We start from the raw sequence: 144,179 nt of genomic DNA, 5'->3' as shown, positions 1-144,179 counted from the left end.
CGTGTAATCATTCATCAGTACATACATATTTAGCAGCCTTACAACAGAAGAAGCATTCTTTTTATAATAGTGCCAAGAGCGGCTGTTACTCGCCATTCTTCATCATCATTCTTCATCACCTGTGTTGTTGCCCATAGTGGTCCCCGCCTCTTGATCGGTTATGCGGGCTGGGGGCACGTTCCCACGTCCTGCGGCCAACACCTGGCACGTCCGGCTGGAACCTCGAATCTTAGGGTATGTCCCAGGAAGTCAACACCCCCTTTTTCTTTTGCTCAGTAGCGAAAGGATGTTTCTCTGTGTAATCCCATTGAAATTTTCTGAGTACCTTTGTTTAAAACTGCTCTGTAGAATGGGCCAACAATGGCTGTGTCATAGTGGCCAGATGAGGGGGATCGTCATCAAGGTGTGGGCAGTCCACCGTGTTCCTAGGCAAGGGTACACCACCAAGCAATGGGTATGCCATGGTGGCCAAATGAGGGGAGCAACAAGGTGTGGGCATTCCACTGCGTACTTGGGTAGGAAACACTATGCAATATGAGGCTATCAGGGGGAGCCAACAAGGCAAGGGATAGCCAACGGATTTGTGATCTATAGAAAGGACAACTTACAGTTGCTATTGCTCTTGCTCCCGACGTCACTCCTAGTATATATATATATCTATATATATATAAAATATCTCAACTGACTTCTATCTTTCTCTGAAAGGGAGTTGCCAACATGATCCCCACTTTCTGAGATCTGGCAATGAGTCCAAGAGGGAATGCATAGCTCGGAAAGCTCTGGTGGTTCGGACGCTCGTGCGGCTGGCTGGAGCTGCTGGAGTAGGAGTGGCTGCATGAACCTCCCGCTGACGGCTGAAGATAGATATAAGGCTCCCTCATTTGTTGTATTTATTCCGGCCTGCGTGTGGTGGGTCCCACCTCCCCAAGGAGCCTTATATTTATCCCAAGCCCCTGCTGACCACCACGAGAAGTAGATGGGTGCCAACTATCACCTGTATCTCCTAGGGCTGTGGTTAAATATCGGGGTGCCACGTTCGTCACCCGGTCGTGACGGTCGTGGCCGGGCACGTGTATTTTGTTGGGCCTCAAGTGTTTAAACACAATATATATGTTTGAACACACTATCTAAGCATCATGTGGCATACGCATGGATGGTTACACTGTGTGCCTCTAAGGCATGGGGTGTTGGGTTCAAGTCGCTACGGTGAGTGTGTGTGCACACCTGTTTGAACATTTTGTCTACACATGTTTAAACATATGTGCAGACACCCGGTTATTGGGCTACCAGGTGCGTGAGAGTGCTACGCAAGCAGGCACCTTGATATCTAACCAAAGCCATCTCCTGGACGTCTGACCCCCTGAGGCTGACCCTCCTAAGGAAGAATCCCTCTAGGTGCACTCTTCTCATAAAAAGCAACATCCCGACTGACCACAACCTTCTGTGCTATGGGATCATACATTGCATGGAAAGTGATTTTCTCCCACTTTACACTTGAAACAAATACAAGCAATCTCAAAAGAAAAGGCAAGTCTTATAGTGTGCAGATTTGCAAAATAAAGCAAAAAGTAAGAAATGAGCACAACTTGGAAACTTTTTGATTTAGTTACCATAAACAACCTCCTACAAATAGAAATGCCATTGTAGCACCAAAATATAGTTGAGGGAAAAACAAGTGCAGTGCATCAAGAGAGACAGGGAGGAACACACTTGTCACAACATTGCATTTACAAGATAACATAAAAACCCATGCATCAAAACTTGCGATGCATAAAATTAGGTCAGTACATACATCACTGTCTATTAAGTTGTGAGGTCACAAAGGGGCTAAAACCCCATGTAAGACAAGTAGAACTCTTAGCACTGTACAAAAGCAAGAACACACCAAACGGACCTTTCCTTGGAAGAGCTACCTCCACTCCGATCCATTTGGAAACTCTTCAATGCATACTCGATCAGAGCAACCATATACAAAACCAAGGATAATTCTTAGCTATCTATTTCATGTGCTAACACATAGAAAAGAATCTAGAGTAGAATTCAGTGTAGAAGTGCACTTTAAAGAATGCTAGATCAAAGCAAAGTATCCCAAACATCTAAAGAAAATCACCTAGTTTGCCAAGTTTTTCCCTCAAAGCATCATAATCAACATCCATAGCATAGCGCTCTAATGTCTTCCAGGATGCATTTGCATGCATAGGGCTTTGATAGCCTAACTCAAAACCAGAGGTGAAAAACTAGGTTGCCCCCAGAAACCCAAATGCAGATTCCATAGCCATCAACCTCAAAGCTCAATTTTTTCTTCATTTTCCTACTTCCATTTGCTCAGTAATGTCATTGACGCTCTGATCTACTACAACACTGATTTCCCAACTCAGTTACCACTTCAAATTAGCAAGAAGAAGATTCAACATCAAGTGCCAACTACATTGTATCTCTTAATACTAGTGTTGATTAACACTAATCCTCCTGTGTCTTTTGACACACTCAAATTCAACACTTCTGCTAGACTATTCTCAGTTTTTTTTTTGCAACTCCAGCATGAAATCAAGGAGGGGAAGACTCGGACTTGCAAGATCTTGAAGATTCCAACTTCAAGGACATCATAGTCACCAAATCACCTAGTATCACTTGATACTAATCACCTAGTGCTTCTTAGCACTTGTGCTCAACTGAAATTTGACTTGTCTTGAGTTGATTTGCTACTAATCTTGCAATCTCAAAATGGGCAAGGACTCACCGACATCCCAATTCAATGGTGTTGGATTCCATACATGGCAAAACAAACTGATCCCAATGAAGAAAGGCTCGTGGTCAATCACAAGTGGTCAAGAGAAGAAACCAAGGGAAGCTGCACATTCAATTGTATGGGATAAAAATGATGACAAGGCTCAAGCTATTATCAAGCTCGAACTTGATGACAACTACATTCATCATGTTGATGATTGTGAAACCTCTTACGCAACATGGGATAAATTAGAAACCCTATTTGAAGCTTTCCATATAATCATCATGTTGATGACAGCTACATTCATCATGTTGATGATTGTGAAACCTCTTACACAATATGGGATCAATTAGAAACCCTATTATCAAGCTCAAACTTGATGACAGCTACATTCATCATGTTGATGATTGTGAAACCTCTTACGCAACATGGTATCAATTAGAAACCCTATTTGAAGCTCATTCCAAATCCTCAAAATATGGTTTACTAATTGAATTTCAACATGCAAAGTAATACCTCACTTGCACCTCATTTAAATTATATGGAAAGCTTGTTGATACAACTTGCAGGAATCAACTTGAAGATGGATGAAGACATTTGTATTGGAGTGCTTCTCAAAAGTCTTCCACTTGGATTTGATAATCTGTCTACCACATTAATCAACATGCCAAAGCCGAAACTTGTGGACATCAAAGCCTCTCTTCTGGAAGAGGAAAAGAAGATCAAGAACAATGGAGATACAAGCATCCCAAGAGGAGACCAACAACTCCTCTATGTGAAAGGAAATAAGAGCGTAGTTTGTGACTTCTGTAAGAAATCTGGGCATATTGTGAAATTTTTCTATGCTAAGAAAAAGTCTCAAAGAGCATATCTTGCTACAGTCAAAGAAGATGAAGACAACATTGAAGGAGGAGAAGAAGAACCCCAATAACAAAAGGATAGGACTCACCAGTCCCTCTTTTATAGCTCATTTTCTAATAGATTTTTTTAAAGTTTAACATGTGGACTTGCCTAATGTTCCCACCATAAGCTCCTAAACTCCTCATGTAACCTCTGCACACTACATCCTCTACACACTTAGTGAGGCCTTGTAACAGTCTCTAGCTTGTATGGTTTTTTTTTTTGTTTCTTCCATGTCTACACTTAGCAAGGTTCTACTCACGACAGCCTCTGTATACTCAGTGCCTTTTCCGATTGTGATTGAGGAGCGGTGTCGACAAATGTGCAATCACATCCACCATAGTCTCTTTGTTTGGAACAAACAAGGCAAAGAAACAAATTGTAAATAAAGCCTTAGACTAGGTCATGTATGCACGGTTTATTAAAACCACGATTGTTGAATACCATGGTTCCTTTACACCTATCTCCACCTACCAGTACCACCTACTGTAAGCCTATAAAAGGCACTCATCCCCACACTCATTCTATCAGTCATTATCAATCAATTGTACTTGCATTATGCTTGGATAATATTAGTTGTTCTTCTTTGTCAATGCTTTTACCTCATTATGATTGTCTATTTGCTCATTCGTGATCCTCCATAGCATGCATTCTCAATATTTTAACAGTCCTCCTATCTTCTTAGCTTCCTTCCTATCGCTCATCTACCTTTACAATTTGCACGGGTGAGAGCTCGGCACTCTTAAGATAAATCGTGGTATGCCTTGTACTTTTTTATAAAAGTATTGACTTGCCCTTTTTCTTGTGCGTCCCTCTCCTTGATTTAGGACTTTTTTGCACTTCTTGTGTTTCTAGATTTTTATTGGCGCGCCTTCATCTTTCGTTTCACTTTTTCCTTAGCCTTGTCTTCTACTTTAGCTTTTTCAAAATTTCCACCTTGTTTGTTTGAGGGTTAACAACAGACTAGCTAAAGAGAATCATCAAAGAAATTACCCTAGGTGGTAACCTGAACTACCTACCCAACTTAGGACAATTGGACCAGGGACTCCTACAAGGCGAAGACCCCTATAGCCTAGTCATCATAAATTTCCTTTTAACATATTTTTCTTTCAAAGTTTCCATACTTGGACATGTAAAAAGGAGGGAGTTGAGCGTAGTCACCCAAGGAGAATAGGATATTGGCCTCAGGTCCTGACTTGGTACCCAAGAACCTACCAAGTGCTCACAAGGTGACACTTAATCCTTTTCTTATACTTACTTTTATTTTTACTCCAACCTTCCTTAGTATTTCTTTTCTAACTAGAGGTCATACCTAGGAAGATAAGGCATTGATCCTAACTCGTCTCCAAGAATCTACCATACCTTTGCAAGGTGATAATCAACTGCTCTTAGGGTTTTTCTTCCTTTTCTTTTTTACTTTAGGTGTTAGAATCCCTTTTTACACACCTTCATAATTTTATATTTCAAGTGTATTCAAAATTTTCTCTTTTTTTAAATTTTAATAGGCGTCTCTAATTTCCTTACACTAGCAAGGACTCCTAGAACATCTCCCTAGCAAGCTAATAGAATAAGGTCACTAGGATTGCCTTCTAAAAACATGTTTTTTCAATGCCTAACAATGTCTTTACACTAGGTAGACAACTACTAAAACCTCCCCCACATATACCTATCCTAACCCTGGGGCTACATGCCTTCATTATCAGTCCCTAACAAAAGAACAATTCTCCTCAAGTACATAAATACATATAGCATAAAAGAAAAGTATCTTTGCACAACAAGAGGCTCCGCCAAGTTTCATTAAATCTGTATAGTGCAACACTAAAGCAAAACCATTAACCTCACCCCCACTAGACAGACACATGGCCCTCTTAGCCTAATGAAATATAGCACTTCATTGCAGAATAATTGGCTCTCTTGGCCTAACAAAATAATTCTTAAAATGACAATTTGGTAGTGTACTACTAAAACAAACCCTTGGTCCTAACATAACTCCACTGAAGTATAAGATCGACCAAGGATAAGGGCTCCTCAGGCCCTATACTAAATGCATTAGGTTATTGGCTAACCCCCTTCATAAATAGCAAGGAGTTTCCAACAAATACGACTATAAATGATCATATGCGTCCATGACAGAATAGGAAGGTACTCAATTGCTACCTGACTCGCAACCCAGACTAGCTATCGATGCCCAAAATAGGATGTGTCAGCAAGAAGATCCCAAAGTAGTCTCGGGCTAATGTTAGAAGGTAATTGTAAGAGCTCCCTTGGACCACAATTGAAAGGAACATCTTCAACAAAAGCATAATTGGCTAGGGAATCTACAACTCGATTCCACTATTGAGGAACTAGCTAACAAGTCACCGTCTTAAAAATATGCAACATATCCAAGGTTTCACAATGGTACATCTGTAGGATGGGAACCAACACACTATAGGTCCCATTCAACTGGTTGATCACTAACTTGAGTCACCTTTCACCACCAATAATCAACGAATACCACCACATCGAGCTACATTCAGCCCCATGATCAAAGTCTTGTATTATGCCATATTATTAGTAAAAGAGTGTCCTAAATAGAGAAGAAAAAGAATAGATAAAAGGTAAATACGACAAAGACAGAGCACAATGAATCGAATCAATATGTAATGATAGAACCTGGAATCCCTTGTCTGGCACTACTTAGAAGCACTCTCCAAGCATTAGATCTCCTAGAGCTCCCTTGTAGACCAAAAATGTGGATTAAAATAACAACCTCCTCTCTGTTGCTTCGAACCCCAATCTAATGGCTCTGTTGGCTTCAAAAGAGAAGGTAAAACCTCAGGACACCTACGCTAGAATTGGTGCGCAAATCGGATGCTGGATGTGTATGTAGTGAGTACTGGAAGGTCCCCAAGAACAAAGAACTCTATATAAACTCCAAAAATCAAGAAGAGTTTACATGACATGAGGCAAAAAGACTAATTGGGTACAATCTCCCCCCATACCTTGTGTGAGCGCTCCATAAGGTATGTATTTATAAATTTATTAATCTCCAAGCTCAAAACTGGCCCAATTTTTACAATTAGCATGCTTTGGCTTTTGTGTTTACTTTTGTCCAAATACAGAATAAAGCGGTTGGGCGACCCAAAAGTCAGATTGTGTCCAAATACAATGTCCAATAATGAAATATTTAAACCGAGCGTCTATGCACATATAAAATAATAAATGTTTGTCAACCACTTCAATAAATAAGTGCACCTAAATAAATATTAGTGCCACCCATTTAATGATAATGTGTGCACCCATAAAAAATGATAATTTCTTCTAGGTAATCTGAATACATGCTATCACCCAATGCTTCCCAATGCCACTGCTACCTACTTTACACATCAACTAAAGTATTCACAATTGTTAGAAAATAACAAAATTAAATTGACAAAAGTGAATATCTAACAGTCTTCAGCTACAAAATAAATAAATAGGTTGGAACTCTGTTCTAGTCTTAATTTAATACAAGTGCACTCTAAACTCATAAACGTCCATTAATTTAAATATGTATTTTATGGAATCACCCGCTGTGGAACCACCCACGTGCACATTAAGTTGATCTGACATCCGAAAAGAACAGGTGTCTTATCAACTTCTCCCATAAGGAATCCACCTTGTGTACGAGCCCTGACAAATAAATATAGTTTTACGAAATCCACCGCAAAACCTCACGAAATCCACAGTGGAATATGCCTCTTAGCATCATACCCCCAAGGTGGGATAGAAATTGTCCTCAATTGCTATTGGCTCAATGTGGAGCGAGCAGTGAGGGGTAAGTACTTAGGTCGCAGGCGTGCATCCATTGGGCCTCTTCAATAAGATGATTTTTAAACTTAACCAAATATTTAGAGTATCTACGGCCAGTTCTAATAGTCATAAAGTCACTATCTAGAATAGTTTCTAGTTCAAGGATTTTAATTTCCTTTTCTAACAAAGGAGGGTTTTCATAGACAGGGTGTACAGGTAACTGGCCTCTAAAGGAACGTAACAAAGTGATATGAAAAGTATTATGACTTTTCCAAAGTGGAGGTAGTTTTAATTTGAATGCATTATCATTGAACTTATGAATGATTTTAAAAGGTCCATAGAATCTAGGGGCTAACTTAACAACAGGGTGTTTCTCAACACTTTGAAATCTTCTATTTTCAATGGGTAACCAAACATAATCATTAACTTTGAAACTCATGGCTTTTCTTTTCTTATTAGCTTGTCTAGTGTATGATTGTTGGGCTTTCACAATCATGTTTTTGACTTCAACGAAAATAGAAGCATGTGTATTAGCAATATCATCAGCAACTTTAACTTTGTTTGACAATGATGTAACAAGTGAAGATAATCTATGTCCATAAATGATTTCAAAATGTGCTTTTTGTGTAGCTGTATGTGGTTTATTATTGTATGTAAATTGAAGTAAATGCACTTGTATATCCCATGTTTGTGGTTTTGAAATTGTGTATGCACACAAAGGATCTCGAATTTTACTGTTAGTAGCTTCTGTTTTTCCATTGGTTTCAAGATGAAATATAGATGAGAAATTAATATTAGTACCTAAATTAGCAAACAAAGTAGTCTAAAACTTATTACAGAATCTAGAATCACGATCTAAAATAATAACTTTTGGCAAACCATGGTTAGTGAAAACAGTCTTAAAAAACAATTGTGCAGCTTGAGATGCAGTTAATGTTTTCTTACATGGAAGGAAATATGCTTGTTTGCTAAATCGATCTACGATAGTCCAAATCATATCATGATTAGCTTGTGTGTTAGGCAAACTAGTGATAAATCCATTGAAATATGTTCCCATGGTCCTTCAGGAATTGGTAAAGGCATTAATAAACCATATTGCTTACCATGGTGTTGCTTGACTCGTTGAAAAATTAAACATTCAAAAACAAAGTTAGAAACATCAGATTCCATTTGTGTCCAATAAAAATCTTCAATCAATGTTCTTAAAGTGGAAATAATACATCTATGGCCTTGATATGGGGGACAATGAATTTCTTGTAATACCAATGATCTAAATGGAACATCGACACACAATATTTTCTCATAAAACATAAATCCATTAGAATAAGACAAAGAATAAATGGGAATCCAATTAATAGTAACTAATTTATTCCATTCAGCTTGAAAATTGGGGTCTCGGTTATAGGTATCTTCTATAGGGATAAGGGAGTCAAAAGATAGAATGGAAATACTACGGATACTTGGTCTTCTACTTAAGGCATCGGCAACAACATTCTTTCTTCCGAGTGGATACTGGATAAGTGGATGAAAACTTTGAATAAAAGCATCCCATTTGATATGATGATCAGAGATTTGTGACTAACTAAGAAGATGTTTAATACTTTGTTGGTCAGTTTTGATCATGAATTCAGATCCCATTAGATAGTGTTTCCATTGACGTAAAACTTGTACTATAACTAACAATTCCTTATCATAGGTAGAATACTTTATCTCAGAGGGTTTAAGTTTGTAGCTAGAATAGGCTATGGGATGTGAATCTTGCATAAGGAGAGCTCCTATTCTTGATCCGCTAACATCAGATGACTACTAGAAAGAATGGTCCATTAAAGTCACGTAATTGCAAAATAGGTGCATTGTTAAAGCATGTTTCAATAAATAAAAAGACTTTTACTGATTATCAGACCAATGATATACAATACCTTTCTTTAATAATTTTATTAAAATCAATGCAAACAATGAAAAATTTCTCACAATTTTTTTGTAAAAGCTAGCAAGACCTAAGAAAGAATGTAACTCATGTATATTTTTAGGGATTGGCAAATTCAAAATTGTTTCTATCTTTTTAGGATCAACTTGAATACCATAACATGAAACAATATATCCTAAGTATTCAATTAGGTTTGGAAAAATTCCCTCTTTTCAAGGTTAGTATATAATTGATTTTCTTTCAACAATTTAAAAACCAAAGATAAATGTTCATAATGCTCATTCTCATTCTTACTGAAAAGCAATATGTCATCAAAGAAAAAAATTACACAATGCTAATACTTCAAAAATATTCGATTCATCATACGACTGAATGTAGCTGGTGCATGAGTCAAACCAAAAGGCATAACAAGGAATTCATAATGACCAAATTGAGTTCTAAATGCAGTTTTGAAAATGTCAAGTGTATCCAATCGTACTTGATGATATCTAAATTTGAGATCTATTTTGCTAAAACTAGTAGCTCCTTGTAGTTTATCCATGAGGTCGTCTACCCTAGGGATCAGATATCTAGTCTTGACAGTGATCTTTTTTAGGGTACTATAGTTAATGTACATCCTATAGGTATTGTTTTTCTTCTTAACTAATAGGATAGGTACACCAAAGGAGAACTACTGGGCCTAATAAGTCCTCAGGTTAACAATTCTTCAACTTGGGCTTGGATTTCTTTCTGTTCAATCTGATTGTGTCTATAAGGTGCTTTACATGGTGGTTGAGAACCTGGGATTAAATATATTTTATGGTCTTTAAGACATATAGGTGGTAAACCAAGGGGTAAATCAGTAACAAAACAATCTTTAAATTATGCAAGAAATTGTGCGTGCCTAGGATGAATCTGATTTTCCTTAGCTTCAATTTTATTCACCTATACTAAGTATGATTTGCTACCTTTTCTCAATGCATGTTTAGCTTGTGTGTGACTAAGCAATGGAAATTTTTCTAAGGTGTGTGTTCCATGTAATATGATTTGTTTTTCGTTAGAATGAATTTTCATTGAATGTGTGAAATAATCTATGTCAGGATTATATTTGTGACGCCAAGGCATTCCTAAAATAATGTCACTAGCTTGCAAAGGCACAATAAAAAAATTTCTGTGTTCAGCATAATCACCAATTTTAATTTCTAAATCATGAACTTTTTGTGTATCATTGTATCACACGTGCCTAAGAATGTAGCTTTTATATGATACACTACAAGGATATAGGAGTATAGCGATGGCCATTTTCAATGCAAATTAGCAGCATCGCTATTTGCATTGCAAATAGCAAAGTAAATAGCGACGGTACTCAAGTGAAAAAAGCGGGCCGAAACCCGAGCATGGCATTTTACGTGAAAGAGTGAAAGAGAGAGCGAACTGCATTGTGCGTTTGAGAGGGAGAGGGAGAGAAAGAGGGAGAATAAGAGATTCTCACTGCCGCCGCCACCATTTTCGAAGAAGAGGAGAAAGTGCACGGAGGGCAAAGAGGAGCTGACGTCACAAAGAGGAGTCGCCAAATCCAGCCATGGGCCTTTGCGGTGAGTGCATTGCTCCCTCTTGGTTTGCTTTTGTTTTTTCTCCTTTTCTTTTGCTTGTTTTTGTTAAAAATGATGTGTACTGAGAGAGAAAGAGAGGAAATGAGAGAGGAAGAGGAAGAGAGAAAAAGAAAGAAGGAATGAGAGAGAGAGGGGAAAAACATGAAACATAATAAATAAAGAGAGAAAGAGAGAGAGAGAGGAAGGGAGAGAGGAGAATGAACGAGTAGTAGTAGTAGTAGTAGTAGTAGTAGTATATATATATATATATAGAGAGAGAGAGAGAGGTTTTGTTAAATGTGCATACAAAGAAAAAAAGGTGGTGTGGTCCGGTGCAATACCACGAGATGGGAAACACTCCGACATAGAGTAGCTACTCCCTCATCCCCATGCATAGCATATTAGACTTTACATACTGTAGGCCTATCCGTAGGTGGGCGGAGACTTTAAATACGTTAATTTTGTTGAGTTACAATAGAAGAAATCCATTCTTAAGCAATTTAAGAAAGAAAAAAGGAATGATAACAAAAACAAATTGTTTGTCGTAATGTAGAACAAATGGAAAACAATGAAGGCCGTGATATTCAAGATCGCGAGGCGTATCTTAATTAGCGTGTCCCATGTCCTTGCTCTCAATGTAAGATGGAAATTAGATGAGAACGTTGATTGTTTATAAAACACATACGACACTTCGGTGATTTTCAATCAGATATCATTGATCAAGCGATCTCAGATTTTGAGCAAACGGTAAGAAAAGTATATATGAATCATGCATTGTATTTGCAAACTAATTGAATATCATATACAAAAACATTGGATGTGACTGACAATTTTATTATAGGGAGGTGACATATCATCCCAAGGAGGAGTGTACCCTTTGTGGCTAGTTAGAAGAGTTCATGGGCATACGATGGATGGAGTGCTTGAGCCAATCCACCACTTGGAAGGTACTACCCAATCTATACGACAATACCAGAGGAGACATGCAACCTTCTATACTTTCCTACAATATTGGAGATGATCGATGCATTGATGCCCATGGATGTTGAGACATTTGATCGGCTTAGAGAGGAAGCATCCATACCATTATATGATGGGTGTCAAGTATCTTGCTTGAAGACATTGCTTGCACTCCTAATTGTACAAGCAAAATACGGGTGGACCGATGCGAGTATGATTGAGTTGTTTAGATACCTTGTACGTACTCTTTGTTGATTTCTTTTATGCACTATCATAACAAACAATTGTGCATTTTCAAGGAGTTTTATGATTTTTTAAAAGATTAGTGAAGTATCATATATTACCACTTGTAAATACCATACCTAAGTCTCGTGATGTTGCGTGACATGTTTTATGAAAGCTTGGCATGGACTACAACAGCATCCATGCATGTATCAACAATTGCATACTGTTTCGAGGAGAATACGAGACTATGGAGACATGTCCAAAGTGTGGTGCTCACAGGTATCAACAGGACTTGCAAGGGAAAACCATCCCTTAAAAATTTCTTAGATACTTTCCGTTTATCCCCCGCATAAATCACATATTTCATACGTCCGGCATAGCGAGCTTGACAATGTGACATATATAGAATAGATCCACAGATGGAGTTCAATAAATATTAGCGGATTCACGTGCATGGAGCCACATTGACTCTACCTTTCCAGGCTTTGCCTAAGAGCCAAGGAATCTTTGGCTTGGTCTTGCTATGGATGGCATGAACCCATTTGGTTTGCGCCCAACTTCTTACAAATGGGTGGCCCCTGTAGTCCTTATCAACTACAACATCCCTCCATGGCTTTCTACGAAGAAAGGACACCTCATCCTTAGCTTGCTCATTCTCGGCCGCTACAAAGTCAAAAATATGGACGTATATCTTCATCCATTAGTTAATGAGCTTAAGATTTTGTGGGAGGAGGGGGTCACTGTGGTAGATATAAGCAAGCGCAATGGTCAATGGTCCGCCAATATTTGAGACATTCTCATGTGAACCATGCATGACTTTTTGGGATTCGAGGAGTGCTTAGGTAAGTAGGCTTCCGTTCTCGTTAGTAATATATGTCATAGCTTGTTCAAGTTTGTATTTACTAGATAGAAGTGTTGGGACATGTCTGGTTACCTCAGGTTATCATGCATGTCCACTGTGTGGGCCCATAGATAGGCTCTCGAAGGTCACGAACCATGAAGAAGATGGTATATCAAAGATACGTCGTTTTCTTGCTAGAGGGTCATGAACTGAGGGAAGGTTTTCTTGTAAGACCTCTAGCATGTATGAACGCCCAAAGCTGATATGAGCTGAAAATGGTCTACACAGAGTCACATCCAAATGGAATACAATGATTCTCAGTTTTCTACAACTTGCGGTATTGGACCCACTTACAGATTAACCACTTGTTGGATCCCATGCATATTTTTAAGAATATGGGCAGCTTACTATGGAACCACATCATAGGAAAGAGAGACACTATAGGGGCACGAATGGATTTGAAGGAGGTAGGTAAGACGGAGGCGCTTTGGCCACAGTCAAGTGTTAATGGTCGCTTGCAGCTACCTCGCACTCCTTGGGTTTTGTCCACTAAGGAAGAGCGCATTGTGAAGTAAATTATCGAGTCTATCCGTACTCCGACGGGTATGATACGTTCTCTCAGGTCCATATTTTCTAAAGACGACAAATTATTTGGGCTAAAATCCCATAATTGGCATAAGATATATCAGGTTTGTACTACGAATGGATTGTAAGTGGCATGTCTATTTTGTTATTTGGAGTGTAGTCATTGTTTGTAATTCTTCTTCATTTGTAGCAGTTTGTACTACCGATCGCGATCGCAGGATGCCTTACTCTAGAAATATGCAGGGCAATTTATAGTTTGTCAAATTTAGTGCAATGGATCTCATAGAAGGAGATCAAGACATCCTCTATTGAATCTGCAAGGCGGAGAGTAGTGGAGACGGTCTATCTCTTTGAGAAATATGTGCCCACCAGCATGCTCACAATACCAATCCACCTTCTGGTGCATCTTGCAGATGAAGTGGAGATTACTGGACCTATCCATACGTGAAGGATATTCTTCTTGGAGTGCTTTATGAAAACCCTGAAAGGCTTTGTGGGACCATGAGCTCTGCCAGAAGGTAGCATGGCTGAAGGTTGGTTGGTGTCTAAGGCATTAGTGCATATTTCACAGTGGCTACCAACAACGGTGGATTCAAACAACAATATGCTATGGTCGTTGAAAGACGATGATAGACTGACTAGAGATGTGGTGGTTGAAAATGGGGAAGAAAAAAGAATGGATGCTGCAATGGAGGAGAAAGTGAATCGCTTTTGTATGTTACACCATGCCTCCATGGAGACGTGGCTCGCTAGGTACGAGCAAGCCAGAAAAGATCAAGAAGAAGTGCAATTAGAATTTCAATGTAGTGCGTGCCATTGATCGATTTGATATCCCGAGGGCATGGAGGAGATATTGTGGTTTATGTCAATGTGATGGTTGCATGGAGCTTTGCCCGCAGCGTCTCGTGAAGGGGCAGAGGTTTCAACTGAGGAGTGGGATATCTCGAGGGGATGTAGTCCAAAGGTGACATCTGTATTTAGGGTTTCTCATATCTACATTTTATATGCGACAACTAATTGACTATTTCAATGTACAATACAAAATATATAGTGCGGCGTGGTCGCACGGACAACATTTTTGCGTGGAGTGTATCGACAAAATGCGCTCCACAATAGATTGTGGTATAATGGCAAACTTGAGAGGCGATGACAAGCAATGGATCCAAACACCGTTATAGATGAGATGGAGTATTTTAGGAACTTGCAAAGTATTATCAGGGGGGATTACCATAGCTTCTCCATGATCCTATTCAATATGCAGTGATTCAAAGTGCTACTTGAAGGAGCTGGAGCAACAATTCGACGAGGTGTATCTGGATTTCTTGCAATAGATTCCAAAAAAAGATGGACGAATTTTCATGATACGTTTGTATTGCCAATCCATTGTGAATAGATGCATGAACTCATGTTTTTTTAAATTTTATTACGACATGGTACATATCACAAAAGTTAAATCTCTCTTATACGTGATTTTGAACAGTAAAATTTCTATCTAAACCCCTGACAACCTCGATGGTGGTATGTTATACCTTCAGCTCCCCGAAGTATGAGAGTATATGATCAAAGCAATGTTCCCAGTGTAGATGAGGATAGTATGTAAATAAAGGGGTCAATATTGCAAGGGGTGGAGGCCATCGAAAGCTTGGAGCATGTAGAGGAGCTAGAATCGAGTAATAATGATGGAAATATAGGAGTCCAAGAATTCTTTCAGAATGAGATGGACTCATACTTTTGTGGTAACTTGTCTATCGACCTTCTAGTGTATGCAGAGTTGTGTCACGAGATTGACATGGGACCATAGGGTACTTCATAGTTGGAGCATCCACCTACTCAATTCGTTGACAAATCACTTATAAGGGTACATAAGATATGCATTTTAAGTAAGACTAATTTTTTTAAAGATTTATATTATCATACTTTACTTGCTTTATATTGATTATGTTAACATCAAATTTTGTTTATGCAAGTGACCTTTGTGGATATTTAGATCCGCATGATGAGCCGAGGGATAAGCGACGAGGAGCTACAAGAGAGCTTCACATGTATGTCTCCAAATCAGATGGCTTGATTCAGAGATATGGTGGACCAGAAGCTGTCTTAAACACCATCATGTAGTTTTGTTAGATCTACTTTGGTGCGCTCTGATGCTTTAGTTTCCATAGACGAGGTCGATGCTCCAGACTTGGGTTGGATGGAGGGAGTGGTTTTGAGGGATACTGTGGAGACATGGATATAGTGAGCTCACAGTTGACTCGGGATACATGTGCTACTCCTCGCTCTTGTGTAGGTTTGAGAGAGCATGGCTTAGGTGGTGGTTGTGGAGGTACTGACGCAGTGTCTCTGTCTCGTCGTTCTGTTGGAGTTGCATCACCTATGGGATTTGTCACACATGTGGGGGCGTCTACTCTAGCCACTCCAATTTTTGCTCAGCCGTCTGCAGGTGGCACCCCTATGGGTGCTACTTCGAGAGATACTACCCTCGTAGATACACGAGATGTACATGGATCTCCTGGATATGCCCAGGAGCGTGGTCGGAGGTAGGAGAGGACACATATTAGGCATATCCCATAGGGGTATGAATACCTTGTGTTGAGATATCGAGCTCCACTCGTGATATGCCAGGGTGACCATTGTGCATTTATGTCACCGACTTGTCAGTTGTAGATGCGGTTGGTACACCGCCCATGAATAATAGCTAGATGACAGCTATCCTTATCTACTCTAGTTCGTGGCTCAGTTAGTATGCCACCTTAGTTAGTTGAGTTTGGTTTGAGAACCATATATAGGGTTCTTCTATTTCTTTTGTACTAGAGTTATTTTGGCTTACACAACTAAGAAGAGGAAAACTGTTTTCAGCCTCCATCCTTGTGTGTATTCCCCCATTGTACAAGCAAGAAAGCTACAAGTGAGACTCCTTTCTTCTCTCCCACAATCTTGACATGGTATCAGAGCCTTGTTCGTGGTAAGGAGCTCAAGAAAGCAAACCAAGTTCGCGGTGTTCTGGTAGGAGCAGTGTTGCTTTCATTTTTCTGTTTTGGGAGCAAGTCTCTGCAGGTAGCACAGCCGGAAAGTGTAAGAGTGCATTGTCTTAGATTGAGATGCCCTTCGCGCTGTAGCAAGAGGGCAGTATAGCGAGGGCTTTAGCCCTCAGTTGCTCTGTTTTTTTGATTTGAGGCCATTTCGGGGCCTGTTTTGGAGACGGTAATTTTCTGCACGCACTCAGAAAAAGGCCCAGTTTTATGCTGTGCGACCACTGTTCTACAGGTCGGTAAAAAGTTACTATAGAAATTGCATCGTATGCCTGTGCGCAGAGACATGTGTATGAGGAAGTAACCCGTGTAATCCCAGCCGACAGGATTAAGGTGTTGGGCCGCCATGAGAAGTATGGATTCCAGCGGAAAGGATATCCTGAACTTCCAATGAATTATCGATTCCTAAAGATCCATGACCCAAAACCCTACTATTACACAGTTCCTATAGACAAATGTAATACAACGTTGTTCTCCCCAAACTGAATGTAATGATTGGATTATCATCACACGAGATGTTATATTAGGCTACGCCCACGTAAATATAAATAAGGACTTCATTTATCAATATCCGACTGTGCATCAGAGTTGTTAAAAAAGTTAAGTAGCTTCATGAATTACGAGATAGCTGATCTAAAGATAAGCTAACGTCAATTATCATGTAATAAAGTTAAGAAAACTGTTATCCAGGCACAACCCCAGGTACAGGTTCCAAATTCGCCCCCTACATCAAGTACTGCTGTGATCCAGGAGAAGAAGTTCCTCCTCAAGCAGATAAAGCCACCCGAGTTTGACGGGAAAGGCAGATTCGTCCAGTCTGATGCTGAAATTTGGATTGAATCTATGGAGGACTACTTTGAAGCAGCTGGTACTGCGCCTACCAATCAGGCCATGCTCGCCAAATTAAAACTCACCGGCGAAGCTAGACTATGGTGGAAACAATGGTGCAGGGATCAAGGGACTTCAGAGGGGTCCGTCACCTGGGAGAAGTTAAAGAAAGCCGTGCAGGGGAGATATTTGCCACCTGCATATCGTACACAAAAAATGAATGAATTCTACGAGCTAAAACAGCTAGGACTCACCCTTGACGCATACTACTCTAAATTTGTCTCACTCTTAAAGTATGCGCCACAAATGGACACGACGCAGCAGGTGTCCAAATTTTGCGCGGGCTTAAATCCACCTGTAAATACCCGTCTCGAATCTATGCGACCGTCAGATCTTCAGGATGCACTCATTCGAGCGGCACCTATAATTCAGGAAGTGCAAGCTAGACCAAGGGGTAACAAGAATTGGTCTTATAGCGACCCGAACAGAGGAGCATTCAGACCCCAAGTGAAGAGAGTTCAAGGTCACAATCAGGGACAAAGGAAGAAAGCAAGGACAAATAACGTCAACAACTTTGTTCCTACTCACAGTAATGGCCGAAACCTCCGATGTTTCCACTGCAACGAACTCGGTCACTTCAAAAGGCAATGTCCCAAGCTCAGCGAGGGACATCGTCAAGGTGCAGGCCGCGGTCAAGGAGCCGCCACCCGTGGAAGAGGAAGAACTGCCTGCATTACCAATAGTCTAAGATGCGAAGCAGAAGAAGAGGAAGATCCGACTATGGAGGCAGAATTCAAAAGAGCGACAGTCCATGCCGCTTTACACAAGAAGGGACCGAATCGCCAGTTCTCGGTGATTCAAACACCGTCGGAATATCAAGGTAAAGGTTTCAAAACCTTGATTGATTGTGGCAGTACACATTCCTTTATCTCACCAGCGTGTGCAAAAAGATTAGGAATAGCCACAGTAGAAGCACCTACCCTACTTGTGGAATTGGCAAACGGTCGTGAGGTAACTTGTACTAGGCAAACTGCTAAGGAAGAATTCTTTCTGGGAGGAAAGAAAACCTCAGTCAAATTCAGAGTCATGAATTTAGGTATCCATGAGTGTCTACTCGGGATGGATTGGCTTAAGCCTAATGACGCCCACATCCACTGTGGAAAGGGTCAAGTTTCCTTTCGAAACTCTAAAAGGGAGTTTGTTACAACTCAAGGTGAGGCAGGAGTGCCAAGAATCCAGTTAGCCAAAGTATCGCGGATCATAAAAGGAGTTAGGAAGGGATTACCTGTTTACCTGATCAAACTCAACAAGTTAGATCAAAAGCAAGAGTCTCATGAGGGACCCTCTTGGCTAAAGGAATACGCTGACGTATTCCCTGAGGAATTGACTAAACTTCCGCCTCCAAGAGAAGTTGATCATGAAATAAGCTAGTGCCTGGAGCTGCACCAATTGCAAAGAGACCTTGTAGAATGTCCATACCGGAAGCTATTGAGTTGAAGGAACAACTCAAGCAACTGTTAGATCAGGGTTACATTAGGCCTAGCAACTCACCATGGGGAGCTCCATTACTATTCCAGAAAAAGAAAGATGGGACACTTCGACTATGTATTGATTACCGTGGTTTGAATCAATCAACAGTCAAGAACAAGTATCCTATTCCTAGAATAGATGAGCTTCTTGATCGCCTTCAAGGTGCAAAGATCTTCTCCAAAATTGATCTCAGGTCAGGTTACTATCAAATATTGATCAAGGATGAAGATATTCCAAAAACGGCCTTCAATACAAGATATGGGCACTTTGAGTTCTTGGTTATGTCATTCGGGCTTACAAATGCACCTGCCACCTTCAATAGATTAATGCAGGATATTTTTAGACCATATCTTGATGATTTCGTGCTTGTCTTCTTCGATGAAACTTTAGTTTATTCTAAACAGGAAGAAGATCATGAACCTCAACTTCGGATTGTCCTTGAGACAATGAGGTCTCATAAGCTGTATGCAAAAATGAAGAAGTGTGCATTCTTCAAGCATCAGATTGAATATCTAGGATTCATAGTATCATCAGAAGGAATATCAGCAGACCCAGCCAAAGTCAGAGATGTGCTTGAATGGCCAATACCAGTATCCGTCAAAGAAATACGTAGCTTTCTTGGCTTGACAGGATGGTATAGGGTCTTTATCAAAAACTATGCTTTGATTGCAGCACCTCTTACAGATTTACTAAAGAAGCAGACTTCTATTACATGGTCAACTCCCGAACAAAATAGCTTCGACCAATTGAAGCAATGTTTGGTATCAGCACCTATTCTAAAACTTCCTGACCTCAATAAGGAGTTCGAGGTAGTAACTGATGCCAGCATTCTTGCCTTGGGGTGTGTACTTATGCAGGAAGGTCATCCAGTAGCATATTCTTCAAGGAAATTGAAGAGTCATGAAAAGAATTATGCCACGCATGATCTGGAATTATTAGCTGTCATCCATGCTCTAAAGCTTTGGAGACACTACCTGTTGGGTAACAAGTTTACTCTAGTAACCGATCATAAGAGTCTCAAATGGATTTTTACCCAGAACGAGCTCAACATGAGGCAACGGCGGTGGATTGAAGTATTGGAGGAGTATGATTTTGAAATCAAGTACCGACCAGGGAAAGAGAACGTAGTTGCCGATGCACTCAGTCGCAAGGCATTCCTAAATTCCCTAATCTTACAGAATCCATCAACGGCCAGATCTCTGGCTACAAAGGTATCTATGCCAAGCAACCCTATACTGGAACTAGCTAGAGAGGAAGCATGCCATGATTTGGCCTACCAAACAATGATAAAAGAAATATCTACCAAGGAGCAGAATCTGAAGTCACAAGCTAAGTATCGGGAATTTTCCATTGATAATGGACTTGTCTACTACAGAACAAGGCTGTGTATACCAACAAGCCAGTCACTTAAGCAGAAGATATTATGGGAAGCTCATGATTCCCCTTTCGCAGGACATCCTGGCTATGCAAAAACTCTTAATGCAGTTAGGAAGAGCTACCATTGGGAGAGGCTCAAAGGTGACGTTCTTAAATATGTCGCTGAATGTTTGTCTTGCCAACGTATCAAGGCTGAACATGTCATGATGCCAGGAAAATTGCAACCACTTGACATTCCCCAAATGAAATGGGAATTCATCAGTATGGATTTTGTTGTGGGCCTACCCCAAGTCCAAGGAGGATACAATTCCATTATGGTTGTGGTTGACATGCTTACCAAGGTTGCACACCTGATTCCAGTAAAGACAAACTATAAAGCCTCTGACATTGCAAGATTGTTTATCAAGGAAATATTCAAGCTACATGGGTTACCTAAAAGAATCATTAGTGATCGAGATTCTCTCTTCACATCACACTTCTGGAGAGCTATCTTTGAAGCTATTGGGACTCAACTCTGTTTTAGCACTGCCTACCATCCCCAAACGGATGGACAAATAGAGCGAGTGAATCAAATCATTGAGGATATGCTTAGGGCATACTGCTGTCGAGAGCCGAAGAGGTGGATTCAGTACTTGCCGTTAGTAGAATTTGCCTACAATGCTTCTTACCAGCAGAGCATTCAAATGACCCCTTTCCAGGCATTGTATGGTCATGATTGTCGAAGTCCCCTAAACTTTTCTGATCCAACCCTAAGAGTTGAAGCTTCAAGACAAATGTTGGAGGACATGGATGACCAAATAAGGTCAATAAGACAAGACATACAAGCAGCCAAAGATAGACAAAAGGCATATGCAGATTTGAAACGTCAAGAGAGGGTCTTCGGAGAAGGAGACATGGTCTTCATTCGTGTATGCCCTAAAAGGAGTTCTCTATCTCTAGGAGAATGCAAGAAGCTAAGTCCAAGGTATTGTGGGCCGTACAAAATCCTCAAATGCCTGGGACCCAATGCTTATAAATTGCAACTTCCTGATAACCTAAAAGTTCACAATGTATTCCATATTAGTCTCTTAAAAAAATATGTACCCAACCCTAATCATGTACTTGATGACCAACAAATTGTAATGCCTAGTCAAGGAGTCCTTGAACTAAGACCGGATAAGATTTTAGATGTTAGGGAGAGACAGTTAAGATCTAGAACCTTGAAAGAATGCCTCGTCCAGTGGAAAGATTATCCCGAAGAGGATGCTACCTGGATGGATGAAAGCTCTCTCAACCTTCAATATCCCCAGTTTATCTCGAGATGAGGACATCTCGATTCTTCTAAGGGGGAGAGAATGTAATATTCCCACTCGTGAATATTGATTTCCCGCACACTACGTAGAACTCGTGCAAAGGTTATCTTTCATATTGGAATTACCGGCAGTATAATGTGTAACCTGCACGCAAGAAATCGAGACCATCCGCATTGGCAAAGCAAGCCCGAGGGTTCAAATCCGCAATTCACACGTAAACACCCTCTTGGGAGGGGCAAAATGGATATTATTAAAGCAAAATTTTTTTTTATCCCTTTCCCCCAGCCGATGCACGACTGGAGGAGAGGGAGTGTGGGGGGATGGGCTTAATGGAGTCGTGGGCTGCATGAGGAGGGGGGAACCCATGCAGTGGCCACGTGGTGGAGCTCTCCTCTCCCCCCCTTGTCCTATAAATACACCCTCTAAGGTGTTGAAGGGGAGGGGAGCTGACAAAAGGCGGCCGTGCTGTGAAGGTGGAGGCTACTGCGTTGATGAAGGGAGTCTCAGACGTTCTACCCTGCCGTCATCATCTCACACGGGACCCCCCTTGTGGTCAAGCGGAGAAGAGGGGAGGATCGGAGGAGGAGGAGCCTGAGATGTTGCCGTGAGGAATAAGGAACGTGCTATTGAGGTGGAGGCTGCTGCACTGAGGGAGGAGAAAGGCTGTCGTGCCATGAGAAGACGCCGCCTGTCGTGCTGTGGCTGCCATAGCCCGCCCCTACTGCGCCCAGCGCTAAACTACCTCCCATGCTCCTCGCTAGCAGCGCCATTAATCATTGTTTCCCCCCCCCCCCCGACATCAATCCTTTTAACTCTTCCCAATCATTGGGGCCTTCCACATGATCCTGGACAATCAGAAGCTTCTTAGAAGCTTCTCTAAGAAGCTTCCAAAGGATAAGGCTTTGGGCCTTGTTCCTACGCATCCTTCTCGGGTTTAAAACCAAGCTCATAAAGCTCCTTCCCACAAGCCTCCCCATAAGCCCAAATTCCACAAGCTCCCGGGTCTTCAAAGATCCGATTTTCGGTGAAGGAATCTCCCGCGTACAAGGGAGAAGGCACATCTCAAGGCCGTTCGGAGAAAGCGTAGAAGCGAGGGTAATCCGCAAAGTCTGTGATCACGCCTACGATGGCCCCCAAGAAGTCGCAAGGCGTGCCTGCGGGAGGTTCTTCCCCTAGCATTGACGTGGACATCTCCCCGAGCCCACAGGCCCAGGTTTTATGATTTTGATTCTACGCAAAAGTAATGCATTGGGTATGATAACTTTCACGGAATAGAAAGCACCTATGCATGTTCAAATTCACCAAGCCTAATTAAAATGCAATTGAGGAAAATTTGTCTATTTGATCGATTACTAGAATTATTTCATGACATGAAATTGAGTTATTAACATTTTCAATGTGATGAACGTGAATTGTCTATCCATCTTACGACCTTAGTAGTATGTTGCCTTGTCATGCATTTCAAAGTGACGAGCCTAGAACACCTACTGCCTATCATTATAAGGTTGAAGTTATTAAGTGTACTTTTGACTAGACATGGAAAGAATAAGCATATGTCGCATTTTAGGAAAAATCTTTATTGTAATGGTTCATGGGAAAAAGTCGTTAACACCCGTAGGAGGTAGTGTATCAAAAAATGAATCTATGGATTGGCATGTGGCATGTGCTTGCAAGAAAGAATATACCAACACTAATCCTACAATAACCTCATTTAACTACGTTGTAGTTACGAAAGGGTTGCATGTTGCACTTTCATCGTGCATAAAATTCATTCATCAAGAGTTGCATTTGGGAAAGGTTGCATGGTTTAAACAAAGCATGAGATTCTAAAGTGTAGATAACAAGGTAGTAGGCATGATTATTTGATGTAAGTCCTAGTAGGTCCTAAGAAAGTTAGTATCTAGCTTATCATGTATTTTTACTTTACCAAGGAAAGATAGATTGAACCGCATGTTTACATGTATTGTGGTAGTCGTAACTATTTTTCTCCTTTAGATCTAGTTTATTATCTCTAGGAAAGGTTCATCCTTGTCGCGAGACAAGCATATTGAATTATCTAAATGGTCCTACCCACATTCCCGAAATGTTGAGTCAATTGGATGCTCATGCAAATAATGATCTAGGGTTTCTACCCTAAGGATCAATCGTTCAAAATGATGAAACTCGAATTGAGTTGGAACCCCTAGGACCAAACGTTGTCGATCTAGTTGTAATTAGGAATGGGTTGGGTAAAAAGACACCCTAAACCCTGCTTCTCGTCTGAAGATAATTCCGTGACCAGAAAACGCCATTCACTGGGTGAAATGATCCCGTGGAATAGATGCAACACATGTGCAAAAAGTTGCAACATCGCATAGTCTTGTGATTTGTTCACAAGAGAGTTTTGCCATTTCTTGAAATGAGGTTGGCAAGTTATTGCGCAAATTTAACTTACAAGAGGATGAGTAATCATCCTGTTACATCACCTTTCTTGGGGGATAATTGCCAAGAAAAAGGGGAGTTAGGTATTTGCCTGGAAGCAAATGAACAATCAATAAATTGAAGCGACATGGTCGCCAGGATTTACTATTAATAAAACCTAAGGTATTGGTTAAGTTGGGTTAACAGGGTATGGCCCTAACCCAAGGAAAAAAGGGTGAACAAACAAACCCTTGGGGATCTTGCCAAGTCGCAATTGATCCCAGATCGAATGCTGGATGCATTCGGAGAGAAAGATCCACTCCTTAAGAGTTGGCCAAATTAAACGACCACTGAAATTGATTGTGCTTGTAATAGTTTAGAAAGCTCTGTTTGCATTGTTTGCTCAAGGAACTAAAGGATGAAAAGATATTTAAATGCTTCAGGTTGAAGGCCTGAAGGGAGAGGCAGCTTCAGTTACCCCCGACTGCCTGCCTGACCCTAACCAAGGGGGTTGTTGACCGCGCCGGGAATGTGGACCGAACCCGCCGTGAGAGGTCTCTCCGTTGAGTTCTACTTGGAGCAGGAGGACGCTTGGGTGCCAGGGGGGGCTCTGGCCGTAAATCCCTCGCCTTCCGGGTCCTGCACAAGAGGCTAACGTGACTCGGGATTGGATCTCGAGGCCCGCATACTAGTCTACGGGCAGAAGCTTGGAATAGCGATCCCTGGCGGATTACTGGATAGCCTTCGGGCAGATTATGGACAAGCCTACGGGCGGAACTCCTTGTATTTCAAAGATAAAATGATGAAATGTTAATAAAGAAGTTGTTTGATATTGTTTTTCTATGTCACGTGATAGGTTACGTGAAGGAACCAGTGCTTAACAGGGTTAATTAAAGAAGCTGATTGTTATATATCAAATTAATGTGTTAGATAATTACATAACTAAAACAAACCGAGGAAAGTGCGGAGGATGGACCATGGGTCCGTCCCACGGATGGGTGGTCCCGGTTAGCCGGGAACTTTTCTCAAAAATCTCGAAGAACAGCGGGATGATCATCATTATCAAAGCGAATAATGAGAGCGATAACCTAGAGTTACGTCTTACCCGATCTACGCTGTTTTAGGGGAACGGAATGGGACTATGCCTTATGGCAGAGAGGTTGAGCCTTGCATCCCTCTCGTTTCCCATTCTCCTTGAACCAAGTGCAGCGTGAATCCGCTTCGGACCTGGCGTTTCTGCGTAAAGTAGTTCGCTCGGGTCTGACTCTAGTTGCTGTTAGCTAATGACCAAACAGGAAAACCCTAATTCCGATCGATCCTAAGTGGGAAATGGCCAGGATACTTCCGCTACGTGGCAGACGCGGGAAGACCTAGATTGCAAAACCCGTAACATTCCATGGGAGTGCCGGGCGGAGTTTTCTAGACATTCTTTCCGATGGACTGCTAAGACGTGTCCTAGATGATTCTAGTGGACACGTTACATTTAAGCTTTAGATTTAAAAATCTTTACTTGATCTTTTATCCAGTGTGGAGGATGACGGCATGTTCTAGTTGACGTCGATGTCATTTAGTTCATGCTATCGCCCCTCACAAAGAAATTTGGGCCTTAAGCTTTTTATAAAGCTTATTAAGCTTTGTAATTCTCAAACTAATTGAAAGTTACTTATCTGTTTCCTCTGAGAAAAAAAAAAATCTTTATGAAGGAGCTTCCGGAGTGGTCCTCCATCGATAGAGAGTGGTCCTTTGCAATCCAACAACATAGCAGAGGATTCTTCACCACCAGGAACACACTTGTATGGACGGTTCCTATAGAGCCCGTTCGTTCTAGGAGCTTCATCTTCGCGTGAGATGATAAGCGATTGGAAGCCCTTGATCTCCGCTTCACCCTAATACCACTCATGCTCAAATCGAATATTGGATGCATACGTAGTGAGCGTGTGAAGATCCCCAAGAACAAAGAACTCTACATAAACTCATAAAAGCAAGAAAAGAGTTTGTACGACATGAGGCAAAAAGACCATTTGGGTACAATCTCCCCCCACGCCTTGTGTGAGCACTCCATAAGGCATGTATTTATAAATTTATTAAGCTCCAAGCTAAAAAATAGCCCAATTTTTACAATTAGCATGCTTTGGCTTTTGTGTTTGCTTTTGTTCAAATAAATAATAAAGTGAATGGGTTTTCCAAAAGTCGAGCTGTGTCCAAATACAATATCAAAAATGAAATATTTAAACTGAGTGCCTATGTGCATATAAAATAATAAATGTTTGTCAAGTGCTCCAATAAATAAGCGTGCTTAAATAAATATTAGTGCCATGCCTTTAATGATAAGATGTGCACCCATAAAAAATTATAATTTCTTCTAGGTAATCTGAATACACGCTATCGCCCAGTGCTTCCCAACGCCACCGTTGCCTTCTCTACACATCAACTAAAGCATTCACAATTATTAGAAAATAATAAAATTAAACCGGCAAAAGTGAATACCTAGCAATCTTCAGCTACAAAATAAATAAATAGGTTGGAACTCTGTCATAACCTTAATTTAATACGAGTGCACTCTAAACTCATAAACATCCATTAATTTAAATATGTATTTTGCAGAATCACCCGCTGTGAAACCACCCACGTGCACATTAAATTAATTTGACGCCCGAAAAAGACAGGTGTCACCGTCAACTTCTCGCACAAGGAATCCACCTTGTGTACGAACGCCACGAAATAAATATAGTTTTACAGAATCCATTGCAAAACCTCACGGAATCCACCGTGGTCTCACGGAATCCACTATGGAATATGCCTCCTGCCATTAGGAATCTCTTGGTTCACTCCTTCTTCTTCTTCTTCCAGTTCAAAGTGCAGTTTTCAGCCTATCAACTGCAATCATGACGTGTGCGATTTCGCCCCATCTTTCTTTTTTATGAAAAATCTCAAAACCGGTTGAAAAAGCAAATTGCTTTTTGCATGCCATCCTAATCTAGAAGCTTTTCTATATTTTTTAATTTTTTACAATAAATAATATAAAAAATAGGCTAAAATTATCAAAATCTAATATTTTTTGACCATTCATGCCACTCATACTAGTACTAATGACTCAGATCACATTGACTCTCTACATCAAAGCTTAGCTTTAAGCTTTAGATTTAAAATCTTGACTTGATTGTTTTCCAGTGTGGAGGATGAGGGCATGTTCTGGCTAACGTCCACATCGTTTAGTTCATACTGCTGCTGCTCACGAAGAAATTTGGGCCTTAAGCTTTTTATAAATCTTATTAAGCTTTGTAATTCTCAAACTAATTGAAAGTTTTTTATCTGTTTCCTCTGAGAAAAAAAAAACGTCTTTATGAAGGAGCTTCTCGAGTGGTCTTGCGTCGACAAAGAGTGGTCCTTCGCGATCCAATAGCACAATAGGGAGTTTATTACAAAACTACATGTAGAGCCCATTCGTTCCAAGAGCTTCGTCTTCGTGCGAGATGGTAAGCGATTGGAAGCCCTTAATCTCAGCTTCGCTCTGATACCACTAGTGCACAAATCGGATGCTAGATGCATACGTAGTGAGCGTTCGAAGATCCCCAAGAATAAAGAACTCTACATAAACCCATAAAAGTAAGAAGAGAGTTTGCACGACATGAGACACAAAGACCAATTGGGTACAATCTCCCCTCATACCTTGTGTGAGTGCTCCATAAGGTATGTATTTATAAACTTATTAAGCTCCAAGCTCAAGAATAGCCCAATTTTTACAATTAGCATGCTTTGGCTTTTGTGTTTGCTTTTATCCAAATAAAGAATAAAGCGATTGGGCATCCCAAAAGTCGGGATGTGCCCAAATACAATGTCCAATAATAAAATATTTAAACTGAGTGCATATACACATACAAAATAATAAATGTTTGTCAAGTGCTTCAATAAATAAGCGTACTTAAGTAAATATTAGTGCCATATCTTTAATGATAATGCGTGTGCCCATAAAAAATGATAATTTCTTCTAGGTAATCTAAATACACGCTATCGCCCAGTGCTTCCCAACGCCATCGTTGTCCGCTCTACAGATCAACTGAAGCATTCACAATTATTAGAAAATAATAAAATTAAACCGACAAAAGTGAATATCTAGCAGTCTTCAACTACAAAATAAATAAATAGATTAGAACTCTGTCCTAACCTTAATTTAATACGAGTGCACTCTAAACTCATAAACATCCATTAATTTAAATATGTATTTTGCAGAATCACTAGCTGCGAAACCACCCATGTGCACATTAAATTAATCTCATGCTCGAAAAGGACAGGCGTTCCCGTCAACTTCTTGCACAAGGAATCCACCTTGTGTACGAGCCCCAAAAAATAAATATAGTTTTACGGAATCCACCGCAAAACCTCACGGAATCCGTCGTGGTCTCACGGAATCCACCGTGGAATATGCCTCCTAGCATTAGGAATCTCTCGGTTCACTCCTTTTTCTTCTTCCAGTTCAAAGTGCAGTTTTTAGCCAATCATCTGTAATTGTGACGCATGCGATTTCGCCCCATCTTTCTTTTTTATGAAAAATCTCAAAATCGGTTGAAAAAGCAAATTCCTTTTTGCATGCCATCCTAATCTAGAAACTTTTCTATCTTTTTCAGATGTTTACAATAAATAATATAAAAAATAAGCTAAAAGTATCCAAAAATCTAATATTTTTGGACCATTCATGCCACTCACATTAGTACTAATGACTCAGATCACATTGACTCTCTACATCAATAAAGAAGTCGGATGATGATGCACTCCAGAGTTTTTCACACCATGTCCATGTAGTGGCACGACAATGCCACATGGAGCAAGCCGAAGGTTTTGTGGGGGGTCCCACGTATGCCACGTGGCCCCTTGCAAAAGCCTTCTATTAATAATAATAGAAGATAGAAGATTCAATGATTAGGTGTATATGTGGAATATGAGTATTAAATTGAAAATCAACATCCTTATAATCCTTTCAATATAACAACTATTTTTTATGAAAATATTACTTTAGGAAGTTATAGTGTTTAATTCATAGTTATTAAAGTAAGACATGTTATAACTTAGATTTGGTATTTTGAAAACACTTAAGTCTCACAAAAGTTGTAGACGTAAATACAACTTTCACTTGTGTGAATGTATGTTTCTTTAGAAGAAATTAGAGGATGAAAAAGTACATGCCATAATGTGTGATTATAAGAGAGTGGATGTCAAATAATTTTTCACCTCATTTTTTAGAGGATGACCAATTAAACATATTTTTTAAGCACTAGGTGCATGTCCTTCTCTAGTATGATATCATTAAGGGTTGAGGACGATATCTAGCATGCCATCATTGAGGGTTGAGGATCGTCACGCCTTATGGTTACATCATTAAAGTTCTAGGAGTATGAACCCTTATGGTTACATCACCTTATTTTTCACCATACTTCATACCTTGAAGGCCTAAATTTGATGAGCTGTCATGCTTGTTTTTCCAAATAAGTAAAGCATTTTCACATATGTCAAATAATTATTAATTAATTAATATCCAAATTTCACATCTCATTGATATATATATATATATATGACTGCAAAATTTCTCGTTTGTCCGAGTAAAATTTATCCTAGGACCTATACGCCCGCTTGTTTTGGTCGCTTCTTCCTCTTCTTTTGCTGCTTCCTCTTTCCTCCTTCGATTTGGCTGCTTCGCTTGCTCTTTTACTTCTTATTCCTTCTCCATGGCATCGGGTGCTGCTCTTGACGCTGTGGTGACTATGGAGGTGGGGTGGGCGTGGACGAGCACACCCGCTAAAGTACTCCCCACCATGACGGAATTTGCTGCTGTGGACGACGTTTTCTTCTTCGGCTGATTGATCAAAGAACCTACTGGCCGGGGCGAAGGGGCCGTAGACAGGATAGGGGAATTTGCTGCTGGGGATAGGGATGCATTAGGCGGCGCGGCCGCGGTAGACGAGATGTTGAAGAGGAAAGGGGGGGGGGGGGGGGGGTGTTACACCCCTTACGCGAACATCTCCGCCACGACGCCGGCCTCTCCTTCGCCGTCTACTACCAGAACATCTCCGCCAGCTCAAGCACGTCTTACGCCCCACTTACGTCGTCATCGAGCTGTGCTACTTTGACGTGGCGGGCCGCCCGACCAACGATGACTACCCCTTCCTCGACGTGGCACAGGAGCCGCAACAGCTGGTGAAGGAGGTCTATGAGACCCGGCGGGCCAGCCCGCACTCGATGAACGAGCATGGAGGCTTCTTCGACCACGTACTGACGGCATTGTCGGCGCACCTACGACCGGCTCGGGGGTGAGGTTGCCTGCGTTCCAGCTCGCCGTCTCAGCCTGGATCAACGAAGGAACGGGTATTGTCTCGTCTCATAGATTCGTATATCATCGTCTAATTTTTTGTGACGTTTCTTTGTTTCAAAGCAAGGCCTACTTTACACACCATGTTCATTCCTCCTTGTGCCTTTACAATGCCATATAAAGTGAGCTTTAGGATTCAATGTATTGGTGTTGCAATAACATTGCAAGTAATTACATTGATTGTATTGGTGTTGCAATAACATTCATACCATCGAACAATTCACCATTCCCTTTAGAAGATTGTCGAAAATAAACCCTCATAGATATCATCTATAATAGAAAGTAGATCACAATCTGAAGCTTTGGCTACCTGCCACCATGGAAAGCCATCATCTACCATACATGCATAACATTACTACTAGTGCTCCAACTAGCATGGATAGTTCTGAGGGTGGTCACATGTGGGGAGGACTGCGTGAGCTTGAGCCTCCAAGCCAATTGGATACTCAAGCTACTTACATCATCAACATGATGAATGGTACAAAAATTAATAAAGTTCCTTGTGGATGTTGCTATGGGGAGGTAATTTATTCATCCATAGGTCATAAAAACGGAAAACTCTCATTGTACATGACATTAATTCTTACTTATCTTCCTCTTGTAAATTGCACAATCTATGTCACTACGTTTTATCCATTCACCCTTTCAGCATGATGATACATACTTCTCTCTATTGTGTACAATTAGCATTCTTCTAGTATTGGTGCTTCTTGTAAAGTTCATGATTGGTGTATACTTGCCTTGAAGCAAGTATATCCTTATGCTTTTCTTGAAGCCAATGCATATCTATAGAGAACTATTTTCCTCAAGTATCATATTTCTTAAGTTCCAAGACTTTAACAGAGGTTGATCAATGTGATACATACATACATACATACATACATACATACAGAGAGAGAGAGAGAGAGAGAGAGAGAGAGAGAGAGCAACCCACTACAACATTTCAAAAATTTCAATAGCCTAGGAAGCTAGCAATGCTAGCTAGCCACGATGTCTGACCCTTGCGAAGGAAGTGTAGTCATGTGGTGGTGAGAACTATCGATTCCCACCATGTCGTGAGTGGCTATGTGGCCCACTCCCTATAGTAGGAGCTCCCTTATCCCTCGATGTTGTTGCACAACTATTCGAGGATCCATCCCCTTCTATGCTGCTCCCCCACTCCCTCGTTCACTCAACAAGATGTGACATGTCTCTTCCACTCGTATCCCTCACACATGTGAACATGGACTCCTTCAAAGTTTCTCACATGAGTAGACCTATCCCCTTCACATAGGTCTTCAAACTCCCCCCCAACACATGTTCTCATCATTTCAACTCAACCCTCTTCTTAATCAGTCCCATACAGGCCTCTGCATCCCTCATCAAGGATTTACTTTTGGCTCTCAAACTGTAGGCCCATCCACAGCAAGGACCCATGGAGATCAGACATATTCCACTGGCATGTATGGAATTACTCCTTAATCAAAGGGAATTGATGGCCACAACCCCCCCAATTTATCGATATAGTTCCCAGCTAAAGTATCGGAAACCAACAAGGAGACGATTGAGGAGCTCAACCACTCGCAAGACTACGCTCGGCAACAAGGCTCCGAGGAGGATGAAGGTATATATTCACTATCATTTGATGATGAGGTCTTGAATAGTGTTTTCTTCCCCTATCATTATAGAGCATTGGTGCGGATTTTCCATGGCTCTTGCCCTCCTATTGAAGTGCTAAGAGCATGGATCAAAGATCACTAAGGCAGACAGGGATATAGGGTCCTTACAACTAGATACCTTCCCAATAGCTACTTCATATTTATTTTTGAAACCAAAGAGATGTTTATTCTCTATCCTCTCAAATGTACAATGGATGATCCAAAATGCCCCGCCGCTCTCACCTTGTTTGAATGGTCTTCAGATTATGATCCCAATGGAGTGAAGCCAATGAAGATCCAAGTGTGGGTGGAATTCCCCAATTTGCCTAACCCCTTTCGTCAAGTCCTAGGCTCCATAGCTATGTCCCTAGGTAAGATATTGTGTTAGAGATCGATCTTTGAGATTAATCGAGGTGGCACCCATAGATATGAAGGAAATGATCATGATCAAGAACTTCAAAGGCCAGTCGATTAGGGCCCAATCAATGGTCTATAAGGACTTCGCGAATACCTGTTTCAAATACATGAAGCAAGGACACTTGGTTAAAGATTGCCTCAAATGGGGCAAGGAATAGAAGAAAGATAAGCCCAAGCCTCATTCTCCCCCTATCAACGAGCAGGAAATCCAAAAGGTCCAACACTTCAAACACTACATGATTTTCCTGCTTCTTGTAGTCTGGAAGGAGGCGGTCCACTATGGGGTCCTCCCCCTCTCCATGAATAAGGGTATTGTTAAGCTGATCCACAAAAAAGGTGATCAAGACCTTTTATATTATTAGCGACCAATCACTTGCCTCAAGCTGTCAGCCTACAAGATATTCTCCAAAGCTGTAGCTCATCCGCTAACCCATCACCTTCACTCCTAGATTAGAAGGGAATAGAAAGGTTTTAATAAAGCATATGAGAGACTAGAATGGGACTTCATATTATAATCACTAATTGATATGGGGTTGGGAAGGAGGTTTGTCAACTTTGTGTTTGTCCTCTTTAGGAATGCTACCACCTCTATAGCAGTTAATGGGGACCTCAGTGCTCCATTCATACTAAAGAGCTCCATTAGACAAGGTTGCCCCTTAGCCCCCTCCTCTTTGCAATTGTGATGGATGGTTTAGGCTAGATCATTCAAGATCAAATCCAGTAGGCCAAAATCAGAGGCATAAGACTCCCCAATGATAGAGACATGATTCTCAACCTCTTTGCGGATGACACTGATACCACAATTAACAATGGTAGTGAATTCTTAGCATCCATTTGGGAATGTCTTAAAACCTTTTTTCTAGAATTTGGTTCCCAGATCAACCATGAGAAAATGTACATTAGAACCTTGATCCAAGCTCCACCCCAATGGATCCTTGAGGAAGAGTGTAAAGTCATTCTCGAGAGTAAGGTCTTTAGGCTTCTCAGGATATCAATGAGCTTTGAGGTTACCCTTAGATAGAGATGGAACTGAGTTATCGAAAGAAGTCCAAAACAAGTTGGAAAAATGGAAGGGGTTCCAACAAGGTATGGGTTCTAGGTGCGTGGTACTTAAGCACATCCTTATCCCTATCTACATTTACTTCCTTGCATGCTAGAGACCACCCAAAGGGCGCTCAAACCCCTTGTCACCCTACAGAAACCCAAACAAGCCTTGTGTTGGAGTAGCAAAGGCTCAATTTGGCTAAGCAATTCCCTTCCCCCCATTGACAAGACCCAATTTGAAACCACAACCAAACTCAACTGTAAAGGACATCAAATATGAGTAGACTTGTGGGATAGGGCTAAGAAAGAATGGAGGAACCCTGATGATTTGAAAACTCTCTTTAGACTCAACCAAGATGATTTAAGGATTATTCTCAAGAAAGGAAAAATTCATGGTCTAACACTAATCCTCTTATGATTCAACTTGATAGGCATGTCTAGTATAAAGAATATGGGTGGGAAAATAAAGCCACCCTCATCCCATTGCCATCTCTCTTGAAAGATCTAATTACTAATTTGATCATACGATGGCTGCTTAATTTGAACTAGGGTCAATGGGAATATCGATTTCAACAGGTGTGGTTCTACTTGATCCCCCTCAAAATTTCAACACCATTGCTTCATCATTGCTTCAGTAAACTAATTGGGACTACACCATCCATGTCTTGTTAGATATGATGCTGCCTAAGAGGACCATCTATTACAAGCCAACAAATGTGCACCCTCATGAACCAAGGATAGGTGACACCCCCCCAAGGCACAAAGACCCTCCAAATGTGTGGGACAAGTGGAAAAAATATGAGGAAATTTGAAAGTAGCTATGTGGGGAGGAACGACCAGAATAGGAACTTTCCCCCATGATCCCCTACTTTTGACCTTGCAAACCTACTCTAAGCCCATGTAAACCCATACTATAAATTGTCTAGTTTGCATAAGAGTAAGCATTAGATAATGGACTGTGATTCCTTTGTACATTTTATCTCTTTTTTTAGATATTTAATATATTTAATGTGCTCAATGAAAAAAAAACTATCTAGAATGGACGACCCATCTCGTCACATATTCTAGTATAGCCACAAGTGAGTCCACCTTAATGTCCTTTTAGCTTTTGTATCACGATATTTCTTAGCTTAGTTATTGTTTTTTATTTTCTACTTCTAATGTGTATTTCTTACTCTTTAGATGCAATAATTTTTAGAAATCTTTCTATATTTGTATTTTGTTTCTAATTAGTGATATTGTATTGGATAAATTTCTAGGCCAAACAAAGCAATCTATGATGTACCAGCCAATATTTTGTATTCTTATAAGAATTTTATTTTTCTCTTGAAAGTATCCTCCCACCAAGTCACATCTTGTGTGCTTTTGTATACTTTTCTACAATCCCAATCAACTTTCTTATTTTTTCTAAATACTTACTATAAAATATTTAATATACTATGCACTCTACACATATTTTCCTTCGAGTGTGTGTAGGGGGATTGGAGAAACATTATCCAAGGTTATGGCTTTTTCCCTCTTCATATCCATAGAAGTTAAAAGTTTTTATTTACTTGTAACTCTTTTATATCATTAGATTATTGTCTTGTTGCCGACATGGCTCCCCGCGCTTTATTTACGACTCATATTCTATGATTTAATAAATGATATCTGACCATCTGTTGAACTTTCAACATTATCTAGAAATATCAATTTTCATTTAGTTACGTCTTAAGTGTAATATTGATTGTTTTTCTAAAAACTTTATTCTAGGCAATGTAAAAATTATCAGTGCAATTTTTCTTTCATCTTTTAGACATTGAATTATATTAGTATGTACCTAATTTATGCACCTCAAGTATATATTTTTATTTACAATTTTTTGTTGATTTAATGCATTGATTATTTCATGGTATCATCTAAATGATTTTTTATAAGTTATTATAAAACTCATATCCATCTGTTTATCATTAGAAAAATGAAATAGAGATAGTTACTTTGAGGGGATAAAACATTTCCTTCCCTAACATCGTTTACCTTTTTCTATTATTATAATTATATGCATCATTAATGAAATAACAATAAATATCATGAAATAAACCATAATCAATATATTTTCTTAATGACATGCATATAATCCTTGTCCAAGTGAAAGAGTCTTTTCATCGAATAGTTAATTATTATATTACTTAGACCATTTTCTTAAGCGACAGTTCATATGCATTCCTTTAGAATGTGTTTGTAGTCGTCTAAATATAAATATAGCAATAAGCTTATAATATATATTTTTTTCCAAACCGATGAGATGTTACTTCTCTTAGGTCTACTCTAATGGGGATTTTGCCAATCCCTATCGCATCATTTTCTCCACCGGCTGTGTTCTTTGCTTCCATTGCTTCAAATGGACTTTTTAAATATCTGCAACCTCGCGGAGCCATGAATGTTAGGAGAAATTGACGTGGTAGTTTAGGGAGAGTTGGTGGTCGTCCATAAGAAATTCGCCAGCATTTTGCTTAGCGATGTGGCTGTATGGGAGGAAGGCGTAACATGGGGTAGATAGAATGGAAATGAGGTAGAAGATGGGCATTTTCCTCCTTCAAGGCTGAAGTTACAATAAAAAAGAGAAATAGAGAAGTTTTTCCATCATCAAGAGGTATTTCTTCTTGCTTTCTTTGTGAAGGAGAGAGGGTGTATTTATAGCCATAAGGGGGAGCATATAGTCAACTCATTCTTTTGGCTACTTGTTAAGAGCCAAGTGAGATTTATTAAATATGCATTTTGATTGCCTACCTATTGGATGGTGGCATGAGGATGATTTTAAAATGCTTTCTTTTTCTCCAAGTGTTAAAAATGTAATGGTTTTTTATCTATTTTTTCAAAAACGCATTTTTCTTCAAAACGACTTCATTTGGTGGTTTTTGGTCAAGTTTCCTCATGATTTATCTAGTTTATAAAGTCATGCCATACTCTTTGATACTTAACTTACTCAATATCATGCTCGTTCTTATGCATTCTTTGTCTACTAATTAAGACTTTTGTGATTTGTCTTGCAGTTATGAAATCAATACCATCTTTGATGCATTAAATGGAATTGGGAATACTAAATAAAATATAATGCGGGAGAAATTATGATCAAACTGTCGTAATATTATTTATGAGGCATCTTTGCTTCATGTTGTTTGAGAATATTGAGGCGTCTTCTCGTGTTTCATTGCGAAATTGATTTAATGCAAGATTTGATATTAAAAATTGCATCCGATCACTTATGTGATAACTCAACGAGTAATTTTTAAAACATTTTAAGCTTGAATTTGTTTCTTGATATAAAGTGTTATGGTGGGAATATTACATCCTCTCCTCCTTAGAGGAATTGAGATGTCCTCATCTAGAAAAGAACTCCGGAAATTATTTTTCTAGAGCTATCTATTTTATCTAGGTGGCATCCTCCTCAGGATAATCTTTTCATTGGATAAGATACTCTCTAGTGGTTCTGTTTGTCAAAGGTTTCTCTTTTGCATCTAGGATCTTTTCAGGTCGGAGTTCAAGGGCTCCTTGACTTGTAACATATCCCCCCTGTCCACTTGTAGGACACGTCTTAGCAGCCCATTGGGAAGAGAGTCTACAAAGCGCCGCCTGGTACTCACAAGGAATGTCACGATCTGCCCAGAGGGAAAGGAGTCATTGGAGGTGGTACAGAAAAAACTGAGCATCGCACGCAAAGCCCTATATGCAGGGCTGCAGATGCCACCCCAACCCGTGGACGTTAAGCTAAGCCTAGAAGAGCAACGGAAATACCTGCTACTAGTTGGTCTAACCCCTCAGGAAATGGACACAATGGGCTTTGAAGAAGAAGTGCAACTAGAAGACCGACAGGGGGAGGACACTGAGCTTGAATTCGTTATGGGGAGATTCAGAGAAGAGATGATCCCACAAACCCCCTTGCCGCGTGTCCAAGAACAGGAACAGGTTGATCCATCTGCGGAGAGACAAGCCGCACTAAGGGAGAGATGGAGAAAGTTAGTTGAAGAAACCAAGAAGCAACTAAGAGCCAAACCGGTCATGCAGCCGTCTACACCCCTCCCATCGTGCCCCGATGACCTCCCTGTTGGATTCCATGCGGAGCTCGTGATTTGGGAGTGGCAGGAAAGAGAAAAAGACCCATTCACCTTCAGCTTCCTCGTGCCTAACAGCCTACGGAGGGTCTTACTGCTCAAGGTGATGGAGGAGGTGATCTCGATTAGTAGTCAACTGGGACAGAAGTGGCTGGAAGAAAGGGAGAGGACCCCCACTCTGTGGGGAAAGGAAGAAGCACAGTTTTGGCAAAACAAGGTGTTTGAAATACCACATATTGTACAGGGATACAACTGCCAACCCCTATGGAGGAGACGAGTATGTGACATCAGTATGCTCGCTTTGATGGCTTTTTGTAACACCCTGCCCTATGAGAGGAACGACCCCAGGCTCATGGCGTACCCTCGTAGGGTAGGTGTGGATTTTGTTGCCACCCTCCATGGACGTCATGATTTTCCTATCATCTACAACTCCAATGCTGCCTCCTTTGAATATGCCCTCCTCTTCGACTCGGGAAGCCTAAATGATTCCATGACGCGTTTTCTCGCAGACTTCTCTTCATGTCCTGATCCAGCCTTTGTAACTACCTGTAATTATCTTAAGTTACTTAAGTTACTACTCAAGCAGGACCGGACCCCACAAGAACGTGACCTGCCTCCCCTATTTTTTGACCCTAACGCCATCGACAGTTGTGCCATGGCACGTTTAATAATGAGGACTAGCCTTCTCCCCTCTTTTTGCCTAGCTCTCCTAGAGGATATGAACGATAACCAGTTCACTAGATGAAATAATCATTTCCTCTTCACCACCTCCCTCCACGTCCGCATGAATCTCAAAGGATACATACAAGACCATCAATTTTTGAGCAAATCCATCCGACCCCCTTCTCCACCAAAATTAGACGAGGAAAATTAGGAACAGGCTGTCGTTCTACTAGTGTAATAGCAGAAGAAGAAAAAGAAAACGAACAAGCATCCAAGGAAGAGCAAGAGGAACATTATGCATGAAATGGACAAAACAAATCACTTACAGAAGCACTTAGCACACATGAACCACAATCACTTGTAACGTGTCCACCTGTTGGCTCATAGGACACGTCTTAGCAGTCCATCGGGAAGAGAGTCCAGAAAGCGCCGCCCGGCACTCCCACGGAATGTCACAAGGTTTATGTTCTAGGTCTTCCGGAGTTTGCCACGAAGCGGAAGCATTCCGGCCGTTCCCACTTAGGATCGACCTGAATCAGGGTTTTCCTAGTGGTTAAATTCTTAAAACGGCAACTAGTGTCGAACCTCAGATGAACTACTTTACGCAGAAACATCAGGGTTGAAGCGGATTCATATTGCACTTCGTTCAAGGAGAATGGGAAAGGAGAGGGATGCAAAGCTCGACATGCCCATAAGGCATAGTCCCATTTCGTTTCCCTAAAACAACATAAATCGGGACTCTAGTATCCTAGATTCTAAGTTATCGTTCCTTGCTGTCGATTTCTTTTGAGAAAAGTTTCCGGCCAACCGGGACCACCCATCCATAGGACGGACCCATGGCCACATCCACCGCACTTTCCTCTGGGTTACTTTAGTTGTCTAATTACCTATCACATTTAGTTTGACACGCAAAAACAACTGTCTTAATTAGCCCATGGTTCCTTCACGTAATCTTAGCACTAACATAGAAAAACAGTGTCAAATAAGTTCCTTTAAAACAATTGATCTTATTTATCTTTGGAATACATCATATAATCTAGCTCGTAGGCTAATCCATAATCCGCCCGAAGGCAATCCATAATCTACCTGAAGGCAATCTAGCAATCCACAGGTATTACTAATCGAAGTTTCCGCCCGTAGACTAGTATGCAGGCCTCGAGATCCAATCCCGAGTCACGTCGGCCTCTTGTGCAGGGCTCGGAAGGCAAGGGATTTACGGCCAAAGCCCCCTCTGGCACCCAAGCATTCTCCTGCTCCAAGTAGCGCCCAGCGGAGAGACCTCTCACGGCGGGTTCGGTCCACGTTTGCGGCGTGGCTAACAACCCCCTTGGTTAGGGTCAGGCAGACAGTCGGGGGTAACTGATGCTGCCTCTCCCTCCAAGCCTTCAACCTAAAGCATTAATTGTTTTTCCATCTTTAATTCTTTGAGCAAAGCAATACAAACAGTGCTCCTAAATTGTACAAACACAAACAATCCAGTGGTCGTTTATTTGGCCAACTACTAAGGAGTGAATCCTTCTCTCCGAATGAATCCAGCATTTGATCCGAGATATATTGTGACTTGGTAAGATCCCCAAGGGTTTGTTTGTTTACCCTTTTATCCTTGGGTTAGGGTTTATACCTTGTCAATCCAATTTAACCAACACCTTAGGTTCCTTAGGTTTATGACAGTAAATCCTGGGTAATCCTCATCGCCCTATCTTGATTAGTCAATTTTTTGCTAGGCAATACATAACTTTTCCTAACTTGGAAAATCAGCCAAAGAAGGGTGATGTAGTAGGATGTTTACTCATCCTCGTGCACAATAAGCTTGCACTAGAACTTGCCAAACTTATTCCAAGGAGTGGCAAATCTATCTTGTGATTAAAACACAAGCCATGCGATGTTGCAACTTGTTGCATAGGAGTCGCAATTTAACTTGTGGGGTCACCATAATGGAGTTGTATCCTCCCCCCCTGAACTTGGGGTAGGCCACAACAAAGTCCATACTAATGAATTCCCATTTCATTTGGGCAATGTCAAGTGGTTGCAACTTTCCTGGCATTTTGACATGTTCAGCCTTAATGCGCTGACAAGACAAACATTCAGTGACATATTTGAGAACGTCACCTTTAAGTCTTTCTCAGTAATAGCTCTTTCTAACTGGATTGAGGGTCTTGGCATAGCTAGGATGTCCTGAGAAAGGGGAGTCATGAGCTTCCCAAAGTATCTTTTGTTTGAGTGACTGGCTTGCTGGTATACATAATCTCATTCTATAGTAGACAAGTCCACTATTGATAGAGAATTCTAGATACTTTGCCTGTAGTTTCGGGTCTTGATCCTTGATAGGGATCTCCCTTAGCAACTTCTGATAGGTTCGATCATGGCATACCTATTCTCTAGCTAGCTCAAGTATTGGGTTGTTTGGCATGGATACCTTTGTGGTCAGAGATCTTACAGTTGATGGATCTTGCAAGATTAGAGAATTTAGAAATGTCTTATGACTGAGTGCATTGGTAACTACATTCTCCTTTCCAAACCAGTATTTGATTTCAAAATCATATTCCTCTAGCACTTTAATCCATCAACGTTGTCTCATGTTGAGTTTATTTTGGGTAAAGATCCACTTGAGGCTTTTATGATCCGTCACCAGGTTAAACTTGTTACCTAGCAAGTAGTGTCTCCATAGCTTGAGAGCATGGATGACATCTAACAGCTCCAAATCATGGGTAGCATAATTCCTCTCATGGCTCTTCAGTTTCCTTGAAGAGTATGCTATAGGATGACCTTCCTGCATAAGCACACATCCTAAGGCAAGTGTGCTAATATCAGTTATTACTTCAAACTCCTTACTAAGGTCTGGAAGTTTCAGGATAGGGGATGATACCAAGCTTTGCTTCAGTTGATCAAAGCTAGATTGTTCAGTAGGTGACCATACAATCGATGTTTGCTTCTTCAGTAGATCGGTCAGTGGCATGATAATCAAAGCATAGTTTTTAGTAAAGACCCTGTACCATCCTATCAATCCAAGAAAATTGCGTATTTCTTCGACAGTTGTTGGTGTTGGCCACTCCAGAATGTCTCTGACCTTGGCCGATCTATTGAAATTCCTTAAGATGAAATAATGAATCCCAAATATTCAATCTGTCATTTGAAGAACACACACTTCTTCATCTTGGCATAAAGCTTGTGTGCCCTCATTATTTCAAGGACAATGCGAAGCTGGGGTTCATGATCTTCTTCCTGTTTGGAGTAGACTAAGGTATCGTCGAAGAAGACGAGTACAAAGTCATCAAGATATGGCCTAAAGACATCTTGCATTAACCTATTGAAGGTGGCAGATGCATTCGTTAGGCCGAATGACATGACCAGGAACAAGTGTCCATATCTTGTGCTAAATTCCATCTTTGGGATATCCTCTTCCTTGATCCTTATCTGATAGTATCCAGACGTGAGATCAATCTTGGAGATGATCTTCGCACCTTGAAGATGGTCAAGAAGTTCATCTATTCTTGGAATAGGATATTCGTTCTTAATGGTTGATTGATTCAACCCTCTGTAATCAATACAAGGCCGAAGCATTCCATCCTTCTTCTTCTGGAACAACACTGGAGCTCCCCATGGCGAACTACTGGGACGGATGTAGCCCTGATCTTGAGTTGCTCCTACAACTCAATTGCTTCCGGGGGGGATGGACATTCTATATAGTCTCTTTGCAATTGACGTAGCTCCTGGCACTAGCTTGATTTCATGATCAACTTCCCTTTGAGGTGGAAGTTCTGTCAGCTCTTTAGGAAATACTTCTACGTACTCCTTTAGCCATGAAGGTTCTTCACTAGACTCTTGATTTTGATCTAGCTTATTTAGCTTAATCAAGTAGACAAGTAGTCCCTTTCTAACTCCCTTTATTATCCGAGATGCTTTGGCAAATTGAATTTTTGGCTTCCCAGCCTCTCCGTGAATTGTGACCAATTCCCCTTTAGAGTTTCGAAAGGAAACTTGGCCCTTTCCATAGTGAATGTGGGCATCATTAGGTTTAAGCCAATCCATTCTGAGCAAACACTCATGGATACCTAGGTTCATAACTCTGAATCTGACCGAAGTCGATATTCCTCCCAGTAGGAATTCCACATTACATTACATGTTCACTTCAGCTTTTAGCCAAGTGACCAAATCACTTTACTTCTTTATCAATATTCATAGTCAAGACAGTCATTGATAAAAAGGAGTCTTATTTCATTCATATGGGCATAGCCCTTTCAGAGTACAATTATTCTTGGGGAGATGAAACAAGCTGATACATTAATTCAAGGAGAATAAGATTGTGTTACATTCAACTATGGGAACTGAGTAATAATATGGATTTGGGTCATGGATCTTCAGGAATTGATAGGTCATTGGAAGATTAGGGTATCCTTTCCTTTGGTACCCGTTCTTCTCGTAACGTCCCAACACCTTGATTCTATCGATAGGGATTATCCGGGTCACTTCCTGGTATACATATTTGTTTTGCTTGACCTTTCGACCGCCGACATGTAGGGTTGTGTCTGTGTGAGCCTCAACAAAGATGAACAGCTTCACGATCTTTAGGTCCTCCATCCACTTGATTCTCTTCAAGTTGGTTCGAAGGTACGCAAGTCGGTGGGCAGCTATGTAATAGATCCCTGAAACACCCATCCATCTCTGTTCCATGTACAAGGGTGATGGATTGTAGATGCGTCTAGGGTATTCATCATATCGATCCTCCATCGATAATCCGAGGCACGCATCGTGGTCATAAACATAATTTGGAACACCAAGAATCTATTCCACGCTTCATGACTCTGCAAGTCAGCATTGATAGGTAAGTAAGGAAATGTTCTTAACAACAATATTTGCTTTACTTCACCTTATTAATTTTTCTTGAAAACACTAGTTCCTCGTTGGTTCGCTCTGATACCAACTGTAACGTATCCACCTATTTGCTCGTAGGACATGTCTTAGTAGCCCATCGGGAAGAGAGTCCAGAAAGCGCCGCCCGGCACTCCCATGGAATGTCATGGGGTCGATCTAGGTCCTTCCGAGTCTGCTACAAAAAGCGGAAGTATTCCGATCATTCCCACTTAGGATCGACCTGAATCAGGGTTTTCCTAGTGGTAAAATTCCTAGAATGGCAGCTAGTGTCGAACCCCAGACGAACTACTTTACACAGAAAGGTCAGGGTTGAAGTGGATTCATGCTGCACTTGGTCCAAGGAGAATGGGAAATGAGAGGGATGCAAAGCTCGACTTCTCTGTCCATAAGGCATAGTCCCTGATACCGTGTTTCCTGTAGCATAGAGGAGTGGAAAATTGAAAAAAATAGAAATAACAAAAAAGACGCAAGATAAAAGCAGAAAAAGGCACCTTGACCAGTAACCAGTCCCTAAAAAATTTAAATGTTCGGGCACGACCCTCAGAAAGCCTCGATGTCAGTCCGAGACAACAAAAGAGAAAAAGGGCGCACCATTAAAATCTGGGAGCGCCCCCGAATCTTTGTAAAAGAGTGTCAGGCTCGCTCCTGTGCAAAGTGTATACATTAGTTGGGAACATGATAAATTAGAATGGTGGGAAATGGGAAAAAGGGCCTAGGCCACGGTCGGCCATGTAAAAGAGGAAAAAGGGTATGACCACCCAAAAAGGATTTAGGGCTTTGTATATAAATTTGAAAAGTGAATGAGAAGCTCATTCTTTTGTGTGTGGCAAAAAGAGTCTTCTTCTTCCTCTCTTCTTCTCTCCTTGTTGCTTGTGTGTGCTCTTGAGAGAGGGAGTGTGAGAGTATGAGGGAGTGAGTGTGTGTAAGAGTGAGGGATCAAGAGGGTGAAGCTCTTTACCATCTCCTCTTCTCTTCTTCTCTCCTCTTCTCTTCTCTTCTCTTCTCTTGCGCCCGCGGCTATGGAGGATGGAGCTTAGAGATAGAGGAGGCTTGAGGATGCTTGAGTTAGCATCAAGAATCGTGGAGCTACCGGAGTGCAAGGGAGAGGAAGATACTCGATCAAGCATTAAGGTAAACTCATTTCACTCGTAGGATTGACGATGCGTTGGCTAGGTGAGAGATAGCCATTAGAGCTCGCTTGGAACGCTTGAAACAATAAGTAGTCCGTGGGTCTTGGCGGTTGAGCGAAAGCTCCCACATTTTGGTTCCGTTGCCAGGACAAATGGATTCAAGCTTGAGCACTTGCGTGCCTCATATCGAGCATCAAAGTAGGGTATTCATCCCCGAAACGGAGCTTGAGATAGGTAGGAAGTTGGGTGTTTTTTATCTTCAAAAAATGTAAGTATTTTGGGATATTTTGGTTGTTTGATGATTGGAAAACATAGAGAAATTAGTTCTGTATTTTGCTTTCAATTTGTGTTGTGTTTAGAGTAGGTTAACAGTAGGAAATCACACGTGAGAGGTATAGGATTTACTGCTGTAAAACAGGGAGAAAATCGAGGAAAACAGGGAGAAAATCGAGGAAATGCGCATTTGAATGTGTAGGAATCGCTAGGAGAGTGATCTGTAGCATTTGGGGAATGACCAGTAGGGTTATAAGTTCTGGAAGGGCAATGGAATCCTCATTTGCAATCAGCTGAGAGAGAGAGAGAGAGAGAGAGAGAGAGAGAGAGAGAGAGAGATCTTAGGCGACCGTTCGATCGATCAGGGCACGGAGTGACGTTGCTATCGGCGATCCCCAGGTATATAGATCTCTCCCCCATCACTCCAACATCACTCCTGGTGAATTTTATAGTCTATAATCATCTATGTCTTGAGATTTTGGACGAATTTGTGCTCGAAAGTGCGTCGGGATGGTGGAATCGGACACCCGATTCAGTGTCCGATTTTTAGAATTGGACACTCGCACTACCGTCTGATCGGACCAACCCGTCCAACTCGGACACTCGGACTCGGACACTCGGACACTCGGACCAACCCCGTCCGATCGGACTACTTGTCCGATTGTTCGATCGAGGAAATCAGACTCACGAATTAGGACACGTTAGCAATCGGACCACACGCCTAGTCCGATCGGACCACTTGTCCGATTTTTGAAAATCGGACACCTAACCCTCATCCGATTCTGAGACTCGGACGGCTCAAACTTGGACCCACCTGGTCCGATTCCTAGAATCAGACCATTGGTAAATTGGACCACTAGAATCGGACCACTGGTAAATCGGACGTTCGATTCCCAGAGTTGGACACACCTTAGGCAAAAAAAAAAAAACAAAACTTGACCCCCACGAGCGACTGGAAGCGCAACCCGCTCCAAGACAACATGGCGAACGCCTTGCAGGCAGTTCCTGACGTAGGAAGTCAAGACCAAGGGACAGAAGGACAGTGTTGGAGCACTCCCCAACGACCTAATGCATTGAGAACGGAAATCCAATCGGAGGACTTGTGAGCGACCCCCCCTTGCGAATGGTAAGAAGCAGTGCAGACCCTAAAACCTAGTAGAACGGCCAGGACTTGAGCAACAAAGCCTATCAGGCCCGAAACGAGCGAGAGTGAGTAAGACTTCGAGGAATTGCTTGCGGCACTCACATTGAATTTTCGCACTTGAAGTACACTTAAGAAAGTTGAAAGCCTGATTGGGCACAAGTGTACGAGAAACGACACACTCACCGAGTGACCATGAATTGAGGTTTGTATTCAATAATCAAAGGAACTCACTCAGATAAATCACTCAAGGGACCCACCAATAGGAGAGGACCCAAGACATAGACAAACAATTGAAGCGCAGGGTAGGACCAAGCAAGGAGTGCCAACGACGAGAATCTGTCAAGACTATTCAACCTGATCAACAGCGCAGCGGGGCACAAGAATTCGACCATGACAGAAGAAAGCTCAGACCATCGGTCTAATGAGGAGCTCGATTTGAGTGTATTCCCAAATGCTGTACAGCAGATGGTGAGTAGTTACGACGCACACGCCCGGTACGAGTACCGCGGCAGGACAGTAGACGCAATCATTGCAGACCTAGAGGAGGAGAGAAGGCTAGCCCGCAAGGCACTGCAGGGCATAGCTGATGTGACATTAATGTGACATTAAAAGTGATATTTAATGTCACATTAAGGTCATAAGTGTGGAATGTGACATTAAAAGGGTTATTTAATGTTACATTAAGGTAAATTTAGGGGAACATGCACGAGAATGACCGTCCGGGCTCTTGGGCGCCCGAACGGGGTTAAGGGGAGCCTAGAGAGTAAGGGAGTCCAGGAATAGTAGGACTCCAGAAAGTTGACGGCTGGCAAAGGGATCAGGTTTGAGGGCCAGCACTTATCTAGGCGTGGCTGGGAGGATAAACTCACTCGTGCTTCCATCTTTTCGAGAAATCTGTCCCCGTAATCTAACATTGGTATCAGAGCCTATGTTTCTGATCATTAATCGAACAGAAATCCGTCAGGTCGTCAGTTTTTGTAATACCGCGTGAGCATCAGGAGACGGGCCGAGAAGAATAAAACGGACGGAAGCGGAAGGAAGAAGTGCTATATCATATCGCGTGAGCAGCCGAAACCAGGAGCCGTGAAGACGTGACGGGCCGTCAAAGAAAAATTAAAAAAGAACTCCAGCGCCACGTCACATTAATGTGACCTTCAACGTCACGGCAGAAACGTTACGGGCAGAAACGTTAAGTTACGGGCAGAAAAATAATAAAAAAACGTAAGGACCAAGGTCGCGAGGACCAACCAGATCAGAAGTGGAGCCGCCAGTATCAGATTGCTGTTGACGGGTAAATCCGACTGCTCCTGAGACGGATAGGACTACTCCTGAGACGGTTAGGACTGCGACTGCTGTGAGATAGGCAGAAAAACTTCATACACAACTGAAGCCACAACCTGCCATTAAAAATCAGGGAAGTATTTTATCTTGTATGCAAATTTCTTATTTTTGCTTTCCAATTCCAGTGTATTAATGGCAGAAAAAGGGAAAGAAAGGGTAATGAAAAGTGCTAGTTCCGGGGATCAACCTATGGTAGATCCCCATGAACCAGACATACAAGAAGAACAATGGGAAGAATTTTTTGCCACGAGAGAGCAATTTGATGATCTTTCTGCTCGTGTGCAAACTCAGGGGGTTCAAATGGAATTTTTAACTCAAACACTTACTGAAATAAAATCTCAGTTAACTTTATTGTTGGAAAAAGATAAAAATAAGATAGAAATCTCAGATGTCCCATCTTCATCGAAAGATTTAGATGCGACCATTCGAGATTCTAAAGAACCCCAAACCTATCATAAATTGAGGGATAATCTGGTTTTAAAGGATATGAAACCACCTCAATTTTACGGGGAGGAAAAAGATAGGAATAAAGATACAATCTTTAATTTCCTCCAAAAATGGGAAGATTTACATAAATTAAAAAATACCCCACCACATCTCCAAGCACTGGAGGCCAGTTTAACTTTGGGGCCCAAAGCATATAAGTGGTGGCGAACTTTAAAGGAGGCGAATAAAATACCTGAAACTTGGGCTCAATTTGAATCTGTCTTTTTAAAAGAATTTCTTCCTGAAAATGAAATGGAAAGAAATTGGGAAGATTGGGATTATGTCAGACAAAAGGGACGGCCCCTAGTGACATATCTGGAGGAATATCATGAGATAATCCTCAAACTGGAAGGAATTGATGAATTCCAAAAAACAAGAGGATTCATTAGGGGACTGGATAAAGCCTGTAAAAAGGAAGTAAAACGGAGTTTATCTAAGACGCTTGAAGAGGCAATTAAATTTGCATTAATTTATGAAGATAGTACGCGTCCAGGTACACTCACCAGTCTCACTGATATGGAGCCCAAGTCTAAGGAATTAGAAACCTCAACATTTGTGGGCAAATTTAAAAGAAAAATGCCATTTTTAAAGGGTAAAAAACAACCTTTTGAAAAGAAACCATATATGAGGCCAAAGTTAAGTCCTGATGACTTTGATAAGGCCAAAAAAGAAAAATTATGTTTCAATTGCCTATCCCCTAACCATGCTGCTTGGAATTGCCCTCAAAAGAAAAAGGGGGAAGATAAAGGAAAGGATAAGGACAAGGGCAAGGGAAAAGAAAAACAAATCCATGTAGTGCAGACCTTAGAATTAAAGGGTCATGAAAAGTATAAATCTTTAAAGGTCTTGCACATGGATGTACAACATAAGTGTTGTATGTCAACTTCTTTGTGGCAGCCTACTTTTGGGCCACATGATTTACTTAGAGTACATGGATTGATAGCTGGAAAAAGGGTTAGAGTACATGGATTGATAGCTGGAAAAAGGTTTACTCCTCGTCATCTGAATGGCGGGTAGGGGATGGCGGAGGGCGAGGGACCTTGTTAAGGAACTTTTGACTCAACAAGTAGCCTTTGATGTGGAGGTGGATTTTGAGGGTGGTGGTAGAAAGGAAGGGGTGGTTGCACTGGGTGAATTTTCTGTCGCTCATATCTTCGAGTAGTGCAACACAGAAGGATAGCAAAAGAGAAGCACGTATCATGAGGCGAGTCATGGTGTTGTTGTCTATGGCATTGGGGTCAAAATAGAGGGGTGGGAGGTGGCGTTCTTGGGGTGCGGGCTCTTGGTGGGCCAGGATCCTAATTAGCCTAAGATAATTACAAGTGGTGATGAATGCGGGGTCGGGACAAGAGGTGAACTCGCTAAGAAATCTATCTATAGAGCTATACAAATCGGGGAGGGTGAAGAGAAAGGCGTCCCTATGGGAGGTGCTATTGGTATTATAGATAATGGGAAAATCGAACCTGCCGTGGATGGACGGATTGAAGTCTACCCCTACCTTTCGAGAATATAGCATAAAAGTAGGGTCGTTTCTCTCCGAAGGGAGGGTGTTACAAAATGCCATCCACGTGTCAAGGTTGACGTTAAAAATGTGTCTCCTCCAGGTGGGTTGGCTCCCCAAGCAGTTGGGTGAGCCTTATGCTCCGTTAACCACTTCGCTTTGAGCCTTGCCCCCATAGCAATGATGTCCTCTACCAGTTGAATGGGTAGCACCCTATTCAAGGTAGTGGGAAACTCAAAGCGCAAGTCGAAGGGGTCACGGTTATACTCCTGCTGTTCCCAGATAATCAATTTGGCACAGAATTCAGTAGGGGGATCTTGGGTGCGCGGTAGGAGAGGGGCAGGCTGTCTTGGAACGGGTCTAGTATTCAGCTTTCTCCTTGCCTTCTCTACCATCTCTTTCCTGCAGTTGGTTTGGGCCGCTCTTCTCTCAGCAGATGTATCAGGGGGCTGCACTTCCGCTTGTTGTGGATGAGGGGGTGGTGGAACGTATTCCTCCTTCTGAGGTCCCAGATTGAACTCTGGTTCACCCCCTTCTGCTTGCTCGTCTTCTTGTGCTTTTGCCTCTGTGAAACTGAGGTCATCTATTTCCTGCGCCGTCAGGTCTACCTGTGCAAGATATCTTCTCTGCTCCTCTAGGCTCTGCGGCAGGCCTCCTAGCTGCAGCGGCATGTGTAGGCCTACTGTGAGAGCTCTGCGTGCAATGGTTAGTTTCCTTTGCAGCTGATCATTGGCTTCATCTCCTTCCAGTCTGGTGGAGTGGAGCAGCGTATTGAGGAAGGTGTGCTGCTGGGCTATCATGGAGAGTTGGGCCGCCTCTGCCTGATTCTCAGCCATCACCCTATCTACTTCGGCCTTGGCTAGCCGACATGCTAAGTCCCGTATTCTCTGCTCATTGTGATCGGCCCATTCTTTTTGTTACAACTATATATATCATCTCTCACTTGACTTGGGTCTCACCTATATATACTAACTCTACATCAATATGAATCATTCTTTGGGAGCATGTCTTGTGTATCTCTCTCGTACTCTCTCTCTCTCTCTCAACATGGTATCAGAGCTATGGATGCGTAGCAACAACAAGGAAGATAAGTTGTTTCATTGTTTATACTTGATTGAATTCTTTGCACAAGTGATGATTTGATACATGAACTTGTTCAAATTAGAAGTATTAGTTAATTTTGTCTTTAAAAACAAAACCAGGTCTAGGTGCGTAGCTCTCATCGTGCTCTCGAATCCTGTCAAAACCGCTTGTCAATCGGAGTTCTGGATCAAAAGTTATGACAGTTCAGGATTCAAGACAGCAATTCTGCTCAAATCTACGATTCTTTATTTAAAACTGTATTTCTAATTACAGTTTGTTAATCCCCAATTACAGTTTATTAATCGCTCGTCTTCGTTAAGGTTAGTCATAGGCATCCCTTGACTTCCATTCGTCAATGATGGATTGCCGCCAGCTTGAAAGAATGGGAGTGTTAGCAGAATGCGCATTTGTCAACCCAAACTTCTTAACAATATCATTAATAAACTTTGTTTGGCGAAGAAGAAGAATTCCTTGTTGTCGGTGTCATTGAACTTGAATACCCAAACAAGAATGTATCTCACCAAGATCCACCATTTCAAATGCAGTCGATAAAAGCTTCTTCATAGCATCCAAGAAAACAATATTATTTGACACAAGAATAGTATCATCAACATATAGAGCAAGAATAATAAAATATTTGTCCTCCCTTTTGATGTAAAGATTTGGATCAGCAAAACATGCAACAAAACCTTTAGATGTGAGGAATTGATCAATCTTAATATACCAAGCACGAGAGGCTTGCTTCAATCCATATAATGCACGATGAAGCTGACATACAAGATGCTCCTTTCCTGCAATCATAAAAACTTCAGGTTGCTCCATATAGATTTCTTCTTCAAGATCTCCATTGAGAAAAGCCGTTTTAACATCCATTTGGTGAATTTCTAGATCAAATAGTGTTGCAAAAGCCAAAATCATACGAACAGTTGTGGAGCGCACAACAGGAGAAAATGTTTCTTGATAATCTACTCCTGCAATCTGTGAGTAACCTTTTGCAACAAGTCGTGCTTTGAACTTATCAAACCAGCCATCAGCTTTGGTCTTGGTTTTATAAACCCATTTACATTTGATAGGAGAGAGAGAGAGAGTACGAGAGAGATACACAAGACATGCTCCCAAAGAATGATTCATATTGATGTAGAGTTAGTATATATAGGTGAGACCCAAGTCAAGTGAGAGATGATATATATAGTTGTAACATCCCCACTCAAACAAAGGTCTCTGGCTGCGAGTGAAAAAAACCCTTGGGGAGAACAAGGGAAAAACCCGAGCCCCTACACATACCTACGATACAAAAATGATTTACTATAAAGTTTTCTTAAATACAATGATACATGCCTCAATCAGTGAGACAAGAACTTGGAGCAATACCAAGTTCATGTCTTAATGAGCTAAAGCGAGCTTCACTAAGAGCTTTTGTGAAGATGTCTGCAACCATTTGATCACTGGGACAATGCTCCACCATAATGGAACCTTTCTTGACTTCATGTCGAACATAATGATAATGAATAGCAATATGCTTTGATTTACTATGTTGTATATAGTCTTTGGTAAGACTAATAGCACTTTGGTTATCGCATCGAAGAGGTGTACTAGATGATGAAGGATGTCCCAAATCTGCAAGTAGTTGTCGAAGCCAAACTAGCTCGCGAGCTGCTAATGATGCAGCAACATATTCGGCTTCAGTTGTAGAAACCGCAACACATCGTTGTTTCTTGCTGGACCAAGAAACCAAACATCCATTTACAAAGAAGAAAGGTTCCATTATGGTGGAGCATTGTCCCAGTGATCAAATGGTTGCAGACATCTTCACAAAAGCTCTTAGTGAAGCTCGCTTTAGCTCATTAAGACAAAAACTTGGTATTGTGAGGAACTGATCAATCTTAATATACCAAGCACGAGAGGCTTGCTTCAATCCATATAATGCACGATGAAGCTGACATACAAGATGCTCCTTTCCTGCAATCATAAAACCTTCAGGTTGCTCCATATAGATTTCTTCTTCAAGATCTCCATTGAGAAAAGCCGTTTTAACATCCATTTGGTGAATTTCTAGATCAAATAGTGTTGCAAAAGCCAAAATCATACGAACAGTTGTGGAGCGCACAACGGGAGAAAATGTTTCTTGATAATCTACTCCTGCAATCTGTGAGTAACCTTTTGCAACAAGTCGTGCTTTGAACTTATCAAACGAGCCATCAGCTTTGGTCTTGGTTTTATAAACCCATTTACATTTGATAGGAAGACGATTTGGGGGGAGTTCAGTAAGAATCCATGTACCTTTGGAGATTAAAGAATCGTACTCAGCTTGCATAGCTTCTTGCCATTGATCCCTTTGAGACGAATTGATAGCTTCCATATACGATATTGGATCCTCTTGGACATACATAGCATCATCAAAGACATCATATTCAATAGAATAGAATCCATGCTCTATCTCAATAGGAAGATCAACATAGATCTCCAAATTTTCATCAATCTTCTTTGGAGGTGAAGGAGGTTTATGATCATCAGAATTAGTAGAATCACAAAGTAAGTAAGGAAATGCACTAAGCAAAGATTGTGTATCATCTGAAACATCTGACGACCATGTGCCACCCATAGTCTTCTCATCAAATATAGCATCACGACTAATGATAACCTTTTGAGAAGAAGGATCATAAAATTTGTAACCTTTGGAATGATCTGAATAACCAAGAAAAATAACCTTCAAACCTGGAGGATCCAACTTATGTCGAGTGTCCTTGGGCACACGAATATAAGCAATGCAGCCAAATGTGCGAAAGTGAGTTTGGTTTCTTGGTCCAGCAAGAAACAACGATGTGTTGCGGTTTCTACAACTGAAGCCGAATATGTTGCTGCATCATTAGCAGCTCGCGAGCTAGTTTGGCTTCGACAACTACTTGCAGATTTGGGACATCCTTCATCATCTAGTACACCTCTTCGATGCGATAACCAAAGTGCTATTAGTCTTACCAAAGACTATATACAACATAGTAAATCAAAGCATATTGCTATTCATTATCATTATGTTCGACATGAAGTCAAGAAAGGTTCCATTATGGTGGAGCATTGTCCCAGTGATCAAATGGTTGCAGACATCTTCACAAAAGCTCTTAGTGAAGCTCGCTTTAGCTCATTAAGACATGAACTTGGTATTGCTCCAAGTTCTTGTCTCATTGATTGAGGCATGTATCATTGTATTTAAGAAAACTTTATAGTAAATCATTTTTGTATCGTAGGTATGTGTAGGGGCTCGGGTTTTTCCCTTGTTCTCCCCAAGGGTTTTTTCACTCGCAGCCAGAGACCTTTGTTTGAGTGGGGATGTTACAACTATATATATCATCTCTCACTTGACTTGGGTCTCACCTATATATACTAACTCTACATCAATATGAATCATTCTTTGGGAGCATGTCTTGTGTATCTCTCTCGTACTCTCTCTCTCTCTCAACACTTTTGCTCTTTTTTCCATATCTTCTAGGCTCTCCCCCTGATGGAGGGTCATTGCCATGAGCTGTTGATGCTGGGCCTCGAGCTCACGGTGCAGGCGGGACTACTCCTGGCGTTCATCTGCGATTTGTGCATTGAGCTGGTCCTGCTTCACCTACATCCTTCGCACCTGTTCTGCCCTTAACTGGTCTAGATCTGCAGCCTCCTATCTGATCTTGTCAAGCTGGCTTTGTGCTTCCAAGTTGACTGCAGATAGCTGATCATTTTTGCGCCGAAGGTGGGCTTTCGTTTCCCTCTCCCCGTTGAGACACTCCATCAAGATTTTTCTCCTTCCCTCTAGACAGCATCACGTTCCTTCAGGGCTTTTAATTCTTACGCCTCAGTGCTGGCTTTCTTCCTGAGCACAACGATTTCCCTTTGATATTCTATTATCTGCTTTGTTCTCTCCAGCTGGAGGGCGGCTTGTGATTCTCATTCTGCTGCCAGCTCCTCCACGGCTGTCCTCCTTTCTTCCCTGGCCCTTTGCAACTACGAGAGCAGTTCTTTAACATATTCATCGTATTGGCCTGTTGGATATGGAGGGTGGGGCATGGTCGTAGTGGTGGCAACATCTTCTATTTTTTACCTTTTCAGTTCCGGCCTTGGCTCCAGTTCAGCCGTGGCTGCCCTTTTGGCTCCTGAAGCTGGGGTGGTCACGGCCGCTTCCCTTGCTAGCTCCTGTTCCACCAAAAATTGTAGCCAAGTGACCACATTGCTCTCGTCGACTTTTTGGGTGGGCCCTTTGGTGGCAGTGGCAAGGGGTGTCATCATGATAGGAGTGGCTGGCATGGACGGTATGAGGAGAGGGGAGTTGGCATGATCGGGTCCTTTCCTTTTCCTTCTGTAGGGGACAGGGGTGCGATTTTCGACACAGATCATGGACAGAGAGAGAGAGAGAGAGAGAGAGAGAGAGAGAGAGAGAGAGAGGAGAGAGAGAGAGGAGAGGAGAGGAGGAGGAGGAGGAGGAGAAGGAGGAGGGAGAGGAGAGGAGAGAGAGGGTGCCTGGTAGTAGAGAGAGAGAGAGAGAGACCCTACTTCACCGACTCCCTTCGAGCCCTTTCCAGATCTTCCTTCTCTTTCTTCTTTTGCTCCTCCTCTCTTTTTCCATGAAGGGCTTTGGTTCGTTGTTCCGCATGCCTTTGTGGTGTAGCCTGGGATTCTCCCTCTTCGTCGGCATCCATCTCCGTTTCATCAGATGACCTCTGCTACTCTTCTATGTGAGGCGGGGACTGTGACGGTGACTCGTCACTTTCCTCATCACCTCCCTCTTTGTCTTCTCCTGCTTGTCCCTGCCCTATCACTTCTTGGATGATTGCCGTAAGGACACCTCCAAACCCTATGGTGGAGGCCTTGGAGGATGATGCCTTGTGGGTCGATCGAGACGATGGGGACTCTCCTGCCACGGCTCTTCTGCTATTGCCAGGGCCTTCGCCGAGGCCTCAATTGTCTTTCTCACGAATCCATTAAGGTTCACCTCATCCAGCAATTGTGCCGCAATGCTGTCGAGTAGAGGTACATTGATTCGGGTCATTATGCTGTTGTACCTCTGGCTTGAGAACAGGGCGTGCACTATCTTTGCCTGCAGCTGAATTTCTTGGTTGGGGATGTCCGCCAGGCTAATTTCGTCATTGGTGTGAACCTTCACTTTATCCATCTCCAACATGGCATAGATGTCTCTTTTTGGCTTCATTTCCACCTTATTTGGCAGCCTTAGTGCCCTTTCCACCAACTCGGGGGTTAGGTTGATCTGCACCTGTCTGGTAGCTTCATTGTCACGCACCGTGACGGTGCCCCTGTTTTTGTTGAAGATACATAAGAAATCAGAGCACAAGGTGTAATCTACCCTCCGGCCCACATCATCCAGGTACTTCTGTAGGTGGCACTGCTCTATGATTTGGTGTATCGCCGGCTCTTCGATGGCTATGTCTTCAAGATTGAAGACGTGGCGTAACTTTAACTGGTTGAAAGCTCTTGTTTCCACCGTGAGGCCGTACTTTACTTGTTCTTCCTCTGAGAAGAGAAGCTTGCCCGCTTTGTCCTGGCTTGCCATGGTCGCCACTTGCACGTTTAGCCATTTTCATTTTTAGTACTTTTGGCAACTAATTTGCTGGAAGAACAAAAGCATAGCAGATTTTATTGAACATAGCCTTAACTTTGCCTTTCAGACTTCTACCACCACCTTTTACTTTTGCATTTCAAATTTAAGCGTTTCACACTTGGTTTACTTTTTAGATTCTATTTCGTTTATCCACCTTACTACCCCTTTCCCCCTTTGGAAAAGAAGAATTCGTCCCAGGACTGGAGGTTGCGAGGCCAAGGCATTCATTTTTATTTGTGTAGGAGCCAAGCGTAGAAGTTGGGGTTATATTCCAGTTGAGCAGCGCGGTCCAGATCAAAGGGTCGAATTCTTACATGTGTGATGTACATGAGGACATATGTGAGGAAATCACCGGAGTCGATCCGACTTGTGATGTGGAGCTTTTCCTCTGTTAAGAGGCGGTCAAGATAGGGATGCCCAGTGATATGCTCGTCCATGGGTCAACCCCAAAGAGTGGTTAACACTCTATACGAGGTAGGTGCGACGTAGGTGGGATCATACACGGCCGTTTTGATGGCTCGGCATTGTTCGGTGTTGGTCATTATGCGACATCCATCGACTTCCCATTGCAACCTAAGAGCGTACCACTGCCTCAAGAAGGGTGATCCCGTATCAGCAAGGTGGGATAACCTTGCGATCTCTTGTCAGTGATAGCAGACGTTGTCCATGGGTCATATGATGTGATGAGGCGTTGCTTAATGGCTTGCTCTTTGGAGACCTCGCTAGCAACTCAGCGGCAGAGCGAGAAGCCTGCGCAAAGGTGAATTCAAAAGTCTCCCAAGAGCAAGGCATATTGCGCACTTCTGTTGCAAAGGGTTCTGCTAATAGACCCAAGTCCAAGCGTTTATAGCTTAGGGCCAGTGCTACAAAGGTGGCATCAAGCTGTTTGATGCAGTCCACCACATCATCTCCGTTGTCCTCTGCAAGGTCAGCGGGGTCAGCGTTAGAAATGACTTTCGTTCATAGGAGGGCGTAAGGCCGACGGGTGGTTGAGGTTTGCTAGAACTAGAGGTTCTGATTATATAGAGTTATGGCTGGGAGTCCCTTTGAGTCGGCAACCTGGCTGTTGGCAAGATGGGTGGGTTAGGTTCGGTCACAACAGTTGGGCTACTGCAGTCAGCTAGGCTGCGACGATGCGGATTGACTTGGTCGAATGATGCCACCTGTGTTGGTGGCCGTTGTTTGGGCCGATAGGTTTGTGTGACTCTCTTGAACCGATGCATAGAGGAGTCGGATGGCTGGGGCTTTGGAGAGCACTGCGGCCTATGGTCTTGAGGTGTCGGGGGACATGGCCTGATCAGACTTGAGGTCGGCGTAGGACTAGTGCCTTTGGCAGTAGGGGCCTTAGAGATCCACAGCGAGGCATTCCCCTCATAGTAGCCTTGTGCATGCAGGAGGATTTTAGGGACCCATATTTGCTTAATCACGCGGTGCTTCCGGTGATTGCATCTTGGTTTCCTAGATTTAGAGTTGTAGGTCTTATGCAGACATGCGCGTCTAGTCCTAGGCGGTTCTCGAGGCTGTTTAGGCACCCATTGGAAGCGAGGCTGTTGGGGTTTTGCTTTGATTGCTGTGGCCTGCGGTTTATGGGAATCTGGGAGCGGCAGACATGCATTATCCCCTCCTTAGTCTTGCCTATGGCTGTTTCTATTGGTGGCCCTGTGGATGGTGACGGTGTTACGAGGCCCTTGCTGAAAGCTGTGACAATGCGCACGTTGCCGATTGCTAGGTCGATGCGCTACAACTCATAATCAACATTGTAGTGAGTCTGCTTTTTAAAGATTCGCCCGAGCAGTGACTCCATGCTTGCGTCCGTGGTACTCGGCAATACATAAAATAGCATTGGGACAGTTTCAGACTTGATAGAAACGGTGACTCTGCATTTGCCGAGAAGCGCGTAAGATTGAGCTTCCTATAGGCTTAATTTGGCAGTTGTGGGATGAAGTAGCGGTTTTCCAAGTTGGATCCAATGCTTATGCGTTAAGACATTGAAATCTGCCCCCTCATCAATTAAGGCGTTGAAGGAGCACGTTTGCTTGGCAGTGACTGTGACACGGAGGTAGGCGGGTTCTACAGCCTCCTCCTCATTCTCGTAGATTTCAGTAATTGTGGCTACTCGTATTTTGACAAGCGGTTCTAACATTGGTGGCTCATGTAAAGGATGAGTGGGAGGGTAATACTTCTTGACATGGCTGCCATTGAAGAAGCATATTCCTTCACCGTCCAGTGTCTCAAGCTCGACATTACCAGTTCGGCTGATTGCTCGAACCTTGAAGGGTCCGAGATCTCTGAATTTCATCTTTTGCTTATGTCCTTTAACTGAGTAGAGGAGCACTAAGTCACCCTGCTCAAACTCCCGTTGCTTGACATGTTTGTCAAACCAGCTCTTGCGTCGGGCTTTCTCGCAGATAAGTGCGTGGGTGGCTAGAAGAATTTTCCTTTTTTCCCTATTTCATTTTGGTGAATGGATTCTTCGATATTAATTATCCTATGGGTTTTTGGGCTTGTTTTTTGCATTTTTCTCATGGGAATACCCTGATTTGATCTCGGACATCCCGTTGTACTTTTCCGAAGTCTCCCCTTGACCTTCCGACCTAGTTTTCCTTTTTACCACATTGCATTCCGATGAACAATTTGAGAGTTATTATTATTATTATTATTTTTGTCGTGTCCCCCTGTGCCTCGCCTTGCACGTGAACGCGCTTGTTTTTGTTTTTACGCACCTCGCGACATCTTTGTGGCGTCCGTGACTCCCCTGTCGCCGTCCTGGCCTCCCCTTTTCCACCACGGTCTCATAGCCCTTGTTTCCCCTCCCCTACACTCCATTTACGGGATCTAAACGCGATGTGCAGTATCGTCAAGCACGAACGCAGAGGCCTGATTGCGTGTTCGTGAGCTGCCAATAAGTGTTCATGCACGAGGACGTGCATCCGGACTTGTCTGTGCGGTAGTGTGTGCTCCGTCGTTTGCACACTGCTATTCACACGCAGCCTCGGTTACTTATTGTTAATTCTAAAACCCGATTAAAAACCCGAGAAAACACCTAAAATCCTAAAAACTCCTAAAAAATCATTAAAATTTTAATTTTAAAATAAAAAATATCTAAAAAATCCTTTACCAAATTGAATTTTTTTGGGTTTATTTTTCTAGTTGATATGCAAAAAAATAAATTGCAGATAAATGACAAATATTAAAAATCCTTCAAAATCCCTTGAAATTTGAACAAAATTCATTAAGAGATCAATAAAAATAAAAAATAATTTCAAAAAGTTTTCAAAAAAATCCACCAACTCATTTGAATATTTCTAGAATGTTCCATACATTGAAAATGCTTTGCCAAATGATCCAACTATTATTTTAAGATAAAAATGCTAAATTCAATACCTAAATTAATGAAAAAATCATTTTCAATTCCAAAAATAAGCTGAAAAATATTGGATGAATTTTAAAACTTTGTTGAAACTTAATGGTCTAGTTTTTACTCATGGTGGACTGGTGAAACCTCACCATAAAAATTTAGAATATATTCATGTGTTTTATTTATTCCATTTTAATCGTATTAAAAAAAAGAAAAACAAACAAATATCTGATATCACCTCTAAAATAATTTTTTTTGAAAAAATAAAAAAAACTAATACAATCAACAAAAACAAAAACAAAACAAATCGCGCACACCAAACAAATATATCTCCACTATCCTTTTTGGACTGTTGACTTGCATCTTGGGATTGAGACGTGCGCATTCCATTTCATTGCATACAAACATACCCACTTTCATGTAATTTTCTTTTTTTCTTTCTATTTTTTATTTTTCGCTATCCACAAATTCACGATTAATTTTTAAAATGAATCCTAAACACCACCATGGCATGCGCGCTTGCGCCAAATACACATTTTTCTAATAAATTAAAATTAATATGCCATTCACTTTGCATGCACTACGTGCGCTTCAGAGATACCTTAATTTTAAATAAAAATGAACCACCGTCACAAAAATGCACGCGCTGAAAAAGAAGAATACTTCAAACACATCAAATTTTTAATCAATGAATATGCATTTAGAGACCTGAGTCTGGGTATCGAAGTCTGGGATTTGTTAAAAGCGTTATTTCACATTAATAAATTGTAACTAATAATTTAAAAATGAACCGTTGTTTTCTTATTAAGGTTCACAACCTAATAAAATTTCAACCATTGTTAATAATTTATTAAAACAAACCCTTCACTAATATCATTCCCCTCACTGCACTTTTTTCCCTTTTTAATAAACACGCTTCGTGGGATGGGCACATGGAGGACCCTGCCACGGCTATAATATCGAACACAAACTAGGGCAAAAGAACCTTCAAATTCTATGAGTGGGCTAAGCCCATGATCCCAAAACTGCAAACATATCTCTTAAAAGAAACCATATCCACAATAATATAAAACACTACCATCTTCATCACTTTCATCATTATTCTCCATAGCTTTTAGAAATAAAGAATGGAGAGAGAGAGAGAGAGAGAGAGAGAGAGAGAGAGAGAGAGAGAGAGAGAGAGAGAGAGAGAGAGAGAGAGAGAGAGAGAGAGAGAGAGAGAGAGAGAGAGAAAGGAAGAGAGCCAAATACAAATATTTTTCACAACCAGAAGAAGAGAACGTGTGATCTGAGGGAAAAGAGGGAGAGAAAGAGACACACAACCACTCATGTCCTCAATCCACCCTTTTTTAGCCTTTGAGTTATCTTCTCTTTTTAAATGTACACATACTTTTTATTTTAGTGGGAGATAGTGAGTATGAACCCTCCCATGTTCTATCTCACTTTTACAAATAAAGTGATTATTTTGTGATGAGAAATATAGATGATATAGAGACATGTTGCTTTTAGAGACCAACTTTGTTTCTTGTTTTTGCACATTTTTTAGTGTCATCATTTTCTCCCACACTGAAATGTGAAGCATCCTCGCGAACCTTGTCAAAGAAGAACCACTATCTAACAAAAAACACTTCCAAAATTGTTAGTAACACAACTTCGATCACAATGATGAGGCCTAGCCATGGTAGGGTATGAGACTCCAAATCCACGACCACCAGAGTAAGGGAACTCCTGCCTCAAACACTCCCACACTGGAAAGATTTACTAGTCTTCGAACAATAGGGTTTTGTCGTCGACAAGGGATCACAACAACAACTTATTCACCCAATAGAGGAAAGAAAGAAGACTCCATCACTTAACTCCAAGGATACTTTGGGAATAGGGCTTGGTTGTATATCTTCATGTATCTTCCAATGTAGGGATTTATTATTTTACTTCAATGTGAGGATATAGCTTTCATGAAGAGTTATATCCTTGGTAAAAAAGGTTTTTATTTTAAAGGTGAATTCTCCATTGTGTGGGCTTTTAAGCTTTAAGTTATCTATCCTAATCTCAGGTCCACCATAACCAACTCACTTGAAGCTTTATCTTTCCTTAATTTTCTCTATCGCGACACTCAAATCAAGGCTTTTTCACTTTGATCCACTAAGTTACCGAAGTTCCCAACAAGATTGACCCTCCAAGTGAGCATGAAAAAGATTCAAGAAAAGATCAAGCATCCATATCCACCAAGCTCAAGTTCTTCTTCACTTTTTTCTCAACACTTGCGCTAACCCAAATAATCCACTGTCACTCTAATCTATTTAATGCTTCATTCAAATCAACAAGGGAAAGGATAAATCAAGCTACTCAAAGTCAAGAGAAAGATCAATAAGAAGATTGGCATCGACTTATCAAGAATAGTATCTCTTGATACTACATAGTGTGTTTTTCACACTACCTTCACTTGTGTCTTTTGACACATTAAAGATCAACTTGGTTGCTACTTATTCACAAAATTGAAGTTGATTCCTGGTCATACTAATCCCAAACATGAAGATCTTTAAGTGGATGCTTCTCATGAAGAGTAGCATTACTCTTGTTGCTCATTTCAACTACATAGAAGACTTGTTTATTCCACTTGTAGGGATGATTGGATTTACTTGTTTTAAAGTGTAATCGATGAATTTATTTCAAGAATTTGAAGACTTTGAAGCTACTTCGAACATTAACAAAGCTAAAAATTGATGATATCTTTGCTTGAGGGGGACATGGACATGAAGACCAATGCAAGAAAAAACCATAAAGAAGAAGACCGAGAAAAAAAACCAAGAGAACCACGAAGAAGAGGACCAAATGATCAATACAAGGAAAGCAGTGTTCTTCTTTTTCTATACAAGAGAAACATGAAGAAAAAAATATCTATGCTAAAAGAGAATCAAAAAATGAAGAAAACCACAAGGGCCTATCGATCCTTAGCCTAAATTTTTACTAGACCTTTTTATTATATGTACTTGCCATTGATAATCCTGCCATAAGCTTTGTAAACTCGTCATGCAACCTGGCATTACAGCATCTATACACTTTGTGAGGCCTCTATTACAGCCTCTCGATGTCCACCATGTTTTTGGTACCCACACTTAGCTTTGTTTTGTGACAGTCTCTAGATGTTACCATGTTTGTGGTGTGCCCACACTTTGTAGATGGTGCTCACTAAAGCCTCTACATAATTTTTTCCTTCCTAGTTGTGATTGAGGAGGGGTATTGAGATTTAGACAATCACACCCAGTTGTATGCCTCTTTGTATGGAGCAATGAGCAAGGAAAATACTAGCAGTCTATGAAGAGGTCTTGAATCCCATAAGCACAGTGGTGCGAAATGCTACCTATGTAGCTTTTGTAAAGCATTGCACTTGACTATCACTTTTATAATTAGTAATGCAATATCATGATGATTTCCTCTTTTAGTTAGTGTCATTGTCATTGTTAGTCCATTACATAAGTTTGTGTTTATGAGTCCAAGCTTCCATCTTAGAACCTAATTTACTTGTGTAACACTTGTCTCTATAGTCTCTATGTCAACATGAATCCAGCCTTCATCTTCCATCCTCCATAGCTCTTGCCATACTCTAGATCTGTGCTTTTCACATGAGAGTGGAGAGTTTGTGCCAATTGTGAAAAACCTTGAATCTACCTTCGAATTGGATACATAAAGTCAACTACTAGGTGAATAGTAGAACCAATCAAGTTATAGAAGTCTTGATAGAGCCATGGGGATGCATTGCACTTTGGTGGTCTTCATTAAACTTTTCATGTCGATAGCAGTTTCAAATTTCAAAGCCATTGCATCTCCAATATAGCAGTGGAGGTATTTCCAATGGGAATTGTTTCTTTTGTACCACTTCAGTTGAGTCTTTCTATCTCACAGATTTGTCTCGTATCCTTTTGTTTGAAAAAATTGGATCTTGCTTTTTGACATTTTGTTGTGGTGGGGACTAGAATGCACCTTTTTGATTGGGCGTTTGACAAGGATAAATATCACGGTCCAACACAATCCAATATGAAGATTCTATTTCACTTTCTCTCTGCTTCTGGGGTTGTTCACATATTTGGGTTAGTCACAATGCATTCATTTTTTATGTTGCCTCAAGATGTTGAGCTAAAAATTTTATCACATCCTAATTAGCTCTTTAAAATAACCCCAAAACATGTAAATTACAAAAAATACCATTAAATGGGGAGTGTTCTAGAGAGTTTCTGTGTCCTATATGCAAAACCCTAACTTGGGAGGTTCCTTCTAAAACTATAAATAGACAGCTTGCACACTATTTTACCCTAATCATTGTGTCCAAGTTTTCTCACTCCCACTTGCAAATTTCACCCCATCAACCTTCCATTAGTGGGTTGTCTAGCTGACGTGACCGTCGTCATGGGATTTTTTTGTCTATGGTATGAAAGCAGATGTGAAGTAGTATCTCGGTATATGGGATGTATACAGGACATGATAAGACAAGAATTCCAATATGAGATTTATGTGGCATGCACTGACAAGTGTTTGATGCCTCTTTGGGATTAGATTATGCCATAAGACATATGGGAGTTGCTAAGCCATGGTGCATTTGAGAATTGAGGCAGAGGAGTAAAATAGTGATTTAGATGACTAGTGCCTATAGAAAAAGCGGTTTTAAAATTAAACACTTGATGTTTGAAGGAAATGAATCTGCCTTCACCTACAAGCAAGGCAAATAGGGAGAGCTCCTTGTAGCACAAACTTTAGGGGGGAAAAGGGGAGATCTCTATGTTAGATACTCCATGCAACATAGGGAGAGAGAAGGGTTGAATTGTTTGAGGGTATCTAACATGAAGTGTGGGCTGCTAGAAGGGTTTTGTGGGTATTAGAAAATGACATATCAGCAAGACAGTAGGGTTTGTGGGGAGGAACACGCGAGATGCAGTAGTTCTTTCCGTCAAGCTTTTGATCAGATGGAAGGGCCAATAGGATAGGCACCTTTTGATCCAAAATTGCCTAAAACTCCATATCAGGCTCAGAAGACATCTTCAACTACAATGCTTGCAAAAAACAAAAGCATCCCCCTCTGACTATGAAAATGCAGCCTCCTATGGGCTCTTATCTGCTCATCCCGAGCCTTCTTTACTCGCCAAAGGTGAAGAAAAAGCAAAATTTGCACTTGAAGGCCAAAAATGCAACCTTTCTCCTTCTTTGATAGCAAAAATTAGCAACAACTTTGCTCGCACCCACGCTTTCCTTAGCCTTATTCTGATGTGCAACCCTCTTGCTCACCCTCGAATGTTGAAAACACAGCCTTATGTTGCATTGAAGTCTCCTCTTTAGGTGGGTTTTCCCTCAATCCAGCATTGCTCTGCTAATACCATGTTAGAGTGTAGTGATGTGGAAGCATATGACCAAGATTGACAAAGAGAGTGAACACAAAGAGGAGAGAGAGAGAGAGAGAGATAGTAGAACAAGAAGATTTGCTATGAAGGTATGTTGAATAAAGAATGTAGATATGCACACGAGCGTAATGTGTATGTTTGCATAGCTCCACCTCGATGATGTCACCCTGTTGTACACCTCGAAGTTTGCTGCAATCAGCATGATCTTAGCATGAAATTTGTGATCAGATACATGAAAGTGTGTGTGAGTTGGGCAGAATAAGTAGCCCAAAAGAAAAAATAAAAAAATACACAAGTTGGTTGTTGCATTTAATGTAGTCGAATGTGTAGTCCAATTGTACGATAGCTTTTCTGAGTGTACATGTGGCACTTATTGACATGGCACTTGCATTGTGATCTGCTTTGCCTTGACATGTGGCTTACTTGTGCTGAATGTATGAGTTGTACCACACTGCCACGTGGTGCCCACAACACACAACCTCTGACAAGCCACTCTTGAATGCATGCCTGACAAGAAAATGCATATGTAAATAGCCTATCTTTATAGAATGCATGTCAATCTCCAACATGGTCCTAATAACTTGGGTTTCCTAGCTTTGGATACCCCTGGTGCCTAGCTATGTGAAACGACCTTAAGCAAATGTAGGGTCACCTCTGGCCATAAATCCCTCACTTGTTAGGGTTTCTCTTCCCCCTCTTGCATTCATCGGAATACTCTTTATGCTTTCCCACCTAGCCCTAATATCCCTTCTCTTTGCATCAAGGGCGAGCTTTGCCTATCTCACCCTTAAAAACTTTCTTGGTTGATGAATCGATTGCCATATAATATCCTTAATGGGGTCCTTTCAGTCCTTGGCCTATGGTTCAGACTCGTAAAAGGTGGCTCCATTCGTCAGGTATGCATCCATGATCATTATCTACTACTCTCCCTCCTATTGTTCGAACCTATCTCATGGTGCATGCTTTTTAATGGCCCGCCTTGGAATTTTTTCTCTCTACACAGTCTAGAGTTTACACTAAAAAAACATAGACAGTACGACCATGACTAAAACACAAATAAATAGACAATGACTGTGAAAAATTGAAACCCTGAATGCAAAATGCAAAAACACAAACACAAACAAAGAGAAGAGAAATCTGAAGTGAGTGAATCAATGCTATAAATGAAGGAAGAAGTGTATAGAATGCTCAAAGGGAGAGTTGTCCAACAACCAGTGGCTCATAAGGGAGCGGGATGAGGGAGGTGCCGATGTGTATCATTCACCGGAGACGGATCTCAAGTGCTGTAACCATCAGTCAATCGGAGCTGAAACAATGCTGAATGTGGAAGGGTAGAAGGCTGGTCACCAAAATGTAGTAGTTTGGAGGCTAAAATATGGTAAATGCAGTAGTGTACCACTCGTTGTAGTGTGGGTGTAATATTCTTGCCATAACACTTCATATTAAGAAACAAATTCAAGCTTGAAATGTTTTAAAAATTACTCATCGAGCTATCACATAAGTGATTGCACATAATTTTTTTAATATCGAGTCACATTAAATCAATTCCGCAATCCGATAGGAGAATACCCCTCAATGTTCCCAGCCAACAAGAAGTAAAGATGCCTCATAAATAATATTACAACAGGTTGATTATAAATTTTTCCGTATTATATTTGACTTAATATTCCCAATTCCATTTAATGCATCAAAGATTGCATTGATTTTGTAACTGCAAGACAAATCGCAAAAGTCTTAATCGGTAGATAAAGAACACACAAGAATGAGCATGATATTGAGTAAGTTAAGTATTAAAGAGTATAGCATGAATTTATAAACTAGATAAATCATGAGATAAAAAACCACAAAATAAAGTCATTTTGAAGAAAAAAACGTTTTTGAAAAAATAGACAAAAAATTATGATTTTTTAACACGTGGAGGGAGAGAAAGCATTTCAAAATCATCCCCATGTCACCATCCTGTGGTAGGAAATCAAAATGTATTTTTAATAAAGCTCACTTGGCTCTTGACAAGTAGCCAAAAGAATGAGTCGACTACATGCTCCCCCTCATGGCTATAAATACACCACCTCTCCTTCACAAAGAAAGCAAGAAGAAAGACCTCTTGATGATTGAAAATTTTCTCTACTTCTCTTTCATTGTAGATTGAGCCTTGAAGGAGGAAAATACCCCTCTTCTACTTCATTTTCATTCTCTCTATCCCGTATTACGCCTTCCTCCCATACAGCCAGATCACTAAGCAAAACACTGGTGAAATTTTTATGGCCACCACCAACTCTCCCTGAACTACCATGTCAATTTCACCTAACATCCATGGCTCTATGAGGTCATAGAAATTCAAAAAGCCCATTTGAAGCAAGGGAAGCCCTGTTACAAAAAACCTGAGAGAGATAACATCTCGTCAGTTTGGAAAAAAATAAATTTATAAGCTTATGGCTATATTTGACTTTAAAGGATTGCAAATGCATTCTAAAGAAAATACATATGAACAAGCGTTTAGAAAAATAGCCTAAGTAATATAATAATTAACTATTCAATGAAAAGAATATTTCACTTGGAAAATGACTATATGTTTGTCATTAAGAAAATATCTTAATTATGGTTTATTTTGTGATATTTATTGTTATTTTATTAATGATGCATGTGATTATAATAACAAAAAAAGGTAGATAGTGTTAGGAAAGGGAATGTGAGAGTTGGATTTTAGGGCCCGATTTGGACTCGTTCTTGAAGCGTTGGAGCCCCTTTGGAGGCAAAAACATGACTGGGGATGTGTTAAAGAGCCAATTTGCATGAAAAATCAAACGATGGCCAATGGTCGAGCTGGAGTTTTCATAGATGCATTTCAATGTCATGAACCCAATGCAAGTCTCGATTCATCGATCGGAGGTTTTTTGACCCCATTTAATCCCCGCATGGTTTGGCATTATAAGCACCTACCAGATCCGAAAACCGAAAAGTAGATGGGGAAGGCCAAGATGATGGAGTTCGATGTCAGAAAGCTGCCTCACCACACGGATTTCAATTTTGAGTTTATTTGGGACCTGAAAACCAAAAAATCCACTTCACGGCAATGTCAAACCAAAAGGAGGAACTCGTTTTTTCAAAGTTTAAAGCTTATGGTCTTAATAAAGAGGAAAAAAACTCAATTTTTATATGACAAGGGGGCACAAATATTTTTTGCGTCCCCTAAATTTCACGATTCATGCCTCGATGGGGCTGAGGGATGTAGAGAGAGGAAGAGGGATTGCTAATCTACACTCTAAGAGGAACAAGATGGTTGTAATTCTATGGAATATGGTGAATAATTAAAAATTTTGGTTTTTAGCATTTCTCTCTCCTCTCTCCTCCTTCATATGCATCAATGAAAGAGAGAAGAGGGTGGGGGTTGATGACGATTTTGAAGCAAATGATATTGATGGAGCAGTAGAGGACGTAGATTGGGGCTAGAGAGCGCATCAGCGGCAAGTGGGAAGGGTCTAAGGCCCATCAATCTCAGGATACACACCTTGACTACGCGGATTTCTATGAGTAATTGTTCTTTTTTTTGTTTGATGAAAGATAAATGAAGAAAATGATTGATGATGATTGATCTTGGTTGTCTATACTAAATTATCTCTGAAATGAAAGAAAAAACTAGAATTTTTTATGACAAAGTAATTTTTTCTCAAAACACGTAAAACTCGCAAAGTACGCTTTTTGAAGAAATCATAAAAATTGAAAATTTTAGTGAGTGTTTTGAGTTCCCATGGCATAAAAAATAAATGTGAAAATGAGACTAAATGCTTTTGATCAATAAGAGCTCAGCTTGATTTTCTATAAATTTTTAAAGAAATAAATTAAAAAATAGAGAAAAATAAAAATATTTAGAATTTTTTCAATAAATAATTAGAAAAAAATATGATTAATATTTGTGAATATTTAGCAAGGTTGAGATATGGGAATTAAGCCTCTGCTCATCCTTGTTTGTATGCTTTAGTGCGTTTTTATTGCTTTTCATATGAAAAATGACATATAAATGAACCTTTAACCTATGCAACGTGGCAAAACCTAAACGGTTAGGGAGAAAGAGTATTTGTGAGTGTGCTAAGTTGTTAGAAATACATCAAATTCTGATTCATTTGGTTTATGCATAGCATATAGGCCAATAATAATTTAATTTTAAAGAGATTAGTAACACGAGAAAACTCGGTGCTAGTCTCTAGCAATGCAGAAACAACGAGTAGGCAAAAAATCTGATGGGACCTGAAATGGGCTGGCACTGGCTATGGCACTAGTCGGACCTCATGCTCATAACACACAAACACCCTCACGGCCTCGCGGACCAAGAGCGTCAATCTAATGCTAAAGGACAAACTGCCCTAAAGCCTAATCTATGTGTTTATAGTTTATAATCTATGTGTTTCTCATAAACTCCTCAGAGGGAGAATCCATATACATTGGCAATGCCACGATCACACACATGGAGGCAACCTCTCGGTAGAAACACTGCGGCCCCACTGTAGCTCTTCGACATCACAAGGATTGACCCCTTGATGCGTTGCTCAATATATAACACAAACGAATACAAACTCCTCTCTTTTATATTTCTCGTATTTCCAGGAGATGTACCATGTGTCCTTACTTAACAGTCCCTTAGGAAATCGCCCCTCTATCATACGGCAAGGGATAACCTCACACTCTCAATCGTGGGTCAAATTCCTAAGAAAACAATTGCTATGCAATCCAGGAGCTTTTTCTTTGATACTATGAACCATGCATAGCGCATAATGTGAATGGTTTAGTGCACAAACAAAAGAAAATCAGCATTGTGTGTCGTACGAAACCAATCTTTTCATGATTTCCATGCTAGCATTTATGTAATGAGAAAAGACACCGAGCCTTACGCTCATGCTGCCTTTCCCTTTATTTTAAAACAACGTCCTATAGGCATGATGCAACACATAAAACCGATTTTAATTTATATTTTGACGCTCAAACTCCCCTCTCACCCTACCGTTTAATGTTTTGCATTCGTTGATAGGTGAAAGAGTCGTTTTATGTGTATTTCCTTACAAAGAAAGCAATAAACACGAACAGAAACATAGAAACGAGGTTAAACTGAGGCTAACCTTATGCTTTACCTTCATTATACATTGCACAACCACACATGTAACTTTTTGGAATTTTTCTTTTACCGTTTCCTAATTTTCTCCCATTTAAAATCTATTTTTCACCATTTTTTGGTATTTTTCCTCTATTTTCTTTAATTAAAAATGACTAGAAATTAAGATTTATTGTGGATTATGACCCTTAGGTTCCGTAACAGCAAAATTTCAAGTTTTGTTGGCATTATGTCTCATATTTCCCATTTATTTTGTAAAAAATCCTATTTTTACCCCTTAAACGCGTGCTTTACGGGTTTTATACAAATAATTTCAGCCATATCACTTATGATTTTCTAGTTTTTTGATTATAAACTGATAAAAATCATAGAAAACAACATCATAATGAATATTCAGCCCATGGGAACAATGTTTCATCAATCAAATAGCATAAAAACTCATTTTTCCTTCATAAAAATTGAATTACCGCTTAGGCTCTATGTCTCGGGATCTCGGTTTTGGTGCAGGACTGCGGGTTAGCCCACATTCAATGTCCAGCATCTTCACAATCAGCAATCTTCATGTCTACATTGACCCGGAAGCAATCCGGTCTCAACCGGACAAGCTTTCCTTCACCGTTCTTCATTTCCTCTTGCACACAAGAACAACCCCTTAGGGGAGAGAGAGGGAGGAGAGAGAAAAACTAGATTTCCATCTCTTCATTCACGCCACCATTGCTCGAGCGAAGATAGGGGATAAGATCGGCCCATAGAGAGAAGAACATGGGTAACATCGGTTCCAGGGGTTCTTCACAGCCCCCATGCTTGATGAGAGAGGAGAGAGGCAAAAAATGCGCCCTGCGTGCTCACGCCATGTCTTCCTTCTCTCTCCACGTTTTTTCATGTCCCCCCTTGATAAAAAATTGAAGGGGGGTTAAAATTCCCCCAAAGAGCACCCCTTTTGGTCCTCTCAAATGTCTACCTTTTCATATCTTGCCAATTTTGTGGCCATTTTCCCATCTTGGCTCCGATTTAAGTGCTGTAAATTTCTGCGCGTTCGGCTTGACATCCCGCATTGACTGGCAATTGCTGACAACCCGCACGACAGTCTAAAAAATTATCAAAAATCCACAAGTGTCGCTCAGGCGCCTTTTAAAAGTCGTCTTTCACTTTGTGCTTAAAATCGTCCTAGCTGGAGCCGCCGCCTTCAATGTTAAATACTTTTTCCCTAAATTTCGGATTTTTTGGCAAATTTTAGGCACATCCCGGGCTAAAAAATCCGCTCTCAAAATCATTAAAATTTTATCTTTGCACACCATGTGGTTGATTTCTAATCATAAAATGGTTTCACACAATGGTCATACATTTCTACATTTTACATGCCACATGGTATAAAACCTAGATGCAGAGTACTTGATTGCCTAATAAATGACCAATGTGGAGTGTGTAAGGATACCCTTGCTGTAGGTTAGACGATCGTCTCTTGGGAAAGTTCTTAGTAAGGAAATATTGAAGTCTCTTGGATCGATCAAAATCAAAGAGTGGAGCTTGTACGTTAGTTCTTTATGTTGGAGCAATGCATCAACAAGGGGTTAATCCTCGAGATGTAGGAGAGCTGCACAGGGGTCGTGATGTCTTAGTGCCGAGAGGTTGCCTGCTATGCATGTGATACATGGTATATTATACCAATGTGTATGGAATCTCCCTCTCAGGAGTAGGGGAGGGCAACATTGGACGGTGTCCTATTAAAAATACAAGATCAATGTTAGAGTTTAGTGTAGTGTGTCCCTTAGTCGGTCCTGGCTGCGAGGCCATGTGAAATGTCTTGTGTGTCTTAGAGATCTGGCTAGTTCTAGAGAGCCAATGTCAGGCGTGTTTTAGGTCCCGATAGGTGGTGCATTTGCCAAGAGTTTCCTATAAGTGGCGATTTTCGTGTGTTGGTCGATTGGGACCTATTCTCTAGTGTATGCCAAAGATTAGTGAGCTAGACTCACAAGACCATCAAGCGGAGCTCGAAAAGCAAGAAATGGTTGAACAAGTTAGACAGTGGGCTGAGATAAACATAAGATACTCTCCATAAAGGAGTGGCCCAATAGCTTTGTAAGGGCAGGGTTTTAATAACCCAAGCTTGGCACATAGTCCATTAGCACTACAAGATATAGGCCTTGTACCAACGTTAAAAGCGAAAAAATGTTCATAAAGAAAATCTCCCCCGTCGTTGCAAAAAACATTGTTATTGGCGACGCCATAGAACAGTTGGTATTAGCGTCGTTATTAGCATCGCTATTTGCGTCGAGTATCAGTGTCGCATTTGATGCAAATAGCGATGTTGATAACGATGCTTTGTGACGTATTTGTGATGCTAATAACGACACATGTAGTAAATTTGCAAGGCTAATAGCGACAATAATAGAAAAAAAAATTGTGGCAGGGTAGCAAGCTACCCTACCACATATAGCACTATGTGCTTTATTTGGGCCATACAAAATAGTTTCAGTAATGTGTATAATGCTCGTGTAAATAAAGGCAAAGTATACTTAAATCATAATACTGATATATGAAATAAATACATGATCACATAATGAAAGCGGCCGATGTACAATCATAGCAAGATACTACTACTACATAGAAAATGTCTACACAGATCACGTGACAAAAAAAGAAGAGTATGTGAGATCTAGGGATCCAAGGGTGAGCTATAGATCCTCACCATCGAAAACCTCGTCCCGTCGCAAAGGAGCATCGGGTGGACTCTGCAAAAAAAAAACTACACATCAGTCCACCATACAATAATGCATTTTAATTAAACTTAGTAACTACGGATAAGAAAGATGAGTGACTTACAAGGCCGGCGCGTCCATACAATGGATCAATCAATGCAGTGAGACCGTGCCTCTCTGTATATCGAGTCTCAAGGCCGGTGGGATCGCGGTTTATAATGGTATGCTGCAAAGAAAAAAAAATACAACTGTTAGAAACACGATTGTCAGTACAAAGGATATTGTAATAAAATAAGCAAGCAGAACAAAAGAGAAACTTACAAAGTCCTCTAGATATGTCCTATGGCCACCACTCCCAAGATGATGGACCACTCGAGCTTCTAGTCATGCCCTTGCTGCCTCGCGCTATTCTCTCCAACGTCCTTCAGAATCTGTAGCATCCTCCCTGAGTCGGCGCTAGTCGTCCATGTCTAGCCACTTGGGCTTTGAAGCCCCACTCTTGAGTGCCTTGCGTGCGTCCAATCGTCTATATGATATGTATACACGCATGCACTTCATCATCTAGCCCGTAGAAAACCTATCTGTTGTGGCTAGTACCAAAAACTCCTCATGCAAGGATGCTACTGTGTAGTCCTTGCTCCCCTCCGGCATGTTCTTCTAATGATCTAAGATGTGCTGAAAAACTTGTTGGCACAGCTCTCTCATGTGAGCCATCACCCTCCTCCCCTCATCATTCATGATGATGGCTCCTGACCTATCATCTACAAGGTAGGCATACCCCTCTGGTACATGCCTATGATTGGTCCTCTCGCACATGCGACCACGCTCCTAGGCATATCTAGGAGACCCATGTACATCTGGTGTACCTACCAGGGTAGTATCTCTCGGAGTAGCACCCATAGGGGTGCCACCTATGGACAGCTGAGTAAAAGCTGGAGTGATTGGAGTAGACATCCCCATAGGTGTGACAAATCCCGGAGGTGACACAACTCCAGTAGAACGACGAGATGAAGACACTGCGTCGGTACCTCCACAACAACCACCTGAGCCACGCTCTCTAGAACCGTCACGAAAGCGAGGAGTAGCAACTCTATCCCGAGCCGACCACGGGCTCACTGCATCCTGATCTCTGTAGCATCACCCTGAACCACTCCCTCTGTCTGGCCCAAGTTTGGAGCATCAACCTCGTCTGTTGGAAACTGAAGCATTAGAGCGTGCCAAAGTAGATCTAATAGAATGGCCTATGATGTCCGAGACAGCTCATGGTAATATAAATCTTAAAAAAATAATCTTACTTAAAATGCATATCTTATGTACCCTTATAAGTGATTCCTCAATGAATTGAGGAGGTGGATGCTCCAAGTATGAAGTACCCTATGGTCCCATGTCAATCTCTTGACACAACTTCGCATACATTGGAAGGTCAATAGACATGTTACCACAAAAGGACGAGTCCACCTCGTTCTCAAAGAATTCTTGGACTCCTGTATTTCCATCATTATTACCCGATGATGGCTCCTCTACATGCTCCAACCTTTCGGTGGCCTCCACCCCTTGCAATATCGACCCCTCTATTTGCATACTATCCTCATTTATGCTCGAAACATCACTTTAATCATATACTCTCGCACTTCGGGGAGCTGAAGGTATAACATACCACCATCAAGGTTGTCGAGGGTTTGGATAGAAAATTACATGTTCACAATCACATACAAGAGAGATTTAACTATTGTGACATGTACCCTGTCGTAATACAATTAAAAACACATGAGTTCATGCACTTGCTCACAATGGGCCAGCAACACAAACATGTTGTGCAAATCCGTCTATTTTTTTTCGAAATCTATTTTAAGAAATATAGATGGACCTCGTCGAAATGTTGCTCTAGCTCCTTCAAGTACCACTTTGAACCACTCCACATCGAATAGGATCATGGAGAAGCTACGGTAATCCACCATGACAATACTTTGCGAGTTCCCAAAATACTCAATCTCATCTATAACCGTGTTTGGATCTGTTGCTCGTCGTCAGCACTCTTGCTCGAATCTTACCATGATACCACAATCTGTTACAGAGCGCATTTTGTCAATACGCTTCACATGAAAATGCCATCCCTGCGACCATACCGCACTATATATTTTGTACTGTGCATTGAAATACTCAATTAGTTGTTGCATATAAAATATAGATACGACAAACCCTAAACACGTCATCACCTTTGGACTACATCCCCTCGAGAATTCCCACTCCTCGATTGAGACCTCCGCTCCTTCGCGAGACGCTGCGGTCAAAGCTCCATGCAACCATCGCATTGACATAAACCGCGGCATCTCCTCCATGCCCTCGGGATATTGAATCGATCGATGGCGCATACTACGTCAAAATTCAGATCGTGGTTTCTCTCAATCTTTCCTAGTTTGTTGGTACATAGCAAGCCACGTCTCCATAGAGGCATGGTGCAACATACAAAAGCCTCCATTACAGCATCCATTCTTTTTTCTATCCCATTTCCAACCATTACATCTCCGGTCAGTCTATCATCGCCCTTTAATGACCATAGTATACTGTTGCGTGAATCCACCGTTGGTAGCCATTCTAACCATAGCATTCATACGTGCTGGAGGTCATCCAAGAAAACCTTCCTTGAGTTCATGACCCTTTGGCAAGAAAGCAGCGTGTCCTTGATATACCATCTTCTTCATGGTTTGTGACCTTCAAGAGTCTAACTGTGGCCCACACAATGGACATGCATGATAACCTGAGATAACCAGACCTGTCCCAATACCTCTATCCAGTGAATACAAACTTGAACGAGCTATGATAGATATTACCAATGAGAACGGAAGCCTACTTATTTGAGCACTCTCCAAATATCGAAAAGTCATGCATGGTCCACATGAGAATGGCTCGAATATTGGCGGACTGTCGACCATTGCGCTTGATCATATCTTGCATGTTGATCCCCTCCTCCCACAAAATCTTAAGATCATTGACTAATGGACGAGGATATACGTCCATATTTTTTACTTTGTAGCGGTCGGGAACGAGCAAGCTAAGGATGAGATGTCCTTTCTTCGTAGAAAGCCATGGAGGGATATTGTAGCTAACAAGGACTATGGCCACACACTGTAAGAAGTTGAGTGCAGACCGAATGGGCCCACGTCATCCATAGCAAGACCAACCCAACGATTCCTTGGCTCTTGGGCAAAGCCTGGGAAGGTAAAGTCAATATGGCTTCATGCGTGTGAATCTACTGATATCCGTTGAACTCCATCTGTGGACCTATTCTGCGCATGCCACGTTGTCAAGCTTTCCATGCTGGACATATGAAACATGTGGTTTATGTGGGAGATAAGTGAAAAGTGTATAATAACTTCTTGAGGGATGGTTTATTCTTGCAAGTCTTGTCGATACCTGTGAGCACCACACTTTGTATATGTCTCCATAGTCTCGTATTCTCCTCGAAACAGTATGCAATTGTTGATATATGCATGGATGCTGTTGTAATCCATGCCAAGCTTTCGTAAAATATATCACGCATCATTACGAGACTCAAGTATGGTATTTGTAAGTAGTAATATATGATACTTCAGTAACTTGAAAGAAAATCATAAAACACCTTGAAAAAGCACAAATGTTTTTAATGATAGTGCCGAAAAGAAATCAACGAAGCATACGTACAAGGTAGCTGAACAACTCAGTCACACTTGCATCGCTCCACCCGTATTTTGCTTTAGTGTCTTCAGGCGAGATACTCGATACCCATTATATAATGGTATGGATTCTTCCTCTCTAAGTAGATCAGAAGTCTCGACATCCATGGGCATCAATGCATCGATCATTGCCTCCATCTCAAGCTCCAAGATTGTAGGTAAGTTTGAAAGGCTATATGTCTCCTCTGGTATTGACGGTATAGATTGGGTAGTACCTTCCAAGTGGTGGATTGGCTCAGGCACTCTATCCATTGCATGCCCACGAACTCTTCTAACTGGCGCAAAGGGTGAACTCCTCCTTGGAACGAGACGCCACCTCCCTGGATAAAAAAATTTCTAGCCACACCCAATGTTTTTGTATATGGTATTCAATTAGCTTGCGAATATAATGCATGATTGATATACACTTTTCTTACCGTTTGCTCAAAATCTGAGATCACCTGATCAATGATCTCAGATTGAAACTTGCCGAAGCGTCGTATGTGTTCTATAGACAATTGACATTTTCGTCTAATTGCCAGCTTACATTGAGAGCAAGGACATGGGATACACTGATTAAGATATGCCTCGCGATCTTGAACATCACGACCTTCATGGTTTTCCATTTGGTCTACGTTACGACAAACAATTTGTTTTTGTTATTATTCTTTTTTTCTTTCTTAAATTCTTTGAGAAGGGATTTCTTCTCTTGTAACTCAACAAAATTAACGTATGTAAAGTCTCCACCCACCCACAAATTAACGTATGTTGGAGTGTTTTTCGTCTCGTGGTATTGCACCGAACCTCGCCACCACTCTCTCTTTGTTTTTTATCCATTCATTCTATTCTCTCATTCCATCTCTCTCTCTTTTTCTCTTTTTTTATTATGTTGTATGTTTATTTCCTCTCTCTCGTTCCTTCTTCCTTTTTCTCTTCCTCTCTCTCTCTCTCTCTCTCTCTCTCTTTCATTTCCTTTAACAAAACATCTCTCTCTCTCTATTACCAATTTCCTTGATCAAAACCTCTCTCTCTCTCTACTACTACTACTACCACTACAATAAATAAGAAAAGAAGAAAAAACAACAACTACTACAACAACAACAAATAAGAAAAGAAGAAAAAACTACTACTACTACCACTACTACAACAACAACAAACAAGAAAACTAAACAACAATAAACAAGAAAAGAAAAAAAACTACCATTACTATAATAACAACAAATAAGAAAACTACTATTACTACTACTACAATCACAACTATGATGACTACGACCACAACTACGACTACCACAATAACAACAAACAAGAAAAGAAGAAATTAAACAACTATTACTATCACTACCATTACCACTACTACTACTACAACTACCACAATAACAATAAATAAGAAAATAAAAAATTAAACAACAACTACCACTACCACTACCACTACCACTACCACTACCACTACCACTACCACAACAACAAACAAGAAAAAAATAAAAGAAAAAATAAAACACCAACAATAACAACAACCTCTCCCTCCCTCTCTCTCTCCTTCCCTTCCTCCCTCTCCCTCTCTTTCTCTCTTTCCCTATTATGTTTAATGTTTTCTCACTCTCTCTCGTTCCTTCTTTCCTTTTCTCTCTTACTCTCCCTCTCTCATTTCCTCTCTTTCTCTCTCAATACACATGATTTTTAACAAAAACAAGTAAAACAAAATGAGAAAAAAAAAACAAAGCAAGAGGGAACAATGCACTCATCGCTAAGGCCTGAGGATGGATTCGATGGCTCCTCTTTGCGACGATGGCTCCTCTTTATCCTCCGTACACTTCCTCCTCTTCTTCGCAAACGGTGGCGGCGGTGGTGAGAAGCTTTCCTTCTCCCTCTTTCTCTCTTTATCTCCCTCTCAAAAGCAAGATAGAGTTTGCTCTCCCTTTTCCTCTCTCTTTCATTCGTTCGCGCAAAATAATGCGCTCAAGTTTCGGCCCGCATTTTTTCGTCTGAGTACCGACACTATTTGCGTCGCATTTGTGACACAAATAGCGACGCCGCTAATTTGCATCCAAAATCATTGTCGCTATGCCTTTGTATCCTTGTAGTGTAGGGGGAGGAAGCTCTAGTTATTTTCCTCTCTCCTCCACTTCGAGTGGAGCTCTAGTTCCTATTGTTCGAACCCTAGTAGTAATAGCGAATCGTTGTTACCATGGCGACAGAACCTATTGCTATTCCTACTCGAATGACAAATTTTCTAGCTTTAGGTTTTCCCTTGCCCATCTTTAATGGGTAAGTGGAGGAGGATGTAGAACTACACATTAACAAATTTCAAAAGTTAATGTTCAACTGACATATCCAAGACTAACGACATTTAATGATATTCTTGAATATGACTCTCAAAGGAAGAGCTGCCATATGGTATCACAGCCTAGAGATGGGAACCATAATTACCATTGATTTATTTTTCGAAGCCTTTCAAAGGGAGTTTGCCCCTAAAAGGGGTAGTCAATATTGGCTATGTATACGTGTACTAAATATGACACGTCAAGAACTACATGAGGATATCCAAGCGTATGCCAAGAATCTAAAAGAGGTCTTTCACAAATTACAAGCCTCTATTCCTATCCCAGCAGCTGCCCAACTGTCTAATATAGCCACAATCCTAGATCCCTGTCCCATCCCCTATCTCGATACTATATTGGATAAAATGGCTAGCCACAAGATATACTCATGTCTCGAAGGTTTCGGCACAAGTACAACCAATTTTGCCTTGCTCCAAAAGACCAATCCAAAATAGCCTTCATCATTGCATGGGGAGTGTATGTTTGCATAGTGAGATGTTGTTCAGCCTCAAGAATGCTCCAGCCTCTTTTGAGAGAGACAGACAAGAGATTTTTGGGCCTTACCTAACTGATTTTATGTGAGTTTTTCCAGATGGTTTCAGTGTCTTTGGAAAGATTACGCTCTATCTAATGCACCTTTGTCTTTGCCTCACATGCTGCTGCAAGAGGTAAGTTTAAGTCTAAATCCTCTAAAAATTGTATTTGCTATTCAAGGTGGCATTGTGTTGGTCCACATCATTTCTCAAAATGCATGGTTGGCGACCCCACCAAGATGGCAGCAATCATGTAAGTCACAGTACTAGATTCATCATTCATGCTTCTCAAATTCTTGGGCCAAATTTAGTGGCAAGGAACCACTTAAGACTTTTAGTACACTTGGCTATTCCGTTAAATAAATTGGTGCATGTGGCCAAATTTGATTACCAATGGAATGAAGAAGCCGACTTGGCATTATGTCTCCTTCGACTATTACTCTCACAATGACCCGCATCATGATTCCACCCAATTGGGCAAAACCTTTCCAAGTATTTGTTGATGCTTCTCACATAGCTAATGGAAGGGTGCTTATGTAGCACGATGTAGATGGATGGTTTTGACCAGTGTTCTATGCTAGTAGGAGATTGTCTAATGCAAAGAGAAGGATGTTTGGGCATGGTCTATTCAATCAAGAAGTTCTGACATTATTTGCTAGATCACACTTTCACTTTTCATGTGGATCATTCAACTTTGGTCTGCTTGGTCAAGCAACAAAATTTCATTGGGTGACTTGCACAATGAATCTTGATGCTACAAGAATTTGAATACATAGTAATACATCACCTTGGAACCCAGCATGTAATTGGAGACTTTCTATCCTGCCTCATTCCCAAGAATCAATTCCCAAGAACCACCAATTGGCATTGAAAATGACTTCCCAGCATGTAATTGGAGACTTTCTATCCTGCCTCAATTCCCAAAAACCACCAATTGGCATTGAAAATGACTTCCTAGCATGTAATTGGAGACTTTCTATCCTGCCTCAATTCCCAAGAACCACCAATTGGCATTGAAAATGACTTCCTAGATGCACAACTCTTTGTCACAATAATGGATGACAATGAACTTGAGCGGCCAAGCCCTCCATGGTATTGGTAAGAAGAAATGATGTTTTCTTGGAACTAGTGTATCTCCATCCCATCTCCAGAAGGGCCAATGGAAATGAGTGGCTCTCTAGAGCTAACATTTTGAATTTTTCATGGGCCAATTGTATTATTGCACTCTCTCTGGAGTGCTACAAAGAGTGCTCCTCCCAATGGAGCATTCTCTAGTCTTGGAGAAAGCCCATCAATGAATTATTGGTAGTCACTTCACTATTGATAAAATTTAGTAGTTGGTCTATGGTGGCAAACCATGCATGGTGATGTCTATAAGTGGATCCAACACTCAGGTAAGTTACTCATAAATATATGTGTGCATCATGTGGGTTCAAAATAAGGTATTTTTAAAATATCATTTTTATACATTTTTTAAATACATAAGGTGTAATATAAAGGGGTTGTTTACATATTAAATAGAAAAGGGTTATGCTTTATTTAGGAAAAAATCACAGATAAAGATATTTATAAATAGGCCTTGAATGCACGTGATGTAGAGAATATATATATAGAGTAACTTTCCCGACATTCAACACTATGATTCTTGCCAAAGGATGGGCATATTGGAGCCTAAGACTACTTGCCACTCTAATTAATCATCCTACATCCAAAACCTTTCCAAAAGTTAGAGATTGGACTTCATTGGTCCCATTTCTCTGTTGAGATATCGAGCTCCACTCGTGATACGCCAGGGTGACCGTTGTGTATTTATGTCACCGACGTGTCGGTTGCAGATGCGGTTGGTACACCGCCCATGAATAATAGCTACATGATAGCTATCCTTATCTATTCTAGTTCGTGGCTCAGTTAGTATGCCACCTTAGTTAGTTGAGTTTGGTTTGAGACCCATATAGAGGGTTCTTCTATTTTCTTTGTACTAGAGTTCTTTTGGCTTACACAACTAAGAAGAGGAAAACTGTTTTCAGCCTCCACCCTTGTGTGTCTTCCCCCATTGTGCAAGCAAGAAAGCTTCAAGCGAGACTCCTTCCTTCTCTCCCACAATCTTGACATGGTATCAGAGCCTTGTTCGTGGTAAGGAGCTCAAGAAAGCAAGCCAAGCTCGCGGTGGTCTGGTAAGAGGAGCAGTGTTGCTTTCATTTTCTGTTTTGGGAGCAGATCTCTGCAGGTAGCACAGCCGGAAATTGCAGGAGTGCATTGTCTCAGGTTGAGACGCCCTTCGCGGTGAAGCAAGAGGGCAGTATATGCTGCGGGAGAGAGCTTTAGCTCTTGGCGACCTTGTTTTTTTGATTTGAGGCCATTTCGGGGCCTGTTTTGGAGGCGGAAGTTTTCTGCACGCACTCAGGAAACGTCCCAGTTTTATGCTGTGCAGCCACTGTTCTACAGGTCGGTGAAAAGTTACTGTAGAAATTGCATCGTATGCTTGTGCGCAGAGACATTGGGAGTTTCAGAATCATCCTTGGTTCCTGTTTATGCAAAATCGTCACTAGGAAGTGACTGTGTGGTCAAATACCACTTTCGCCAGTTTTGCAGATTTGCCCTTGTGAGGCTGAAGCTGTGGTTTTTGCAGTGACAGAATTTTTTGCAGTCTTCTGTAATGGCATCTGATTCTCTTTCACAGATTGTCACTGAAAAGCTTGACAAGAACAACTTCCAGGCATGGAAGTTTAGAATGACGAATTTCCTTATGGGAAAAGGATATTGGGAATTTGTTGCAGGAAATGAAGAAGAACCAGTTCTTCCTGATGTTCCCAATCAACAACAAATGCAGGCATTTAAAGCATGGCATGAGAGAGCCAGGAAAGTTATGTACTGGTTGTCTATCAGTATTTCAGACTCTATGATTGTGCATATTCAGGATGCAAGTACGCCAAAGGAGGCATGGGATACTCTGTCAAAGATGTATAGCACAAATACACAAGCCAGGAAAATGCAGCTCAAGCAAGAGTTGCACAATGTGCAAAGAGAAAATATGAGCATCAATGACTACCACATGAAGGTGAAGAAGATTGCAGATGCACTTGCTTCCATTGGGTCGCCAGTGGAAGATGATGATTTAGTTTCTGTGACCTTGAATGGTCTAGGAAAGGATTATGCACAGTTTCGGACATCCATTTCAGTTCGTGAAAGATTTCCTGATTTTGAGGAGTTGATTGCTCTTCTAATTTCTGAGGAGCAGAGAAATGGTGGTGCATCTTCTTCAGGAGGAACTTCAAAAGAAGCTGTCTTCTACTCAAATGCTGGAAGAGGTAGAGGCAGAGGTAGAGGAGGCCGATTTGGAGGCCGTGGCAGAAATCAGAATATGCAGCAAACTCAAGAAAACCAGTCCTATGGAGGAGGACGTGGTAACTCTAGAGGCAGGGGGAGCCAAAGAGGTCGTGGTGGATGGCAAAGAGGCCAAAATGCAAATAGTAATGTTGAATGCTACTACTGTGGTAAAATGGGTCATATGGCTAAAGACTGCTATAAAAAGCAGAATGACATCATGAATGGAAAACTGCAACAAGGGAATTATGCATCTTCTAGTAGACAGGGTGATGACAGAAATGAGCATTTGTTCATGGTGCAGCACATGAACAATTCTATGACAAGTGCAGAAGAAAGCAATGATGTATGGTATGTTGACTCAGGTGCATCAAACCACATGACAGGTCATGCAGAATGGATGGAGGATGCAAAGAAAATGGAAAAACCAGGATTTGTGGAGACTGGTGATGATACTGCACATCCTATTGTGCAGATTGGAAAAATTCCCTTGTCTATGCAGGGTGGGAAAAAGAAATACCTGTCCGATGTATTTCATGTCCCGAATATCACCAAGAATCTGGTTTCAGTTGGTCAAATGGTTGAACAGGGCTTGCAGGTCAGATTTAATCCTCATGGATGCTTTGTTGAGGATATGAAAAATAAAGGTCGCTTGATAGCAAAAGGAAAGAAGAATGGCAGAATGTTTACATTGGATGCAGATATGCCTGAATTGAGTGCAGCAATGTTTGCACATGGGACCGGTGTAGTTGCAGATATTGATATCTGGCATAAACGCATTGGTCATGTTAATGTACAGCGACTTAAATCAATGCAGGCCCAAAACATTGTTGCAGGATTGCCTAAGTTCAAGGTTGCAGAAATGCATAAGGTATGTGAAGCCTGTCAGTTTGGAAAATAGGCAAGGAAACCATTTCCTAGACATGTTCAAGAGAGTAAGAAGCCATTGGAATTAATCCACTCTGATGTGTGGACTACTAAAGCTGCATCTCTTGGAGGCTGTCATTATTTTGTCAGTTTTATTGATGACTATAGCAGAAAAGTTTGGGTGTATTTTATGAAAAAGAAAAGTGAAGTTTTTGGGCATTTCAAAACTCTTAAAGCTATGGTTGAAAAAGAAACAGGTTTGCATATAAAATGCCTAAGGTCAGATGGAGGGGGAGAGTACCTCTCAAATGAGTTTGCAAGGTTCCTGCAGGAGCATGGCATAAAGCAGCAATATTCATGCAGTCATACCCCACAACAAAATGGAATTGCAGAAAGGAAAAACAGGCATATTGGAGAGGTATCTCGTGCCATGCTCAATGAAAAAGACTTGCCAGATTTTTATTGGGCTGAAGCAGTTGCTACAGCAGTCTACATAATGAACAGGACTCCCACTGCAGCAATACATGGAATGACTCCAGAGGAGAGGTATACTGGTAGGAAACCAGATATTTCTCATTTGAAAATTTTTGGTTGCATTGCCTATGTACATGTGCCAGATGAGTTGAGATCCAAGTTGGATCCAAAAGCTGAGAAGTGCATCTTTATTGGTTACTCTCTGCAGCAAAAAGGGTATAGATGCTATAACCCTTCTACTCGTAAGTTTACAGTGAGCAGAGATGTTGTTTTTGATGAGATGAGTAGCTGGTATAAACCAGTAAATGTGATTGATGATGTAGATGCACAAAATGGTAATGCTGCACAGAATTCACAGCAGCAGTCACAAAATATTAGTGGACCTGGAGCGTCCTCTAGCAGTGGTTCACATTCTTCGCCATGGACAGGCAGATTGAGATCAGGAGAATCTTCTCAAAGTAATGCAGATAGTGGTATGCAGGTATCACGAAAAGGAAAAGAGAAGGTTGATCAGCCCATGTTTGATGTGAATGCAGGTCACTCTTATGTGGATGGTGAATCCAGTGGCTCAGAACAGAGCATTGATGATGAGTTGGTATTCCTTCTATTGTTACACCTGGAGTAAGGAAGACCAGGGATGTTTTGAGAGCACCTGGGAGTGAACCCACTTTGCGCAGGTCTACCAGAGTTAGGTATCCTGTGGATAGGCTGAAATATGATGGATTTACAGCCATTCACTATGCATATATGGTCAAGGTGATACAGGAACCAGAACCCACTTCTTTTGAGCAAGCCATGGGAAAAGAAAAATGGGAGAAAGCCATGGATGAAGAAATGGATGCCTTGGAAGCAAATGCTACATGGGAATTGATACCTTTGCCTAAAGGTAAAAATGCAATTGGCTGTAAGTGGGTTTATAAGGTGAAGCACAATGCAGATGGTTCTGTGAACAGATACAAGGCAAGATTAGTAGTCAAGGGGTATGCACAAACATATGGTATTGACTATGAAGAAACATTCAGTCCGGTTGCAAGGATGGCAACCGTAAGAGCAGTCATTGCTATGGCTGCATCAAAGGGATGGTCTTTACATCAGATGGATGTAAAGAATGCCTTCTTGCATGGTGATTTGCAAGAAGAGGTCTATATGGAGCAGCCACCAGGTTATGTGAATGCTGTTCATCCTGAGTTTGTTTGCAGGTTGAAGAAAGCCTTGTATGGCTTGAAGCAAGCACCTAGAGCATGGTCTGACAAGATAGGACAGTATCTTGTCACTATTGGCTTTCAGATTTCCAAGGCAGATTTCTCACTTTATGTGAGAAAAACAGAGAAAGGTATTATGCTACTTGTCATTTATGTTGATGATTTGATTATGACAGGTGATAGTGATGAAGATATCCTTCATGTGAAAATGCTATTGAAGCAGAAGTTTGAGATGAAGGATTTGGGAGAGCTGCGTTATTTCTTGGGCATTGAGGTGATTAGATCACCAAGTGGGATACATCTCTTGCAGAGGCAGTATGGATTGGACATGCTGTCCAAATATGGGATGACAGGCTGTAAGCCTATTTCAGTTCCTTTGGAGCAGAATGTGAAGCTGAGCACAGATGCAGGTGAGCTTCTAGAAGACCCTACTATGTACAGACGCATAGTAGGAAGTTTGATTTATATGACTATTACCAGGCCAGATTTGAGCTATGCTGTTGGATTGGTAAGTCAGTTTATGCAGGCTCCAAGGAAACCACATTTGGATGCAGCTAGACGCATACTCAGGTATGTGAAGTCCACATTGCAGTATGGACTATTTTATGAGACTGGGGTTCAGATACAGTTGCATGGATACACTGATGCTGATTGGGCTGGTAGTATTTCTGATAGACGATCTACCAGTGGATATGTGTTCTCTTTTGGGAGTGCTGCAGTTACTTGGAGCAGTAAGAAACAGCCTACAGTTGCCTTGTCGAGCACAGAGGCTGAGTACAGGGGTGCAGCAATGGCTGCATGTGAGGTAGCTTGGTTGCATAAGCTACTTTATGATATGCATCAGCCTTCAGATGGGCCAGTTGTCATTTATTGTGACAACATGAGTAGTATACACTTGGCAAATAACCCAGTCTATCATGCTAGAACAAAGCACATTGAGGTGCATTATCACTATGTGCGAGAGAGGGTTTTACTAGGTCTTATTGATCTAGTTTATGTCAGTACAGAGGATCAGGTAGCTGACATATTTACGAAGGCATTGGGCGCAGATAAGCTGCGCAAGTTCAGAGACTTGCTTGGTGTGGAGGAATTGGGATTGAGCTCGAGGGGGAGTGTTGAGATATCGAGCTCCACTCGTGATACGCCAGGGTGACCGTTGTGTATTTATGTCACCGACGTGTCGGTTGCAGATGCGGTTGGTACACCGCCCATGAATAATAGCTACATGATAGCTATCCTTATCTATTCTAGTTCGTGGCTCAGTTAGTATGCCACCTTAGTTAGTTGAGTTTGGTTTGAGACCCATATAGAGGGTTCTTCTATTTTCTTTGTACTAGAGTTCTTTTGGCTTACACAACTAAGAAGAGGAAAACTGTTTTCAGCCTCCACCCTTGTGTGTCTTCCCCCATTGTGCAAGCAAGAAAGCTTCAAGCGAGACTCCTTCCTTCTCTCCCACAATCTTGACATTCTCTAGCTATTGCTTACACAAGAAAAAAGTACATGCTGATGACAACTAGTTACTACACTAAATGGATAGAAGGCTAGGCCCTACAAGACAGCACCACCAAGTCAATTGCTATATGTTTATTTCAAGATATCTTCACTAGCTATGGCGCATCAATCAAATTGGTCAGTGAGAGAGGTACACTGTTTGCAAATAAATTCATCAAAGAGCTCATCTCATTTTTTTCTCATTGTGTAAAAAAAGTTTTCTCCTTATTATCCGCAAGCTAATGGTTTAGTAGAATCCACCAATAAATTCCTGTGTAAACTTTTAACGAAGTTAGTAGGTCAAAATAGAAAAGATTGGGATACTAAGCTTCTTGCCACACTCTAGGCCTTTCAAACTTCTCTCAAAGTTGCTATTGGCATGACCCCCTACAAAGTAGCATTTGGTTTGAAAGCCATTACACCCCTGGATTTTGTGGTTTGCAATCTGACTCATGGTCCATGATCAACTTATCCTAGAGGAATAACTTCCCTTCCAAATGGAAGCCATCACCCAACTAGAAGAATATCGGATCCATAGCACTTACATCTTATCCAAAGTTCAATTCTGATAGAGACTCCAAGTCGATCAACTATCTAAGATACAATTGTTTTAGAAGGGCCAAGTCGTCCTGGTCTTTAAGACTCAGATGGAGAAACTTCGTGACAAATCAATGAAGTGGTCCCTCTTGGGTATTTCATGATTCTAGCACTAAATCATTCTATCTAATTGACTCATAAGATAAGTTACTATTGAAGCCTATTAATGGATTTTGACTATGACATTTCCATGTTGAAGAATTCTAGTGTCCATTCCCCATCAAATCATATTCCCCTATCCCTCCTTCACAATTGGATTTTGAATTGTGTTTACTAGTCACCTACCGACTTGGATCCAAAAGTTGCTAGCCCTACTGATGTGGTGCTCATTTATTGTGTCTACTCATTTGATGATATCCTTGACAATAGCATGGTTCCTCCTAAATCTCATTCTCATCATACTTGGTTATGGATTTTTTTGCAAACATGGTGTACATACATTGGCAATATTCCTTTCACATCAACTCAATTGTCTTTTAAGGAAACTTTTCTCTATCACTTCCCTTATTTAACATCTCCTACTTGTATTCGTCGCCTTGTCTTCCCTATCTATTTTCTCTATGAATTCTGTGTATTGTCTTTCTTGCATACTACTTTCATGGCTACTAACCACTAAGGAAGTTTGTCCTCCTACTCCTTATGCCATTGACAATGCACACCCATGGCTTGATTTCTTGTAGCTCACCAACATTGTTACCCTCCCATGGGACTTTGTACTAGTATACCCAGACACCTAGTTCATCCTAGAGTAGCTCATCAAAGGCTATGCCATCTACAGTAGGGCCATAAGTATTCCCTATCCATGTAGGAGAACCTGTACTTGCTAGACTAGGGCAAGGCCTACCCACCAACACTCTCCACCTCGACAATGGAAGAAATCTTCGATTTCATTATCAACAAGGAGTATTGATTGAGAAAACTTCTCATTCCCCACAAATCAAATTAGGAAGCCCTCAAGTTCTTGGTCAAGGCCCGATACAAAAGCATTCATTATCTCAAAGAAGGTATCATCTCTTTTCTTTCCACCTTCTCCTATTGCCATTGTCTAGGCACATGTCCTCCAGGACCGCCTCTTTGTTAAGGTCAAATGTCTATCTCAATGGCTGTCCACCATCAAAACCATGAAAGTGATGTGTGGACAACGCTTCACTCTCTTGTTCCCTCCACCTACTCTTCTCAGCCCTCCCCATCTACTTTGCTCATCAATAGCAGATACTCCTCCACAGTCTCATTTTGAGACATGATCAGCTTTAGAGCCCACATTTAACGCCACCTTGGACCCCATGGAGAGTGTAGAAGAACAAGGAATCAAAAGGGAGGATATACCTATCCTAGAGAGAATTGAAAACCAAGTCCTCAAAAAGAGGGACTTCACGAAGAATGCCCTTGACAAGCAAGCCTCCATGCAAGATTTCCCCCACTAGGAGTGCCAAAACCCCACTTCATCCAAAAAGTCCACCTCCTCCACTAGCCTGTTCACAAAAATCGGCTTCTTCAAGCCTAAGGGCCAAAATCTCGAGAGAGAGGAGGACTCTTAACAAGAAAAGAAGTCCCCTAGCCACACTTTGGCAACCCTCACATGTTGTGTTGACACCTCCCCTAGTGCCATGCCTCTCCTTACCACTACATCCCTATCACCCAATTGAGCTCAGCTTTGGGAAATGGATCATCAGTCAACATTGAGCTTCATTAATGTGTTCTTAACTTGCCAATAGCACTAGTAGTAGGAGCTCTTGCATAGTGGAAAACCTCAAAAGCAGTGCCCTCTCTGAGTAGCTCTGCCAAAAAGTTACCCCCTTCAGGATCAATGTCAATGCACCCATTTCACCTTTGCCAATGCTATCCAGAGCAAAAGAGGGAGAATATTTTTCTCTAGGCACGTGTAGCCAGAGCAAGGAACATGGATGGCATGACTGTGCTCTCCCTAGAGATCATTGAAGAACTCTAGCAAGACTACAAGAGGGAGTGAATCGACAAATGGGAGAACCTTATGCATGAGAACTCTAGGCTAACTCCTGCTCTAAGGTCCCACCTCTACCTGACAAGATAGATGAACCAAACTCCAATGCAAATTGTACCCCCTTTGCCCAATCAAAAATCACTGTGGCCTTGTTCCTTCCCCAACAGGAAGGAGAGAGCGCCCCCATTGGCTCCAACCAAGGCTCCAACCAAACCCATTTCCACCTCGGCATTTGACACTGTGACCTGTACAAATTATACGGCGTAGCGAATAGAATCTGAGAAAGAGATACAGATAGAGAGTACACAATAGATAATAGGAGAATTAGAAAATTTCTTTAGCTCCAAACAACTGATATAGAGATGGATGTGTCCACCCGTGCACTTCCATAGTGAAGCTTAGATGGCGATCTAGACAGAAGATAGGTGAAGAGCTTAAGGCTAGCTCGAACAAATCTGATTGGGTGAAAGATGGATCATCGATGGATGTGAAGGGGTTTAGCTTTTATAGCCTGTGAAGGCGGTTAGGTCCGCATGACCGACCTACCATATGAGCCTCCACTAGTCCGCCAGGGAATATTCATTTTATCGCCGCTGGCTCCCCTGGGACCCCCCAGCCAGGGGCCACTTCCGCGGCCCCTGGACCCCAAAATAAAGGCCCCTTTTAACTCCCTTACCCCACAACTCGATGCAATGTGCCTTGAGTTACTACTAGCATAACTACTTAGTCCAACCCAAAGATTAGACCCACAATGGTCACCTTTTTGCCATCCAATCACATCGACCTCATCTGATATACAAGTTACAACTCAACCAATGTTTGGGCTCACATTTGGCTTCTCATCATAATGGGGGCCTTACAACTTTGAGCACCATGGATCATTGGTGGCAACTTATGAGGGTGGAGCATTGAGCATATCTAACACCCCCCCTCAATGTCTACCCATAGGTGAACTATCTCCTTGGCCCAGTGCTGAGTCTCTAAAGATGAACTTGAAGTAGATCCTTCGTAAGTGCTTTGGTGAAGATATCTGCTCCATTCTCCTCTGTTGGATAGTAGACTAGTTCCACTATCCCATTCTCCATCAAATCACGTACATAGTGATACTGGATCTCTATATATTTGGTGTGTGCATGAAACACTGGAGTTTTGGCAATGGCAACGCAACTCTGATTGTCACATGTTAGCATAGTAGGTTCTTCATCCGGCACTCCCATATGCCATAGGATCCTTCTCAACCATACTGCTTCACATGCAGCAAAATAAGCTCCCTTGTACTCTGCTTCAGTAGAAGACAATGCCACTGTTGGCTGCTTCTTACTAATACAAGAGAAAATTCATGAACCCAAAGAGAAACAATAACCAAAAACTGACTTCCTAGAATCACTCTCCTGCCCAATCTAAGTCACAATTCCCCACAAGAGAAGTTTCGGAACTGTATGTGATACCATAGTCAAGAGTTTCCTTCAAGTATCTGAGCACCTGCATCCTAGCCTTCCAATGACTCTCATGAGGTTTGTTTGAGAACATGCTCAAAACACCAACAGGAAAACTAATATCTAGTCTGGTATTACACAAGTAGATTAGACTGCCGGCCATCCTTCTGTACCTCCCAACGTCTGCCAGTGCTAATGTATCCTCAATGGATAACTTTGCATTCACCTCCATAGGTGTAGCTATCTCCTTGCACTCGGTCATGCCAAATGCCTTCAAGTTCTCCCAAGAACACTTCTTCTGAGAGATGAAGATCTTTCCTAGCTCTTGCTAGACTTCAATTCCCAAACAAAAGTGTAGCAAGCCCAAGTCTATCATTTCAAACTCAAAACTCAAAGCCTTTCGAGTTTGTTTGATCATATCTTCATAGTCACATGTAATAAGAAGTTCGTCCACATATAGGACAATCACTACAGACTTTTCACCATCCTTGTAAACATACAAGTTAGCCTCTGAATTACATCTTTGAAGTTTAAGCTTAAAAAGAACTTATCTATCCACTGGTACCATGTTCTGGGGGCTTGTTTTAGCCCATATAATGCCTTCTTCAGCTTACTCAATTCGTTCTCAGAATGGGGGACCTCAAACCCTGGTGGCTGAGCCATGTATACCTCCTCCTTGAGGTCACCATTTATGAATACTGACTCAACATCCATTTGGTAAACTAGCCACTGCTTGTGGGCGACCACTGCAAGTACTGTGCAAATAGTGGTCATTCTGGCAGTTGGGACAAATGACTCTTGAAAATCAAACCCTTCAACCTATGAAAATCCTTGTGCAACTAGTCTAGCTTTGTACTTTTCTAAGGTACCATCAACCTTGTAGTTTATCTTCCATAGTAACTTGGTGCCAATAACCTTCCGTTTTGCTAGTCGATCCATTAGCTCCCAAGTGTCATTCTTCATTATGCTACCATACTCGGCTTGCATAGGTGCCTTCCATGCTGGATCTACAAGTGCTTCTTCTAAGTCAGTTGGCTCCTTTACTTCTCTCATAATCTCAGCTATTAAGGCCATATTGACTGTGTGAGCAGAAGCCCTCCTTTGCTCCTCTATTCTCTGAGACCTCCTTGGTCTATGTGCCTTCTCCTCAACAGATGTGGGTATAGGATTATTGTGGTCATAGAGTTTCTTCACCCAACATGGAAATGGCTTTTCTGGTGGGATGATGTTAGGTTGGTGAACTTTTTCCTCATCATCTCAAGATGATGCTTCCTTCTCCTTCAGGATAGGGACAGCTCTTAGGACAGGTTCATAGTGGACTACTTCTTTGCTTGATGATAAAGTGAAAGAACTTGCCTTCTCCATCTCCACTATTGTAAGCTGCTCCTTGAACACCACATCCCGGCTTGCGATGATCTTCTTTTCCTCTTGGTCATATAATTTGTAAGCCTTCTGCTCATCACTATAACCCAAGGAGATACATTTTCTGCTTTTTGGTTGTAACTTGTTTCTCTTCTCATCTGGAATATGTGCATAACATTCACATCCAAAAATTCTAAAGTGTGAGATAGATGGCTTTTTACCAGTGTAAGCCTCATGAGGTGTTTTTCCCTTGAGAGCCTTTGTGTAGCTCCGATTTAAAATGTACACTGCAGTATTAACAGCTTCAGCCCAAAATGGTTAGGCAATCCCTTGCCCTTTAGCTTGCATCTTGCCATCTCCACAATGGTGTGATTCCTGTGTTCCACAACACCATTTTGCTGAGGTGTGTGAGGTATCATCAATTGACGCTTGATCCCTTTGCTCTTGCAAAAGTATTCAAACTCCTTTGAGTTGAACTTACGCCACCATTTGTTCTAAATTTCTTCACACTTTTTCCTGTTTCATTCTCAACAAGTATTAGCCATTCTTTAAACTTACCAAAAGCTTGAGCCTTATCACGAAGGAAGTACACCCACATCTTCCTACTGTAGTCCTCGACAATTAATATAAAATAAGAAGATCCCCCCAAGGCCCATGTAGGCACCTTTCCACACAAGTCAGCATGCACCAACTCTAGAGAAGCTTGTGCTCTATTCTTGCTTTCTTGTGGAAATGCCTTTCTTTCTCACTTGCCCACATACAAGCTTCACATGGTTCTTTTAATTCAGTCATTGCAGGTAGGTGAGCAACCATACCTTGCTTGTGCGTCTCCTTCAATATTGCAAATCCAATGTGTCCAAATCTTTCATGGCAAAGGTTACTTGTGCCCACTCCAAGGGCGGCTGTAAGAGCACTTAGCTCATATAGGTTGTTTCTTCTTTCTCCTTTTCCAGCAACTTTGCCATCACTATCAAGAATTTCTACACCTATCTTCTTGAACCTCACTTCATAACCAAGATCAATTATGGCAGCAATCGATAACAGATTTCTCCTAATTTCGTGAACATACAACACATTTGAAAGCTTTTTGACATCACCATTTGCAGTAACAAATGAAATAGTACCTGTGCCTGCAACAGGACATTTTGCATCATTTTCAACTGTCATAGTGATGGATTCTTGTAGAGGCTACATAGAACTATATGGACCTTTCTTGTTGGTCATGTGACGGGAGGCTCCACTATCCAACACCCATGAGTCACTGGTAGATTCTTCTTGCACCGAGGAGCACACCTCCTCAACAGTCGCCATGAATAACTCCAACTCTACTTCAGTCGTATTGGCTGTCTCTTTCCCTTTACTTTTAAGGGTACCATTCTTTTCATCTGCCTTCTTGACACGACAATCTACGATTGCATGTCCTTTCTTCTTGCAGTGGAAGCATTCTCCTTGAAACTTCTTCTTACCGCACTTCTTATTTTTGTCAGCATCATTTTTGGTGGAGGAACCATCTTTGCCTTTTGCATTGGCAGAGAATGCAACATCTCCATTGTTGCTTCCTTCTCGGGCTTTCAACCTCAACTCCTCCTTAGCAATAATGCACAAAACTCCTCAAAACTCAAAGCTTGAGGTCTCACCTAAGTATTAAGGGCAGTTACTAGTCCATCAAACTTTTGTTCACAAATCCGAAGACACCTCCTCGCTAGTATTTTGTATCCTAGCACCAACCATCTAGTCGCGCAGATTCTTAATCCAAGTGATGAATGCTTGAGCAGTCTCTCCTTCAGCAAACTTCTCCACTGCTAGTTGAGTCTCCAAGTTTTCAATCCTTGTTTGGTTTCACGTTTCATATTGACTCCTCAGTACATTCCAAGCCTTTGATGCTTTGGTTGTATGCTGAATCAAAGTCAAAACACTATCAGAACAGCTTGTAACTAAGGCACACAATGCATCTGCATTCCTTCATTTCCAAGCTTGTAGAAGATCTGCATTCAAAGGAATCATCACACTAGGATTTGATGGGTCCGGGGTAGGCTGTGGTTCTACATGAGTCCCTAGCAGAGTCTCCAAAAGCTCATAAGAATCAAGGATGTTGTAATTTTGAACTTCCACAAGGTATAGTTTGTACCATCTAACTGTCCTTTGCTAAATGTTAGTGGATGAATCCTCAGCATTTGAATAGCTGGTACAGCAACACCACCTCCTGCACCACTTCTTGATGCAACAGAACCGCTTCCAAAAGACGACATTATTCCTCTTTGTTGTTTAAGCCTTTGCCTCTTGCACACTCTTCGATCCCTAGAGCCCCCTGGGCTCTAATACCATGTAAAAATTACACGACGTAGTGAATAGAATCTGAGAAAGAGATACAGATAGAGAGTACACAACAAATAAGAGGAGAATTTGAAAATTTCTTTAGCTCCAAACAACTGATACTATAGAGATGGCTTTGTCCACCCCTGCGCTTCCACAGTGAAGCTTAGATGGCGATTTAGATAGAAGATAGGTAAAGAGCTTAAGACTAGCTAGAACAACTCTGATTGGATGAAACATGGATCATTGATGGCTGTGAAGGGTTTTAGCTTTTATAGCCTATGAAGGCGGTTAGGTCGGCATGACTGACCTTCCATATGAGCCTCCACTAGTAGGCCAGGGAATATTCCTTTTACCGCCGCTGGCCTCCTTGGGATCCCCCAGCCAAGGGCCACTTCCGTGGTCCCCGAACCCCAAAATAGGGGCCCCTTTTAACTCCCTTACCCTGCAACTTGATTCAATGTGCCTTAAGTTGCTACCAGCTTAACTACTCAGTCCAACCCAAATATTAGACCCATAATGGTCACCTTTTTGCCATCCGGTAACATAGACCTCATCTAATATACAAGTGAGGACCCAACTAATGTCCTAGCTCATATTTGGCTTCTCCTCATAATGGGTTCCTTACAACTTTGAGCACCATCGATCATTACTGGCATGAGGGTGGAGCATTGAGCATATCTAACACCCCCCCTCAATGTCCACCCATAGGTGACTATCTCCTTGGCCCAGTGCTGAGTCTCTAAAGATGAACTTGAAGTAGATCCTTCGTAAGTGCTTTGGTGAAGATATCTGCTCCATTCTCCTCTGTTGGATAGTAGACTAGTTCCACTATCCCATTCTCCATCAAATCACGTACATAGTGATACTGGATCTCTATATGTTTGGTGTGCATGAAACACTGGAGTTTTGGCAATGGCGACGCAACTCTGATTGTCACATGTTAGCATAGTAGGTTCTTCATCCGGAACTCCCATATGCCATAGGATCCTTCTCAACCATACTGCTTCACATGCAGCAAAATAAGCTCCCTTGTACTCTACTTCAGTAGAAGACAATGCCACTGTTGGCTGCTTCTTACTAATACAAGAGAAAATTCATGAACCCAAAGAGAAACAATAACCAAAAACTGACTTCCTAGAATCACTCTCCTGCCCAATCTAAGTCACAATTCCCCACAAGAGAAGTTTCGGAACTGTATGTGATTTGAGTCCTACAATGGGCTATCCTTGATCTAAATGAGGACTAGAAGGCAGAATCTAACCTTCTTTAGCTACACATCCCAAAGGAATGGCAGGCCAAAGTAGCCTGGGATATGAGAAGGTAAGTATTCCTTAGCTCAATCAAGATTCACAATCAAGATCTAGCAGATCCTTGCCCCCCAACCAAAGCGCCATCAGAGTGTTGTTCATCTCTAGCCCAAGGCCATAGTTAGGAAGGAACCATGCTCCCATGAGAGAGAAGGATGTCCAAATCCTGGTGATGTAAGCAAGGAATAGGGAGGTGGAGATCCTAATCCAAATGATCTACTCTCTGAAGACCCCTCCACTCCCACCCCAGACATCATGAAGTTGCCCACTATTATCCAACTCTAAGCTTACATAATCAAATCTTAAGTGCTCTCTCCCAAGATATGGGACTACATTCATGCCCTCCTCTCAGAGTCAAGACCATGCACAAATAGGAACTGGATGGCATGTAAGCCCCCCTTGCCATAGTTACCTTTGAGTGGGACCAACTCTAGTAGCAAATCTAGTGACTCTAGTAGAAATCTAGCTTGGTGCCATATATTTGGAAAAGCTTGTGGCCAAGCTCATCTTTTACAGCACCTTGCAACCTCCCTATGGACATGCATGGATGTATGGCTCCATTAGTACCACCTATAATACTTGCCTCTCCCTCCACTGTGACCCCAACCACCCACTCCATCTTTGGCCTCCACCAAACCCCAACCTACCACACCTCTTACTTCTGTGGTAGGTTGGGGTTTGGCCTCCACTAAACCCCAACCTACCACACCTCTTACTTCTACCCATTCCCCCTCTAGGTCTGATCCCCTTTCACCAAATCTAGTAGGATGATATGCAGCTTAACATTAATGTTGGAAGGCAATGTCAGAAAGTGATTTTTTGGGTTTGACTCCACCATGTCTGCCCGTGTTAAAGGTAGTGGTAGCATTAAACCACTAGTGGCTCATTGATGAGTTGATAGGTGCAAGAGTAGTGAAGACCAATGGAATGACACATAGATGGAGGGAATATCGTAGTTGACTGTGGGCTATATAAGAGACATAGCAAGAGATCATTGGGTTAGCTACACCCCAAGTTTCACATAGATGCATACCTACACGTATCAAGAATCACGTGGTGGGGAGACTTGCTCAAGATGCTGTGCCAAACACACACAGAATGCACAAGGAGAAGCTCACTCAAGAGACAAGAAGAGAGATGGAGGCCAAAACGTTTTCTTGCTGGTTTCTTCTTCTTCTTCCACACACTTTACAATGTACACAAAGTATAGATAAGATACAACATAAAGGAAAGTGGCCCCCATAATGTAGAGGCAACATTCTTGAATATATGCATGGGGTCCAACAGGTGATTCATCTTGAGTTCAGACCAATATGGGAGATGAAAAAATATAGAGAATCTAAGGCACAAACAATATATTATTTCTCCTTCTCATAATGGAGTGTACTTTAAAGACAAAAAAAAGAAGTAAACTAGTTACGAACTCATGCCGAGTGGAGGATGATCATTGACATGTGTCCAAGTGTCCTTCCAATCTTGAATGGTAAGAGATTGTGCAGTTCTTCCATTAGTGGGGGGTGCATATTTGGGGTGGTCAATAGGAAGAAAACGATGATGATTGTCATAGATAACCTTCTTCAAGCGTGTCAGTCTAGAAGAAACCAGAGAGGGACAGCAAATTGGACATGCATGATATCCTGATGTAGTTAAACCTGTAGAAACAAGTGGGTTAATGATGACATATATTTGATTAAGGGTAAGAATGAATAAAATAGAGTATGCAACTACCTGAACACTCTCCATAGCCTGGAAAGTTGTAACGTGTCCACTTGTATCTTCAAGACACTTCTTAGCAGTCCATCGGGAAGGATGTCTAGAAAGCTCCGCCCGGCACTCCCATGGAATGTTATGGGGTTTGCGATCTAGGACCTTCCGTGCCTGCCACGTAGCAGAAGTATTCTGGCCATTCCCACTTAGGACCGACCTGAATTAGGGGTTTGCTTATTGGTCATTTTCTATAACAGCAACTAGCGTCGAACCCAAGCGAACTACTTTACGCAAAAACGCTAGTTCGAAGCAGATTCAGGCTGCACTTGGTTCAAGGAGAATGGGAAACGAGAGGGATGCGAAGCTCAACCTCTCTGCCATAAGGCATAGTCCCATTCCGTTCCGCTAAAATAGCGTAAATCGAGATCAATTATAATTCTAGGTCAATGCTTTTGTTGTTCGTGTTCTTTGACGATCTTCTGGCTGTCCATCTTGATTGAGAAAAGTTCCCAGCTAACCGGGACAACCCATCCGTAGGACGAACCTATGGCCCATCCACCGCACTTTCCTCAGGCTGTTTTAGTTCTTTAATTACCTAACACATTTAGTTGGACATGTATCAATCATCTTCCTTAATTAATCCGTTAGGCATTGGTTCCTTCACATAATCATAGCACTTGACATGAAAAAACAATGTCAAACAAGTTCCTTTTTAACAGGTTATCATATTTATCTTTGAAATACATAAAGTCCAGCCCGTCGGCTTATCCACAATCCGCTCAAAGGCTATCCAGCAATCCATAGGGATTACCAATCCAAGATTCTGCCCGTAGACTAGTATGCGGGCCTCGAGATCCAATTCCGAGTCACGTTAGCCTCTTGTGCAGTCCCGGAAGGCGAGGGATTTACAGCCAGAGCCCCCCTAGCACCCAAGCGTCCTCTTGCTCCGAGTAGCGCAGCGGGTTCGGTCCACCTTCCCGGCATGGTTAACAACCCCCTTGGTTAGGGATAGGCAGGCAGTCGGGGGTAACTAAAGCTGCCTCTCCCTTCAGGCCTTCAACCTGAAATATTACATATCCATTTATCCTTTAATTCATTGATCAAACAAGGAAAAACAGTGCTCTTAAATTTGTAACAAGCACAAACATTTCCATTGGTTGTTTGTTGTTGGCCAATTGCTAAGGAATGAATCCTTCTTTTTTAAATGCAACCAGCACTCGATTCGAGATGACTTGTGACTTGGCAAGATCCCCTATATCCTGGGTTAGGGCTGTACCCTATTAACCCGACTTGGTCAATACCTTAAGTTCATATGTTATTCCAATTTATTGGTTTGACCTTTGCTCCAAGCAATTATCTTTATCCCAAAAAGATATATTAGGACGATTATTCATCCTCTTGCAAGATAACTTGCGTAAGAAACTGCCAACCTCATTCCGAGAATTGGCCATTCCCTTGTGATCCAATCACAAGATCATACGACTCTGCACTTGTTGCACAAGTGTCGCATCGAACTATGGGACTATTCTACCCATCAAATGGAGTCACGAAACAATCTGTTCTTGATTACATTAGGCTGATGTTGTTAGTCCTAGGGTTCCAAGTTCCATCTTTTTAGCGTAAGATTCTTAGAGACAAACCCTAGATCACTTCTCAAGTATGTTCCGCTGTCCCTACATTCAGTGAATGTGGGCAAGTATTTAGGATATAGGAGTTTCGGTTTTAGCAATACGTGCGACTATGTCACATATTAAATCCTAGTGAATTCTTTGGAATTGAATTAACTCTTTCTAAAAGGAGTACTCCACGGGTTTACGTATTTAGGTTTATGTCAATTTGTCTAATTCAAGAAGATAATTACACTATCATTTTCATAAACACATGACTCATTGTCTACGCGTAAATTGATTTTTAACCCTAACTTATCGATTTAAGATCAAGCATAGGTTAGGTTATAACCTAATTCCAATGAATCATCCTATAACTTGCAAACAAGATTCATGCTAAACAAGCAACCTTTTACTAATAATTATGCAGTTTAAAAAAATGATAATTGACTAGAGTAATGCAACTTAAGAATCATTTCATGCCTTGCTTTTTCGCATGGATTATTATGCAGTTTTAAAAAAATGATAATTGACTAGAGTAATGCAACTTAAGAATCATTTCATGCCTTGCTTGTAACTTAAGAATCATTTCATGCCTTGCTTTTTCGCATGGATTATTAGCACTTTCCTTAATAACTCATTGTGAAGAAGATATGTCCTAATAATGAGACATGCAATTTATATTTCCATGCCTAAACGGAGTGCGTTATCTTAGTTCCGTTTCGTAAATGTGGACATTAATCTAAGTTTAGCTCATTGCAACGCATCAAACTACTTGCTAGAAATGCATATTAATTTTTTCTGCCCACTTTATTTTGTTCATTTTATTAGAAATACTAATGACTGAATTCCTCCGTCGTGAGTTAATTTTTTTAAAGCATTAAGACAAAAAATACATTCTATTTCCAAAAATCATCTATGCCCAATTGAATTATAACGATGTAAAATAAAATTTGGAAGAAAAACCTAGACTTGTGGTGAGATGTCCACGTGGATGCTAGGAGATGATCCTCCTGCGGCGAATGTAGCCTTTCTGTCTTGGATGTGGCTTTGTAAACTCTTTTTTTTTAAATTCCACCGTAGCTCCCTTGTGATAACTTGCACCGTCTGTTGGAAACAGTTTTAGAAGGCTTCCTCCTTGTAGTAGGGAAAGGAGGCTTTTTCTTGAATCTTGAGGGGGGAGAGAATACCAACCCTCGTAGCTAGGGTTCCCAAAAGAACCTCGGAAAGGGAAAAAATTGGTGTAGAAGATCCTTAAGTGTGGATTTACGTGTGGGGGGACAAAGGTTATGAAGACTTTAAGAAGGACTTGTTTTTTGTATGGAAAGAAAAAAAAACTTAAGACCACATGAAGGCCCCTTCAAGTCGAATTTTGGGGCGGGGGGGGGGGGAGGAGAAGGGGCTTATGGAGCCCTTGGGAGGAAACTTGTGGGGGGGGGAGGTAGTCTTAAAGGCTATTGGAAAGGGGGCCTAAGGGGGCCCTTAGGGGGATTTAAAATATGGGGAGAAAAAGGACCTTTAAGGTGAAACCTTTTTGGGAGGGGGAAAAGGGGGCTTATAGAGCCCCCCCCTTAGAAGCTTTGGAAGCTTCTAGAAACACGTGGGGCTATAATGGCGGTGCGACAAAATGGCAGATTGGTAGCGCCGCCCTTCTTTTCCAGGCTGCGACCCCGTTGGCAATCGATTGGTGGCAGGGCAGCGTCTTCAATCTCTCTCTCCCTCACGACTTGCATCCAGAGACTCACTCTCTTCTTCTTTGTAGATTGACAGCATCCCCTTAAGGCTTCACAGCAGCGCCTCCGTCTTGATTCCGCTTGCACCCCTCCTCCCCCAATTTATATAGGTAAGGGGAGTGGGGATCCTCCCTCCCCTACGTGGTAGTGGCCATGGCCATTTGTCTCGTGCGAGCTCCATCGAGGAACTTTAGTCATTCCTTCTATTCCCCTCCCCCTCCAGCACGACAGTCGATTGGGGGGGAATAAGGAAAAATCAAATTTTTTTTTTTGCCATTATCTAATTCGAAAAAAAAATAGTATCCCTATGATTATCCTTATGACCCCTTTCCAAGACGAAATTCATATGCGGAATGGGTATTTCTACTACGGAGTTGTTACATTCTCTCCCCCTTGGAGGAATCGAGATGTCCTCATCTCGAGATAAGCTGGGGATATTGATGATTGAGAGTGCCTTCATCTATCCAAGTGGCATCCTCTTCGGGATAGTCTTTCCACTGGACGAGGCATTCTCTCAAGGTTTTAGATCTCAATTGTCTCTCCCTAACATCTAAGATCCTGTCAGGCCTTAGTTCAAGGACTCCTTGACTAGGCATTACAACTTGTTGGTCATCAAGTACATGGTTAGGATTAGGCACATACTTCTTCAATAGGCTGATATGGAATACATTATGAACTTTTAGGTACCCAGGGAGTTGCAATCTATAAGTATTAGGTCCTAGGCACTTGAGGATCTTGTACGGTCCACAATACCTTGGGCTTAGCTTCTTGCAATCTCCTAAGGATAGGGAACTCTTCTTAGGGCGTACGCAAATGAAGACCATATCTCCTTCCTCGAAGATTCTATCTTGACGCTTCAAATCTGTGTATGCCTTTTGTCTATCCTTGGCAGCTTGGATGTCCTGTCTTATTGACTTGATTTGGTCATCCATCTCTTCCAACATCTGTCTTGAAGCTTCAACCCTCAAGGTTGGATCTGAGAAGTTTAGGGGACTTCGACAGTCATGACCATACAATGCTTCGAAAGGGGTCATCTGAATGCTTTGTTGGTAAGAAGCATTGTAGACAAATTTAACCAAAGGCAAGTATTGAGTCCACCTTTTTGGCTCACGACAGCAGTATGCCCTAAGCATGTCCTCGATGACTTGATTTACTCACTCTGTTTGGCCATCCATTTGGGGATGGTAAGGTGTGCTAAAACAGAGTTGAGTCCCAATGGCTTCAAAGATAGCTCTCCAGAAGTGTGAAATGAAGAGAGAATCACGATCACTAATGATTCTTTTGGATAGCCCATGTATCTTGAATATCTCCTTGATAACAAATCTTGCAATGTCTGAGGATTTATAGTTTGTCTTCACTGGAATAAGGTGTGCAACCTTAGTAAGCATGTCAACCACAACCATGATGGAGTTGTATCCTCCTTGACCTTGGGGTAGGCCAACAACAAAGTCCATACTGATGAATTCCCATTTCATTTGGGGAATGTCAAGTGCTTGCAACTTTCCTGGCATTTTGACATGTTCAGCTTTGATATGTTGACAAGACAAACACTCAATGATATATTTGAGGATGTCACCTTTAAGCCTCTCCCAATAGTAGCTCTTTCTAACTGCATTGAGAGTCTTGGCATAGCCAGGACGTCTTGAGAAAGGGGAATCATGAGCTTCCCACAGTATCTTCTGCTTAAGTGACTAGCTTACCGGTATACATAATCTCGTTCTATAGTAGACAAGTCCACTATTAATAGAGAATTCATGATACTTAGCCTGTAGCTTCTGGTCTTAGTCCTTGATAGGGATCTCCCTTAGCATCTTTTGATAGGCTGGATCATGGCATGCTTCCTCTCTAGCTAGCTCAAATATTGGGTTGTTTGGCATGGATACCTTTGTAGCTAAACATATACCTGTTGATGGATTTTGCAGGATCAGAGAATTAAGGAATGCCTTGCGACTGAGAGCATCGACAACTACATTCTCCTTTCCCGATCGGTATTTGATTTGAAAATCATACTCCTCCAGCACTTCAATCCACCGACGTTGTCTCATGTTGAGCTCGTTCTGGATAAAGATCCACTTGAGGCTTTTATGGTCAGTCACTAGGGTAAACTTGTTACCCAACAGGTAGTGTCTCCAAAGCTTTAGAGCATGGATGAGAGCTAATAGTTCTAGATCATGGGTAGCATAATTCTTCTCATGGCTCTTCAATTTCCTTGAAGATTATGCTACAGGATTACCTTCTTGCATGAGCACACATCCTAAGGCAAGCGTACTAGCATCAGTTACTATTTCGAACTCCTTTTACTGAGGTCCGGAAGTTTCACTATAGGTGCTAATACCAAACTTTGCTTTAATCTATCAAAGCTGGTTTGTTCGGAAGCTGACCATGCAATGGATGTTTGCTTCTTCAGTAAATCCCTCAGAGGTGCTGCAATCAAAGCATAGTTTTTTATGAAGACCCTATACCATCCTGTCAATCCAAGAAAACTGCGTATTTCTTTGACAGTTGTTGGTATTGGCCATTCTAGAAGATCTCTGACTTTGGCTGGATCCATTGAGATTCCTTCCGCTGATACGATGGATCCCAGATATTCAACCTAACGCTTGAAGAATGCACATTTCTTCATCTTAGCATAGAGCTTGTGTGCCCTCATTGTCTCGCCAGGGCCGAAGTGGATTCACGCTGCACTTGGTTTAAGGAGAATGGGAAATGAGAGGGATGAAAGGCTCGACGTCTCTGCCATAAGGCATAGTCCCATTCCGTTTCCCTAAAACAACGTAAACTGAGATTATTATAACCTAGACTCTAGCTCAGCACCCTTGCTATTCATTGCCTTTAAGAAGATCTCATTGCTGTCCATTATGATTAAGAAAAGTTCCCGGCCAACCGGGACCACCCATTCGTAGGATGGACCCATGGCCACATCCACCACACTTTCCTCGGGTTGTTTTAGTTGTCTAATTACCTACCACATTTAGTTGGACATGCATCAACCGGCTTCCTTAATTAGCCCATTAGACACCGGTCCCTTCACGTAATCTTAGCACTTGATATTGAAAAGTAGTGTCAAACAAGTTCCTTTTCAACAAGTTATCTTATTTATCTTTGAAATACATTCATAAAGTCTAGCCCGTAGGCTTATCCATAATCCACCTGAAGGCTATCTAGCAATCCACAGGGATTACTAATCCAAGATTCCGCCCGTAGACTAGTATGCGGACCTCAAGATCCAATCTCGAGTCACGTTGGCCTCTTGTGCAGGGCCTTGAAGGCGAGGGATTTACAGCCAGAGCCCCCCTAGCACCCAAGCGTCGTCCTGCTCTAAGTAGCGATCAACGGAGAGACCTCAGACGACGGGTTTGGTCCACCTTTCTGGCGCGGCTAACAACCCCCTTGGTTAGGGTCAGGCAGAGAGTCGGGGGTAACTGAGGCTGCCTCTCCCTTCAGGCCTTCAACCTAAAGCATTAAATATCTTTTCATCCTTTAGTTCCTTGAGCAAACAAAGCAAACAATGCTCTCTAAACTGTTAAAAGCACAATCATATCCAGTGGCCGTTATTTGGTCAACTTCTAAGGAGTGAATCCTTCTCTTCGAATGCATCCAGCATTCGATCCAAGGTTCAATTGCGACCAGGCAAGATCCCTAAGGGTTTATTTATTAACCCTTATGTCCTTGGGTTAGGGCCGTACCCTATTAACACAACTTAAACAATACCTTAAGTTCTATTAACAGTAAATATGTTGCTCCAAATTATTAATTGGTCTTTTGCTTCCAAGAAAATATCTTATTCCCTTATCTTGGTCATTTTTCCCAAGAAAGGTGCTATATCAGGACGACTACTCATCCTCTTGCAAGATAAACTTGCACAAGAATCTGCCAATCTCATTCCGAGGAATTGGCCTTTCTCTTGTGATCAAACCACAAGATCATGCGACATTGCAACTTGTTGCACAAGTATCACATCTAATCCATGGGACTATTTCACCCCTCCAACGGCATCTTCTATTCACGGAATCATGATTAGATAAGAAACAGGGTTTAGGGTGTCTTCATGTCTAATCCATTCCCGATTGCACTAGGCCGACATCGTTCGATCCTAGGGGTTCCAACTCAATCCGAGTTTCATCTTTTGCATGAGTGATCTTTAGGGTAAAAACCCTAGATCATTTCTTACAAGTACATTCAATTGTCACTACATTCCGTGAATGTGGGCAAGACTTTAGGGTATGAGAGTTTCGACTTGGTAATAAGTGCGACTAGGTCAAGTCCTTAATGTGCTAAACCCTAGTTAGCACTTGGGGTATATTGTATCGATTTAACCATCCTAAATGAATCCTTTTCGGTTTAGGTGTTTTGGGTAAACCAATTTACTTCTCTTACAACAAGGACGAACTATTCCTAAAGATATTGTCTTGATCAAAGAGGGGAAAACTAGTTGCATTACGATACAATTCTCGTAAGCACACGATTCATTTCCTCTAGATTCGCAATCCCTAACTTTTCTTGTTAAAGCCAAGCACATGTTAAAAATTTTCATAACTTCCATTGATCCTACTAGGACATGCATTCACCATTCATACTGCTAAACTTTTAAGGTTTTATGTTAAAATGAACCATGCAGCGTTTCCCTAACTACATTTCTGAATGAAATATTCCTACGCTGAATGAGCATTACGCAACCTTTCCTAAATACTGCACACTGAAATTTATGCCAATTGAAGCTAGATTTAACCTACTTCATGCAACTTTAGAATCTTTCCATGCTTTGCAGTTTCCTATGGTTGATAATGACTTTTTAATGAATCATTACGAAGAAGATTTGTCTAAAATTGGGACATGTGACCTAATCTTTACATGCATACTCAAAGGTGTATTACAATAATTTCGACTGTGTAATGATAGTCATTAGTTGATCTAGATTCGTTACTTTGCAATGCACAAAAACAACTTGCTAAGAATGCATAGATATCTTATGTTCTTTTTCGTTCATTCCATTGAAAAATACAAATGATCTATTTTCAATCGTGATTTACTTCCTTTAAAAATAGCCAATGTATTTCAATCACAAAAGTGCCTCCTAATTCCATGAATTAACCATGCATAATTGCAATACTTCGACATAAATCAAAAATAGAAAGAAAACCTGCACTTGTGGGTTCGGTGAAATGTCCACATGAATATTAGGAGATGATCCTCCTGCGGTTGCACCTTGTGAATTTTTAGGGGCCATCGTGAATTCGACTTTTGGTTAGCCTTCGTGGATTTCGAACTTCTTGCCTTGGCTCGCAGTCTTATGATCTTGGGCCATCTCCCTCGTACGCGCAATTCCCTTTGAGGTATGGCTTCATTGACCGAAGTACGGACTTGCAGAAATTGGCTTTGGAAGGCCTTAGGGTTCTTGTGAAGGCCTTGCGAAAACGGAGGCTTGAGAGATTTCTCTCCTTGAAATTCCGGCTAAGAATGGTTTTGTGGGCCTTGTGGAAAAGGAAACTTTAAATCCCAAGCCTAGGGGCTTGTGGGTGATTGGTGGAAAGGCCTTTATACTTAATTTCTTAAAAATCCTGAGGTAAAGATCTTGTGAAAAAGGGGATTTAAGAAAATCCTCTTCAATGGGCTAAAGGGGGAAACCGAGTGGGAAGGGGTTTAGAAAAACCCCTCTTCTTCTTTACGAAGAACTGGGCCTAGGGCCTTAATAGCTTTCTTTGCTTCAAAGCTTGGGATGGGCTTATTGAGGATCTAAAGGGAAGGGATTTAAAACCGAGCTAGGGAATGGCTTGTGTGGGATCCAATGGGAAGGGAACTTAAAATTCTCGGGGGCAAAATGGGCTTTATAGGGACTCCACGGGAAGGGGGGATTTTAAAACTAGGCTAATATGGCTTGTGTGGGAATGCAATTGGAAGGGGGGCTTAGAGAAGCCCCCTTAGAAGCTTCCAAGAAGCTTCTAAGAAGCTTCTGGGGGGTGTGTGATGGCCACGTGGAAGAAAAGGGGATTAATGGACATGGATGATGAGAATCTTGATGGCGACCATGAGGTAGAATGGCTGCAGCAACACCGATCAGCACAGCAGTTGGCGATGGCTAAATAAGGCTCAAGGAGTGGCGTACATCTCAGCTGGCGGCTTCGAGCCTCCCACCTTCTGGCGCAGTATGACGACCTCTCCATCCTCTCATGCCTGTCGCAGCTCTAATGCCTTATGCATCCTGTCGCAGCTCTAATGCCTCCCATAGTCTGGCGCCGTCCTCCCCTTTCACCCCCTTAGAGGGGTGTATTTATAGTCTGGGGGAGAGGGGACCTCCCCCGCTACGTGGCCCCTCACATGGCTTCTTCCCTTCCACCTCCTCAAGTTGCCCATAATAGCCCATCCCCTTCCCTCAACCACGCATCAGCTGGGGGAAGGTAAATAAAAAATTTTGCAATAATCCCATCATTATCCTCTTAACCTCCTCCCAAGAGGGAGTTCACTTGCGGTTATGCAGGTTTTGAACCTCGGTCCCGATTTGCCAATGGAGAGGTCATAATTCCTTGGTACAGTTTATAGATTGCACTGTCGGTAACTCCGATATCGAAATCAACCTTTGCATGAGTTATACGTGGGTTGTGGAAAGTCGAACTAGCAATATTTTTCAAATGGGAATATTACACAAAGGCACAATTGGAAGACTTGAGAAAGATCAACATCAAGCTAACACAGGAGGGCAAACAAAAGAAGAAGCCAATCAATGAGTTAATTGTGAATAGTGGCTAGTGGAAGCGATGTATTAAAGCATGTAAGGTAGCTCAGAAAGAGAATCTAGGTGAGGGTGAGGTTGGATTGTGTATTAGTAGATTGCTAAAGGCAAGTACACTGGAAAACGCTTTGAGAAATCGTAAGTTTAAGGTTGTGAAGGAAAAGGTGATTGAGTGCACATTAAAAGATGTGTCAAATGAGTTCTTAGCTGTGGATGCGCAATCTATTTGTGACAAGGCCGGCATTAGCACAACGACTTACTCAAAGATATTCAAAGGTGTGAAGGCTGGGTTTGGTCGATTGTAGTTGTGGGAGTTCTGTTCATAATGTAGACAGCAGTATGGACAGCGTCAGACTAAATTTTTTTGGGTATATTCTTTTCAGCCATTAATGCCCATGCAACTTCTGCAATATGCCTGTTTTTTCTTTTTGCAACACCATTTTGTTGTGGGGTGTACCTGCAAAGTAAAATTCCTCTTTATCCCATGAGTCCTCAAGAAGCCACTGAACTCATTAGAGAGATACTCTCCCCCTCCATCTGATCTCAAGAACTTTACTTTTAAGCATATTTATATTTCAACAACTACCTTAAAAGATTTGAAGTGCTCAAACACTTCACTCTTTTCTTTCATGAAGTATACCCATAGCTTCCTTGAATAGTCATCAATAAATGTGAAAAAGTATTTGCTACCACCAAGAGATACATTCTGTGTAGGCCCCCAAACATCTGTATATACAATCTGTGTAGGCCCCCAAATATCTGTATATACTACATCAAGTATATTTATGCTCACTTCTTTATCATGCGAGAAGGGTTGTCTTGCCTGCTTACCAAACTGGCATGCTTCACAGACTTTATGCAATTCTACAACTCTAAAAGAAGGCAACCCTATAGCCAATCCTTTGGACTGTATTAATTTCAGCGTTTGTACATTTGCATGTCTAATACGTTTATGCCATATTTCAATATCTGCAACTACTCCTTTTCCTTTAGCATACATAGCAGCATTCATTGCAAGAACTCTAGCATCTAAAGTTAACATTCGGCCAACTCTACTTCCTTTTGCGACCAACCTGCACTTATCATTAAAGTCTTCTACAAAACAACCTTTTGCATTGAATCGGACCTACAACCCCTGCTCTACCATTTGACCAACAGATACTAGATTCTTTGTAATTGATGGCACATGTAATACATCTGTCAGACTCTTTGTATGGCCATCATACAAGGACAAGGGAACCTTTCCAATGTGTGAAATTGGGTGGCATGAATCATCACCTATCTGCACATAACTTGGATTTTATAAGTCGTGCATCTCTCCAAACCATTCAGCATGATTGGTCATATGATTAGATGCACCTGAATTGACACACCATATATCATCATGTGTCCCCTTTCCTGTAACTGCATTCATCATATGTTGCATATCTCTCAGTGGCGCGGCTTTGATACCATGTCAAGAATCATGTGGTGGGGGACTTGCTTGAGCTGTTGTGCCAAACACACACTGTATACACGAGAAAGCTCACTTAAGAATACAAGAAGAGAGATGGATGCCAAAACGTTTTCTTGCTGATTTCTTCTTCTTCTTCAACACAATATACAATATACACAAAGTATAGATAAGATATACAACATAAAGGAAAGTGGCCTTCTAAGTCAAACACTACATAACTGACTATACTAATCGACTGGCACTATATCTTTGCCAGTTGTAGATAGGTGTAACAAACTAAATATAATAAGATAAGTTAGTGGCCATGTGAGTATCATAATGACCACCAACATGCTAAGTGTAGACGTGCGGACTCATCTAGCCGGGCGATCCATCATCAATGTCCGCACATGTTGAGGTTGCCATCTCAATAGATATGGGTGCTCCAAATAAGGGATTAACTACCCCATCGACCAGTTTAAGCTCTCCTGCAAGTCACAAATCAGCCCCAGCATGGACCTACAATGCATTTAGCGCGTTAGCATATTTAGAAATAATAAGGTTTAATATTATTAAGATTAACCTTATTCTTAAATTCCACTCCTTGTAGATCAGCTAATAAAACCGTGGCCTTATTTTTACCTATCCAAACTATCTTGTAAGGGCCATCCCATCTAGGTTCCAGCTTTCCTGGAAATAACTCCCTATGCACATCGTAATACAGAACTAATTGCTCTTTTTTAAAGGTATACTTCTTCACCTTTAGATTATGCAACCGCTTCATCCGACATTTAGCTACCTTCTGGTGCAACAAACTCTGTAATTTGAGCTCTTCCAAGTGGGCTATAGTCGTAAATCACTCAAATAAGGCATCTTCATCACCCAAAGAATGATTGATTGCGAATCTTATGGTTGGCAACTCAATGTCTAAGGGCAAGACACACTCCTCCCCATAAACTAATTTGAATGGGGTGTGGCCAGTGGCTCGTTTAAACATCGTATTATACGCCCAAACTACCACATATAATTTTGTATCCTAGTCCCATTTATTTTCAGATATTATCTTAGATAGGATACCCACAAGCTACTTGGTACTTTCAACCTGTCTATTGGCTTGCAGATTATAGGGGGTTGTCTTGTTATACTTAATGCTCGATACTATTTTCTTTGGGGGACCAAAATGGCAGATGATTAGATCAAGTAGGAAACTAGCAGTCTCTTTTGCATTGTCATGCCTCGTTGTCGGTGCTTCTGACCACTTTGTAAAGTAATCAGTTGCTACTATAATGTATCTCTTCTGAGTAGTAGACAACGGGGTAATAGGTCCCACAAAATCAATGCCTCACTTCTTAAATGGAAGGATAGCCATAATAGGTGTAAGTGAATGCTTCATATTCTCTCGAATGTCATGTCTTTGACATGTATCACATCTCTTAACATAGTCAAATGAATCCTGGAAGATGGATGGCCACAAATAACCAGCTCGTAAAGCCTTCTGTGCCGTCAACGGCCTAGCAAAGTGCCCTCCACAAGCACAGTCATGGCACTCTTCCAAAATAAAGGGAACCTCGTCATGCATCACACATTGGCGATAGATAGGATATAATGTCCCTACGATCAAGGAAAATTTCAATGCCTCTTGTTTAATCTTCCTCTTCTCGAGTTTTGATAGAATAGCTATAGTCTCTCCCGTAGAAATATAGTGCATTATAGCAGCATACCAGGAGGGAATAGATGATGTATCAATCTTAAACAATGTTTCCATGTCACTTCCTTGAGGCACAGCCTCTTTTGGCTCTCCGAAATCCACAAGATACTCGACAATGTCCTAAAGCTTCGGCAACTTTCTCTTAATCTCGTAATCAAACTCCTGTAAAGTGATTAACCACTTTGCTAAACGATCAGGTGGTTGTAGCTTATTCAACAACAATCAAAGTCATTCTACCTTCGTATAAAAAACTACCCTCTCATAAAGAATGTAGTGCTGAAACTTCTTGGTCGCAAATACCATTACAAGGTACAACTTCTCCATATAGGTGTAGTTAATTTCCGATATGCCCAACTTTCGACTAGCAAAAGCTATCCGATGGTACCACTTTTCCTCCCAAATTTGGGCCAAACAATAGTTGATACTGTACATAGTTGCTGCTGAAAATACATAGAGCATTTCATCCCTTTTAGATGCTTTTAAAACAGGTGCTTTGGCAAGCTCCTACTTTACATAATCAAAAGAAACTTTTCAAGCATTGCTCCATGAAAATTGACAATTAAAGGACAATAGGTTCATCAGTGGCAATGTTCTTTCTGCCAAGGCATTGATAAACCTCCGAAAATACCCTACCGATGACAGAAAGCTATGTACTTCCTTTGGAGTATGTGGTGGACTCATGGCAACTATGACCTTGATCTTTTCAGGATTAGTCACAATCCCTACGGAACTGACCATATGGCCTAACAAGAGTCCATAAGGGACTTTGAAGTCGCACTTTCGTGGGTTGAGAGCTATGCAGAATTGTCTGAAACGCTCAAAACACTTCCATAAGATAATTAACTGTCTATCCCTTACAATGGTTGCCCCGAGATTGTTAATGAATACCTTCAATTCCTCAGGGGAAATGTCACCAAAGGTTTTGTTGGCTGTTCTCTGCCACGAACCTGGTACATTACATAACCTAAATGCCATCACATGGTACGCAAAGGTACTGAAGATAGTAATAAACATCATTTTTAATTTGCTCAGCAATCGCCATTTGGTTATACCCTGCAAAGTAGTCCATAAATGAATAGATTTTCCCTACCCATTAGTTGATCCAAAATTTGGTCAATAAGTGGCAATGGATAGTAATCTTTAACAATTTTCTTATTCAACTCTCCAAAATCTACGCAAAGCCAGATCTGATTCTTCTTCTTCTTCTTGATCACAACTGGTGAGCACCATTCAGTATGCTGAACACGAAAGATCAAACCCGCTTTTCGCAACTTCTGTAGTTCTTTGAAAACCTCGTTCATTAATTCAAAAGACATATGTCTTACTTTCTGATGTACAGGGTGGGTACCTTCCTTTATAGGAATAGTATGCATAGCTATATATGCACAACTAGACTGGGAGGAATAACCCTAAGTTCATCATTACTCCAAGCAAAGATGTTGCGGAACTCCTGAACCAGGGACACATAGTCCTCTCTCTCTTTCGAACTGAGCATATAACCCAATTTGATTGGCTGCAAATCATTAGGCGTACCAAGGTCCATCTCAATAACATCCGCGTCTCTTATTCAATCATGAGGCTCTATCGGCTCATTCAAGGTTATCTGATAAATATCCTCTATAGTGGACCCTTCCTTAGATCCATCACTCGATAATCTCCCACTATTAGATGGATCATCTACTATTTCTAGTTCAGTGGTGGGGGATAAAGGAGATCTCTCACTTTGAGGAGACTCACGGTAAGTATCCACTATTACACGATGGACACCTTGACCTAGAATCACTCGACCAGTGGTTATATCGACTTGACAGTCTGTTTGTAAAATCCAAGGCCTTCCTAGCAAAACTCAATAGCTATGACATCCTACAAATCTTATCACCCTAAAGTCCAGATAGCATTCCATGCTTGCAACAATAATGTGGACTTTAGTGATGCAACCTTCCGGTTGTCTTAGACTATCATTCGCCATCCTAAGAAGTGTGGAGCCGTCTTTTTGAATTTTGAGACCTAGCCGCTCCATCAAGTTTGAACTTATGATATTGATGGAGGATCCAGTGTCCACGATAGCGTGCTCCACTAATATTCCATCCATGTATGCTGGAACCTTAGGGCAATGCTTTTCAGCATGATCGAACCAATCTTCTCCCACTCTAGCTATGCCCAAAGGTTCTACTATATACCCAATACGCAGGATTTTCTTGAATTTCTTGCATACTCCTGGAGAAATTTTAATCAATTGCAGGAGATTCACATCTGGTTTGACTTTGCGAAGAGAACTTGCTAGGTCAAAGTCATGATAGTTGGCCAAAGTTCTCTTCTTGCCCAAACCATTCTTTCCTTTGGTCGTTGGACTGCCGGCTTTAGTGCCTGTTACTGTGTTTCCGACCGTGGTTCGTGTTTCCGACTGTGGTTCCACAGCACAAAGGAGTGGAAAATGGAAAGAAGAGAAAATAGCAAAAAGGCACAGGATAAAAGCAGAAAAAGATAAAAACAGAAAAATGCGCCTTGACCGGCGACCAATCCCTGAAAAATTCAAATATTCGGACATTACACGAAAGAAGCTTCAGTGTCGGGCCAAGGCAACGAAAGAGGAAAAAGGCGCACCATTAAAATGCGGAAGCGCCCTCGAATCTGTGTAAAAGAGTGCCAAGCTCGCTCCTGTGCAAAGTGTAGGCATTAGTTGGAAATATGATAAATTAGAATGGTGGGAAATGGGAAAAAGGGCCTAGGCTACGGCCCGCCATGTAAAAGAGGAATGACTGCCCAAAAAGGATTTAGGGCTTTGTATATAAAGTTGAAAAGAGAATGAAAAGCTTATTCTTTGGTGTGTGGCAAAAAGAGTCTTCTTCTTCCTCTCTTCTTCTCTCCTTCTTGTTTGTGTGTGCTCTTGAGAGAGGCAATGTGAGAGTGTGAGGTGTTTGGAGATGGAGGAGGCTTGAGGATGCTTGAGCTAGCATCAAGAATCGTGGAGCTATCGGAGTGCAAGAGAGAGGAGGGTACTCGATCGGGCATCAAGGTAAACTCACAACACTCGTAGGATCGACGCCGCATCGGCTAGGCGAGAGATAGCCATTAGAGCTCGCTTGGAACGCTTGAAACAATAAGCGGTCCGTGGGTCTTGGCGGTTGAGTGAAAGCTCCCACATTTTTGTTCCATTGCTGGGACCAATGGATTCAAGCTTGAGCACTTGCACGCCTCATATCGAGCATCGAAGTAGGGTATTCATCCCCAAAACGAAGCTTGAGATAGGTAGGAAGTTGGGTGTTTTCGATCTTCAGAAGATGTAAGTATTTTGGGATATTCTGGTTATTTGATGAGTGGAAAACATGGAGAAATTAGTTCAGTGTTTTGCTTTCGATTTATGTTGTGTTTAGGATAGGTTAACAGTAGAAAATCATACCCGAGAGGCAGAGGGTTGTTGCTGTGAAATAGGGAGAAAATCAGGGAAAACATGGAAAAAATGAAGGAAATGCGCATGTAAATGTGTAGGAAACGCTAGGAGAGTGATCTGTAGTGTTCAAGGAATGACCAGCAGGATGTAAGTTCTGGAAGGGCAAGGGAATCCTCATTTGCAACCAGCTAAGAGTGAGAGATAGAGAGAGAGAGAGAGAGCAAGCTTGGGCGACCGTTCGATCGATCAGGGCACAGAGTGACATTGCATTTGGCGATCCCCAGGTACATAGATCTCTCCCTCACCACTTCAACCCCATTACTGGTGAATTTCATGGTCTATAGTAATAGATATCTGGAGATCTTGGACGAATCCGTGCTCGCAAGTTCGTCGAGCCGGTGGAATCGGACACCTGACTCAACACCTGACTCAGTGTCCGATTCCCAGAATCGGATGTCCGACTCAGTGTCCAATTCCCAGAATCGGACACTCGGACAACCATCCGATCACCACCCCGTCCGATTCGGACACTCGAACAACAGTCTAATCAGACTACCCCGTTCGATTGGACCATTCGGACGAATCGGACCACCCAAAATCGGACCAGTCCAGAATCGGACTACCCTTGTCCGATTCATTGAACACTTGCCCGTCCGATTTTGAAAATCGGACACTCGGACTCTGAGACTACTACTCAACTCTGACACACCTGGTTCAATTCCCAGAATCGGACCACTGGTAAATCAGACGTCCGATTCCCAGAGTCGGACAAAAAAAAAGGGGGAAAACATCAAAACTTGACCCCCACGAGCGACTGGAAGCGCAACCCACTCCAGGACGACATGGCGAACACCTTGTAGGCAGTTCTCGACGTAGGAGTCAAGACCAAGGGACAATACTGGAGCATTCCCCAGTGATCTACCCCCTAGTGAACAATGAGAAGCAGCGCAGACCCTAGAACCCACTAGAACGGCCAGGACTTGAGTAACAAAGCCTATCAGGCCCGAAATGAGCGAGCGTGAGTAAGATGCCGGGAAATTACTTGCAGCACTCATGTTGAATTTTCGCACTTGAAGTACACTTAGGAAAGCTGAAAGCCTGATTGAGCACAAGTGCACGAGAAACAACACACTCACCGAGTGACCATAAGTTGAGAATTGTATTCAGTAATTAAAGAAACTCACTCAGATAAATCGCTCAAAAAACCCACCAATAGGAGAGGACCCAAGACGTAGACAAACACGCGAAGCACAGGGTAAAACCAAGCAAGGAGCGCCAACGACAAGGATCTGTCAACGACTAGTCAACCTGATCGACAGTGCAGCGAGGCGCAAGAATTTAAATTCGACCATGACGGAAGAAAGCTCAATCCATTGGTCTACAGAGGAGCTCGATATGAGTGTATTCCCAGACGCTATACAGCAGATGGAGAGCAGTTACGATACGCACGCCCGGTACGAGCACCGTGGCAAGACGGCAGATGCAATCATTGCAGACCTAGAGGAGGAGAGAAGGCTAGCCCATAAGGCATTGCAAGGCATATCTGATTATAATAGGGATCAACAAGCTAGGAGCCAAAGGCAAAGCATGGAGCTGCATGAGGTGTAGCGAGTGCTGAACTTGCTTGGTCGGAACCGAATAGACCATGAGAGAGCACCAGAGGGAGACCTGACGCTAAGCGAGCTCCTCATGAAACGGCTGCTCGATAACACCGCAGTAGAGCAGAGTGCCACTGCACTAGCGATGTCTCTGCTTGCAGGATTAGGGGCAAACCAGGGCTCAAAGAGCTAGACCAAAATACCGATTGTTGCCAAGCAACTCGACAAGTACCAACCGCATGACGATCCGTACAGCTTCATTGAGCAGTTTGAGTAAGTCTGCGAAGCTAACAGCCTCAATAACCAAACTCAATGTTTGCAAGCATTCGGAATTTACTTAAGCGATAAGGGTAGGACGTGGTATACAAGCCTGGATGCTGTGGAACGAGCCAACTTCAATAATATCAAGGATCTCTTCGTCAAGAGGTTCGCCGAGCACGGATACTCCGACAACTTGCCAGTACGCTTGATGAATGTCAAACAGAAGTAGAATGAGGACATCCGTGACTACATGATCCACGTGAAAAGTTTCTTTAAGAGAATCCCTTTAGGTGAGCGACCGATTGACAGAGCATTTTCAACTGTATTCATCAGCGGAATTAGAGATGAGGAGTTATATAAGGCATTGGCAGGCAATTCAAGCTTGCAGCGGGACGTGGTGGCTAGAGTTTTTGAGGAAGCCATCAGAGTCGATGACCAGCTGAAAGAGCGAAGCTCTAGGAGCTCAACTCTGGAAGAGACTAACCCGCGAAGCTTAGAACGAACGTCAATCTCTAGTGAGCGGTCAAACCTATCATCCCAAGATAAGGGGAAGACCACCAAGATAGACCAAGGCTTGGCTGAGGTCAAGATGGAATTAGCCAAAATACAAGACATGTTGAGATGACCAACACGCCCGCACATCCAGTGTGTGTACTGTGGTGGAAACCACTTGCCAGCAGAGTGTCAAGACCTCAGGTCAAGACCTTGCGCTAACTGTGGTAGGTTCGGCCACGATGCCGCATATTACAGACTGCCACAAAGACTTTCATACTCGTAACCCTACGACCAACCTTATCCAGCTAATAGGCCGCAGCCATTCTTCGGAAGGGGAGCCCCATTAGCTCTACCCGCGCCTAACGATATGAAACCAGCTGTCCCTAGGATGGACATAAATCCTACCGGCATTCCTAGACCGCCTGGTCCTTATGTGACCCACCCACCGAGCGACGCTCCAGTACACTACGTGGAGGAGCCCAGTGACGAAGAGACCTACATATATCCTTACGTCTCGCATGACGACGAGGGCAACGCGGTCCTCATGGATTATCGACCCGTGCTGGTGATGGCGTCCGATCACTTGTTGGACTTGCGGACACCCCAGTCATGTCTCATCACGCTGCCCTGAAAGAGAGCAGCAAAACAGGGACAAAGCTGACCAAAGGTGCGCAGAGTGCGGAATCACCCATCTTTTCATAAACTGTCCAAAGCGAAAGTCGTCCTCCGGTTCAGCTAATTTGCCATCCGTCCCATTGGGGCTGTTTGGTGTTGAAAACCCCGATAGGGAGGCCACACCTATTCCCTTGTGAGTTATGACCCGAGCCCAAACGAAGCAGGCCGATATCTCTCTGCCAGGACCTAGCAATCTTGACGCAACCTCAGTAGGAAAGAAAAGCCGTAGGTGGAAAAAGAAGAGATTGGAAGCTAAGGTCGCATTAAAGACCAACAGTGCTACGACCTTACCTAATAGGAAGAAAGTCTCAGACGCAGAGGCAGACTTCAGCCCCTAAAACTGCCCAAAAGGGAAGCGCTAAGATAGGGGAATATCCGCATCCAAAGCGGCAATTAGAGGCCGTAGAAAAGGTGAAGGAATGGGTGAGGGAGGCTCAACAGCATCTCAAAGATGCTGAACCCATCATAGAGGACGAGATCGATGATCTCTTCAGCATGAGCACGCCAATGTCGCCACCTCAACCTAAGTCACCTAAGTCGGCCGAAGCCACTGCGCCACAAACAGTGCCGCTGAGACCAAGTCTAGACGCAATAGAATCGCAGAACAGCCGCGGCCATTGGCCAGGACAGTCTAGGCTAAGAGAAGAAGAATGAGTGTCTGACGACCTCTTGACCACGTTAGTGACCACGCCTGTAACACTTAGTCTGGGGGACCTTCTTAAGCAGCACCTTGCCCTATGGCAAGACCTTAAGCAGTGGGTCGAGGGATCACAAGAGCAGGCCATGGCAGACCCTCAAGACCAGGATGCGGAAACACAATTGCCAAGTCTGACACTACACTCCGTGCCTAAATCCTTGCATGTCAACACCTTTTGGGAGGGCTCTGAGATGCATGCAGTCCTGTCGGTCCTAGCCTTGGGTGACACAACAAGGAAGGGAATTGTAGACACGGGAGCTGGGATTAGTGTGCTTAGCCACGCAGTGCTGCAGACTTGGGGAAACCCACTTGTCGAAGATGCTCGGTTTAATGTCACACTAGCAAACGGTATGAGAGTGAAGCCATTCGAGGTCTTGAAGAATTGGCCAGTAAAGATCGCAGGTGTCCAATTCTCTATCGACTTTATAGTCATGAAGGGAGTGGACTATGATATCCTATTAGGCCGACCCTGGATGTGCAATGCTAGAGTCATCGAAGATTGGGGTAACAGCCTGATCTTCCTTGGCAATAGAACTGACGCCGTAAGAATAGAGATGGACACTTGGAAGACCTCACCAGTCGACCTAGACGCCATCTCTACTATGCTCAAAGGGAATACTCAGGTCAGGGAACCCTATGGGTCCTTGACTAAGTATATCCCATGCCCAGAGGATGAGCGGGATTGGATGCACGTTCTCGCTACAATTGACCTACCATTCTCAGACCATGAGGCGTATGAGTAGGCCATCAAAACAATTGGCAAGACAAACGAAGCACTCTCTACACTAGTCTACATGATGGCAGCAAGCCTCCATGGAAGGCCTAAGCATGTTACCTTCCAAGTACCATCCAACAAAAGGGAACTCCAGGGGGTATTGGAATACCTAGCAGACTGTTGAGATATCGATACCTAGCAAACTCCACAGAGCATTGATGATGAGTTGGGTATTCCTTCTATTGTTACACCTAGAGTAAGGAAGACCAGGGATGTTTTGAGAGCACCTGGGAGTGAACCTACTTTGCGCAGGTCTACCAGAGCTAGGTATCCTGTGGATAGGCTGAAATATGATGGATTTACAGCCATTCACTATGCATATATGGTTAAAGTGATACAAGAACCAGAACCCACTTCTTTTGAGAAAGCCATGGGAAAAGAAAAATGGGAGAAAGCCATGGATGAAGAAATGGATGCCTTGGAAGCAAATGTTACATGGGAATTGGTATCTTTGCCTAAAGGTAAGAATGCAATTGGCTGTAAGTGGGTTTATAAGGTGAAGCACAATGCAAATGGTTCTGTGAACAGATACAAGGCAAGATTAGTAGTCAAGGGGTATGCACAAACATATGGCATTGACTATGAAGAAACATTCAGTCCGGTTGCAAGGATGGCAACCGTAAGAGCAGTCATTGCTATGGCTGCATCAAAGGGATGGTCTTTACATCAGATGGATATAAAGAATGCCTTCTTGCATGGTGATTTGCAAGAAGAGGTCTATATGGAGCAGCCACCAGGTTATGTGTATGTTGTTCATCCTGAGTTTGTTTGCAGGTTGAAGAAAGCATTGTATGGCTTAAAGCAAGCACCTAGAGCATGGTCTGACAAGATAAGACAGTATCTTGTCACTATTGGCTTTCAGATTTCCAAGGCAGATTTCTCACTTTATGTGAGAAAAACAAAGAAAGGTATTATGCTGCTTGTCATTTATGTTGATGATTTGATTATCACAGGTGCAGTGATGAAGATATCCTTCATGTGAAAATGCTATTGAAGCAAATGTTTGAGATAAAGGATTTGGGAGAGCTGCGTTATTTCTTGGGCATTGAGGTGATTAGATCACCAAGTGGGATACAGCTCTTGCAGAGGCAGTATAGATTGGACATGCTGTCCAAATATGGGATGACAGACTATAAGCCTATTTCAGTTTCTTTGGAGCAGAATGTGAAGCTGAGTGCAGATGCAGGTGAGCTTCTGGAAGACCCTACTATGTACAGACGCATAGTAGGAAGTTTGATTTATATGACTATTACCAGGCCACATTTGAGCTATGTTGTTGGATTGGTAAGTCAGTTTATGCAGGCTCCAAGGAAACCGCATTTGGATGCGGCTAGACGCATACTCAGGTATGTGAAGTCCACATTGCAGTATGGACTGTTTTATGTGACTGGGATTCAGATACAGCTGCATAGATACATTGATGTTGATTGGGCTGGTAGTATTTCTGATAGATGATCTACCAGTGGATATGTATTCTCTTTTGGGAGTGCTGCAGTCACTTGGAGCAGCAAGAAACAGCCTACAGTTGCCTTGTCGAGCACAGAGGCCGAGTACAGGGGTACAGCAATGGCTGCATGTGAGGTAGCTTGGTTGCATAAGCTACTTTATGATATGCATCAGTCTCTACAGATGGGCCAGTTATCATTTATTATGACAACATGAGTAGTATACACTTGGCAAATAACCCAGTCTATCATGCTAGAACAAAGCACATTGAGGTGCATTATCACTATGTGCGAGAGAGTGTTTTACTAGGTCTTATTGATCTAGTTTATGTCAGCACAGAGGATCAGATAGCTGACATATTCACGAAGGCATTGGGTGCAGAGAAGCTGCGCAAGTTCAGAGACCTACTTGGTGTACAGGAATTGGGATTGAGCTTGAGGGGGAGTGTTGAGATATCGAGCTCCACTCGTGATATGCCAGGGTGACCATTGTGCATTTATGTCACCGATGTGTCAGTTGTTGCAGATGCGGTTGGTACACTGCCCATGAATAATAGCTACATGATAGCTATCCTTATCTACTCTAGTTCGTGGCTCAGTTAGTATGCCACCTTAGTTAGTTGAGTTTGGTTTGAGACCCATATATAGGGTTCTTCTATTTCTTTGTACTAGAGTTCTTTTTTGCACACACAACTAAGAAGAGGAAAACTGTTTTCAGCCTCCACCTTTGTGTGTATTCCCCCATTGTGCAAGCAAGAAAGCTACAAGTGAGACTCCTTCCTTCTCTCCCACGATCTTGACACAGACCAGCTAGCGGGTAACTGTCAAGAATCGTGTGGTGGAGGGGGTTGCTCAAGATGCTGCGCCGAACACACACGGAATGCACAAGGAGAAGCTCACTCAAGAGACAAGAAGAGAGATGGAGGCCAAAACGTTTTCTTGCTGATTTCTTCTTCTTCTTCCACACTCTTTACAATGTACTCAAAGTATAGATAAGATACAACATAAAAGGAAAGTGGCCTACTAAGTCAAACAATGCATAACCGACTACACTAGTCGACTGGCGCTATAACTATGACAGCTGTAAATAGGTGTAACAACCTGAATATAATAAGTAATGAGTCAGTGGCCATGTGAGAGTCATAATGACCACCGACGTGCTAAGTGTAGACGTGTGAACCCATCTAACCAGGCGGTCCATCATCAATGTCCGCATGTGTTGAGCTTGTCATCTCAACACTCCCCCTCAAGCTCAACTGCATCTCTGCAACTCCAAGTAAGCTTCGAAACTTTTGAAGCTTCTCTGTACCCAATGCCTTCGTGAAGATGTCAGCTATCTGATCTTGTGTGCTGACATACACCAAGTCAATCTCACCTGATAGTACCTTCTCTCTCACAAAGTGGTAGTGTACCTCAATATGTTTTGTCCTGGCATGGAACACAGGGTTCCTAGCCAACTGTATACTGCTCATGTTGTCACAATAAATGACAACTGAACCTTCCACCTGCACATCCAAATCAGCCAATAGCTTTTGCAGCCATACTACCTCACATGCTGCAATAGTAGCACCTCTATACTCAGCCTCTGTACTCGACAAAGCAACTGTAGATTGCTTTTTGCTGCTCCATGCAACTGCTGCACTACCAAGAGAGAATATGTATCCGCTGGTAGATCTTCTATCAGACATACTACCAGCCCAATCTGCATCTGTGTATCCAAACACCTGTACATCTGTACCTACCTCATAGAAAAGTCCATAATCTAATGTGGACTTCACATATCTCAATATGCGTCTGACTGCATCCAAATGTGGCTTTCTAAGTACTTGCATAAACTGACTCACAAGACCAACAACGTAGCTCAAGTCTGGCCTTGTAATGGTCATGTAGATCAAACTCCCCACTATCCTCCTGAACATAGTAGGGTCTTCTATCTCATCCCCAACATCAGCACTCAGCTTTACATTCTGCTCCAACGGGACTGAAAGTGGTTTGCATGCAGTCATACCATACTTGGACAACATATCCAAGCCATACTGTCTTTGGGACAGCCATATACCATTATCACATCTGATCACCTCAATGCCAAGGAAGTACCTGAGCTCACCTAAATCCTTCATCTCAAACTTCATCTTCAAACAGCCCTTGACTTCAGCAATTCCACTATCACTATCACCTGTAATAATCAAGTCATCCACATAGATGACTATGATGACCAAACCTGCATCTCCCTTTCTCACATAAAGTGAGTGATCATCATCAGAAACATAAAAGCCAATATTGACAAGATACTCTCTAATCTTGTCAGACCATGCTCTAGGTGCTTGCTTGAGCCCATAGAGTGCCTTCTTCAACCTGCACACATACGTGGGATGCTCTAAATCTTCATAACCTGCTGGCTGATCCATATACACTTCTTCCTGCAAATCACCATGCAAGAAGGCATTCTTTACATCCATTTGCTGCAACCTCCAACCTTTGGCTGCTGCCAAAGCAATCACACATCTGACAGTTGCCATCCTAGCAACTGGACTGAAGGTTTCATCATAATCTATGCCATATGTCTGGGCATAGCCTTTTGCAACCAGCCTAGCTTTGTACCTGCTAATAGAACCATCTGCATTGTGCTTAATCTTATAAACCCACTTACATCCAATAGCTTTCTTTCCCTTCGGCAATGATACTAGATCCCAAGTCTTATTGGCCTCTAATGCAGCCATCTCCTCATCCATTGCTGCATCCCAATGAGCATGACCAACAGCCTCCTCAAAACATGTGGGCTCAACATCCTCAACTAGTTTTACCATATAAGCATAATGGTGAGCTGCATAACCTTCAAAACCAAATCTTTTAACAGGGTATCTCACCCTGCTAGACCTGCGTACCACTGGATCACTCAATGGAGTCTTTGCATTAACACGTGCTCTCTGCACACCTGGAGTCCTCACTGAAGGAATGCCAAGCTCATCATCCAAGCTCTCTGAGCCACTGGAGTCTCCATCAAGAACTGCATCAATACCTTCTGACACTTTATTCTTTCCTTTGTCTTTACCTGTAGTGCTACTAGATGCACTCGAAGATGTAGAGGTACTCCTTAGTCTCCCAGACCAAGGACTACCAGATGATGTCTCTGGTCCACTAAGAGTCCGTGATTCTTGCCTTTCAGCCTGCACATGAATGTCATGATCATCATCAACATCCAATGCATCACCACTAGATGCATACCAACTGCTCATTTCATCAAAGATGACATCCCTGCTCACTCTGAACTTACATGTGACAGGGTTGTAACAGCGATACCCTTTCTGCTCTAAAGAGTATCCAATAAAGACACACTTTTCAGCCTTTGGATCCAGTTTCTTCCGCAACTCATCTGGCACATGAACATACGCAATGCAGCCAAATACTTTCAAGTGTGAAACATCAGGCTTCTTACCTGTAAAACATTCTTCGGGGGTCATACCATGAACTGCAGCTGTGGGAGTTCTGTTCATAATATAAACAGCAGTATGAACAGCCTCAGACCAAAAATGCTTAGGCATATTCTTTTCAGCCATCAAGTCCCGTGCAACTTCTGCAATATGCCTGATTTTCCTTTCTGCAACCCCATTTTGCTGTGGGGTATACCTGCATGTGAACTGTCTCTTTATCCCATGAGACCTCAGAAAATCACTGAACTCATTTGAGAGGTACTCTCCCCCTCCATATGACCTCAGGCACTTTACTTTCAAGCCTGTTTCTCTTTCAACTGCAGCCTTGAAAGTTCTAAAGTGCTCAAATGCTTCACTCTTTTCCTTCATAAAATATACCCACAGATTTCTAGAACAATCATCAATGAATGTGACGAAGTATGAACTACCTCCAAGAGATACATTTTGTGTAGGCCCCCAAATGTCTGTATGCACAACATCAAGGATATTTCTGCTTACATCTCTGTCATGTGAAAAGGGTTGTCTTGCCTGCTTACCAAACTGACATGCTTCACATACCTTCTGAAATTCTGCAACTTTAAATGTAGGCAAACCTGTAACCAACCCTTTGGACTGCATTAATTTCAGCCTTTGTACATTTGCATGTCCAATGCATTTGTGCCAAATTTCAATGTCTGCAACAACACCTTTTCCTTTGGCATACATAGCCGCATTCATAGTAGGAATTCCAGCATCTAGAGTGAACATACGTCCAACTCTACTTCCCTTTGCTACCAACCTGCACTTGTCATTGAAGTCTTCTACAAAGCAGCCCTTTGCATTAAATCTGACTTGCAGCCCTTGCTCTACCATTTGACCGACTGACACCAAGTTCTTTGTAATAGATGGCACATGCAATACATCTGAAAGACTCTTTGTCTTACCATCATGCAAGGACAAGGGAACTTTTCCAATGTGTGAAATTGGGTGGCATGAGTCATCACCCGTCTGCACATAACCTGCATTCTACAAATCCTGCATCTCTCCAAACCATTCTGCATGGCTGGTCATATGATTGGATGCACCTGAATCAACATACCAAACATCTTCATGTGTTCCCTTTCCTGTAACAGCATTCAGCATATGCTGCATAACGAACAAACGTTCATTTTTGTCTTCATTCTGTCGTGAAGACGATGCATAGTTTCCTTGCTGCAACTTACCACTGCGGATATCATCTCTCTTAGCATAACATTGGGCTGCAATATGACCTGTTTTGCCACAGTAGTGGCACACAATACCAGAGTTGTTAGAACCTCTGTTCTGCCATCCACCTCTTCCTCTAAAGCTCCCCCTGCCTCTAAAGTTACCAGACCTCCTGAAACCTGCATATCGCCAAATTGCTGATTCAATCTGTTTTGCTGGTTGTCACTACCACGTCCTGTACCACGGCCTCTTGAAGAGAACCTACCACGTCCCCTTCCAGAACTGGAGTAGAAAGCTTGGACCTATTCACCACTTCTTTCAGATGTCTCACTCTGCATGTTGATCTCTTCAGTGATCATAAGGGAGACCAATTCATCGACATCTGGAAATGGCTTTCTGACATATACGGAAGTTACAAAAGACTTCCAAGCCTTTTCATTGTTAAGTCCACCCAAGGTAGACGACACCAAATCATCATCATCGGGCATTGCATCAATCGCTGCCAATGCATCTGCAATGCTTCTTACCTTCAGTGCATACTCATTGATAGACATCTTCCCTTTCTTTAATGTATTCAACTCTTGCTTGAGTTGAATCTTTCGTGCCTTTGTATTTACAGAAAACATACTTTCAAGTATGGTCCAAGCTGCATATGAATTCTCTGCATTTCTAATGTGTCCCAGCATATTATTGTCAATTACTGCAGACAACCAATACATGACCTTTTTATCCTTTGCATTCCATTCTTTCCGTGCCTTTGTCTCTTCTGCAGTTGGAGGATCACTCATCTCCGGCTCCTTTTCTTCACCTGAAACGAACTCGTAGAGGCCTTTTCCAATAAGGAAGTTTGTGACACGAAACTTCCATGATGGGTAGTTGTTCTTGTCGAGCTTCTCAATGATAGGGCTTCCACTATTCTCTGCCATTATCACAAAACTAATACCAAACAGCAAGCAAATCTTCTGCAACCCTTGACCTGTAGTGCACAACAGTACACCAGACAGCCTTTTTCACTGTCTGCTCAACAATACATGCAATCTGCAACCAGTTTGCAGATAAACCTTGTGTTTACTCACTGGTAAACACCTTTGAACTTACAGATCTGAAATCTGTAACCTGCGCACCCACGTTCGGTCAATACAGTCGAAGTCACAGCGTACCCTGAACCTACTGTCCGCAACCTTGCGGCTCTAAAACGGGCCCTGAACCGGCCTCAGATGCCCAAAATAACTGCAGATTACACAGTGCTCTTCGCGCACACCAAATCTCACTGCAATCTGAGATTTTTGCTCTGCCCTGCTTCCAGTGCCTCCACAGGCACTATTGAAGAGAAAGAGTTGAAGGATGGGAGAGCTTCTTACCCGTGGCTTGCTTGCTCGAACCTTGCTTCTTCTCCTTTGTTTCAACCTTCGAAATCAGCCTCTCTCAATGGCGCGGCTCTGATACCATGTCAAGAATCGCGTGGTGGAGGGGGTTGCTCAAGATGCTGCGCCGAACACACACAGAATGCACAAGGAGAAGCTCACTCAAGAGACAAGAAGAGAGATGGAGGCCAAAACGTTTTCTTGCTGATTTCTTCTTCTTCTTCCACACTCTTTACAATGTACTCAAAGTATAGATAAGATACAACATAAAAGGAAAGTGGCCTACTAAGTCAAACAATGCATAACCGACTACACTAGTCGACTGGCGCTATAACTATGCCAGCTGTAAATAGGTGTAACAACCTGAATATAATAAGTAATGAGTCAGTGGCCATGTGAGAGTCATAATGACCACCGACGTGCTAAGTGTAGACGTGTGAACCCATCTAACCAGGCGGTCCATCATCAATGTCCGCATGTGTTGAGCTTGTCATCTCAACAGTAACCCGGCTGCCAACTTCAAACCACTCCAAGATCTCTTAGAGGATCCTAAGTGGCAATGGACCAGAGTGCACAAGCTGAACCTCATGTATAACTGGGCCCTGATTCCAGACCAATGACACGGGGCATTTCAAGCCCTAGGAGACGATGGGCAGTTGAATGACAAGGATTTCTACAATGAATACGAAGAGTGCCAATCCTTTAGTGATGAGAGCGAGGGTGAAGTGGATACCATAGAGTACGACATTGATGGACGAGAAATTGAGCAGATACGAGCAGACGCCAAGCCACAAAAAAGGTAGGCCCTTAGACTGGAGCAAGGAGTCATGTGCATGGAATGTGATCGTGTGTGGTTGGAATGTATGGGGGCCATAGACCTTGAGCAAGCAGACCTAGCCCAATCAGGAATGACATCAATACTTGGAACCGAATCGCCATCCGAATTGCTGCCACCAAGGGAGACCACCTCTTCTAGCGAAGATGGAGGGTTTGACTCTGAATTGGAAGTTACTTCGGATAGTGACCCAGAGATCCCTAGGCCGCCCATGACCAGACGCACCAAGGGGGACTTACCCGTCCACCTGAGACGCAGGTGGTCATAGAAGGATAAGGCAAAGCACCCCAAAGTTACACGATTAGAAGGGCAACGAAAGCCGTAGGACCTCCCTAAGCGATTCACTAAATTCAAAAAAGGGGATAGGGTAGTGGTTTTGCTAGATGCCAAGCATCAAGGGCAGACAAGCGAACCGATCGAAGGACCAGCCAAGGTCAAGGAGGTAAACCTAGCCCTGGAAGGGGAGATACCCCGACCAGTGTTCATTGCCGATGACTTGACTGGTAAAGAAGAGTTGAGTCTTGTCGCTCTCTTGCAGAAGTACATGGACATATTTTCCTGGTCCTTAGAAGAGCTACGGGGGGTAGATCCGAGTGTTATGACTCACAACATACCCATGACGTCGGACGCAACACCGGTCAAGCAGCGACCGTACCCCATGAATCCAAAACACGCCCATGCTGTCAAAGAGGAAATTGACAAGCTAATGAGAGCTGGATTCATTTACAAAATTGAGCACACAGACTGGGTATCACCCATAGTCATTGTGATGAAGAAGAATGGCAAAATCCAAGTATGCGTCAATTATAAAAAGGTGAACGCTGCTACAAAGAGAGACAACTATCCCTTGCCGTACACCGAGCACATGCTTGAGAGGGTGGCAGGCAAGGAAGCCTACAGTTTTTTGGATGGCTTCTCAGGGTACAACCAGGTGCAAGTGCATCCTGCAAACAGGTACAAGACCGCCTTTGCCACTGAGTGGGGCGTCTTTGCGTACGTAGTCATGCCCTTCGGGTTGACCAATGCCCCCGCCACTTTCCAACGCCTCATGTGTGCTATCTTCAAGGACATGCTTCGCAAGGAGTTAGAAGTCTTTGTCAACGATCTGTGTGTCCATTCAACCTGGATCGAACACCTAGACCAACTCCGCGCAGTCTTTGAACGGTGCTGCTTATATCGTCTCTCCCTGAACCCCTTGAAATGTCAGTTTTGGGTGAAGCACAGATGCATCTTAGGACACGTGGTGTCAAAGAATGGCATTGCCACTGACTTCTCGAAGGTCAGGGTTATCGTTGATCTTCCATCCCCAATTAATTACAAGGGAGTTCAATGCTTCTTAGGTCACACAGGATACTATCGGCGGTTTGTACTGAACTATGCACTGATCGCCAAGCCATTGTACAAGCTGCTAATTGTCTTCAAGTGGACCGAGGCATGCCAACGGGCATACGAAGAATTGAAAATGACTCTAACAATGGCACGGATTCTACGAGCCCCATACTGGGCCATTACCTTGCACGTACACATCGATGCTTCTAAGTTTTCCGTGGGGGCAGTGTTGTGCCAACCTGGTGAGCATAACCTAGATTACCTTGTGAGTTTTGCTAGCATGCAACTCACTGAAACGGAGATGAATTATTCGACAACGAAAAGGGAGGGATTAGCCATGGTGTTCGCTGTGAAGAAGTTCCGACATTACCTGTTGGCCACCCCTTTCACCTTCTTCGTGGACCACCAAGCCCTGCTCTATTTAGTGAACAAACCTTGTGCTACAGGACATATAGCTCGATGGCTCCTCCTGCTCCTAGAGTTCGAATTCTCCGTGGTGGTACGAAATGGAAAACAGCATTACATGGCTGATCATATGTCCCGTATACCCACAGGAGAAGCCGTTGGACAGGGCATCATTGACGAGTTACCTGATGCCCGCTTATTCCACCTGTCCAGCGAGGGAGACATATTTAGGGCCGATCTGACACCGTATTGGGCAGGCGACATAGTCCAAGTGCTCGAGCACGGACTACCGGAGCGACCAATAGAAAAGACACGGCTTAGGCGCTTGATCCTGAAAATTCAGCCCTACCAGCTGATTGCAGGCCAACTCTATAGGCTGGGGCAAGACGGATTGCTGCGTAGGTGCGTGTGTGAGCATGAGATGCATGATGTGCTCTCAGAGGCGCACAGTGGCATTGCAGGAGAACACTTTCGCGGAGACACGACAGTACGGAAGGTGCAGCAGTCCCAGCTATGGTGGCCCACACTTTTCCGTGACGCTAAGCAATTCGTCAAGCATTGTGATGAGTGCCAATGGATAAAAGTCCCGATTCGTAAGAATCAAATGGAGTTAATTCTTGTTATTGCTCGCCAACCCTTCGAAAAATGGGGGATTGACTTCATAAGACCCATCAGCCCTGCGGCGCAATACTCACAAGCCAAGTACATCGTGGTGGCCACGGATTACCTCATGAAATGGGCAGAGGCGAGAGCCACACGAAAAAATGATGCTAAGACGACTGCCAAGTTCTTATGGGAGCAAGTGATCTCGCGCTTCAGTTGCCCCATCGAACTGGTTAGCGACCAAGAAACACACTTCATCAACAAAGTGATAGCCCATCTCCTATCCGCCTTTCTTATCATCCATCACAAATCCTCACCATACTACCCTCAGGCTAATGGCCAAGCGGAATCAACCAACAAAATGCTCATCAACGTCCTGACTAAAGTAGTCTCAGCCTCACGAAGCGACTGGGATAACAAGTTGATGGCAGCCTTGTGGGCCTACTGCACAGCTTATAAAACGGTTGTCGGTCAAACCCCTTTTAGGTTGACCTATGGGGCTGAAGCCATTCTCCTATTAGAATTCTTCGTCCCTAGCTTGATAATAGCACTCCAAGAACGATGGGAAGGGAAGAAAGCATGGACGCAATGCTTGGTCGAGCTGGAACGCCTATCAGAGACACTTGTGAGAAAAGTTATACCGAATAGGCCTATCATGTAAGGACACAATTCCGACGAAGATAAGACTCGTTCACATGGAAAAAACCCAAAAATCAACCCTGAAATGGAATACATAAATTAATATAAAAAAATCTGGGCATCGGAACGAAGAGCAGTAAAAAGGAAAAATGTCAGCGGGAAGTGGATTCATAGGCCTGGAACATCAACATGCAATTCTGGGGGAATTGGGAGGGGTTCGCATGCAAAAAATACGAAAATTGACCCAAAAAACGCATACGAAAATTAATATAGAAAAATCCATTAGCCGGAACGAAGTGAGGAAAAAATAAAAAATATTCAAAAAAGTGTGCCGATAATCCTATCACATCAAAACATAGTACCAAGCAAAAGAAACCTCGTTCGCATGGAAAAAACCCAAAAATTGTAGTCAAAACAGAATTCGAAAATTAATATGCAATGATTCGTGCACCAGAAGGGAAAGCGAGAAAAAGAAAAAATGTCAGGACATATAAAATGTTCAGAGCTGTTATATCAAATTTTAGTTCGGATGGGGTTAGGAGACGTTCACTTGGAAAAAACCAAAAAATTGAGAGGTCAAAAAAGGATAGAGAAAAAAGGATAATTGTGCAGAAAGGGTGTTTGGATAAGGAAATCTAGTTAGAATTGAATTCTAAGGAGAATAGGACAGGTTCACATGGAAAAATATAAAAAATATACACGAAAAAGGCATGAAATCACACAAAAATTAAATATGGACAAACCGTAGGTCGAAATGATAGGTGATTAAAAGAAAAATATCCCAAGGAATTAAGCATAGAACAGGGCTGGTATGTTAGATAAGTGTTCCAAAGCGATAACGGCGCGTTCGCATGGAAAAATATCCAATTGGGTGTGAATAACTTCAAAAATTAATAATGCAAAAATGGTAAACTGGAACGGGGGATATAAAAAGGAAAAGTGTATCATTCGAAGAGAAAAACATGAGTATAAGGTTGGATTGGGAGTTTGGTGAACATAGGGTATGTTCACAAAGAAAAGGAAAATTTTGCACAATAAAAGCAACCACAAGGGAAACGGCCTCGACAATAGGGGGTACGAGGATGGGTGGGTAAGGAAGGAACCCCATCAGAACACAACTAGTACGGGGTAGACACGCATGATTGGGTAATGACATATGCAAGGGGTATGCACATCAGACGCATAGGGACGTGTCCCCGCACTTAAGACCTTACCAGTTAGAGTAGATTGATCGACACAGCCATTGACTTGTCAACCAACTAGATGCTGGCATCCCCACACTTAAGACATAACATACACTTACAAACAGAAAAGTAGGGTTAGGAACACTTGGCCCATTTTGTTGATGGTTGAAGGGAATCGCCATTGTTGATGTCGAAAGATTGAAGCCGTCGTCAGGCGGCAAGAGGGACCAGGGCACGCCACAGAACATGTCTAGCATGGTAGGGACCATGCAACAGCACCCAAGGAGGTAGTTTTGTCGATAAAGTCTGTCGAATCAAGTGCCGATGACGAAGAATAGAACTCTCAGCTCATGGGCGCTCAAGAGGATGATAGAACAGTCGCTCACCCCATGACGCACATTGCTCAATGAATAAGCATGAAATCCCATAACTCACGGCCAGTTTAGAATTGAAAAAGGGGAAAGTGATTGGGAGGGAGTATGCCAGTGTGCACAATTGATAATGTAGTGGTGCGTTCCACCCATCTGGCATAGGTGCAAGAAGAAAGGCCAAGGAGCCTTGTAGTGCAGTGCACAGAACAAGTTGATGTGTCCTGTGCTAATGGCAGAGACCCTCTCGTGTGTGCATAGGAAAACATGAACGTACCTGACTCCAATTGTCATAACATCTCTCAATCTCACCTCTCAGAAGTGATTGAGGAGAAACAACAGTCACACTCAGCCCACCGTCTATCTCACACTCTGTTGAAAGATATAGAGGGCAGCCCATTCCTAAAACCCATTGATATAATCCTCACATTCACTTGTACAGAGGCTGTACGCCTTGTGTGCATTTGATGGTGCAATAGTGCATCCCACTTTGTGCCGGCATACATTGTAAGAAGGAAGGCCAGGGAGCCTTATGGTGCAGTGCACAGGAACAGATCGTGCGTTTTGCATTAAGAGACCTAGCCCATGTGTGCAACACTCCATTCACACATCTCGTCTCTCATTTGATTTGAAGGGAAAGATTGGTCACTCACCCCACCCTCTGTCTCATGCTCTTTTGATAGATACAGAGGGCAGCCCATACTCACGTCCCCATCCTGTTATGATGAAAGATTGCATCACTCAAGGGGTTGGTGATGAAGATCGCATCGGCTGTTGTTGGCACTAGAATGTTGAAGATGATACATATCCAGGGAGGTAGCTGACACGTGTGGTACTTCAATGATTTATATGAAAGATCATCTGTTAAGGAGGGCAGACGGGCTGATATTGCAGAGACAGCGCACCAAGGGAGGTGGCTTCAAATTACTTCTAAAAAGGTTCTATTGATGAATCAACTATCTTGAATTGTGGGATGTTACTACCTTTTCCACACTCAGCTTCCCGCCCAAGGGTATTTCCACTTTTTCTTGGAATGAGGCCTGCTATGATATGAAATTTCTTTCTTTTCTCCCATAACAGTTTGTTTGTTTATTTGGTTTTGTTTTATTTTTTCTTTTTTTCATTAATAAAGAGAATGGTAGAAATACCATGTGTCAAGACCAACCTTGCCACCGTTGCTGGATCAAATGAGAAGATAACAGAGTAAGGATGGGAAGTGTCTAGGAGGGGTTAGCAGAACAAGATCACCTCATGAGGAAGATCATAAGGGCTATCAGAAGCACAAGGAGAAGGACAGTGTGACGCCCACCAAGGAAAGGGTGGATCGACTGTGATTGTCAAGATCCCCAAGGAGGGAAGTACTTCTTTAGGCGATAACCATTTATCAGAAAGGGAACTTCAGAAGCGTCGACAGCTTGCACTAGTGCAGAGCCATTTGGGTTGAGAGCAAGTACCTTGTAGGGACCCATCCACCATTATTGAAGCTTGCCAGGAAACTTGCCAAATCTGGAATCATAGGCCAAGACAAGATCACCTTCTTTGAACTCCTTGTGCTTGATGACATTGTCATGATAGGCCTTATGTCATGCTTGAGTAGTTTTCATACATTGCAAAGCCATCCTACGAGTCTCATCTAAACATTCCAAGTGGAGGAGACGATACTGCAGAGACTCATGATCTCCCAAATGCTCTTTGATAGCCACTCAAAGAGAGGGTAGCTCTAGTTCAACTGGGAAAACTGCTTCTATAACATACACTAGCCGGAAAGGGGTCTCTCTCCTGTAGCTACCCTATGGGAGGTTCTGCACGCCCAGAGGGCCTTTGTAAGTCAATCATCCCAATCACGACGATGTGCGGTAATTGTTCTTGCCAAGATCGAGCAGAGGATGTAGTTGGTGACCTCAACTTGGCCGTTGGCTCTAGGGTAGTAAGGAGTGGACTTGCGATGGCGAATCTTGTACAGTTCCATCAACTCTTCCATAATCTTGTTCAGAAAATGAGTACCTTTGTCACTCACCAGCTCGATGGGACTGCCAAAATGGGTGATAATATTCTTGTACATGAATAGGGCTACGCTATTACCATCGTCTCGCTTAAGAGCTTTAGCTTCACACAACTTTGTGACATAATCCGTACATACTAAGATGTATATGTTCTGCTTCTGTTTGCTGATAGGCAGATCAATGGGACCCATGAAATCAATCCCTCACTTCTCGAACGGCTTTAGGGAAAGAATAGGTTGCAATGGCATGGCACTTGTTTTGGTGGGTTTCTCCATTCACTAATAAGCATCACATCTATTGTAGGAGTCGTATGCATCCTTGTAGAGGATCAGCCACCAATATCCTCCGAGCAGAGCCTTTCTAGCTATTGCTTCTCCTCTGAAGTGTCCACCACATGGTTCTTCATAGCATGCTTTCAATACTATGCCGATTTCAAAACCTACAACATATCTTCGTAACACTTCATCTTTGCCTCTCTTGTATAGTGCACCGCTTAGCAAGGTGCAAGGGGCTGATTCTAACATAAGCTTCTTCTTCTCACAGCTTGAGATGCCAGGAGAATACTATTGAGTTTCCAAGAGGTTGGCTATGTCTGCATACCAAGAAGTAACTATTTTAACTAGAAACAAGGAAGCATCATGAAGGTTTGGATCATCCTGTTCCTCTTTTGCAGTTTGAGGGATCCATGACAGATGATCGGCTAGGACATGGGAACGGCCAAGCTTAGTGACCACTTCAAAATCAAACTCCCAGAACAAGAGCAACCATCTCATCAGGCGTCCTTTGACATCTACTTTGTTTATTAGGAAGGACATGGCTTCATGATCCACATAGAACTTGAAATGAGTTGACAGTAGATAGTGTCGAAACTTCTCCAATGCAAACACCATTGCTAAGCACTCAAGCTATGTCACTGTGTAGTTCTACTCTCTATCAGTGACCTTTCAGCTTGCATAATATATTGGTTGATCTAATTTAGAGGGGCCCTTTTGACATAGGATAGCACCTAGCCCTTCAACTGATGCATCTGTGTGCACATGAAACTTCTTTGTCCAGTTTAGGAGGTTGCAAGATAGGTGCTTGGATAAGACATTGTTTTAGGGTATTAAAGGCTTCTTCAGAGTCATCAGTCGAAAAGAAATCCGCATCTTTCCTTAGGATCTTGTGTAGAGGGGCTACCTTGGTTGAAAAATGTGCAATAAATCTTATGTAGTAGCCCAGATGGCCAAGAAATCCTCTCAAATGCTTGAGGTTTATTGGTGATATCAAGGTTGCAATCTTCTCAATCTTCACCAGATCTATTGCAATCCCTTGTGCAGAGATAATATGGCTCAAAAGAACTCTTGATGAGACACCAAAAACACATTTGTCATGGTTGAGAGAAATCCCAAACTCTCGACATCTGTCAAAACATTGCTCTAGGTGTCCCCAATGCTCCCGGATTAGGGTATAGACACAGAAATCATCGAGATACACCTCAATGAAATCATGCACATGGTTTTGGAAGGCAACCATCATTACTCATTGGAAGGTGACAGGAGCATTACAGAGCCCAAACGACATCACTTTATAGGCATAGGTCCCCCATTCTGTTGTGAATGTTGTTTTAGATTGGTCCTCTTTTGCAATTTAGACTTGGTTATATCTGCTGAATCCATCCAAGAGGGAATAGAGCTCATGGCCTGCCACTGTGTCCAATAGTTGGTCTGTGAAAGGGATAGGGAAATGAACCTTCTTCATCATTAAGTTTAGCTTTCGAAAGTCCACACATATTCTAAGTTTCTCGTTCTTGTTAGGTGCAACCACAATGGGAAAAACCCATTCACTGTTAGCCACGTGATAAATGAACTCGGCTTCAAGAAGCTTCAATAATTCAGACTTCACCAGAGCAGAATAATTAGGATTCATATGCCTTTGTCTTTGCCTCACAGGTTTAGCATCAGGCTCTAGGTCAATGTGATGTTGGTATACTCTAGGATCAATCCCCTTTATATTTTTATACGACCAAGCAAACACGTCTAAGTTCTCCTTCAATAGGTCTCGTAGGACCACTAGTTCTTCTTTTGGAAGATTGAGACCCACTTTCAGGTGATGTTCAGTACTATTAGTATCCAAGAACGTCACTTGCCTTTCACTTTCCACTTCGCAGATAAATGTCCTATGGATTGCTTCTGGATAGAGGTTGGACTCTTTCAAGGGAGTAGTGCCATTGTCTAATATTCCACTAGAACCAGTGTCCTCCTTTTGAGCAGATGACTCATTTGTCTGTTGAGATTGCTGGAAGTGTATAAGAGCTTTGTTTGCTTCTGTGTGAGTGGTGATTTCTTCTAGACTTAGGGATTTATCTTCAAAGGATGAATCTAGGAATGTCACATAGCACGGACCTTCTATAAGCCGTGGCTCTAATGGCTCTCGATTTTGTTGACAAGGGGCATCATCATCATCTTTTCTCTCGAATGATTGGTCAGGGCAACAAGAGCCACTGGTGAACTTAGTTTTTATACCTTTGATCCATTTCTTATGCAGATTCTGTATACTTTGTAGTCCATTGGTCAACGCAAATGAAACCATGGTCATTCCATCCAACATCCCGAGATCTTCGGCCTCTAAGGTCTATATAGGGACATCAACAAGATCTTCCCCTATCAAAGGAACTTTTTCATCTACACTTTCATAACCTATTTCATTTTCTTCCTCATCATTTTTATCCTCTTCCTCTCGAGGCTCTGTCTTTGCTTTTGTAGAGATGATGTAGGAGAAGAATAGATCCTTTGCCTCTGTGTCTACTGCTTCTGCCTCTGTCTCTAGCTCTGTCTCTGCTTCTATCTTTGCTTCTAACTCTGCGACTGCCATATAACAGGGAGAACAATACATCCATGCTTCTATTTTGCTGTCAGATGTGATTTTAGAAGTCAATTCGAGTTGGGGCAAGAGGTATTCACCCATGGACAAAGACTTTTGCTTCCTTCGATAGTTGGCTTATAGTGCCCACTGTTAGGGACTCTGCCTCTGTTTTCTTGGGAAAGATCTGTTTGACAACGTATTCTTTTGCTGATGTTCTAGCTGTACCTTCATTGGAGAAGTCTGTTATGACTTCGATGGATGTGGATCCATTTCCTTTTTGCAATCCATATAGTTTTAACACCACTTTATGGAGTCCTCTGCCTAGGGTTAGGGTGCCTTTGAACGAATCCATCCTGGCTCTTGCTTCAAAAATCCAAGGTCTTTCCAATAGTAGAAGGTATGAGGTCCCATAAGAATTTGGTTTGACCACCAAATATGTTAGCCAATAGTCTCTTCCTGCAAGGGTTGTTTTTACGTATGGGAGGATGCCCAATGGTTTAATTCTACTTTGATCTGCCAATCTGATAAGCCACTATGTAGGTTGATTTCCTTGCAAACCTAAGTCCTTCATTGTCACATCCGTCATTATGTTTACTAATGAGCCTCCATCAATCAATGCATCTGAAATAAAGCAACCTTCTATCCATACATTAGTTTTTGGGGTTCCAGGATCTAGGAAGGTGTTAGCCACATCTACTTCCTTTACAGGCTCTGGGGCCTTATTGGTCTTGGTCGCTGTTGAATGAGAAATCCTTAGTATGCGTCCTTCTTATCAAGATGCTTTTGAATCTTTTTTGGTAACTGGGAGATAGTATCAACAACTTTTAGAATATTAGGTTTGGTTTAAAGGTGTCTGGGTCTTTGACCAAGTCATACTCTTTGATAGGATCCAGAGGCTTTTCCAACTTGTTGGGGAATGGGGCTACATCCATTTTCATATTTCCTTTTTCTTCTAGCAATGGCAGCATCAGCACTTCATCTGTTTCTAGAGGTGCTTCTGTATCGTCTATCTCTTGGACCTCTGGTCCTGTTTCTAGAACTATCTCTGTGACTCTTTGTAGCACTGTAGTACTTTGTACTGCACTGTTATATCCTGTACTGCTCTATCCCTCTGTTGGCATGTTGAACTTCATAGTCTTGGTAGGAGAGTTATTTTCTTTCTGGACAATTGGTTCCTTCTTCTTGGCGTGTGTGATAGCGGAAACTTCCAACTCTACCAAATTGGAGGCAAGCTCTTGTGCCTTCTAATGGTTATTAGTGGCATTGGCCTTGACATGGGCTGGACTTGGATAGTCCTTTACAGTGTGGCCTTCTCCTTTACATCAGCTGCATAAGGGCTTATAATCTACAGATCGTCTAGGGTTTGGATAATTCGATGGGATATGACCCTTTTCTCCACATCTGTAACATTCCACCTTGGATCTTTGACCACTGCCAGACTGTCGTCCTCAATAACTTTGAGAGGGAAACCTCCTTAGACCAAAATTAGGACCAAACTCCCTAGGCTTTGTTCTAATGTCCTACGTTGTCATTTTGGATTCTAGCAAGTTGAATCTTGCATTTTCATCTTTCTGTATTCGTTCGTGCATCTCTTTCAGAGAGCAAATATCATCTGTATGGTTCTTTCGTAAATAGCAGGAACAGAATGCTCCACAAATGTTGGTTTTTGGGTACATTCAATGGCTAAATGTCCCGTTTGATGGCACTTTCTGCACCATGTATTAGAACACATTACATCTCTCCCAGATCTCATAGGAGTAGATAGATTAGCAGTATTCACCTTCAGCATCTGCAGTTGCTCTGTAATCACATCCGTAAGCTCTTTCTTGCTACTTGTGACTGAGTTGGATAAGTAGTCCTTCAGATTTTCACCTCTTGAAGTACTTGTAGTAGGGTTTTGGGAAGCTTCTGTAATTACTGCATATATATGTTGGGTTGATCTAGAGGGTCCTCAATTCTGGTTCTGATTTAGAGCTCGTGTTGAGACTTGGGGTTATTGATTTCAGTTGGTAGGGTTCCATTATTGTTGAGTCGCCATTGGAAGAACTATTTGAGGTCATTATTGCTGTGGTCGAACCATCATTTGAGGCACTGTCATCTGTAGCGACCACTGTGGATTAGGTGCATTGTACTACAGTACTATTTGCATATGGGAATAGGGGTAGGGAGCTGTCCCTGGGACTGCATCTGGTGGGTATACCATTCCTGGCATGGGAGGAGGTAAAACTCCTCTTCCTAGAGTCATTGACAACCTTCCTTCAACTTCGTCATACAATCTTGCACCTTCCACTGCAGCTTGCAGATAGACTGTTCTTCTCAATTCCACAAACTTGCAAACTTCTGGTTGTAGGCCTCTAAGGAACACTCATTTCTAGATACCTTCATTTAAATGATGGTTAGTCCATCTCTTCAAGATGGATTCCATTTTCACAAGACATGAGCTTCTACTCTTTCTCTAGAGAACGGAATTAGGTTCATGAACTCATCTCGCATCCGCTCTTCAAAACCTTTACGCTTGAATTTAGTGAGGAAGGCCAACTTCATGTCGTCCCATGTGCCAAAAGTTCCTGCTGTCTGTCTCTCATACCATTGAAATGCCGCGCCTTTGAAAGTGGCAAGGAATATTGCTAACCAATGCTCACGGGTTTTAGCATTGTTAGCCACACATGCTATCATAAACTCTGCTACATGAAAATCAGGGTCTTCATTGTACTCTCCCTTAAAAATTGGCAATGGGACTACATTTGCTGGCTTGTCATCAATATTTCCAGGATGAATCAAACTAGGAAGGGGACCTTGAGTCGCCATGCTGACTTCTGTAAAGAGTGCTTTTAGGGAATCAAAGGAGATGTTGCCTCCTTCTTGCCAACATGGCGAATCTTTACAGAAGTACGTGAAAAGCACGTACTTCTGTAGTCTTCTTTTCACGTAAAAGCTGAATTCGGAGTTTATTCAGCCTTGATTCTTGCCTTCTCTCTTCTCACGTACCTCTGGACTCGTTCTAATGCTTGTCTCTTGATTGCGTTATTCATTAGGGGGTTGGCTCCTACCAGTTGATCTGTACTAAACAGAATAGAATCAGAGAGGAGCTTTAGTCTCTAGAGGATGCTCTGGCCAACATCTCTTCTACTTCATTCTTTTCAACATCTCTGAATTCAGCTTTTAAACCACTACAGAGGGGGAGATATTCCGTTCTGAAAGTATCAAAACTCATTCTTCTTAGGATTGTTGTTATGCCATCATCATAATAATGCCAGCTTTTGATGGTTTCAATAGTGTATATTGTGAAAAACACTCTTTCTACCAACTTCTAGTGGATTGCTAACTGGACAATGTCAAAACACCAAGCATCCCACGTATCTTGCTGTTGAGCATCCTCGAACAAATTTCAACTCTTTTCTTTCTTGTTTTTGTGAACCTCCACTGACCAGGACTCCTGAAGCTTCTTCATGATCTCTCACTTGATGATGTTTAAAAACTTCTCAATGAATGCCAAATCTTCCATGGATGGTCATTCTCTCTGTTTCTATCCTTCAATTTGTTCCTAAACAATTTGCCACCAAGATGCAAGTTTCTGCTGCTTCAACAAGAATAGGAAATAGTCCACCACATAGAGCTTGCATCATGATGGTAATATGTTTCCACAATTGTGGGATAAACTTCTTGTAGAAAGTGGCTTTGGCAATAAGAATCTCCAACTCTTCAGTGGAAGAAGAAACTTTGCAAGCATCCATTGAATTCTCCTCTTCTTGGAAATGCCATTTCCTTCATTTTTAGTCTCTTTTGATGCTTGTTAATGGCAAGTTTCACCGGTTTCACACCAAAAACATGGAGCCCCAAGAGGAACACCAAGGAAAAGGGGATTCTACTGCAAGAAAATCTATCTTGTAACACCAACAAGCTTTTAATTCATTCTTTTGATGACCAAAACAAGGAAAACAACAAATCTTCATGCAACATCATAGTAGATATCTCCCACGGATTTGATAGAATCAACCATAATCTTCAACACCTTCATAGAATCCATCAATAAAACAAGAAACATAAAAGAATATACCACTTTTGAATGGAAATCAATCACATAGTATTCATTTTCAATGTCTTCATAGTTTTTTCTCTCAATCTCTCATAGACATTGTTTTGATAGAATTGGCTATCTCTGACTCTCTCTCTCTCTCTCTATCAATAGTATATCATATCCTCACTAAAATACTCAATAATGACACTTAATAATCTTTCTTAGGTCGTAGATGCACCTCCCAAGAGGTATGGGAGGTATGAAATGGCACTAGAGCCACTACAATGTCTCTTCATAGCTCACTAATGTCACTGTCACTTCAGTCTTGTCTTCAGTCTTCAGCAGCTACTTCTTCCATTTGTTTTAGCTCTTTTGAACTTAGCTTCATCCTTTCCAAAAGTCAGAAACTATCCCAAAGTCACACATACATTCTACATAACACTTACAGAAGATCTACAGAATAGGAACAGAGCATAGACAGAGGCTCTACAGAAGGTCTACAGAAGGTTATAGAAGGTCATCAGGGAATAACAGATCCTCATAACTGATACTAAAACCATTCCAAACTATTTAATAAGCTTTCAAAGGACCTTAAACTTCATCAATCATCATTCTATGCTTCATACAGAAGAAAATCAGAACAAAACAAAAGCTAAACAAAATGTATCAGAACCAATCAGAACCTCAACAGAACCTACCAGAACATCACAGAGCTTTATATTTCTACTAAGAATCATTATGAGCTTCCAAAACATAATCAATATCATTCAAAAAACTCTAAAAAACTTTCAAAAACAACCAACCATCACTCAAAATCCATAAAAAATTAACCATTCAGACCTCAAAAACAACAAAAGTCAGTCAAAAATTCAATCTTTTTCCACTCTCAACAATGGCCATTTATCTACATTGGTATGGAGCAAGAGTGACGAGTTGCTACGTCTCGAGCTTTTCGAGAGTGCCAACACACCTTTACTGTTGAGATGACAAGCTCAACACATGTGGACATTAATGATGGACCGCCTGGTTAGATGGGTCCACATGTCTACACTTAGCACGTTGGTGGTCATTATGACTCTCACATGGCCACTGACTCATTAGTTATTATATTCAAGTTGTTACACCTATTTACAGCTGGCATAGTTATAGCGCCAGTCGATTAGTGTAGTCGGTTATGCATTGTTTGACTTAGTAGGAAACTTTCCTTTATGTTGTATCTTATCTATACTTTGTGTACATTGTAAAGAGTGGAAGAAGAAGAAGAAACCAGTAAGAAAACGTTTTGGCTTCCATCTCTATTCTTGTCTCTTAAGTTAGCTTCTCCTTGTGCATTCTATATATGTTTGGCGCAGTATCTTGAGCAAGTCCCCCCACCACGCAATTCTTGACAAGGTATCAGAGCCACGCCACTAAGAGAGGCTGATTTTGAAGGCTGAACTGAAGGAGAAGAAGAAAGGTTCGAGAAGAAAGCCACAAGTAAGAAGCTCTCCCATCCTTCCACTCTCTCTCTTGGATAGTGCTTGTGGAGGCACCGGAAGTAGGGTAGAGCAAAAATCTTAGATTGGAGTGAGATTTGGTGTGCGCAAAGAGTGCTGTGTATTCTACAGATGAGCCCTTTAGGGCATTCCCGCAGTTATTTTGGGTGTATCTAGGCCATTTCAGGCCCCATTTTAGAGCCGCAAAGTTGTGGACAGCAGTTCGAGATACCCTGCAATTTCAGTTGTGTCTGCTGTATACAGGTGCACATGTTACAGATTTTAGATTTATAAGTTCAAAGGTGTTTACCAGAAAATAAACACAAGGTTTGTCTGCAAACTGGTTGCAGATTGCATGTATTGTTGGGCAGATATTGAAAAAGGCTATCTGGTGTATTGCAGTGCACTACACGTCGAGGGTTACAAAAGATTTGCTTACTGTTTGGTATTAGTTTTGTGATAATGGCAGAGAACAGTGGAAATCCCATCATTGAGAAGCTCGACAAGAACAACTACCCTTCATGGAAGTTCCGTGTCACAAACTTCCTTATTGGAAAAGGCCTCTACGAGTTTGTGTCAGGTGAAGTAACTTCCGTATATGTCAAAAAGCCATTTCCAGATTTTGATGAGTTGGTCTCCCTTATGATCACTAAAGAGATCAACATGCAGAGTGAGACATTTGAAAGAAGTGGTGAACAGGTCCAAGATTTCTACTCCAGTTCAAGAAGGGGATGTCGCAGGTTCTCTTCAAGAGGCCATGGTATAGTACGTGGTAGTGACAACCAGCAAAACAGATTGAATCAGCAATTTGGCAATATGCAAGTTTCAGGAGGTCGTGATAACTTTAGAGGCAAGGGAAGCTTTAGAGGAAGAGGTGGATGGCAGAACAGAGGTTCTAACAACTCTGGTATTGTGTGTCACTACTATGGCAAAACAGGTCATATTACAGCCCAATGTTATGCTAAGAAAGATGATATTTGCAGTGGTAAGTTGCAGCAAGGAAACTATGCATCGTCTTCATGACAGAATGAAGACAAAAATGAACATCTGTTTGTTATGCAGCATATGCTGAATGCTCTTACAGGAAAGAGAATACATGATGATGTTTGGTATGTTGATTCATGTGCATCCAATCATATGACCAGCCATGTAGAATGGTTTGGAGAGATGCAGGATTTGCAAAATGCAAGTTATGTGCAGACGGGTGATGATTCATGCCACCCAATTTCACACATTGGAAAAGTTCCCTTGTCCTTGCATGATGGTAAGACAAAGAGTCTTTCAAATGTATTACATGTGCCATCTATTACAAATAACTTGGTGTCAGTCGGTCAGATGGTAGAGCAAGGGCTGTAAGTCAGATTTAATGCAAAGGGCTGCTTTGTAGAAGACTTTATTGACAAGTGCAGGCTAGTTGCAAAGGGAAGTAGAGTTGGACGTATGTTTACTCTAGATGCTGGAATTCCTACTATGAATGCTACTATGTATGCTAAAGGAAAAGGTGTTGTAGATATTGAAATTTGGCACAAACGCATTGGACATGCAAATGTACAAAGGCTAAAATTAATGCAGTCCAAAGGGTTGGTACAGGTTTGCCTACATTTAGAGTTGCAAAATTTCATAAGGTATGCGAAGCATGTCAGTTGGGTAAGCATGCAGCAAGACAACCCTTTTCACATGACACAGATGTAAGCAGAAATATCCTTGATGTTTTGCATACAGACATTTGGGGGCCTACACAAAATGTATCTCTTGGAGGCAGCTTATACTTTGTCACATTCATTGATGATTGTTCTAGAAAGCTACTTGAAAGTAAAGTGCTTGAGGGATGGAGGGGGAGAGTACCTCTCGAATGAGTTTAGTGATTTTTTGAGATCTCATGGGATAAAGAGACAGTTCACATGCAGGTATACCCCACAACAAAATGGGGTTGCAGAAAGGAAAAACATGCATATTGTAGAAGTTGCACGCACCTTGATGGCTAAAAAGAATATGCCTAAGCATTTTTGGTTTGAGGCTGTTCATACTGCTGTTTATATTATGAACAGAACTCCCATAGCTGTAGTTCATGGGATGACTCCTGAAGAATGCTTTACTGGCAAGAAGCCTGATGTATCGCACTTGAAGATATTTGGCTATGTTGCATATGTTCATGTGCCAGATGAGCTACGGAAGAAGCTTGATCCAAAGGGAGAAAAATGTGTCTTTATTGGATACTCTTTAGAGCAGAAAGGGTATCGCTATTATAACCCTATCACATGTAAGTTTAGAGTGAGTAGGGATGTCATCTTTGATGAAATGAGCAGTTGGTATGTATCTAGTGGTGATGCATTGGATGATGATGATGATCCTGACACTCATGTGTAGGATGAAAAGCAAGAATCACGGACTCTTAGTGGATTAGAGATGTCATCTGGTAGTCCTTGGTCTGGGAGACTAAGGAGTAGCTCTACATCTTCAAGTGCATCTAGTAGCACTACATGTAAAGACAAAGGAAAGAATAAAGTGTCAGATGGCATTGATGTAGTTCTTGATGGAGACTCCAGTGGCTCAGAGAGCTTGGACGATGAGCTTGGCATTCCTTCTGTCAGGACACCAAGTGTACAGAGAGCTCATAATAATGTAAAGGCTCCATTGAGTGATTCGGTGGTACGCAGATCTAGCAGGGTCAAATATCATGTTAAAAGATTTGGTTTTAAAGGTTATGCACCTCACCATTATGCTTATATGGTGAAACTAGTTGAGGATGTTGAGCCCACTTGTTTTGAGGATGCTGTTGGTCATACTCATTGGGATGCAGCAATGGATGAGGAGATGGCTGTATTAGAGGCCAATAAGACTTAGGATCTAGTATCATTGCCGAAGGGCAAGAAAGATATTGGATGTAAGTGGGTTTATAAGATTAAGCACAGTGCATATGGTTCTATTAATAGGTACAAAGCTAGGCTGGTTGCAAAAGGCTATGCCTAGACATATAGCATAGATTATGAAGAAACCTTCAGTCCAGTTGTTAGGATGGAAACTGTCAGATATGTGATTGCTTTGGCAGCAGCCAAAGGTTGGAGGTTGCAACAAATGGATGTAAAGAATGCCTTCTTGCATGGTGATTTACAGGAAGAAGTGTATATGGATCTGCCAATCGGTTATGAAGATTTAGAGCATCCCACGTATGTGTGCAGGTTGAAGAAGGCGTTCTATGGGCTCAAGCAAGC

This window comes from Lygodium microphyllum, chromosome 24, assembly GCF_053477565.2.
Source record: "Lygodium microphyllum isolate KBCC chromosome 24, Lygodium_microphyllum_v1.1.10, whole genome shotgun sequence".
NCBI lineage: Eukaryota > Viridiplantae > Streptophyta > Polypodiopsida > Schizaeales > Lygodiaceae > Lygodium > Lygodium microphyllum.
This window is presented reverse-complemented; position numbering follows the sequence as displayed.